At 39.4% G+C, this 144,179-nt stretch overlaps 1 protein-coding gene across 4 annotated transcripts; it reads right to left on the minus strand.

Annotated features, from left to right (window-relative positions):
* Positions 1–4,014: 4,014 nt before the first annotated feature.
* Positions 4,015–76,046, minus strand: LOC124158870 (elongation of very long chain fatty acids protein AAEL008004-like). 4 transcript variants are annotated; one of them, XM_046534277.1, is made up of 9 exons: positions 75,521–76,046; positions 12,605–12,705; positions 10,260–10,450; positions 7,074–7,154; positions 6,881–6,937; positions 6,664–6,769; positions 6,415–6,551; positions 6,010–6,168; positions 4,015–5,889 (listed from the first exon to the last, which is right to left on the minus strand). In XM_046534277.1, exons 2-9 carry the CDS (start codon positions 12,663–12,665, stop codon positions 5,644–5,646), a joined length of 1,038 nt encoding a protein of 345 aa, XP_046390233.1. In that variant the 5' UTR covers positions 12,666–12,705; positions 75,521–76,046; the 3' UTR covers positions 4,015–5,643. The 4 variants fall into 4 exon arrangements, with proteins under 4 accessions (XP_046390233.1, XP_046390242.1, XP_046390250.1 ...); XM_046534286.1 differs by lacking the exon at positions 75,521–76,046 and adding an exon at positions 43,170–43,565; XM_046534294.1 differs by lacking the exon at positions 75,521–76,046 and adding an exon at positions 43,139–43,565.
* Between the last annotated feature and the right edge of the window lie 68,133 nt (positions 76,047–144,179).

Raw genomic sequence — 144,179 nt, forward strand, 5'->3', positions numbered from 1 at the left:
AGTGTACCTCTTGCAGTGCCCAGCGATTGCATAATAAGAGTTATTTGTAGCAATATTTATCAATTTTATTTTCTCGTGATTATTTTCTATCACTTTTATACCTATTATCCGGATATAAAAGTGAATGTGGCCATATCAGATCCACACGCTTGCCGCACCGCCGCGCCGTACTCTCCGCCTCCGACGGCTAGAACCGGAGTCGACCGCTCACTCGAAAAAACGATGTAAATTCGGGGTTGGAAGTTGGTGGAGGATTTTACTTTCGCTTCCAAATGTAGAATCTTCATAGAACAACATGATACATGTCACTTGGTGGGAGTCGGCGGAAGTATGTACTTTTTCTCTACGTTTATGTAAAAAATAGGCTGAATGAGGATCCGCCACTTTATTATGCATCTAAGGTTAATGATGAAACAAAATCTTTGAAAACCCTCAAAATGAAAGAAAATGAAGTGCTAATTAAGATAGTATAACATATTTGTCAATAATACTGTTCATGAAATCACTGTACGAGGATAAAGTCGTCTATTTTCAGAAAAAATCGAGGGTGGTCGTTTTACGCTAGATTTGTTCAATTTTGACCTCAAATATAATGTTAACGTGAAAGCAGAGGAAAGAAATAATTTGGCGAGTAATGCACAATTTATTTGAGAATACGTATGGAAGTTTCAACTTAATAGCTCAAAAATGTCGTTTTTGAGGATTTGGCCAGCTTTTTTCGTTTCTAGCCCACTGAGCGGCGTCTTTCTATGGCATTTGGCGCCGCAGGCCCTCGTATAATGACATTTTTCCCCATCATTAATTTTATTTTGAATATAAATGGGGTCATCTGATTGATTGCATCCTAAGCGCGAATTCCGTTCGATTCATGCCGCATTCTCATCCAATATTACCAAGATATCCAATGACCAATCCATCTGTGGTACATTAACTTCGAATTTGAATTACATGTCTGTACCTGTATCTTTAGATACTTCCTCCTTCAGCGATTACGTTGGGGAATTTCTTAAAAGTCAAGGTAATGCGACTGAGACTTCTTCGTAACACCCACCTTCATTTCTTATTTCAATTGAAAAAGTCCTGTTCCTGAGCTATCCTAGTATTTCTTATCCTTCAAATAAAACTATCGCAATTTTATAATTTTCAATTTAAATTTAAATTCAATTGGCAAGTATCATGATGTGATATTATTAAACATTACTTAGCTTAATATTACATTGATATTGGTACAACTCCGAAGGTAAGATCCATAGATTCGCAATAGTTTAAGATTTAATATGTAAGAAATTTTTACATAAGTAAAATTTTATAAAAAAGTTCAATTTTTAGGTCAATCTAAATTAAACTGTCAATTATTATTGGTTTATATGTTCATAATATTTTTTTTCAAGAGTATAAATAAAATTTTAAAAATTTTACGGATGGCATGAAGGCATTCCTTCTTTTTAGATAGTTCAGTCTCTAAACCTAAGAACATATTCTTTCCCAAATTTACATCTTGATAACGGTCACTCTACCACGGGCTCTGGAAGATGTTGGCAGATGCTCGTCGTGGAAGAACTAGTTTCCGTGGATCTTTCAAAAGTTTTCCATGACGTCATTGGAACAACGATGAAACTTTGGGTGGCGAATCCATCGAGACCAATTGGGAGGAAAAATATCATAAGGGATGAAAACATGGCCGCCGAATAGGGTTTCATGTTGGACCTTTTTAAAATTTTGTTTTTTTTTATGAGGGACGCAAGAACCTCAATTTCTGTGGGATTATCTATTCATAAAATTATTTTCACTGGATTGAAGCTCTCTTTGCAAACATTTACCATGATTTTGGGCAATTTTAGCATAAGGTAAGCGTTAAAATAAATAATAGCTATTAGTTATGAGTACCGACACATGGGAAAAATTAAGTGCAGACGAATAAGGTGGGCTGGGTATGTTCGGAGGTACGAGGTGAGACTACTGATGATGAAAGTATTATGCTGGAATCATGTGTGTAGAAGATGCTGGGAAAGACCGCGACTGAGATGTTCGAGCCATGTGCAGAAGGACACGGAAAAGGACAGAGCAGCAGAGTTTGATGGAGGTAACCCGCTGACCTTGGGAGTAATCTCGGTAAATATTAAGTTGTTCTCGACAGTACAATTATAACTGAGCCTCACGTAGCTGACTCCAAAGTTTAAGCCATCGTGTTGATTTGAGGGCGGAAAAAATCGTATGATTTAGAAAAAAACCCTCTGGGGATATTTAAGGAACAGTGCGAAGATTAATTTGCTGGCCATGTAAAAAGATGGACTCTCATACCAAATTCTAAAAGGTACATAATAAAAAACGCGGTGTATTTATTTGAAATATATGATCGTTCCGCCCCGTATCGAAAATACAAAGCCCAAGTAAAGTTGGAGGCCGAACACTATTAGAAGTGTTAAGATTGAATGTAGGGATAAAAGCATATGCAATGCTACAAGATCGGAGAAATTGGGATTGGAGACAGACGCAGTGGCGGATAAACATATGGAGGGGGCGCGCCCCCCTTCTTGCGGGGCCAGCCGTATTGTCGAACATTGCAAAACCACAGTTGTAACTTTATTATATTAAAATATGGGATTTAAATCAGTTTAAATATAAATTTCTTAAACTTTGCATGTCACTTGATTATTTTTTTTCTTACATTAAAAGTAAAGAAAGCTCAAGATATTTTTTGATAGCCCCTCTTTCAGTTTTTCCTGTGTCCGCGACTGGATACAAGTGGTAATTATTATCTCAATTTCATTAGGATCGGTAGAGGATATTAGAGATATGTTGATTTTTGATGACGATAAAAGTAAAGGAAGCTCAAGATATTTTTTGAGAGTCCCTCTTTCAGTTTTTTCTGCTTCCACCACTGGATAGAAGAGGTAATAATAATCTCAATTACGATTAGAAGTGGAGGATAGTAAAAAGATGTAACCATTTCCTAGGTAAATCTTGGTAAAAACTGAAGATATTCTTGCATGACTCACATTCTGAGCAACCTTATTGACTTCCTCTACCATTCCGACTCAAAACTTAAAAAAAAAACATCTGGGGATCTTGCGGATTCTCTCCAGAGCCAGGAAAAATTTTCAGGATTGAATTAATTGAGAGCTAATGGAAAATCTAACAGCATATGAGCATAACCGTTAAAAACCCATCTAGATTTAGTCCTAAGTTTTTCCTCTCGCTTCTCTTCAAAATATTTAACCTCTCAAAAGATATTCGTGTTTTAAAAAATTATTATTATTCAAATTTAATATTTAATTGACAGAAAGCTAAGGGGCCTAGAAATATTAGATTCTGATATCCTTCCACCTCGTTTTTTCCAAAACAAACACTAGATTCACTTTCATTATAAACGTCGAGCTGATTTCTTCATACTGTGAATGCTCACTGAGAGCCGTTACTAACTGTGTAAATTCCAAAGGAAGAACTTGTTTCTCCATTTGTGACCTATAAGACGTCTTCCGACGCATCACATTGAGCTACTTTCCCTTAAACGATTGGATATGCGCTTAAATGATGTGTAATTGGTCATTATTCCCGTCTTCTAAGAGCGCAAAAAATGGCCAATTAAAAGACAGAAAATCAAGCGGCAATATTCCTTCAAACGATCAACTATTAACTTCTAAGATACTCATTATTTCCCCAAATAAATGATTGCATTTACTACATAAGTACAAATATGATGCCGTAATTGCTCCGTAACGAGGAAGGAGCTAGGTAAAGCGGAAGTTCAGCCTAAGGAAATGACGTTTCAACTTGTTTAAAACATCGGTTAATTGGAATTCTCTTGAGAACATCATCTCCCATAGTCGAAGAGCACAAGATATACGTGTGAGCCTCATCAGTTGTCTCTAATGCTGATGTTTGAGGATTTAATGGCTTTTTCTGCAATATGATTTGATGAATTGTTTTGCGAAGCAGTGAAACAATTTTAGGCACCGCGTGAATTTTTCACAGGATTGGGTTGTCCATGAGATGAGTAAATAATAAATCAAATTTTACTTATAACAATTAATATTATTTACAAGTAATGCATATTACATATGGTAGGCAAAGAGGTTACATTATACAGTGAATACCAATGTATTTCAATCTGTACTTTTTGCCTTTTTACAAGTCATTCAATGCCAGTGTTCAAAGGTTTCATTAGTTGTTTGAACATCCGAATTTGAACAATTTTATGATTTTTCAAATGGATTTAGCATTTTTACATTTTTTCATAGTCAACATTTTCTGTTTTAGAAAAATAAAAACATTGGAAATAACACATCAAGTATGCATGTGATTCCTGAGTACTGGCTGTATTAAGGTTCAGAAAAAATATTTCGCTTATTAATTTGGAAAAAACGTGGCAGGTTTAACATTACTATCAGGCAACACGAGAACCTGTCATTCAATAGATTCCATGAGCTATGATAAAACAAATGTTTATAAATTTTACAACAGGAACGACAGATTTCTTCATATGAAATACAAGAAAACGCGTACACGAGTCGAATTTTCACAATCCAAACGATATTTCTTCAGAGAGGCTAATCATTAAATGTCATGATTTCTTTTGATAAACAATTGTACAAAAAAGTCACACGCGTGCATACAATTTGCTTTTGAAAGAATAGTTTCCCACAAATAACAGTGAAAAATCAGATGACAATCATACATTCAGCCAGTTTAATTTGCCAATTCGAAAAACCTGCCGGAGCCAACAGCAATGAATTAGGAACCCAACATGGTTGGGAAGACTGTTCAATGGCTCGGTGAAAATCCACTTAAAGCCATATCAGAGATCACAGATTCACTCATGGTATCGTCCTAGCCAAGGATGTAAACGGGAAACAACCAAAATAGAAATGGTCATAAAACAAATCGTACTCATGTTGGCTCTATCAGTAAAGTGAACATAATGCCTTGAACACTTGAAATAATTTAGAAAAAAGAAGAAGGTATCTGAACTTGAAACATATACTACGCATACATTTCTAGGCTACATATAAAGCCGCATCCCACGGTTGCAAATTGAGACACTCGGTCATGATTCGATGAGTAAGGTAGAAATTCCAACACTTCGCGCGGCACTAGGCACCACAAAAACCAATGACAGGAAGAAAACACAACGCACCAGGCAAAATTCCTCAAAAAATTTCCAGTTCACACCTAACAGTTACTCTAGCGTCCAGTCATTCTTTATGATAAATAGGTATTTTTACAGTGAGGTGGTGATGATGAGTAATGACGATGATGATATGTACTTGACAATGAGAGGAGCGAAAGAGCGTTTGCAGAGTGCTTTTTTTCAAAGAAATATTGCCCTAATTCATCGAAGAAAAAGGGAAAAGGTGAGGTAGGCGGATTCATGAAGGTTTCTAAAAAGAAGATAGAGAAAAGAAGGTCATTGGATGGAAGAAGTTGAGCAAGTTGTCCACAGAAAAAGGTCACGTGGACTTCAAAGAAATGAGTATTCGAGTCTGTTTGGAAAAGAAAGAGTGCAAGTCACTTCAATTGTCAGTAAAACCGCATTATTAACAAGAGTGAAATAAAGCACACGATGATTGATTTCTTCCCTTGGCTAGGAAGCTCAAGTCTATTCTCAAGATAGGTAGCACAACACCCTCATTTTGGCTTCAATCATGTCGCCTTCTGCTTCCCTATGTAAACACGATTCCTATCAGTCTGGGTGGTGAATCCCTCGGCCATCTCTCTGCCCATCTCAGTCTGCTCGTAGAACGCTCCGCCGTCGTTGCCCTGAGCTTTTGCGCCTCGCTGGTGAACGCTGCTGCCGCTCGAAGAACTACCGCCGTTGGCGAGCGCTGGCTGTTGCTTCTCGCCTTCCAATGCAGAAGCGGCGGCTTTCTTGGCGGCAAGGGCGGCAGCCTGGAATTAGACGGAAACGGACGAGTTATCGACCATTGCTCAAGTGATGCGAATGGGAGCAAATCCACTTCCCAGTCTAAGTATGAATGTTCAGTTTGGAATGGGGAATTATCTCCTTACCTTGGCAGCCTTCTTCTTGTAAGTCTGCTTGTAGAAGTCGGAGAACAAGAAGTAAAACATGACGGCGTGCATTCCAATCCACCAGACGAAAGCGCGAGGGTAGTTGCAGTCGACGAAGAGAAGCTGGAAGGCGTGAACCATGACAAGGACGAACTGGATCTATTGAAAAAAAACACACGAGGTTTAATATACACAATCCCTTGCCTATCTTCCGGATGGTGATAATGACCACTAATGATATGACGATGACGTACGTATCATAAAAAGAATCACAACATCAGCTCCACCGATGACGTGATAAATTGAATTTTAGTGCAACTAAATTTCATGAAATACCGAGTGTATGTCTCAAAGAGACGAATTATCAAATAAAGGGAAAGTAATGAGAACGGAGGAGCGACTAACCATCTGGAGTGCGGTGAGGTACTTCTTCCACCACAGGTACTTCTGGAGCTGGGGTCCAATAGCGGCGACCATATAGTAGAAGTACATGACGATGTGAACGAAAGTGTTCAGCAGACCAAAGAAAGTGGAGTGGCCGCCTGCAATACAGAAAAAAAACCATTAGACTAGCACATCGCGCAGCAATTGACGCATGGGAAAAAATTGAATCCCACGGAGAAGTAAATAGCATTTTGGAGAGAGGCTACATACCAGGGGTGAACTTGACGCCGAACCAAACACTCATTGGCATGCATCCGTGGTGGATAACGTGGAGCGTAGACACATGATCATTCTTTTTACGTAGCACAAAGAAAATCTGGATAGGAAAAAATGAAAGCTTATTAGCACTCTCGAATACATTTATAAACAGAAATAACTGAATCAAATGAATTACAGTGGGCCGGATAGAAAATGTAGATAAACTTACAGTGTCAAAGAACTCTGTGAACTTGGAGAAGTAGTACCACCAACATCCTCTGGCCATCTGTGGAGAGATCAACGAAACTTTGAGATTTGAGGATTGACAGCATGATAGCATTATTTTTTAAACATTTCCAAGACTTAGATAAACTGGAAAAGACTATTATCCAGCATGTGAATGTTCCAAAAGTTTAGCTTACCCTCATTGCTAGAGGACTATAAGAATAATCCACAGGTTGACATCTGAAGCTGTAGTGGAAGAGCCATCCGCTGACCAGAGACTGAAAAGTAAAAACAAATCCGTTAAATTCCATCTATATAAATCGCATCCAGACTGTTTAATACCACTTTTTCACCATTAATAACTACCGCGCTATCTGCGGACTTGGATTTGAACCGCGCGCCAGCATCACCATCGAGAGCTAGCGCCACTGGTGTGAAACTTGAAAACTATTTAAATAAATCACGCGGCCCGTAAGGTGGTAAGGCCGCGAACGCAAGCTGTGGGAACGCGCTCGACTTTGAGCACTTAAATTCGCTCAAAACCGGCATCTAGTCCACTTTCTAACACACTTTGCCGAGAAAAAAGACATGGGCGTTATGCGTCCTCCCAATCACTACAGATGTTAGAGGTAGAGTGAGTAATACCCAAGTGAAGGGTGACAAAGTTCATGCTTCGCCCAGAATATTCGCATACGAGGTCAGCCAGGTGGGAGGCAGCCGTAATGTGTGAACCGGGGTAACGGTAATGGTGCCCCAAATATAAAATTTCCTTTCGACTAAAATTGGTCTCGCTAGGCCGGGGCCCAGATGTTTAAGATAAAGGCATAATAAGCCGCAGGAAGGCAGTGCGGGTGGATTTCCGACTGCCGGAAACCAAGAGATGCCAAAATTTACGTTTCTTTCCGAACCGGAAGTGAGAAAGGATGAAAAACAAGCCATAAATCTCCAAGGGTGAGAATTTATATCCTGATATAGCTGGGAGGTTTCCTACAGCGATTGACGGATAAAAATTATAGATTTGAGCTTATGTCATTCACAGCAAGGCTGTTGCCTTAATTCACAGATTATTATTAAATGACAGATAAAATATTTATCCACGATATTTTAATCTCTTATATGTGATGCAATAGATTACGATACATGATGACTTTTGCATGAGTAAAATGCCTTAAAAGAACATTTATTACGTTACCTCACGTCATAAAAGACAATTCCGTGAATTTAAGTTCACATTTTGCTGAAGTCCATACTTTTTGAACCAGTTTGGAACAGATGTAATCCAAAAATCTGCCTGCATTTCTATGATACCATCAATTCTCTCGCGGAGTCCTGAGTTAATTTTGCCGTAAGGAAGAGGAACAATTCTCGTGATAAGTTTTCAGGCGCCCATCCCGAACAAAACAACCGTTGAGCGCCGTGAACTCTCCCACAGCCTTAACTTCGAGATTTTAACAAAAATAACCGTCAAGACAAGAGTGGCACGAACGCTTTTGCCCCCGGTGAAAACAAAGGCAATAGTGCATCACTCCTGAGCGAAATGGATACAACTCGTATTGAGAGAAGGCCGGTATGGATTGCAAACCGAAGAGCGGAGTGGACGCCGAAACCTAAAGTTCCGAAAAATTCCACGGAAAGCGGCTGTCCGCGGGGCATCCCGTGGCACGATTCTTCCCCGGCCACTCCCTCATCCTTCGGCCCGCTCACCGCCACGGTCCCATCGGTGATTATACGGCCCCGAAGTGGCCCCGTGTCCTCAATGCAGCGACCAAAGCCCACCTCCTTACTCCTCCCCGGATGGACACAAGGACCCACCTGCCCATCATCATCTTTATCTCGTCAGAAATGTTTTGGAGAAAAACAGATTTTACTGGATTCTCAGCGTGAGTAATTGACCATCCGATTGAGCCAGAGTTTCTCATCGTCTAAATAAAAAAAATTAGCAGTCGTGGGACTGCCGTTGGAAGTGAAAACTTTTTATTTTAAAAATTTTGGACGTTGATTGATGTTAAAAAAAAACGTACAAGAACCTATGCTACTAACTGGACTAGGAATATAAACCCGGAAAAGCCAAGTTACTAGCCGTAATTCAAGAAATATTTTTTATAACTATTGCTATGAACAAAATCGACTAACTATTGTCAACACTAAACGTAGCGATCCTTTCTGCTTCAGAATATATATTATCATTCATGAAGAACGAGCAAATTCAAAACTCGGTGTCGCGAGTCCAATGTCTTTCACCCATCTACAAAAGTGATCAACGCGCCATAAGAAGTTTTCACTTCAAAAACAAGAGGGAGACATGTTTTAAAAAGTAGTGAATGGTCTCCTGTTTCTCCCAGGATTCGCTGGGACTACGCCGTGAATCCAAACGAGTGCTCAAAATGTGACTAGAGCGATGAGTGTCGAGACTATGGAATGCAAAGACCGCCCAAATTGCCGCGGGGTTTATAAACTCAGGAGACAAAATTTTTTCCAGACTTTCACTGAATTAAACGCGCCAAAGAGTTACACCATCAACTAGTTTGATGGAAGAGAAACTAAATGAATCACAGCCTAAGTTGAGACGGTGGCAGGGAAGTTCTCACTGAAGAGCAGGAAAAATTTTGAAAGAATTCGAAGAAATCAGCAATTCCTTTCAGTATTGTAAAGCTGAAATCAAGCAATTGATTCTTCAAAAATTTTCAATTTGAAATGATCATAATGAGTATTGGTGCCCACAGGACTAAACGCGTGTCCATTAAAGCATTCCCCAGATGAGCGGTTATTATGAAAGGAATGTTGTCAAATACATTTCCTCAAGGCATCACGCGAACTGCCAGGAAGTGACAGAGAAAGAGCGGGCAGAGGGAGGGGAGGACACCCTCGCTCAACTCGAGCAAGTGTTGCCTTGAATCATTTTCCGAACGCGTTTCTGAACTCGATCAGTCGAGACGGTTACGTCCATACGGCTATCGCGGGGTCTGCAGGCGCTTTTCAGAGGCGACCGGCAGCAATGCTGTCGTCCTTTCGGTGCAAGTCCGAGCCCGACTCAGGTTGAAGGGTACCGGGAAGCGAAGCCAGCCGAGTATGGGCGAAGCCCAAGGCGAAGGTGCCCCAGGCCTAACGCGAGCAAGCGAGAAAACACTCCGTAAACACAACAAGGAATTAATTCTCTTCACGTGCCACGTACACACTACATTCATATCCGATAACATCAATGATGAGGATAACGATCGCCATTTCGTAAGAACCGAGGAAAAAATCCATTTTGAGAGAGAGAGAGAGAAATGTAAATGAGGTACAAAAACCTTGTGCGTTACGATAGAGCTTGGAAACTTTCTTCGTCGGCCCGGAATGTCATGTATGTCATGTGCGGCGGGTTCTTGCGATGGTTTACTCACCTCGTAGAACAGCCATGCGCTGAATATCACTTGCAGGAAGTTATAGACGATGAGGACGTTCCGTAACTCGAACGGCTTCCTATTTTCCATGAACTTCGGCCCGGCGACTTTGACGATGTAAACGTACGTTAGGCAGAGCGCTAACGTAGGGAACGGGCTGCCCATCAAGAACCAGTCGTTTACCCTTGGATCTGAAAAGAGAGAACAATTTTTGGTCAAGATCCACAAAGGTTAAGAACAAGTTAAGTTATGAACAACAAGTATTCATTTAATTTTGGGATCAAAATCAAACTTTAATATAAAAAATGTTGTAAGGTTATGTATTTCAATTATTAAAAAAAATATTCATTTCAAGTTTTTAAATTGATGAAGATGACCCATTATCAAGCTTGCTACCACTCCAATTTAAATTTAAAGAATAATAATTACGAAAGAGTCGGAGGGGAGAAGGGACGGTTAACTTATTTCGCATTAGAACTCATCATGACAAGTTCTTTTTTAGGAAACGATTGACAAAAAGTCAAACTATATTTTTTAAGGCTTATCACGTGCGCCAACATTCATATATCACAAGTCATGAGCACCTGAGTTAACGAACTTCAGTATATGCTACACAGGAAAGCAGTCACTGTATCAGAAACGTGATATCATCGAGGAATTACGCGGGGAAAAAGACGGATTTTCTATCATTTTCATCACAACTGGTTTCCCCACCCGATAGAGAAAAATAATGCGCACGAGCGAGTCCGTCATTAGTTTAACTGATTCAATTATACAGTCATGATGCGGATTATGTGAAACATTTTGAAAAGCCATTTTATTTTCAAATGAGATCTACGCAATCGAGCCGTCCGCAATGCTGCTCCGACGCATAGCATCAAGGTGAGCAACACTTCCCCTGTCCTCGCCGAAGCCAAATGGTTTCTTTTCGAAAGTGAAAAATCACACCGACTGAACACCAGGAAAGCTGGCAAGTCATGGAACGTGCGAGCGATAAAAAAAAAAGGATAGGCTCACAAACCCGAATGATGACTGCAACATTCCTATCGGCGTCAGTGAGTGTTATAACGCAATAATTACGAGTAATTATTTCAGATCTAGTGTGAGAGGCGCATGATTGCCGTATATCAAATCATCAAAGTACCACTCCATGAATGACAAAAAGGCGAGAAGCCAGAACTTGAAAACGGGTTTATGAAAGAACAAGAAAAACGATTCGCGGAAATGTGATTGTTTAATAAAAGTAGTATACACATTTCATGATTGACACCAAACTAGAATATCCTCTGTGAGTGGCAGTAACGCTGAAGGTTGTGACGTGGTATTTTCCATGAACTTTGCACAACAAGTATCAGAATTTTTTTTCATCCATATTTATTCATTTCTGTACTGTTTTTAGTTACGGGCATGATTATGCAGTGCAAATGCAAGCCAATATTTCGGTACGAGCAGTATTAGCACATTCCCTCTCTTTTCTGCAGTCCCAAAAACGGAAAAGTTTAGCCACGAAGGGTCCTTTAAGATCGAGCAACCTGTTCAACAACCTCCAGGACGGAATCGTCCTTGAGCGGAGAAGAGCGAACACATGGGACGATTTCGAAACGCGAGAATAAAAAAATAAAGAAAAGGATCGGATAAAACTCCAACATCGTACACGAAGGGCACTTTATCCTAAGGATAGAACGTCCGACCCTTTCAGCAACCTTTGAACCCTTGACAGATGTGTACGCGAGCCACGGACATAGGTGTCATCTCCATCATCTTCCCTTCGATAAGACCGGCCGCCGCCGCGCCTTAGCGCGTACGCAACCCGAGAAGCTCAACATGTAAGCGGGTTCACAACCGCTAGGGTGTAGTCGGCGAATTCGAGCGTGGGAGGGGAGTGAAGGAAGAGGAGAGGGGGAGGGGGAGCGGAGGAGAAGGAGGCGGATTCTCTGAATGAGAAGGGACGGTGGGAGATGGAATGCAGAAAAAAATATGGATTCGTATTAAGGCCATCTTTTTTTTTATTTTCTCCCACAATTTAGGCAGTCCTGTACGTAGGCCGGATGAGCGTGAGACACCGATACGTCTGATGGGTTAAGAATGTGCTCTTTTATCAACCCAACAACAGAAAGTTAAGGGAGAAGTAATAGTTTCAAAAAAGCGTTATATTGATCGAAAATTGTGAACCATTTCTTTGAAATTACATTTTTTAAATGAGATTCTACACGGTCAACGGGTGCATGATGTTCTAGTTAGGCTATACTTGATTGTGTTGAACGATGAAAAACGGGTTCACCATCCATGAATGGTATTGTGGAAAGGGTGGAGTTAAGGATATCAATATTGGCTACGGTACTCACCACTTTTGTTATCCATGAGGTCATGGTAACCGTCGATTATCGTGCTCACCAACGTGGCCATGATTGGTCGTCTGCGTCAACGGAGGTACAGGTTCAGGATTCTGTAAAGATAGAAAAAACAGACATTTGAATTAACTGTGTACAGTCAAAAAAAAATTAATTAACTAAAGACAGAAAATTTCGGAGTAAATTATTAACATTAAAGTTCTAATGATGTCAAAATTGAGAAGATAGCGTTTCGCTGCTCAGTTTTCACCAACGTCACAGGTTGACGAAAAACCAAAAATATCAGATATGTAACCGAAAAAGACCTGGGAAGCTCTACTGTAAGCATATGAAAAACATAAAATACCCCTTCAAAAATATCATCGATGATGGGTTGAAATCGAATTTTGTCGGTCGATCAGAGTGAAATTGTGCGAGCTATTTGCACACATACTCTCTAAAACAAAAGATTATAAACGACGAGAGATAACCGGTGAAGTAAACACGAAGCTACTTTGCACGTTTCGAACCCAAATGGTACTGGGAACGTAACGATACAAAATTTCCTCCCAGCGATGATTATCTCAGCGCGACTTCTTTACATACGCGGCGCTTGGCCCACATTCCTCCGTCATTTAGTCGGGCAATGGAGGGAGGGCGGGTAGGCTAGTGGAAGAGATTTGTTGACCTCAGCGTTTTGGGCAAACGGAGTGGCCGTTGTTATTGGCGAAGGAGGGGAAGGAGGATACCTGGGAGGCGGGAGCGTAAATAGTCGAAATTTGGAAAGAGAAAGAAGAGAGAGAAAGAAGTGGCGAGGATAGAGAAAGCGTCGGGATCGAGAAACCGCACGTAAGGTGGCCAACAGGTTTAAGAGCGGGCGGGACGGGTTTTTTGGGGGTCGAGACGCGGAATTGAGGTTGTATCCCCTGGAGGGCTACCACCGATACGCTTCGCTCTCCGCGGTGCCTGATTTTTATCTGGGCCAAGAAAAGAAGAGGGGATAAATAGAGAGAAAAAAATGTTGCGTTCTGTAATATGAAGCAGAGAACGCAGCCTGTTCATTAAAAGGAGCCCACTAAAAGAGGGTTGCAATTCGGGGGAACCTCAAGGATCCTGTTCCTGCTCCTTCATCTCAAGATGCGATGACCTGGGCGAGCACTGAACCGTAACACCTATGGGTATTTTTAAAAGGGGCCAATGGCAGCTTGAAGAGAATAAGGCTTCCTAAGATGTGAGCTATATATGTGAATAAAAGTGATTATTTCATTTGAAATCTGGGTTCATGGAAATTGAACCAAAGAAACGAAAGCATTAAAATATTTAATGTTATCTTATCTTTCGGATGAACTATTTATATGATTGACATCGTACAGAATGACAAGTATCCATAATATCTGAGGCAAAAAAAGTAATTACCGCTCGAATTTCGAGTATGGATCCATTGCATTTGAGAAACAATCGAATTCTCCCTAAGTACTTTACTAATGATTATGGAATGAATAATATCAACAAAAAATAATAAGCTATATGAAATACAAACATCAGATTTATAGCCACATTCAATCGGCTTGTTCATTATGAATTCAATCGTCAATGTGCAAATGAAAAAGGCTCTGCTATCACAAGCCTCAAGGCGAACGACCATCAAAGACGGCTGAGAGACCGACGAGTTAATCCAGTTTCACATCACCAGGGACGTATTAGGTAAACATGTGCAAGCGATGTTACTCAATAATCCTTATGCGATGCATGAATGCTGATTACAACGGGAAAAGTTTGAAAACGAACTTTCAAATGCTAACTCTTCGGAAAAAAAAACACTCAGGATCACGTGTAGGCAAATTGTGTGCGACATTGTAATATTTCAACGGCGAAACAAGTTAGCATAAATCCGAGGAGAGAGGAATGTGGCCGCGTAAGGACAGCGACCGGAAGTTATGAGCCTTGATCTCCCCCGGTTGAACTTGAAAATCTATAAACGGTGCCGACAAGTGCTGTATCAGGAAAAAAAGGACGTCAGCCGGAGGCAACACGATATTGAGGTGCAAGAGTAATTCGTCTCGACTGATTGACGATTATGACGCATCAGAGAACCACTCGAAGAGTTTGAAAAATGCGAATATGGAAGAAAACTGCGATGAGGCAACAAGTACGGCCTTCGAGTCACACTGTAGTACTGGACACACAACAGCACTTGATGGAATCATTGCCCGCGAAACTTTTATCGGAGAGGCTGGAGATGTCTTACGGTAACCAAAGGGGGGGGGGTGTTATCTAAATGCTTACAATGCGAATTCTCCAAACGGCGAGGATAAAGTATTCCACACGCTCGACGCCGATCCTGGAATCGGCGGACTCGGGAGCCGTAGTTTTCCCGCGCCGTCAGCTCGGAGGGGTCTCGGTCAGCGACGCAAGCGAACAAACTGTCCGATGTATTAAGATCTCCGGAGCACTACCTGAAGCACCAATAGATCCAGTGCGGGTAAAGGGCTTCCGTAATGTCGGGAGTCCCACTACGATCCGCGCTGACACGGCGACAGGAGAAGACTGGCCACGATCCGTCGGGCGCTGGAGTATAAATCGGGCCGGAGGGGAGCTGGAAGAGGCCGGGCGGGCAGAGCGGGGCGAGAGGGAGGGGGAGAAGGGAGATCCCCACGCGGCGGCGGCGGCCAACGCCGGGGGGAGAGTCCGAGGTGTGCAGACCCCCGCCGTCGGCACATTGCGCGACTCCGGGGCTGACCTCCAGGGGCGGCTCGTGGGATGGGGGGGACCGCCTCCAGGAAGCAGCAACCTAGGTGCGTACGACATAGACCCGATGTCGTGAACCTGCACCCAATACTGACCGGCTGCGTCATAGTTTGCAATCGCTTGCGACTCACTCCCGGGGTCGACGGGGTGTGGACGTAACGTCTTACCCCGGGACCAAACGAAAGGTATTCGCTGCTGGTGTTGCGGGGGTGATTGGGTGAAATATGGAATGCGAGATTTCTCAACGCGGAATATTTCATTCAAGCGATCGAATCTCCATCACGGGCGTCGAAGTCTCCTGTCTCATTCCTCGCAACTAGTTCAGTTCATGCCTTCGCTCCGACGAGCTGAACACGAGTTAATACCGCTAGCTCAAGAGTTTTAGCGGGAAAAACCACAGTAGCAAAGTCCCTTTCAGGTGATCGGGTACTAGTCCGCAGTGGAGCGTCTGTGCGATGTTGGTCACTTTGATCAACTCATATAATACTCTCCAGTGATTAATATTCGATTAAAACATCCGATCCGAGCTATATCCGTAAAAAAAAACAGAGCAATAAGTTTCTTCGAGATTTCATTCATCTATACAACCTACGATACGTATACTACATGTCTCCATTCCCCGCCAAAGCGATCAGAAATTCTTAAGCCGCCTATATTCTTTATCCAATAAGAAAGGGAACCTCATTGATTCTATTTTGACTACTGCCATTTCTTTCCCTAGCAAATGCAAAGACATAACCAACTAAGATCTAATTCGAGACAATTTTCGGCATTTTTAAAGTAAGTCTATGGCAATCAGGCGATAAAACAGCTGCAGGAAAATTAACTCTAGCAAAATCCACAAGCTTTAGATAGTAAAATCACAGGGGGAAGGTTACTTCTGAAGGCTACCTGAGAGTTAGCGACTTTATGTTGGGATTTTTAGGAAAATTATCACCATTCAACAATTGAAAATCCCTGCGAGACATGATTCATTTGTTCAATGCAGTTAAACGGCTATTTTTTATCTTATGTATGTAGCGGTTATTGTTAGATTTACAAAGCTTTCCATTAATCAGTGTAAGAATTTTAAATGAAAAACCATAAAATAGAGACCTTCAAGGAGATCAAAGTCATCAACTAGCAGTCACGTTCTCGGTAAGTACTTGTAGTGCGTTAGGAAACAGTTTATGCATTGAATTTAGGCATTAAAAACGTACAACTCGTTCGGGAATATTCACTCATAAACAAAATAAGATAAGTCAGATTAATTCGAAATAATACGTTACATTTGTTGTACACTGTTGGCAAAAAATTAAATTATTTTTACTCGCTTATACACATATCGCTCGCATGTATATATGTGTGTGACATTACGTATTCACGACAAAATTTACATATTTTCTTTTAAAAGATACAGAGTCTCACGAATATAAAGATTTTTATATGTCGGGATCTAATATTTTTAAAAATATTGTAATTAACCAATCATCTATTTCTTAAATAGGGTGTGTATTAAATTTCGTGCAAAAACACCAATGAGCGTGTTAAGACGATGTCACTTTTTTGACGTGGATACAAATAATAATATTGCATGTTAACATGAGAAAAGCAAAATGGAAATAGCGTTAGCTCGGATGCTTATTAGGACAGCCGAGGTATTGCGGTCAAAAAGTTAATAGTAATTGTTAATGGAAAGGTTGAATACCTGAGACTACTGACGGATGGATAGTGAGGCATCTAGAAATTAAATTGAGTACAATTCATGTTAAGCATTGGGTAAAATTACAGCTAGTAATATGATGTAAAGAAATTTTTAAATAATTATAACGAACTCTAGAGCTAACTTGAGCATTTAAGATCGGCCTTTGAAGACAAGAACAAGACGAGAGCATCTAAGGATACTGGGAGCGTCACTTTGCCTCACGTGACGGGATGTACTATGAAATACAGTTCTTTGCAGTTATGCAGCCGATGAATTTCTCTGACAATTACGCTACAAATTGCACAAAAGGAGGAACAACTGTAATAAGACAGGAGCTACAATGTGGCATTTTATTGAATGAATATTTTACAGCCATATAAATAGGCCGAAGCCCAATGCATAGTTTCAACAAATTAGGGGCCCTTTATTCAAGTTAAACCTCAGAATTTCATGGTGATTAGGTTCCGTGGAACATTTGAACAATTGCACTCAAACTTAAAAGTTCATACTACTCTTTATAATTCAAGGGAAATCACGCTAAAGTATTGGTGAAGACGCGCGTTTACTTAGAGAAAAACCCGACGCATTAGATGTAAGGTACTGGACTATACAAGACTGAACATCCATAGCAGAAATATCGATTCCTTCCCCATCAAACGATGCAGGTGGTGTTCAATCAGTGTGGTGGCTACGCACGTGCCAACCATATTTGAAGAGGTTGCGCTCGATTCGGCTAGAGTAGCGGCTGACACCGTATCGTGCGGTCCTGATAATTTAAAGGATTTCATCTATGTAAATACACGTCGATGTATCTCGCGCAAGAAGTCGTTGACGGGCGATGGAAGGATCGTCTGCCCGGCTATCATCAGCCGTCGGGAGACATATTTTTCCTTTCATTCCATTCCGCAAGCAGCCCGTCGTCCGCGTCGACAACGAGCGACTCTCTACAAGGTTGGTCGGGGCTGCGAGGGGAGGGGGGAAAGAGCAGTAGTGCGAAGGATGGGGAAGGCGAGAGTGGGCAGCAGGACTGCAAGGTTAGAGGACTTTCCACGCTCCGCACTTCCGGACGCTTTTGGGAGGGTCCTCCGCAGAAGATGATAGGCGGGACTCGCAATTTCCTCATGTCCGCGCAATGAATCACAGCCTCCTCTCATGTATGCGTACATCGAATTTATAATCAACTGTATCAATGTGCGCGATGTGGCGTTGCTTCATAGTTATATTGAAAAAAAAAAGAAAATGTTATCCACACGACTTGAATGGAGCGAGGCTACGCTTTATGGAATATCAACAGCGTAATAAATTCATCAATATAATTTCCACACAATTCATTGAGAAAAAATTCTACAGGTTTCAACATTTCGCGTCATTCTATTTTGTATCCTTCAGTAATTCTGTAAGTATTCTTTTTTCACTTGAGCGATAATCATTTCAGAGTGACACGTAGATCTTGAAACGGAAGGGTTAATTTCAAACAAATAGTGCGAAGAGAATTTTGCTAACGTTTTCACAGCTAACATTCTACCATGAAAACTTTGATACACGATCAATGTACCGACAGCATGGGGTTATAACGTCACAAGTGGATATGTGTAAAAAAAATCCCTCGCGTTTAATATTTTTCAATGACGAATGACGAAGAACCTTTTTAAATCACATACTAAGAATTTCATCCTAATAAATGTATTGGAAACATATTTGATAATCGATAATTTTGATAATATTATTATAATATATTAATAAATAATAATATTATTATTATTTTACATTAAAGCTACAAAGAGATGAAAGCTGCAATCGGAAAACAAACTCAAAGAATGAGTTTCACTTCCTAAGGTTACAAAAAACTAATAAGCTATACTCATGGTGATTGAGCATAAAAAGAAGGTTATTCGGAAGTAAGGAGCATAAAAGATATGACATTCACAGCGAAGTATTTATACCAGAAGGACAAATGATAAAAAAAAACTTCAAGTTAACAAGAAATAAGTTTCATTACACCCTATTTGTGTAGCATTGAGCCAAGGTACAAGACGGGAGTAGTTCTGGTTAGATTTTATGATGCTATCTATCGCTGGATATCAAAGGATGCGCATTGAACACATTCACGTTGCGGTTTTACCGGAAAACAGCTAATAATCCACTTTATTGTGATGTCATGATAGATAAGTACAAAATTGCGCGTGGAAGTGTTGAGATCTTAGCATAGCATACGTAAGCTCTGAATTTCCGTCTCACTTAAAAGTTTCACAGTTTTCCCCATCACTTCATCATACAGAGATTTTCACCAAATCGTGATATTCCAAATGTAGTGGAAATAAAATCAATGCGCTAACACAGAAAACAACGCATTTAGATTGAAGGTATTTCCATATTTCTTAATTGCGTGCGATATCTAGCCAGTAAAGCATTTTAAATTGGGCATGCTTTTGGGAGACTATTTATGCAACAATGCAATTCCTTGGGAAAAATCACGTTTCGATTTATTTCTTCGAATACTATACTCTAACTTCACAGGATTCTGTAACTTACCATTATTACTCCAAATCGATAGTGTAATTGAATATTAAGTGTATCCTGGCAGTATTTAGAAATCTGAACAAAATTTGTCGTAGATTTATAATTGTCAATATGGAAAGGAGAACACAGACATAAATGCCAATTGTACAGAGGGTAATTTTTTTCAAGAAACTTATTATTTTATTCCCAAGCCCTGAAGAACGTTGAAAAACGAATACAAACTTTTCTGTAAACTTCCCAAGCGTAACATCAGAGTTGTTGGGTAAGTAAAATACCCATCGGCTATTTCAAACAGACTTTTGTCGCATTTTCAAGTACACCTAAGCACATAAAACATGTTTAACTTAGATAAATGGGAACATGAGTTGTTCAAAAATTTTTCCATTTGGAAAAATCGTCCTTTGAGTTCCTTCGAAGAGATAACATGGCATAACGTAAATGACCATATTTCACCGAGACGATGGAATCTATCCTTGCTCATGCAAATTAGTTCCCACTCACAAAAAGGAAAATTCACGAGAAGTAAAGTTGTTTTTTATTGGACTATATGATGTTTCAAACTCTTTATTATCGGTATTTATCGAAGATATTAACCTTCGGGAGGGGAACGTTGCCCTGCCACGGTCAACTTGATAGCATCTGACGTCGTCCCAGTTAGGCCAGGCAGCGAACCATCCCGTGAGATTGACACGAGGGCGTCTCGCCTTGGACATGGAGGTTAGGGTTAGTTGCGACACGATGGCCCAGACCAAGAACGGAGCGCGAAAAAAACACGCGCTACGACCTTTGCCGTGACTCTCGCCCGAATTACAGTGCAAACACAAGAAGGTTTTGAAGGAAAAATGAAGACTTTGTACGCTACTTTTAAAGTTGAATTGATCGAGCTGGCAGACGAAAATGAGACCAACTTCGATGTACTAACCAAGATTTCTATCGTAAGCACATCTGAGAGATATGCTAACACAAAATAACAAAAAAATGCTCTGCTCTTCTATCTAGGAGTTCCAAGAAAGGCATTAATAGAACACTGATTAATGAATTATAACTCAAACTGAGAATACGGGAAAATGTGAAACTAAAAAACAAAGCATGAGCTCATAGTTATGTGGTTTTTAAAATGTTTATTCATGGAGCTAATAATGTTATATAAAGTCCCTGTCACTTGGTTAAGAAGATAAATCTAAGTAACTTTGAAGGATTACGAAATTTACAGATACTCAGTTTAAATAGTAATGATATGCATTTAGACTTATTAAATTTCATGATTTTGATAATGAGTACAGTTGTAATTGTGTTTTACATACTTCAATCTTCTCGAAACAATAAAACATAAAATAAAGTAGGGCACTTAAGAAATATTCTCAATTTTGGAGGAATCCTGAAGATTTGCAACGCCTGCCTCAGAAATGAAATAGCACCATGACTCAGCGGAAAATCAACTGCCTGCTAAAAACTACCAGCACAAAAAAAAACTAAAAAAAACTGGAGATCTTTCGCGTGACTCATGCCTTCGACTTCCAAAAATGTTTGCAAGATGACTCTTTGCATCAGCCAGCTGAAGATATATAATGACATCGGGGCCTAAATTAAATCGATTCGGTAATATTCCATCACCTAAAGGAATAATTAGTTTTTTTGCAATTATTTGAGATCATCACCTCACATCTACGTCTAGAAAAAAGGGACACAGCAAACTCTTGTAATTTCTGCGGAATACATCAAATGTTTTAACTTCGCAGTGCTTAGTCAACGTAATGAAATTCCTCTCCTGAACACGGGAAAGATACCATCCAGAATTTATGTGAGGAGAAAGGAATTGTTTCTCGAACGGAGATTCAAACCATGGACCTATAAAATTCAATTCTAAAGGCTAACCTTTATGCTCACTGGGATTTCTCATCTTTATTAATTCTGTACTGACATCTTACTTCAAGGTCTCCATAATTGGAAACTAGATTCACCTAAAACCTGCTTATACGGTATTTTCTTTGGGAGCAGCCGGAGAGGAAGGGAAAAATCTGACGCAATAGTTTCTTCTTCTGAGTCAATGTTTTCTGAAGCTTTTATTTTTTTTTAACGGCAAGTAGGTATGTGAGGTAAAAGTATCGCTCGTTCATTTTCCATGAAAACCTATTTTTTAAATTATTTTCTATCTCTACAATTAGTGTTTGAGTTTGGTATGTGAAATCATACCTGTGTTCAACGCCAAATTAGGTCTCTAAGCCTAAATAATTCACTGAAGTTCTGAAATTAAAATAACTGAATGATTCCATTTTTTGCGACGCAACACACGAAATTTTACAGACACGTGCGTAATGACGGGATTTTTAATTATGTACGCACTATTTTCTCGTGCGTGCAGCAGTCATAGCAACATGTATAAGAAATTACTATAAACAAACATATAACTATCGCCATGAGTGATGGCCAAGAGTTTTTAGGAAGATAGGGCAAAATTCCCTTTGTGTACCTTTTTAATCCTTTTCTTTTTTTCATTTAATATTTTTGCTCGATGATTCAGTTTATTCATTTTCTCTTTTCCTCGCAGATGTATTACGATGCTGAAAAGTGAGACTCGAGATGAGTTTTACTTTACGGGGAAAAACATAATAATTAAATCACACATTTGATGTGAGGGCCAAGAGATTTACTTAAAGCGTGCTCTTTACTTCCTTAATAACGCCCAAAACCAAAAGACGATTTGAAGAATGCCTCCTTTTTGGCTGAGGACATCCGCAAAAGTCCTCTTTAATGGGCTCGAAAAATATGAACCCGGAGAAAATCTTCGAGAGTTTGACATAAACTACTGAAAGTTCTCGAAGCTCTTTTTGGGTGTTTGCATCCATCGAGAGAGAAGGAAAAGAACATTCAAGAGCCTTCAAGGATTCAGAGTCGAGTTTTATGTCCGACCTCCATCCAACATAATTTTTCTCCGAATTCTTTTTTCTGTTTGCTGGGAGGAAATGGTCCAAGACACAATTCCGTGAGGGCGGATATCCAACCCAAAGTGTTTTTAACGATATATATATATTTTACCCCCTAATGAATTATCACGATCATTTACCCACGTTTTTCACTTAATCTTCCCTGTCTGGATGATTGTTTTTTTTGCCTCATCAGCGGCGTCACGTCGGCCCGTTAGTCCATTATTTTTTTTCGAAGGTCTAATTGGCAAAATCATAAGTTTTGGAGGAGAAATAGGTCATTTCAGGACGAAAGTCACGGTCAAAGGAGCAAGGGTCACTTCCAGTCGTTTCGATTAAAATAATACCTGGTCACTATTCAGCGGCTGTAAATCTTTACTGTAAATTCATGAAACATTTAATCCGGTCATGCCGCGATAGGCGAGAATAGAACATTTTCCAATACAGGTAAATTAATCGCGCAGTAAATATTTACTCCTTTCAGATTTTAATTCGTGGAATGTCTCAAATGGATATGCTGCTGGAATTAGTTCCAGGATTCTCGCGAGGTAAAGGTCGACTGAGTTTGGAAGAAATGAAATAAAATGTTCCTCGAGAATGAAGCCATAAATATAAACATAATTTCTAGCTTTATTCTGAAATGAATTAGTTGTTAACCATGGAATTAAGTATCAAGATCGGGGAACCAAGTGCAACAGACCTTTCAATCTTCCTTTTTGATTTTCTTAGCTGCGTCCACACTTCATTTAACTCACCGCAAATCATCGATACCTTTTTCTACAGAAGACATCGGAATTGAATGATGGTATTCCTTACCTAGCCGCGAGCTTCCTTCAAGGATATTAAAGATTATTCTCATGTGACTTTATTAGCAATAAAATACTTCTATTGCTTCGAGTTTGAAACGAGTAGAGGAAAGACCATGGTTAATTAATAGTCATTGGTTGGATATGCAGAATGAATCTGACTTAAAAAAATAAACTTGTGGTTCTAGGGATTTTCTTACCTGAACTAATAGCTCTAAAATAGAGAGAGAGATTTCTCATTCTCTGTAATTGTGATGATGTCAAATTTTTATCTTATGAGAGGAAGTCAAAATTGAATAACATGCACATTCAATTCCTAAAAAATGTTTCTCGCGATCGGATTTCAAAGTATCCTTCAAATTAATCCAAAGCACCGATTTAAACCCACGTAATTCACTACTCGTGAAGAAATACTCATGAATTAAAACAGGTAAGGAGAAGAATAAATAGCATGTAGTAAAAAAAACGGCACTTCTATTTCAGCCTCTTAAGTTTAATTCAGAACACATGCGACCCTTTATGGTGTTCGATCGTTCACTACATACCAATCTATGCTTCCGCCAGGTAGGTATTGACTTTAGGTGCGTGGATGACCACAGCTGTCGGATGCCCCTCACATAAAAATGGTCGCAATTTCGATTCGTCCTTCGCAATTTACTACCGTGGTGAGGACGACCCACAGCTCAAATCGTAGTTTCAAACCCGCCATTTGTCGGGCGAGCAAGAAATTTCATCCTTTTTATTTCCTCGCCGGGGATATGTAAGTGTACTTGGCCTTGGCGGCTTATGGAGGAAGGGAAAGGTGGGGAGGGGGCGAGGAAGGAAGACGAGCCCTATTCCGGAGACGGAAGGACTATAGAACTAAGTGGACGCTGCATCGAAATAACGCCATCAATACACGACTGGAACGCGGCCAATTGCTCTACAAGACAATTCGTATGTAAGGAACAAGAGTCCGAGATGAACATGTATGGACGTCCTTGCTGGTCCCTCCCCGAAATAAACCCAAGCGAATAGCGGGCGCCAATTTTCTCGCATTAAGAGACGCAAAAGGACTTGCTACACACATGCCGTGCGCCCAGAGAATTTTTCATGGCAATTGAGAGACTCGCATTTGGCTCCAGGGCGAAAACAAAAGAGAAAATACGAGCGAATGTTAAGGTATGGAGCGAGGTACAATACAAGGGAGCGACACTGCATTATAAAATAATGGCAATCTTCTACACAAAAACTATACTGATTGAGCAGGAATTCCAGGTTGGTATTTCTGCATTAGGCTATTAATACGTATAAAATACTAGATGATAATATACGAGCCGATACGCGGAGAGCAAGTCAAGAATACAAACCCGCGAAACAGCAATATAACATATGCATGATGATAAAGCTGAGGATGTATGCAAAATTAAATATATATTTTTTTTAAATGTGTGAGATGTAATTCCCTTAAACAATGAGATAATATTGTATTCTGATCCAATTTATTTCCATAGGATATTCATACTGCCTAAAATTGAGAAACATCAGCTTAAAATGTGTCTGTGTCATAGACGTTTAATGAAATAAGTGCAGTTAATCGAAGATAATTAAATTCGAAGTAAATTGACATAGAAAAACACAAAGTTAGCCAGAAAATTTCACCGAGGAAAGGGTTAATAGACTCGAAATGAACTTATTTACGAAAGGCTTAGTATGCCCAGGAAAACTTTGATTGGAACTTTATATCAAATCAAGAATGGATTATCTGTCGTAGTATCTGCGAGTTGGTACTCGTGCAAAATCACTTTGCATCAGGACCGATTCTTGTTAGATGTAGTCGTATTTCATTGAAGCCTGTGGCCCGTGGAGAAGATACAATAAATTATCAGCGCGCAGGCAATGACCTCCAATGAACGGTGCTTGGGCCATTGACAAGGAATATCAAAGACCACGCCAAGATAAAAAAAAGGAAAACGAAAGCAAAAAAAATGGACTTTCGGCCGGGAATTAAACTGCTAATAAATGAAATTAGTACAAATAAGTATTCAAAATAAAAGCAACGTTGATTAGCCTACATAATTCGCCGGCCTCGGTGGCGGAGGGGTAAAGTCCTCGCCTGCCAAACCGAAGGTCGCGGGTTCGAGTCCCGCCTGGGTAAGTTACCCTTTCCCAGGGCATGGATTTTTGTGATTGTTAATGTTATCAACCCTGATGAAAAGGCCGAAGTGCTGTTTTCGGTGGCGTGTAAAAAAAAAAAAAAAAAAAAAAAAAATAATCGTTATCGATGAAATACACGCTATAGATAATATAAAGCTCAAAATAACGAGTTAAAAATTGTTAGAATATATAAATTCACAACTTTTAACATATAATAATACTACAGGGTTAATATTGTTTAAAACTGGAAACTTTCTAGTAGTGCACATTATATATTTATCAGAACTTTGCTAGCCTCTACCTGCATCTCGGATACGGCAATTATACACCTTTATTTTCCACGATAAAATTTTCAAATTTCAATTACAGAAATTTTTTAAATGTTAAACGATATATAAGAATCTGAACTTTATCCTTATAAACTTTCAAAGATGAGGGAAAGCTGGAGTGCGAACTTTGTCAACCCTAAACGACCGAAATGGCCACATTAACTAGTTTTAGTTCGAAATAAGTCAAGGATCTATGATAATATGGAGGATTTACCTGCGCTGGCACGAGTTTTATCAGAAGATACTTAAAAAAAGGTAGAAAATATTTCAATTTCAACCTTTAATAAGATAAAAGAGTTCGAAATTTACTTTCAAATAATAAAAAATGAGATAGCATGATGTGCATAAATTCTAATCCGTAAGGTTTGTGCCCGGAAAAAAACGCTCACAGACGCGGCTGTCTTAAAAATCAAGATCACGTCCAAAGTGCAAGCCTATATTTGACGACCACGCTAATCCTATAGACGACAATTATAAGACTGGTTGCGTTAATTTGGAATCGGCTATTATAACCTATTCAATTAAATGGGAAAATGCGTGGCTGCACTTCAGCAGTGAGGTTTTCGATGGCTGGACAGAGGGCATCCAAACATTACCTCCATAATCACGTTGATCATTCGCTAGAGTAAGAGTGTATATAAAACGGGAGCAATTGGGTGGTTGAGAAAACACGGCGATCTTCGCATTGCTTCATAATGTAATTATGTGGTGCATTGATGCACGGAATGTGCTTTCACTCACTCTTGGAGGTCACATTCGTCCGTTGCTGGAAAACATTTTACGAAATTTCGAAACGGACTGTTTGTAATTTTCGATACGGTGTTGAACATCGGGGTAGAGCCCAATTTAGCTCAGGCTATTGACGTAAGATTTTCTCATTAAAGGTGAGAAATGCAGTAATTAAGGAACGCGCTCTTGTAAACTCGGCACAATATCGTGGGCTCACAAATATGACTATAAAGATACAAATTCGGCTAATTTAAGGACAAATAAAAAATAAACACTATCAGAAAAATGCAGAGCATAGGCAGTTTAGTAATGTTTACAAATATGATATCCTATTATATTTATTTATTTATCGAATTCTGAAGGCTTTTCCAAACGTTTATTTTTTGAATTGGTGTTTCATGTTTTTTGCGTTGGTCTTCTTATATTCTAGTGTGTTATATATTGTGTAAAAATGGATTTTTAGGGCTTTTTCAAAAATATTTTTGAACTTAGTGTTTTATGTTTTGTATTATGCTTTTTGTATATTTTTGTGCGTGAGGAAACCTATCTACCTGGCTGGTACTTCGTATTTTATATTTTTGTTTTTATATATTTTCGGATTTTATGTTACCACCCGACTTTATGGTCGACTTGTAACAATTTCTGCTATAATAATAATAATAATAACAATAATAATAATAATAATCCCACGTCCGATAGCAGCGATAGCATAAGAGAAACATTTTGTCCAACGGAGAGATATGAGATTGCGTTCTTCTCTCGAGCTACAAAGGATTTCAAGAATTGCTGTGGCGTAGTAATTGCGTAGTAATATCGCGATTACCGACTCACATATTTTTAGTGCGTAATTGGCAAAATATTTATATAATAAATCCTCGTACACGCTTGGTGTCCTAACACTTCCCATCTAGAATGTAGACGAAGAAAATGGACAATGCAATTACGATTCCTCTGGTTGTTACACCGCAAAAAGTGCCGCGGTAGACAAGAGGGAAATTTCGCACAATCTAACGTAAAAAATACCCTTTTGACGAGGCAATTCGTGGACATGCGTTGGCATACAGCTTCACTGTCCTCACGAGAAAACGCAGCACCTGGCTGCACCCCACGGCGTGTATCACCGTGCTGTCACCAATCACAAGACGAAGTATATCCATTACCTCGATTAAAACCCATATCGCACACAGAATAACAATGCGGCGATCCTTTAAACATATATAGCGAATGTTTAAGCATGAAGAGTAACAAAGGGAGGCTTCGCAAAGTAATAATAGACGAACACCGCGACAGCTTACATTGGTGTCTTCGCTCAAGGATCGTTCGATTCATTTGGAATGCTGGTGACCAGTCGCCTAGAGATGCTTCCAAGCAGCGTGGAGGGGAAGAGGCCAGTGACGGATGGGTTCGTGCCCCGACACAGTTCGTACGCGCAGAGTATAAAAGTTCTGAGTTAATCGTATATCGAATATACAGTATCTACTCGTTTGCGTCCGACATACTTTTTCAGGTATTTAACCTCGTTAAAGGTCAGTAGAGGATATTCAAATTCGCCATTATTAAAAAATAGAGTCATCTGAATTCTTTGAAATTTAATGGAAATTCAAGCATACATAGATGCTATTCAATAGATGATCAGAATGTTTGCTATACAGAAAAATTTGAAATACTCAAATCTTTAGGATTCGTTTCCACCTCACATCAATAGGAATTTTTGTTTTACACGTAAAGTCAGTTGCGGCAGTGGCATATTCCAGATATTTACTCGTCACTGTTAAAGTTCCCCACTCTGTGATAGGATTCAAATTTTACTGAATCACTCTTTACAATGAATGAAATCAATGAATAATCACTCTTTTAGCAAAGACTTTTTGAGCAAATATCGATTAGAAAAAGAACCTTCTGAGAAATTTGATTCTTTTGAGAAATTTGATTCGTAGGAAATTTATGAAGAGTTGATACATGTGGGACTGTGAAAGATAGTACAGAGAAAAATAACAAAGCAGCTAATAAAATCCGGGAGAACTCTAGTCTAGGTCTTTGTGTACGTCTATGAGTACATTAGCGTTTGGATGTCCATCGAACCTTTTCGGACCTAATTTGGCTCTAAACAGCTATTGAGATAATCAAAATCACCCCAAAATAGAATAAATTGAACAATTGAAATTTAGAAGAAAATTTTATTCGATTCTATTCACGAAATGAATAAAATTAAGTAATATCACTACAGAAAAAAAAGATACCTAAGACGCTCTGGTAAATCTCTTGAGTTTGGTACCATATTCATAAAGCTGAAAAACATTCTGTGAGGCACTCGAAATGTCCCAGTAAATTATGCAGGAAGTGTCCCAGGAAGGTTGTAAGAGTTCCAAACAGCCAAACGTTTTTCGGGAAATAATTTCATTAAAGGGATGATCAATTTCTGTATAAGGGGATGTAGATTTCTCTGCGATTCTCCCGATTTCACAAAACTTCAATTAAGTAAGCAATGGATTCCATTAAATACAATGGAAACAAACTCAGCGGATGTGAGGAAAACGAAGTGCCAATGATATCTCGTATCCATCATAATTATACTCCTGGATTTAGCAATCACATATTTCTAAAATGTACTCTGGAAAGGCAATAATTGACCCAAGTCAATTAGGCACACAATATCCTAATTCCCTTCAGATAATTTACATTATCAGAAACAATTAATAATTTTTTTATCGAAGACCTTACACGGATATTTGTCCACTAAATATATGCATATTTAAAGATCGAATACAATAGCACGAATACAATGGCACACAATTGAGGGAAGATTAAAGATAATTAGCATTCAATAAGTATTAAAAAGGAAAATGCACGTGACTTATTTAGAAAAGTATAATGTGTAATACTTTAATTGTCATGGAAACTAGAACGAGGCAGTGGAAGTTGTCAAGGAAACTAGAGGTAAGAGGACATTCGGAACCATGAGGTCACATGCGTGGGTCGGTATGAGGATTGTAAAGAAATAGGGTAGGCGTTGAAGGAAACCTATAGTCGATATCATCAAGATATTTACAGAGGGCAGCATAGACACCACATGAAATACAATTCGGAAGACAAGCACAGCGATTGAACTTCAAATTATGACAAATCATCCCTGAAGGTCACCATAAAATCTTCGATACTAGTGATTTCTAAGGCCAGAGGTCAGGAATTGTAGCTAAGAATAGTAGATCAGAAATATTTAACGCATAATGAAACCACACGTGTGTAAGGAAACTATCTACAGACAACAAAAAATAACTAACTTACTATTGAATATATGAGGTTCAGTTGCTACTTAGGAAACCCGAAAGAATTTCTAGGAAGTCAAGGCACTCTCAAAGCTGCACGCAAAACATTTGAGGGCATTAAGTGATCTCAAGAAAAAATACCGTTGAGCTGGATCGTTTAGCGTGCTCTTCATATGAGTCATCCTTAACAGCCCTCAATTATTCACGCTTACATCCTTATTCCCATCTCATCACGCCCCTGAATGACGACAATATCAATGGAGGAAAATCCGCCCGTATCCAAAGTCAACAGGGGGGTAATAGCATCCTCTCCATATAAGCAACGTTTGGCGTCATACATCTTAGCCCGCGGGGAACATGGAGAACGAGTTTGAGACGGCACCGGTGTGGTCTGCGAAATGGCAACGTAAAATTAAAAAAAGATGGAGCCGATCAGGAGCTGACAATCCTCCCCATGCGACGTCAATCTTCCTCTCCATTGTTGATGAAAAACCCCCTCGGTCGGACGTCATCGGCGGAAGATCGAATTTCGAATGTTACAGGGGTGGGAGGGGAAGACGGATAAAAACAAAAGAGGAGCGGTGGGCGGCTCCCTTTTCCCACCAACACACCCCAACTCCCCTCCCCACCTTCATTTTCCGGCTTCCACGAGCGTCCTTGAGCGAGTGAACTGCTCCCGCGGCCGGAGACGATCCCACCGGGAAGGATGGGGAGGGAGGGATCAGAACGTAGACTGACTGCGCAATAGGCTTCCACGAAAAACATCGCCAAATTCGCACAGATTCGCCATATCGCTTACTCCTCTTCTTTGTTTTGTAGGAACCATCCCGATGACGCAAGTGTTTTTCCGTGTTAATCCGAAAACTTCATCTGAATTTAAAATATCTAACCGTCGTCATCTGTAGTATGAACCAGCTCCTCCGCGATTTTGGTGTGAGAGGAAATTGAAATATCTGATTTCATTGGTGAGCTAACGGTGATTTTATGGCAAAAATGGATTAACCTCGATATTAGTGTCTAGCATATTTTAGCCTGTAGTTATAATACCATGTTTAAGAGAAATGATTTAATGGCAATGCTGCTCAAAACGAAGATCAATAAAAATACTAACCAGTTCTGCACTAGAGAGACTATTAAAATAATTTATTTACAGACGGTTGGAGTAAAAATTTAAATTATAATGTGGGGTAATGCCAACGATTAAGATATATTCCCGAATACCGCAATTATGATGTATAAATGAAAATACGTCCCTTTTGAGTGTTGTACATTAAGAAATGGAAAGGTAAAGTAATAAAATATTTTTTCATTGACCAATGAGTTACATCCGACTCCTTCGAACGACTAAAAGAAATCACAAAAAATAAATCTTTATACCGATGAAATTCCGAAAACAATTAAATTCGAAAATTAAATTCACATATTTGAAACTATATGAGGAATGAATAGTATTAACCTTTAAATGTAATCATATTACACACATATCATACCATATTATGTTTGCACAAAAAAGAACTTTTTCATTGTTTTTTCATAAATCCATGCACAAAAAAAACGCAAAAAGTAGAATTGATTCTGAGAGTAGAGCATGTTTCATTACGAATGTTCTTCAGTTAAAGCATATCCATCAAGGATTTCCTGGTTTATAGTCCTATAAAAAACCTAAAAGAAAGAGGCTCTCAGTTTGTCGGTCCGCTATGCGTCTTCATAATTGCAACTAAAGTTAGTACATAGGTGCATCGCACGTTTCCAAACCCGTAGCGTTACTTTCGGTTACGTACGACGCGTCGTTTACTCATTACCGTTTGCTACGCCACGTCATACAACTTCTGCGGTTGGACATCCTGCCTGATAGCCACCCCTCTTGACTCACCCAAAACTTATGAATTTGACCATGAATTGAAAGTTCCATGTTTCCCACTTGTTTGGGTAATACCCTTCCCGAGCAACGCCGGGTGGCCTGCTAGTAGCATTACAAATGGTGTTCACGTCTGACAAGACCATCCTCTCCCCAAGCCTCCCTTGCCGTATTAGTGGATAAATCATCCCCTACAGAGTAGTTTTCCTTATTTGTTGACGTCGATCATTGTATTCCTTGCACTTTTCATTCCCTTACCGTCATAACTTATATAAATAATTATCCTTTTTCATATACTTTTCCCTTGAGTGATGATCGCGTACCTAAACGTGAGTCATCTCCGCATCAACACACATGACCTTGACATGCACAAAACAATGAAAAAATTGCAACGATAATTTTTCACTTTTGTACTGCATTCAGATTGATTTCATTGGCTAAAGCGTCATTTTTCAACCCCCAGCGTATATGACGCGGAAATGCGAAAAACCGGTTGTAAAACCATAAAATGGGAGGTTCGGTGAAATAAGCTTTTTTTCACCACGAATTCTTGTCAATATTCTCATTGATCAACAAGTCAAATGTCAAATTTATTCATCTAACAAGTATTTAAACTTTCAAGGAATAATACTTTGTTTGTTGTGGATCAAAAATTGTGCAACGAAATAATTTTCAAGCTGGTGCCTGAATACTGACTATAAGAATTAACATATGCAAATACAAGCGTATAGAAGGCTGAGATCATTTAATCGTAGAGCGAGATAAGTAGGTATATGCTAAGGTAATACATGCTAAGTAGGTAAGGTAAGGTATATGCTCCAAATCCGGGCGTCATAATGATAATTTTCTTCTGTTTTTTATTACCGTATTCGGGCCATCTCTTTTTAAGTTTGTAACTATATGGGTCACAGTCGAACCAAATTTATCACTATGGGCGCCTAAATACCTATTATGAGGTCTGATGAGGCGGCTGGTAGTAGCAGAATAGAGAAGAAGAGTGTTTACATGGTGAAGGCCAGGCAAGAACCAGGATTCGCATCACATATACTATGTTTTCAGGCTAGCAATCTCAATTTAGCCTCTCATGAACAATAAATTTCGAATTTTTTTATGGAGTTAGTACGCTATGGAAAACGCATTAAGATCCACAAAAAAATAAAGAAAGAAGGAACTAAACACAGCGTCTGACAGAGCGGTTTGTCTAAAAGCAATTAAAATATGATAAATTTTCATGATATGGGAAGCAAAGAAACACAAAAAATTATTACTATGATAATAATTATTGTTCTACCTGTTCAAATAAACTATTATTCATCTCTGTATGGTAAAACTAGAAGGCCACGAATTTATTTAGCTTGTCGACTGAAGTTGCAATAAACAAAACTCTTTTAATTTGGAAAAGAGTACATAGAGATATTTACAGGAGTTATAGTTACCTTAAAATGAACACGATGTTCTGCAAATCGAGCTTCAGAACTAAGGCTGTTAAAAGCGTTCGCAAGAAAAATATGGGACTATTATCATATGAAGGCGAATATAAAAAAATCAGTCACCGCAGATAAAAATACAAACTTTCTCTCTAGATTCTTATTCCATTTCTGCGATCAAGATAATCAACCTTGCACACGGAGATAATTCTCATTAGAAGACATTATTGGCTGAGAGTAATCACGTCCAGTTTTTAAAGTGGTGCTCGTGGGTGAAAGCTAGCCCACCCAACGTCTTTTAGATCTCCGCGCAAGGGAATAGCGCAAGTGTTATGATTGGTAGTCAGGTGAGAATCTAAATGGCTTCTCAGTCCTTCATGAGGATATAAAAACGATCGCAGCTTTATGACTAGACAATCAATACTTGCAACACAACAATCTTGGGTGGCAAATGTTCAATGAGTCGAGGGAGGTAACGTATCTGCTAGTATGCAAACCAATTCATTCCACAGGTTTCCTTACGTTAAAGTATAAATTCAGTCGTCAGCTTTCCTGCGGAAAAACGTATGTGACTGACTGACTGACATTCTGGAAGAACTATATATCTGTAACTATATAGAGCTATATATGAATAAAGCTGAAATTAATGAGAAATTGGCTAGTGTGTAAAAGAGTCAATTTATAATATTCAGGTGAATAAAAGTTGGAGTTAGCAGCATAAATAAACAGAAGGTGGATTTGATGTAACGGATAAATATTTGGAGTTTGCATCTTTTACACTGTCCTCATTTTATTACCACAGAAATGCAAAGTTAGTACCTTACGAATCCTCGGAAACATCGTAATGGAGGCGAATATTACCAACGAAAGAGATAAAAATAATTTTCGACAATTCTACTCCCCACAAACGAAATTAACATTGAAAGAAAATCCATTCTTAATTAATCGTCGCCCCAGCTTGGACAACTAACAGAACGGGAATGCTGAGAACACGTAGCAGAAGGATAGCTTAACGCACCTGCGTCAGAATTTTTGCCATTTATCTCACAAGTGTTACGACCGGGCTGCGACCTTTTGATCCTTGCCACACCACAACCTATTCGGAATACGAGACGCCTTTTCGAGGACAAAAACATGGAGGGGAGAAAAGAGACGGGTCGAGGATAGTTGTGAACTGGAGAGGATTGGCTGGAGGAGAACACGATGGCTTGGGGAGAGGGAGAATTTTTTTACGGTAAGCGAGAAGCTAAATGAATAGACAAGGCACTCAAATTCAAATAGGACATAGCACTATGAATTTGGCAAAAAATATGTAGGTGTATCTTTAAACAAAAACAATTTTCACCCTAGCAATAAAATTTACCCGTTCCACAGTGCTGGCAGAGAGATTACAAGAAAATATAAGGTAATCCCATCCCAACACCCTCGGCCCTTAGCAACGACTACAATGGGTGTAAGTTATTTGAAATCTTCCAAAAAAGTGGTGATTACCTCGACTTCTACAGAGTCAATGGATTTGAAAGAATAAAGAAATGTGACCATTTTGAAAGAGAAAGGCTGCGAACGCATTTATTAGTTTCACTTGTAATAAAAAACATGACAAGAGATATCACAGTACCCGTACACGTAAAAATATTATGCATCTTATCAAGGTAAAGCAAAGCATATAAGTTTTTCCTCAAAAGTCCAGATAGCACAACCCAGACGTTAAGCGAATTAGGCTGGGATTCGCTAGAAACTAGAAGGGTTCGTGCTATGCTGAGATTGCTTGAGCAAATGAGAAAAGATATCTGTAACAGCGACACGGAGAATATCATCTTAGAGCCCCAATCTATTTCCACGTCCGACAGAATCGATAAATAAAGAGAGATATTTTGCCGATATAGGCATGGGAATTCGTTTTCCCCCGAACCACATAGGATTTTAATAAATGCTGGTCATTATTTGGCTTGAGCATTTGCTTTTTGCATGCTAACGGCTGGTGTCCTAACACCCCCTACTACTCGCACTTTTAGTCGGCTTGCTGGGCAGTATGTAGATGTGGAAGAATTCCCTGGTTAGCAATAAATGAACGCTGCAAAGCCTCACGCACTCTCCGAAAGACGTTATCCTGTGGTACGGTGTCATGTTATCGGGGCTACATCGCCCGAGGATTGCACAAATGAGAGCTTAAATGGGGACTCGTTCATCAAGTAAGAATGATTGGTACACAGTTTCTCCAATATTTTGTCTCTGAAGCCTACCTTTTAAGATCGTAAATGCCGAGTGGAGCCCTTGACCCCAGCGTAACTGATGTATCTTGTCAACCCGAGGAAACCACTTTGGATTAGCTACTTGAATGACGCTTGAAAAAGGTTAAAATCATGAAAAATACTGTTATAATAACTTCCCTGTCGATGCAAAACTTATCAGTCGACCAAGTCGTCCTAATAAAACGGATGCATAATGTTGGTTTTTTTTATAACACACGAAAAAATTATTTACAATTATCGATAGGAAATTTGATTTAGCTTCAAATACAAGCAAGATCATCTGCGATCCTCACTTCTTTTCAATAAAAGACCTTTGGTTCTAGAGATGTACGGATGAAATGAGTTACAGAGTTACAACTGAGAGTTTTGATCAAGATAATTTAAGTTTTTCACTCGTAATTTATGACAGGAGTATATGACAAAACTGTAAAAATATTCGAGATTACAATTCTTTGAAATTAAACGACCACTATTATATTTTACCATCACTTGAACAAAACTCCTAGAATTCTTTTGATTGCTAAGGCCAATTCATTAAAAGTCAAATTTTTTTCACTGCTAGAGGGTGTGCTATGCGAAATATAGGCAGACAAACTACGAACATATATCCGCTGTTTTTCATGATGATTAGTTGACTGTTGCATGAAGCGGCCGTAATGCGACGACTGAGGGTGTTGCAATGGAGGGAGAAAGGCTGCTCTCTACCAATGATGCGCGACCCAGCACAATCGCTGCCAGGTGTGAAGGAGGAAATATTTACGCTATACCACTATACCATGCACTTATTTTAGCCATCGTCCTTGCGACTGTGAAGCAGGTTTCAAATAGATACCTGCAATCTTGATAATGATCGGTAAAGAAAAGTGGCCTACGGCCGGATGCCACTTGAGTCTCAATGGTTACTAGATAAACCCCAGGAAGAAAAGAATCAGAGAAAAGTTACCTGCGTGTATCGTAATCAACCGGTCGAACGGAATCAATATGTAAATAATGCAGGGGTTGGGATATAGTATGATGACGCTAGTTGTGTAATTGATAGTGAAATGATCTTAAGGGCAGAAAAAGGAAAGACGAGACATATAAATTGGATAAGAAAATCTTCAAGAGTGAAAAAAATGAACCTTCTCTAGATATCGAGTCTGCGAAAAAAAACAGGGCAGAGACGGCATATTTGGGAGGAAAAGGTCAAATGCCAATGGGCTCTAGAGAATCTAAGGAACTTGAAACAGGAAATTTAACCTGGAGGAAATCATTTCAAAAAAATTCTATTCAACTAGGAAGAGGGCTGGTATCCCTAGATTTACACCACAAATATTCCTCAATCTCTTCCATTCAGGAATGTGTCCCAACGGGCGGTCTAGGCTGATTCCGACCTCCCCCTCGGCAACAAAATGATCGTAGGTGGGGCAGGTGGGCAGTGCTAAATTTGGTCGGCGTAGGGGAGGTGGGGTGTGAGGGGGTGTGGTGAGGTGAGGAGGGGGGGAGGGTGAGGGAAGTGGGCAGAGAGTGGGGAGCAAGGCCCAAAGATCTACACCGTGTATCAGAGGTCATGGACATGTTCGGACTTCCGACCACAACCAATTCATCAACCTAAAGGTTGGTCTGACAGGTGAGGGTAGGGTTCACCTCGGTCTAGGCCATTTGCGCGCTCAAAAATAAAATGATCATAAGCACTGGGGGCCACTTCCTTAGCACGGGATACCTTCGACCGAACCACTTTCTGACAGTCAGGAAATCGTGCTGCAAGGATTTCGACCGTCTGTATCCGAAGGTTTCGCACACGCTGGAACCAAGGAGTCGCGGGTGTTTTGCCCAGCGCTAAAAAAAGAAGAATATGATGCTACTACTACTGGGCTACCACGACAGTCCCGTTAAACATGTAACCACGATTTAGAAGGTAATGAAAAATTTATTTTAAACATCTGGCATAAGTGCTCACGAGCTATTGACATGCAACTCAATAGTAGAGGAGTGAAAATTTTTAAACTACCAGATATTCATAAGAAATGACAATGAACTTAAAGAGTGATTTCTGTAAGATAGTTTTTTCATCGCGTTTCCATATCACAGAATAGTTAGCCAGATTATCATGATATAAAGGGGGTGAAACTGTCTTCAGATGTTTTATTATTATTAGTTTTTTAATTAATATTATTAGTTTTATTATTAGTTATTTAAAAAATTTAAATTGTTTTTCGTAGGTGCTGCATGCGCTAGAGATTGAAGCTGAAAAAGCATTCGCTACCTCATGTCGCTAAAAAATATAGACAGTAAGCCTAATGACATTTCTTAAATATTTCCGTCGCATCAATTTCCTCGATAAACTTTATTTATCCTTTTTTACACAAAGACAAATTCATTTCAACAGTAAGGTAAGAGAACTACTTGATAACTCATACAGAGAAACCTTTGCTTTCAAAAATGTTTTCAAAGCGAATATGATACGCGCCTAAGAAACCCAATGGGCAAGAACATACTACCTTCAATCGTATTCGCGCGAAATACTCAAAGGAATTTTGTTCATCGCGATTTATGGCGTGAGGTGAAAACGAACATGCAATAAATAGCCGTCTTGGACAGAAGCTGTGAGGTAAAAACGGGAGTCTCGGTCGCCGAAGAAGGTTGTTGCCCTCGAAATAGAACAGCAAATATGCCGCACATTGTAGAAACGATGCTATAGAAATAAATACATTTGGGTGAAATAACATGCTGTCAGCATTCGGATGGCTACATAAGAACCGATAGAGCAATAGGTGTGAATAATGAGAAGGAACAAATGGAGAAATGAAGTGAAAACCTCAAACCCATGCATGTCTATGACCATGCTTCAAAAACAATGGAAGGGAGTATATCAAAAGATGCTAACGTACAAATAAATTGTGGGCCCTTCTTCCAGGTAATTAAACAGTAATAAATATGTATACTTTAAAACTGCACTTTACGAATATGTTAACAGAAATTTTCATAACTGCTTTTACCCAGTTTGGCGCGTTAGTTTGAGTTTTAAAAATAGTTTCATGATTGGAGGAAAGCAAGCAAAAGTTGCCACCAACTCAAAGTGTTCGAGATGCATCAGGGATGTACATCTTGTAGATCGGGGAGAGCATAATTCGCAACTGGTAAACGAGGATGGATAATAGCTCCTAGCGCTTACGGTATCATCGTAATAATGAGAGGGGAATTAACAAAATGTTCACTCCCTCGAAAGGGAAATAAAGAAACTAATTCACTGTCGATAACTCGAGCATTACGAGCCTTTTCATTTTTTATCACTCTAAGAAGTAGATTTACCGATAAAAATCGACGAAAAAGACAATTAAACATCGTATGGTATACCTGTAAAGGCTTTTATGGATAAGCCAGATAACAGACGCCTCAAACTTGATGTATATTCAGGATAGACGTGAGTGCGAAAAATCCATCAAAGGCGGGAAGGATATTTCTGGAGAAGAGATCGGAGAGGAGACTAGACAAAATATTTGGACACCAGAATACCTAGATAAGCGTAGTCAAAACGAGCAACATAGGAGAAAGAATTTTGTTCTTTTTTTCACATAATTTAATTGACGGAATAGCGCCGTCTGGGAAGGACGACCAGGTTGGGAGTATCAAGCCACGGGGATGGTCGGTGGGCAGAAAATGGTAGATTTATCCAGTATAAGCCGGACTTTGATGAAGAACAGTTGAACCTTGAGCCCTTGAATTGCTCCACCGCATTTATTAACAAAAAAAAGCACTTTACTTCGGAAGGAAAACGATCTGAATAACTCATTATGGCATTCATAAAATACAAATTGGCTTAAATTATAATAGCGTGCGTGTGCATCCAGCACATCCAGAAATACTAATAAACAAAGTGCAAATTTAAAATTTACAATGCAAATAAGGACTGAACATAATTGAATTCAATTGAATAACGTAAAGACATGACATATGAATATTCCGAATGCACAAATTGCCATCTTAAACTGTGTCGTGAGTAGTGCTGGTGAGTTCAATACTCGAAAACATGCTCTCAGACATACGCTAACACAACCCAGATGCAAGCGCTAAAAAATGAAAAATAGCGCTAATGCCAACAATTCAATAAGATACTCCATTTTTCCGATGCAAAATGCTTACCTGCGCCTCTTTGACATACGTTTTCAATGTCAAGTTCATGAACGATCAAAGATTACATGCTATCCACTATCCTTACTGCGCCAATATTTTGATCAAGGTGTTCGGGCAGGCATTTTCCGAGACAATTTAGTTGTATTTACCTCAGAACTTTTCATCTTACTGCTTTACGTAATAATATTACCGCAAACATTTTCCCACCACCAGTACTAAATTTTGACCTATAGGATCAAAGAAGTACATTCTGAAACGATGCTCTAATTAAAATCACCTCTTAGCTGAAAAATAATTACATATATTTGACCTCCAAGCAATCCATTTCGGTTAATAAGGGAGGCTATATAAACCATAATAATATCCTCAGTAAGTCGATTTCCACGAGAAATGTCTTGCAATTCATTTGAAATTACCACACATTGCAGCGCGCAATGAGTATCATTGAATGAAATAAAATGATAAATTAAATCTTCACAAGATAAGGGACACACCGAAGTATTCGATAACATTTCTAATGAAAGAATAATTCCGAGAATTAAATTAAGATATTATGAATGCTTCATGGGCGAAGAGTGAAAAAAATCTTTCCAGTTTGGAGGCCGATCAGGACAAGATTCGCTAAGGCAATCTTTTACGAATTAACCTTCAGAGTGAAGCGAATCCGTGAGGGAGGTGACGAATCGACAGTGAGATGTATTTTTCACAGGTTTCTCACCTACTTGGATTTACTCGCCTTTATATACATCATGGCGTACCTCGTAATTCATCTCATTAGTTCAAAGGGGAAAAAACTAAGCCCTGAATCGACAATTTTCAACAAAAAAAAACTCTCAAACACTCGTCAAGCACCTGCCTCTCAGGAACTGTCATATTTCCAATACAAGACTTCTCAAGAACTGCAAAGGCTTTATAGTCAATCTGGTGAAGGGCTCAATTTTGGCTCATTAGTTTGGATGCCAGTGAGTCGTATTTCAAGGGAAATAGTTACCTAACTGTGTCGCTTTGCGCAACGAAATCGTTAGAAAGTTTCAGACCCTCTGACATTGGTCTTGAGGATTCGTTTTCAACAGCCCACCATGCATCGACTGGCTCCAAAACTAGAAGCAGTTACGCGAACGATGATACAACTCTCACTTAACGATTCCTCACCGATACTCTTGAATAAGTCGTGAGAATTAAGTCAATAGGCGAAGGTCACCAATTAATTTCGACGCTAGTATTTAGGATTCGAACGAATGACATGGTTTAAAAAAACTCATTCAAGAAATATTTGAAGTTGTAACATAATTTGATGCTATATAAATTCTAAGCTGTTAATAAATGGTCATGTCAGCGAGAAATGCTTGGGTAAGACAGGGGGGAGTTCAGGGCCTAAATCACGTGTCGGAAGTCGGAATAATAATTGGCTAATTCAATATTGCCTTATTTAATCTACACAATGGTTTCATAAATCTTATCTGTTTGAAATTCGGTGGTCATGATAATGAGAATTATTCTTAATGGGTCATTCAGTGTTTTTATAGCTACGTTTATGGTTAAATGATAAGATTATGTATACTATACTACTGAAAACGGCAAAAACTGCAACTGTGTCATTCGATATAATGAAGAGAGCATAGGTGAATTAATGTGAAAAAAAAATAAAAAGGAAGTTTTCATCACAGCAGTTGTCGCCAGGTAGTACACCGGTTTGGTGCAAAAGACCACAATCTTTATTGTCTAGCCATCCTAGGGCAATGCTAAAGACCAATTTCCATGCCACCGTCGCCTAACGAGGTCCTCTAAAGCTACGACATATGTTAATTGATCAATTTAACTCTTTTTCGAGGAGGAATATAAAATCCGTACAGGTGCGCAGCATTTAAAGACATGCTGCGTATTTAGATCCCTGCTCTCATGGAGGCCGGAGCTTCTAGCGGATCCATTAGCATTAATACCTACAGTCACGACCCGAGTTGAACGTTCGAATTTAGGAGGAGTGTTATAATGAGAGAGGACATCTCTTGGCCTCAATCGAAGAAATGTGAAACGGCGAAGAATCATAGAGTTTATACGTTTATTCGTACCTATTTGATGAACACTCGGGGAAACCTCAATCATGACATAAGCAATGCAATGCTTAGAAAACAAATACACCCTTGAAGACGCGAGCCTTGAAACGGGGGATGTGTATCTTTTGAGACCCAGTAATGGCTAACATTTGCAGGCACACTTGATGTAAGATAACAATTTAATCCCAAATTTCTTATTCTTCGAGGGCATTATAATATATAATAAAGTCATAAATAAATAAAAATGTTTCCCATTAGTTTTATCTTCTTCTTTCGCATTATTTTTGTATCGATTATGAAGAAGATTAGATTCGAAAAAAACAAGACAAGATGGTCACAAGGCCTTTGAATTGTGAAAAGATGAACTTCATAAATTAAACAGAGACGAGCCAGTGAAGAAAAATAAAGATCATCTAATAATATGAATCGGTGACGCATATTCTGTATTATGATCGACAAATATGGTATGAAATCATATGGTTGTTTTTGTTCACGGAAATTTAAAGGAATAAAATTCGGAATTAAAGTAAAAAATGAAATATTTCGAGTGAAGTATAAATTATTCTGTCAAATGCTATCCAGTACCGGTCAGTTTTTGCCATTTTGAGAAGTATAGGCTCACCGATATTTTGTGAGAAAAGTTTCTCTACGCTGCAAGCCACCACAACACAAAACTGCTGAAACCGGTATCTACGGTAGGTTATACGTCTTGTCACACCGAAACCACGACCAAATTAAGGTCGGACGATAAAATATACATCTTAGACCTTTTATAAATTACCTACTGCAATCAACCTCAAAAGTGGCAGCATAGATGAATGTTATGCAATATCTATTTGAGCGGAAATTTTTACCAAATAAATAATTTCAAAGTTAAATAAACTTGCACAAAAATCAGTAATAATGAGCGGAAAAATCAAAGCGAATCAAACGTTTATTAAGTAAGATTATTTATCTCCATTGAAACAAAATGTTGCAGCTACAGCGGATTTTCACTATAATTAAACAATGGAGCCAAAAATATTTGTTTTATTGTCTTCTGAATATCCTACACACAACGTCAGTATTTTGAAAACATTGGCCACAAAACGATAGTAAAATATAAAAGGAAGACAAATATTTTCATGAATAAAAGATTTAGAAGAAATACTTAAAAAATAATTATCCCCCGTATTTTTTGGCCATAAAGGATAGATACGATGGCAGTGAAATGCGATACATTGGATATTAAATCTCAATAAATACAGACGTAAATAATAACTCCGCAATTTTACCCACAACAGTTGCGTTTCAATCGTAGTCAAACTACCTACGTGGGCGCAAAATTCCACCAAAGTTCACAATTTACATAGAGAAAGTAGTGCATAAATCACAAAAGGAAAGGATACCATAAAGCTCGAATGAATATCAAGGGAAACCAGGTGACATATGAGTCACGAATGCGAACCTTAAACGAGTTCTCCTAGGGATAACTATTCATCGATTACGCGATAAAAACATCACCGATTCGAACTCATGCAACACATCCCATAACTGGGATAATGCTCGGCGGATAATACCTCGCGACTCAGGGGTGCGTCCAACGCGAGAGCGAGCGCGAGAAAAAAAAAGAGTCGCGATCGAGTTCACACCATGGGCCGAGTGCCCAGCGACAACAGATCGGGGCCAGAAACATTATACAAAGAAAGAGCGGGCAACCTTACCCGCGAGAACTTATCCTTCGGATTACCGTACCGCTGAAATCAGGTTGAGCTCCTTGCAAGGGAAGAGGACTGCAAAACCAGTCGCTTCACTTTTGACGTCTCCCACTCCGATGCGCTGCTGTTGCCTCTCTGTCGCTTTACCGCAGTTCACTCCCTCCTAAGCTGCCTCACTGTTCGAAGCTGACGGCGACTCCTCCTTCGACAAATGCGTCCGGCACGATGGAACTCCGGTAAACCTCCCCGACAGAGGACCCTTAATGCACGATACAGTAAAAAGTTCGTGTGTATGTGTGTCTCTCTCTCGTCCGCGGACGGGGTCGGGTCGTGAACCCGAGCACAACTACTTCGCAAGTGATCTGGATCGGAACTGGCGGTCGAGCTTGCCTCGCTGGTCCGTTTATTTCGGCTTCCTCTTCTCCTCTCGTCTTGCTCCGCTTTTTTTTCTCCGGGTGGGAGGGAGGGGGTGTTCTTTGCAGAGTGAGGGAGAGGGAGGGCCTACGAAATATTATTTTTTTAAGGAGTTTTCGGAGGGCCGGGGACCCGTGCACTCGGTTCGAGCTTCCAGGACTGAGTGATGCCCGAGACGGCTGAGAAGACGGTATCGAAGAGAGCGCGAGTTGGGGGGGAGGAGAGAGGGTGGGCAAATCCTTTTGCGGGGTCTCTCGCGAAGGGGGAGGAGGCGTCCTAGCGGTGGTGGGTGGGGGAGGCGTGGCAGGTGGGTGGGTGGGTGGAAGGGGTATAAAAATAGGAAAGTGGAGGGGGGGAAGGACCGTCCGAAAGGTGAAAGTCGCCACAAGCCCCCCACCGACCAACTCTCCAAGGCGGTTACGCCGACGGCGTCCAAGACTGTATGGGTCAGCCGAGGGGTGGGTAGGCAAGTGAGGTGGGTGGGAAGGGGCTTATCAATACGTTCTATGTTGGGCATACGTTTAAGGCCTGTCATTTTGGCCACCGAGATTTGGTTATCTACGGGATCCGATGTCGAATGGTATTTGGTAACAGAGCGATGGTAATTATGATGAACAATAGACAATGATCAATAATTTTATCTGCTATTTCCGTTTCCTAACCTACATATTGTTGTAGGAGCCTTCATACCGATGATATCAAAGATCGAACATTTCGAATTTTTAATGAATTTCATTAATGATCGACAATTTTCATACTATAGTTAATCAAATCGATATGTTGCCAATGGGCATAAAAGGTCTTATTTTTCACAGCTATCATTTATACACCAATAGTTTGTAAAAAAATAACTGTGAAAGCTAAATAATACCCTTCTACCGTCGATTTTCAAAAATTGCCATTAATTGCCGATGGTCAAATGTGGCCATCTAGTGTCTACAGCCAGCTTTGCAACACTGGCGTTGATGGTCGTCAATTTTATAAATAAAAAATGAGAGAAACCAACATCTTACGGGCAATGAGTAAACCATTAAACATCAATTTATTACCGCTAGTCATCGAAGATAAGAAAATAATTCGGAGCCTACCATAAGCACTGAGGATAAAATCGCCGAGACGGATTCGACCAATGAAAAGAGCCTGTTTACGTTTCGCAGGAGTAGTTTCAGGGAGGGGAGAGAATTCTGTGGTTAGGAATAGTTGGATAATTTTATTTTGAGGGCACGATATCTGCATGGTGAGTAGGGAAATATTTTTATTTCATTTTATTCCGGTGAGTTGGAGAGGGGGAGGAGAGGGGAAGACGGGGGCGGTGTGGTGTGGGAGACTAGCAAGAGGTTTTCCTTTTTCGGGAGAGGGATTTGGGGAAGCGAGGCGTTCGTTTTTCACTCGGCGACCCTGGGGGTAAAATGGCCGAGGAAGCCCTTGAGCCGATAGCCCAAAGAATGAAACGCCGTGCCATTGCTTCCGTGGCCCGGGTAATTGCCGGCGGGGAGTCCTCGTACCTCCCACTCTCCAATTCCCTTCATATATCTCTCACGCGATATCTGTCTCCTAAGAAGGTAGGGTCGCGCGATTCACTGCAAATAATGCTAGCGTGTAGTTTCAAAAAAAGTTATTCCAACATAGGCTGTGGAAATATAGGTTGATAAATAAAATAAGACCACGCAAAATGTGGAAATTTTCATTCCCATTCGATTTATTTTACTACAGACTTCATCGAGATATTAGAGTCGTCTGTGGCACAATTTTCTTGTAAAAATCTTGACTTCATCCCACAGACTTAGTTTGATGATAAGTCAAAAAGCAGTAAGCCGTGCCTTCGTGTAGCTTTTATCATGATTCTTCGGGTATATAAAGCATTATATCAGATTTTCGTCAAAGTGACATTTTATTCTAGCAAAAATTAACATTTTTCCCATACTTTGTCGACTCCCAACATAGAGTACTAGTTTTCACATTCAATTTCGATACGTTACACCATGAAAAACCTAGTTTTTTTGTCCCGAGAGCCGATGAAGCGCTATCAAAAGAGTAAATATTTGATTTTTTCTAGAAATTGACATACAGATCCTTTCTCGCACCAATCATCCCGAAGCCGTTAAAGAGGGTTCACCGAGATACAACTCTCTTAAAGTCTTTCGGATTTCGAACCGCACGAGCGAGTCATTCCGTGGTCCTCGGGGAAACACTTGGCATTTGCGGCCGACAGTTTCAAAACCTTTCAATTTCGAGTTTTTGGGCGCTTGAATTCTTTAACAACACGCGTTGATGTCTCTCATAAGAGAGGAGCGTAATTTCCAGAGAATGCATCAGAAATGAAAATCTGGGGAAGACCGGGGGATAATAAGCATTTCGTAATGTCGGAGGAAAAGGTATAAGTCCGACAAACCGCTACGCCAGGAAAGCGATTATTAGCCTAGGCATGAAAACGACTTTTGAAATTCGGTTCCAAGGACTAACTGATGGCATGATAATGCTTCCCAATGTGAGAGGGTGGAAAAGAATCGAGCAAAAAAAATGAAATGGCAGTGTCCCAATTTTTGGCGTCGTTAGCAAAGTTTAATCTTCAGCGAATTTGATGCGAAGCGAAATTCGATGAACTCCAAAGCGAAAATATGTGTTTTTATCATTAATCGCTACGTTGAAAAGTGTACAGGGATCCATAAACAGTGGTATGAGTCACATTCATTCTAGTACTTAAATAATATCAAAACGACGTCATTAAGTTTAATTATTCATTGATGAGGCCTAATGAAGATGTGATTACATCATCATTCAGTTTTATTAAAAATCTGTACGTAAAAATTAAGAAAGACGGGAGCTTTTATCAGATTTTAACAGGTAAAAATTATTCTTGAAGATTGAGGATATCTGCTAACCATAGGCGGATTTAGGAGGGGGCACGGAGGCACGTGCCACCCTCCCCCCGTGCCCCCAAGGCGCTCAAAAAATAGACAAAATTTTTAATACGGTTATCATTAAGTATGTCACGTTTTGTACATTAAGGAGCCTCAACGATTTGATTTCATATTAATATCTCATTTTAAAAAGAAAGATAATATTTCGTTCAGTAATTTTTTTACATATCTTGTTTTTAACCTCAAGTATGAGAAGATCGTTTGCCTGTCAGACCCTTGTGTACCCGAAAACAAATCCTGGATCCGCCCTTGATGCTAACTTCACCAGAATACTTGGCATCTAAAGGTACGTATCTTCTGAATAATGCTTGTTGCCAAATTAACCATCATACAAAATCATACATCACCAGAATGCCATCAAGCGTAATGAAAAAGGAAGTGACGAAGAAGGTCTTTCCGTAAACACATTCCGGAACATTTTTTTTCGCGCCACTTTTCTCCATGAGCTTTTTGAGTTGTTTTTTTTTTCGTTCTTTTTTTACGGGATGGCTTAATTGATATGGACACGGGAGTGTTGCGCGTCTCTCCACTCGGAATGTTTGGTCGTCGCCTGGACGTTTCGCGCAGGAGTGGTCCAAGGGCAGCTGGAGGCCGTCTGCGGATTTTTCGTCCTCCAAAAACAACTCCCCCTCTCGATCTCTCCTCCTAACTCACGTTGTTTGCTTGAGTCCAAGCGATACTCTACGGACAATACGGAAGGAAGTTTAAAACTTTTATTGCACCCTTCAAAATTCATCATTACCAATCCAGCCGACGATTATTGGCCGCCGTGAATGACCACATTGAATGCTTTGATGTGAATGTTACCCAGCATTATTTCGGCTGATGCGATGGACCCATAAAATTTCACGGAATATGTTAACATCTAAATATGAAGAAAGGAGGCGAGAGCATAACGACCTCGTGCAGTTACAGAGCACAGCTTTGGTGCAGGTAGTTCCAAAAATACGTGAAAAAAATGATTCAGAAAAATTCGAGTAAAATTGAATTGTTTCCGATGTGAAAAAATGAAAAAAACACATTGAATATCACACCAGTAAATGCAAATTTTTCCCCTTCAAATAAAAAAAAAATGAAAAGTTAACAGAATGATAAAGATAGATGAAGTAGAATGACCTCGGACAGTTATAGCTTACAAAAAAGTCACAGGGAGTTTAAAAAAAAAACGTATACGGCGCAACAAATCTGTGATTCAGAACATTGCCCGAGATGCTACTTTTGAGCTTTGGCACTGATTCAAAGGTTATTATCTGAAAATTAACAAACTTATAGAATATCACCGGGCTCAATATGAATCTGAGACAGTGAGGATCAATAAAATTCCAGAGAATAGGCTAAGATCTTGATTCTAAGTCAGACGACGAAGAATGACCTCGAAGAACAACAGTTTGCGAAGAGGCCGTAAATGGGAATTATATTCACAAAAAACGTAAACAGAGGTATAAATCTATGACATTTAACACTGCCCGCTATGTTACCATTGATACTGCTAAGATTACGATCACTTTAAACGACCAATTTACTGAATAACACTACACTCAATTAAATATTGGTACATGTTAAAGGTCAAAAAGGCTCCACAAGCCTCTAAATTCTAAGGCAAGCAGCAAAAAATGACCTCGAATATTGATAATTTCCAACGTAAAGCAGCTAGCTTCACAAACATTCAAACAAAGGAATACATTTACGATTTAGTACCCACACAGCCTCCGATACCGTCAGTGAACTTCTACGCTGAAGAGCGCTACTAATACGATTTCAAAGATCTCTCGCCAAGGAAGAAACAAATAAAAGGAAGAAGGCGTAAAAGATCTTTTTTTCTGAAAGTCATGACTTAAAGTTCACTTAAGTGAGCACGCTTCCTTAGGCGATTGTTCGTCCAAATAAAACGTGCATCATTTAAATTCAAGGTTTTTCATTTCAATTCAACAGGAAAACGAAGAAAGCAAGGGATATTACCTATTCTATGGAAAACCGACACACGATACGGAAGATCAGAGATAAAATTAGACTCATCTGCGATACGAATGTGACCATGACTAAATATTTATCATAAAACGACGAAATAATTACTGTTATCGCTCGTCCATGATAAATAATAATTTAAAAAATAATGCACTGAAATTTAATGCTTGAAGAGAGTATTTCAAAAGTAATTTTGAAATCATTTTAATTAAAGCTTAATTTGATTTTTACAAGATCCCGGAATAGTCCTAATAAATAGGCAATCTCTTTTGGCCTATGATATGATTGAACGGAAGACCTGAATAAAATATTTCACACCAAACATGATTTTATACGGGAATGTATCCTCCTTAAATAGATTATTCTTTTTAAAGTGCTGACGCAAAAGAACTGATTATTCAACAATATCTATTGAATATATTTTTTCGATCAATCTGAACGGACATTTGGTGTCGGAATGGCATTTTCAAAACTACACTCATATCTTAAAAAGTTGAAACACTGTCCGAGGAATCTCAGCGAATTGCAAGCTTCTAAATCATTATTCAATAAGAAATTAAAATACTTTTCAGATGACCTAACGGGAGTACTTAAACTTGATGACCTCAATACGGACAAAAAAAAATAATTAGACTGAAATAATATATACTTTATTTAACGATAAGAAGAAAAAGTTCTTCATCGCAAATGAATGGGGTAAAGCTTCAAGATGAAGAAATAATTTTAGAACATGATATCAAAAAAGTAAACGGCAAAATCTATTTTTTTAACAGAACTGAAAATTTTTTTCCACCCAGTGCCCGAAGGAAAGAAGTTTTGAATCACTACGATAACAGTATATTCCCATTTAAACGACCCAAACTATAGGGTTTGGTGGGAAGGCTTTGCGATCATTTAACACTTTGGGAACGATTCACTCACTCCCTCGTCTCCTCCATTTAACGATCCAGTGGCATTTCTCATCCATTTATTTCAGAGTGAAGGTAGCGGATTCACCTTGTGGAGCGCTAACAGAACGTGTTTATTTTGGCTTCACCCCTCGCGGACATCTGTCTGTGAAGGAATTCGTATGGGTCCCGTAGTGGCTCTTAGAATTTTGGCGCCATCGAATGAAGCGACCAAATCCCTTCCCGCAATCATTAGGCTTTAAGTATCATTTTTTCTGTAAATAGGTTATGTGGAAACCTTAATTTTTTGTCGGATAATACGAAAAATAAAAAAAATCGAACAATGCTTCGGTTCTCAAAGTTAAACTAATATAGCAGTAAAAACTGATTACCTATCACAAGAAATTCAAATCAATATACGATATAGTAATTGTCAATTTTTATGTAAGTTGAAGAGTAAAAATAGCCATATTTTAGGGCTCAAAAAACTTCTAAAAAATGCGTCCTATATTGCTGGCAATTAGTCTTTGAACTCATTAATACTTGTGTGAAGACACACTTTTACTCTTTTGCACACACACTATAACCGAATCATGCCATAATATAATGAGAAATATTTGCTAGTATGTATGTCGTTGACTTTAAGACAAAGTAAGCTGTTTACTTTAACATTATACCAAAGATTCCAAAGCAGCATCGGATACGAATCTTTTTCCAGGTAGCTACTTTCAGGGAGTTACCGTATCTATAAACTTGGGGGTCGTCATTCATTTCCCAGAATTTTCCCTTGCCATATTTCAAAGACCTTCTATCGTAGCGCTTCCTCTAAAACTCTCTTATGCGATTAAAACTTCGTGACTCGACCTTTGTTTATTTTTTACGGACAAAAGTATCTGTCCCGAGCACGAATTTTGGTAGCCTTCTACATGCCTATAGTCGTCCTTTTAATATTCAGCAACGGCCTCCAGCAAGATAGGTATCATTCCTTCAGATCTACCCGCTTCTCCTCAAGAAATTTTTCACTCACACGTTTTATTGTCATTTTTCACGGAAAGTTCACACAAACATCATTTATTTCATGCAAGAAATGAAATTAATTATTCGTCATCACAAGCAATAAGTTATGTTTCCGGTATTGCTTACGAGCATTAACACGTCAAAATGATATTTCTCTCCACTTAGATGAAGAAAAACAATATAATGAATAATAATTGAAAATAATTTAACAATCAACCTAATTTGTAAGCTGCGACATGATGTTACCTGATCATTTCTATTTTGAGGGATAATTCGTCGACATATACATTTCAGTGAGAATTTTGGCTGAAATATTACTACCATGAGTTGGCTGAAGAATTTACCCAGAATAATATTGAAATAACATTGATATTTGCAAAACTAAGGGAGAGTTTATAATCGATTTTTTTCTCTCTCGCGAAAACAACATTTCGAGAAGGATCTCGTTACGTTCGAAAGTATTTTTGAACCCAAAATTTCTCAACCCATACGCTGAGTGCATTGAGGACGACTTTCGATCAAAATGAGATCTTTGCAATGGAATCACGTCCAACTCCCACCCTAAGTTTTGATCGTCTGGATAGCTCGCAAATTTTCTTTACGACACACCTGGGCGCTCCTGAATACACACTGTCTTTCCGCTCCAGTCAAGCGGATGCCAAGTTATACAACATCCGCGCTTGTCTACCCATGCAGCGTTGTTTCAGAGCAGGATAGGTGGGCAAGGACGATTATTCCGCACGATAAAGCTTGCGTTTGTTCGGCGCCTTTCCACTTTAAGTGGCCCAAGAATGCAGTTAAATAGGGACCAATTACGAACGCCCGAAAGCTTGAGAGTAAAGAAGGGAGGAATGGCCATTGAGAAAACTTTGGACAGTATTGAAGAGAAAAAAGTAATGAGTTCTAAAGGGTTACAAGTAGTAAAATAATATTAAGTATAAAATATAGGTTCAAATTAAATAGGGGTTCACAAAGTACTCGAAATTAAATAAAACTAAGCGCTATAAACAACTGTGTTTTCACGGCCGTAAATTTAAGAAGACAAATTGAAGAAATATTTTCTCACGAAATCAAACAGCTCGATCTCTGGAAAGCAATGAATTGAGCACGATTGCATCCATTTTTTTTGTTCAGCCTCAGAAAAGAGATTCTTTTTTTACATGACCTTAATAACTTCTTTGGCGCAAAAAGGGCACGTGCACGGAAAATACCGAAACGAGGCATAATGACAAGAGCCCCAAAACACACTTACGAGGAATAAAAATCCACAAGCTCATACCACAAAGTGTATGGAAAGACGCTGAAGTAGATCAGAGATTTTCTTCGATGAGTGGGGGAGAAATATCCAACGATCGCCGTTCTTAACACGTTATGGTCCGCTCACATGAAAGAACGTGTTTCCACGTACAGCCGTAGCGGTGTTGTCACGTATTTTTACGTTTTAGCATCGTGATTAGTGATTCCCCTTCATGGAATTATTTTAGACCATTTGGACCAAGTTCTTTTTCTTGCAAAAAATAAAAGGTACATGTTTTTTATGAAAATGTGAATTTAAAAACGTGCATAAGTTCTCATGTTGTGTGAGTTAATTGGTATATTTGTAGCTATATTTCTCCGTAAATATTTTTAAAATGACCGGCTTCTAGGGCTAGTTAAATGCGAAGGGCGCCGGACCAAGAAGTGTTAAGCAGGCCTTTTGAATTCATAAAATAGTCGTTTAATGATGGAAATAGCTGTATATCATGCCTACCCACTGGAAATTCCACTGGGACACCGACAAAAAGAATGGAAGAACGAACTGTCAAAGTGCAGAAAAAGTGCACGGGCATCATATAACGTCTATTATTTTAGTGCTCTCCGTCCCCTCAGTACACCGTGAGTGGAGCTCAACCTTAGTTTAACGCAAGATTGCGTCCAGAACCTGCCTTTTTTGTCTTGGCCGAGCGCAAATAGAAATTAAACGAAAGTAAAAACGAGCGTTGCGAATGATATAAATAGCGGCAATATCATTGCTTAAAGCACTGGAGGCGTTGCAAAAGGACAAAGGGACAGTTAATACGAGGAAGAAACTCATATCGGAGGTGGTGGGCGCGGTTTGAATGGTCAGAGTCCCGCCGTGTGGAACCGAGCCCGGGGCATTGGATCTCGCACGCGGCTTTGGAATGCTTTCGCGTCCATATCGAGTCGTCTCATAACAGCGCATTGTGGCCAGCGATTTGAATCCGTCGCGGAAGAGTTTAAGTGCGCGCGGAGTTGAGAAACAAAGCGATAAAAGTGAGAGAGAGACATCTTTCAGGGTGAGAGTGATATTCCAATGAGATCGTGTGTGAGCCGATCACGAATCCCAGGGGCCGTGAGTAAGGCTGCGTATCTCTCTCTTCCTTGCCGCGCGCTGTGTGACGTGATCGTCACTCAAAAGTTTACGGAACGAATCGTCAGAATAGATGTACAAACTTGAGTTCACCCGAGGTGGCTACGTAGTAACAAAAAGTCGAGGTCAACACTAAAACACTTAAATATAAAATTTTGGAAATATAGATAAAGTTTGCCAATGAAGTGCGGAAAAATAATAGATTTAGTAAAGTATGAAGAATAGAAATAATTATAATAATAGCATTTATGACGCTCCTCCTCCTTTGCTGGCACTAAATTAACGGAAAATAAACTTAAAAAGGGCTATAAATGAGGATAAATAGGTTGTGAATAAATTGAAATTTCTGAATAAGCAAATCAGACCAATCAGGGATATCAGGATTTTTGCCATTTTAACTTGGGTCGCATGCATGGAAGCCGGCAAGAATCGCTCTTGTCTACTAACTTCGAGAGAGGATCTTCAGTACTGAAGGCATTTGATGGTAAAGAGTAAACATGGAGCAAAAAAAAATAACAGGCAAACGAAATCGCACCTTACAGCTGAAAAACTCCCGGAAGAAATATTGGAACATAGTTCTGGCCGAAAAAAATTGAACCACCTTATATCTAAACATTAAATCTCTTCCTACATCTAAAAATCTAATCCTTAATTAGAGCTATATCTTCATCCTTTTTACCTCCTAATTCGATCCCTACCGAGAGCTATATCTTCATTCCTTTTTAAACCTTCAGCTTTCTGGGCGGACGTGTATTGAGAAAAAAAAAACCTTTCAAAAAGCTTCCGAAAACGGTCGGTAAACTTATGAGCTATGACCTTAAAGATGAGGGGAAAAAATAAAGCGTCTGTGTAAACAATTATCCTCATTTTTTTCTTCAGTTTTCGCAAATACGCCCGCGGGGTCTAAAGCAAATTTCATTCACCCCAAGCCTCCCTCTTTTAATCTCATTTGCGAGGAGACAACGGGGAAAATCAACTTAGTAGTGAAGGCACGCTTTTAGCTAAGGTGCGGTTTTTCCAATACCAAATATGTATGCCTAACAGCTAGCTTAGGACCACAATAATGAGGTATCTAAACCATAGACATATCTTTTGGAATCAAAATTCTATGATGCATTGATGTGTGTCACAGACAAATTTTAAATAGTAAATGTAGCAATATAATTCCAAAGACCATAGTGGTGCCAAAATTTTGATGAAATTTGACTTGGATGGAAAAAATAGAATTTTAATAAAATATCATAATAAAATTTTTTTCAGTCTATATTTAAGTTTTAACAAGTTCGCTATCGCAAAAGTTTCAGGAATTTCAAAAATAATCATGCAAGGACTTAAATCCATTAGGAATCATGATTTGGACTGGAAATAACCTAGCAGCTTCATTAATTTTTTTCTAGTTCGAAGCCACGTGGACTCTTCAGTTAACATTCCACACTAACCTCGGCAATCGCTCGATGCGTAGATACGTCTCGTACGTTTTTTTATATGTGGTCTAGAGGTTTTAACTAGCGTATAAATTAAAGCAACGGACGTTTATGGTACACAAGTCGGAGTCTCCGGCCCGCCCTACCCAAGTGCGAAATGTGTGGCCATCCTAGCGGAATTAACTCCTCTCGCGACGTAACATTTCACGCACCACTTGGTCGGCATACAAATGTCCTTCGTTACGGACGGTTTTCCCGCTACAAAAGTGTTCTAACTGCAGTGGCATTTCACTTCTTTGCCTCGAATGTTTACTCAAGAGATATTTAGAGAATTGGATCGTAATTGCGAATCTGGGATAACATTGTTTGGGTTATTAAAATTATTTCATTCCACATCGCTAGAATAGGGCATCGCGAAGACTGAATTGGAAAATTATATTAGCATTTCCCCGACTATTTAGGAGACCGCTTCCAAACGAGGTGCTTATACGAGCTCCGTTTTATCCCGATAGACATTAATCTAATTAAGTATTCGTCATTTGAATGAGGAACACGACAATATACAAAAAATAGGAACCACAGATACATTTTGTCAAAACTTAAGAACTGATGATCTGAAGATGTATTGGCAAGATATTTGTAGTAAGGGTTTCCTTCTTTTTGCGGCAGCTAGAATAATCAGGTAAACGTAAAATACGGCTAAAAGTTCAATGACCCTAAAAAAGACCGCCAGTTTTTAAAACATTTTAAAATAAGTCGTAACGTATAATGAATTTATCACGCTCTTTTAATAATAATGCATTAGAATGCCCTGGTAGTACTTTGTCCCTGTTTCTTTGGAAAATACTGAGTCTTGAAGTTTCCTTTACAATCCGTGAACTTCTACTTCTTCTCCTAAGTCATTATGTTCATGTTTTCACCTAATTTTATCCAAGCCTTGGATATGACCAGAAGAAAAACACAGCCGAGTTCGTGTGACTCCAAATATTAAAATTCCAATTTGGGGGAAAAGATACAAAACAAGGACCAAAATCCTATTTATTAACAAGAATCTACGAAACCATAAACCTCGGCACGGAGGTGCGAAGACGGAGCCCGTCATCTTGCATAGAAATTTCAGAATATTTCGACACGCGCGCTTCTGGTGAACTCTAGAAAAAAAGAGACCCAAACGAGACCGCCAGGGTGACCGAGGTATCGCGGTATCGTTTCGACGGAGACATAAGAGACTCTCAACCAGGGCTTTCAAAAGTACCGCGTGGCCCTCCTCCACACTTCTTTCTATACACACACACAACATTTCGAATTTGGGACAACCACCACTCGCTCTAAGGAGACTTTGTCTCCTTTGCCCATCCTCCCCACACACCCATCCTGCCGTCCTGCAGCGAAGACGTGAGTGGCTTGAGAGAGGCGGCAAGAACATGGGGAACGCGGGGAGAGGTGGAGACTTTTGAGAAGCGTCGGTCGGTGGCGAAGAGGACACACGACTCGTAACTGCGGACGAGCACCCCCCCCCCCCCCACCACGGCGACGTAACAGCACGGCGCCCCCTTTCCCCGCCGAACGACACTTTATGGAGAGCGGTGAAAACGTTGCGCGACTGTTTTTTTTCTCAACCGCAATGCGTCGTACGCAGAAGAAGGGCAGTGTGAGGGGATGGGGACTTCGAGCGTATACCCGGCGTTGTTGTAGCTGGGTCTTCCCGCTCACGTCCCGGCGGAGGAGCTCCGTTACCTCATGCGCAAACATTTAGGCTAATAACCAAGCGACCAACTAGTCCTCCTCCGCCTTCTCCAACGCCCTCCGCTGCGCTCGCGTAAGGTTGCTTCACTCGGCCAGTGCGAGGAGGAGTCACCGCGCGGAGAGGTACCCGCACCCATCGCAGAGCCGATAGCGCGTCGCACGGCCTTTCGATTTCATTTTTTTCCTACTCCGTTTCTTTATTTTTTCCCCTTCCCCTTCGGAGATCGGGGGTGGAGGGACAGCGGGAGGAAGAGGCGTCGCGAAGTTCCGAGCCACGCGGTCGAGGAGGAGGCTCTCATATTCCCCTTGGCGGACAGCTGAGCGGCGGATAACGGCCAGCAGTGATACACGGGGTGCGATAAAAACCTTTATAGAGTAACATTCGCATGTTTCGAAAGAAGACCGAGATTCGTGAGGTCGTCCTCGCTCCATTCCTCGTAAAAAAATGTAACTTTCCATGCCGCTGTACATCATGGCAAACGAGGCTAAAATTTGGATTACCATGTAGAAAAAAATCAGCGCTTAAACGCTATTTTCGCCGGTTATTTCTCGAGTTGGTAACAACAACTCAGAGTTTTGCAAAAAAAAGATTCTCAAATAAAAGTTAAATATAAACATGTAACGAATGAAAAAAAAGTTACTGGGGCCACAATTGCGAGAAATTTTTTAACTATTTGGGTAGAGTGATAAAATATCAAAATTATATAAAGGATAAAATATAGAGGTACCACTCAGACTTGATCAATTGGTTATATTATCTTAATCCAAATATGTCAGTCAAAATTAATATTAAAGCTAAACTGTTCAATTAATATTTGCTAATGCCATTAAATTCGACGCTATGTATTTAAATGCTGAATGCGACATCTCAACCCTCGTTATGTAATGTAAAGCGTTAAAATCTCCACATAAAAACATGAAAGAGTTATCAAGAGTATCTCAAATAGGTATCTCAAAACATAGTTTATCATTTAAATAGCATTTAATACCTATTAGATAATGTATCGTTTTACTTAGCGTGGAGTTTTAGATAATATTTAGTAGTGCAAACGTCAAAGAAATTATATATGATCTTGTTTTTTCTCGGCGAATATTTCTTATAAATATTTCTCGGGTTTCTAGCCGAGTGAGACTTTTTTGTTCTAACGTTTCGACGGAACACTCTTCCATCGTCCTCAGAGAATGAATGTGCTGCAGGCCCGCCTTCCTGCGCTTATATAGCCGTTCAAACCGCGGGGCATTGTTGTCGCCTTCTGTCCGTTATCTTTTTGATTAACGGTTTCCATTCCGTGCTTATCGTGTACCCAGAATCGCGATTTACTTTATTCCTCTCCAGCCGGATCTCAATGGCTTCTTTAAGGAGACGATCCCAAAACAAAGGTGCCTTAGAGATCACTCGAGCCTCATCAAAAGATATTATATGATCTTCCGTTAGGCTGTGTTCAGCGAGGGCCGATTTCTCCGGATGGAACAGTCTTATACACCTCTTGTGCTCTTTAATTCGTGTCTCTACCGTGCGCCCAGTCTCTCCGATGTACACTTTCCCACACTGACATGGGATACGGTAAACTCCAGGTGTTCTGAGTCCCAAGTTGTCCTTCACACGCACTAAATCCCCACGCAGTTTTTGCGGTGGTTTGTGTATAGTTTCAATATTCCGCTTTGCTAGAATCCTCGATATTTTCCCGGCCACAGTTGAGACATAAGGCAGACAAGCTCTTGCTATGGGTTTCTTATCTCTGGAAGGCATATCTGGAACGAGGAAGCTTTCAACGCGGTTATTCTTGTGCTCTGTGTTAGCTCTTAACAGGGCGAGCGAAATCTCTTTCTTCGTATACCCATTTCGGAGGAATGTTTCCCGTAGGTGATCTAATTCTTGTGGGAGGCTTTCTTTGTCTGCTATAATATTTGCACGATGCAGGAGGGTAGAGAGAACAGCTCTTTTTTGAGATGGATGGTGGTGACTTAAGCCATTTAGGTACAGGTCAGTGTGTGTTGGCTTCCGATAAACTCGGTGACCTAAAGTTCCGTCCTCCTTTCTTTGGATTAAAATATCGAGGAAGGGTAAACTGTTGTTTTTCTCTATCTCCATCGTGAATTGAATATTTTGATGTTGTTCATTCATGTGTTTCAGGAAATTATGCAGAGCCTTAGATCCATGAGACCAAACAATAAATGTATCATCCACATATCGGAAATAGTGTGTTGGTTTATGCGTCGCTGAGGCAAGGGCTTTTTCTTCGAAGGCTTCCATATAGAAATTCGCTATTGCAGGAGAGAGTGGTGATCCCATTGGTACACCATCCACTTGCTCGTAATATTTTCGATTATGGAGAAAATATGTGGACGTTAGTACATGATGAAAAAGGCTCACTGTCTTACGGTCAAAACGATCTTCTAGAAGCTCAAGCGTTTCCTTCAATGGAACACGAGTGAATAAAGACACGACGTCGAAGCTGACCATGATGTCTGTTTGAGCCAAGTGGAAATCTTGCAGGATCTTCACAAGTTCCGACGAATTTTTTATGTGGCGTTCACATGTTCCCACGTAGGGAGTTAATAAACCCGTGAGGTATTTGGCCAGGTAATAAGTGGGAGAGTCAATTGCACTCACAATGGGTCTTAAGGGTATATCTCTCTTATGAACTTTTGGCAGTCCATATAGTCTTGGCGGTATCGGAGCTTGTGGCACAAGGTTTCTTCTGATTTCTATTGGTAAACCTGCTTTCTTAATGAGTTCAATAGTCTTTCTGACTACGGAGTCAGTGGGGTCACGGTTTAAAGGACGATATGCCTTATCCTGAAGGACAAGTCGAAGTTTTTCTTCATAATCATTGGTCTTCATGACGACTGTCGCGTTTCCCTTATCGGCTGGAAGAATGACGAAGTCAACATTTTTCCGTAGTTTAGTCAAGGCCAATCTTTCCTCTCTGCTCAAATTCGGTTTTGGGATAGCAGCTCTTTTAAGAACCATCGATATCTCTCCTCGTATCTCCTCCGCGGCGTCAGACGGAAGTTTCCGTACGGCTTGCTCTATACCTCCCATGAAATCTTCATATGGAATAGATCTTGGAGCAGGGGCGAAATTAAGCCCTTTAGAAAGGACGGATAAAGTATGTTCGTCAAGGGCATCACCCGTGAGATTAATCACGATTCGATTTACATCTGATTTTGGAGTAGGCGCCTTCTTTGGTAAAAGCCGAAGAAATTTATTCTTCAGCCTTTCCGTGTCTTGGCGAAATAAGATGTCAGCTTGAACAGTGGTGGAGACATCGATGTAATCCCAGTCCAAGGGAGAGAGGAAGGACGCGAGGCGTAGGTGTAACGGCATCAACTCTCTTGCAATTTCATCAAGAGATCTTCTCTTGTCGTGAATCCGGTCGCGGACAAGAGCGGCACCAGCTCTCTTCATTATCCTCCTCGCTGAGGGTGAGTCGACTCCGGTACGGACTTGGGCGAACTTCGGCAAGACATCTTGGTCCCGGCATCTTAGGAGGAATGCGAGTGAACTAAGAAGTTTCGCTTTCTCCTTCCTTAGGTGTTCAAGGCGGCGTATAATTATGTATGTTTCCTCCCCGTAGAGGTGTGTTATATATGATCTTGTTTTTTCTCGGCGAATATTTCTTATAAATATTTCTCGGGTTTCTAGCCGAGTGAGACTTTTTTGTTCTAACGTTTCGACGGAACACTCTTCCATCGTCCTCAGAGAATGAATGTGCTGCAGGCCCGCCTTCCTGCGCTTATATAGCCGTTCAAACCGCGGGGCATTGTTGTCGCCTTCTGTCCGTTATCTTTTTGATTAACGGTTTCCATTCCGTGCTTATCGTGTACCCAGAATCGCGATTTACTTTATTCCTCTCCAGCCGGATCTCAATGGCTTCTTTAAGGAGACGATCCCAAAACAAAGGTGCCTTAGAGATCACTCGAGCCTCATCAAAAGATATTATATGATCTTCCGTTAGGCTGTGTTCAGCGAGGGCCGATTTCTCCGGATGGAACAGTCTTATACACCTCTTGTGCTCTTTAATTCGTGTCTCTACCGTGCGCCCAGTCTCTCCGATGTACACTTTCCCACACTGACATGGGATACGGTAAACTCCAGGTGTTCTGAGTCCCAAGTTGTCCTTCACACGCACTAAATCCCCACGCAGTTTTTGCGGTGGTTTGTGTATAGTTTCAATATTCCGCTTTGCTAGAATCCTCGATATTTTCCCGGCCACAGTTGAGACATAAGGCAGACAAGCTCTTGCTATGGGTTTCTTATCTCTGGAAGGCATATCTGGAACGAGGAAGCTTTCAACGCGGTTATTCTTGTGCTCTGTGTTAGCTCTTAACAGGGCGAGCGAAATCTCTTTCTTCGTATACCCATTTCGGAGGAATGTTTCCCGTAGGTGATCTAATTCTTGTGGGAGGCTTTCTTTGTCTGCTATAATATTTGCACGATGCAGGAGGGTAGAGAGAACAGCTCTTTTTTGAGATGGATGGTGGTGACTTAAGCCATTTAGGTACAGGTCAGTGTGTGTTGGCTTCCGATAAACTCGGTGACCTAAAGTTCCGTCCTCCTTTCTTTGGATTAAAATATCGAGGAAGGGTAAACTGTTGTTTTTCTCTATCTCCATCGTGAATTGAATATTTTGATGTTGTTCATTCATGTGTTTCAGGAAATTATGCAGAGCCTTAGATCCATGAGACCAAACAATAAATGTATCATCCACATATCGGAAATAGTGTGTTGGTTTATGCGTCGCTGAGGCAAGGGCTTTTTCTTCGAAGGCTTCCATATAGAAATTCGCTATTGCAGGAGAGAGTGGTGATCCCATTGGTACACCATCCACTTGCTCGTAATATTTTCGATTATGGAGAAAATATGTGGACGTTAGTACATGATGAAAAAGGCTCACTGTCTTACGGTCAAAACGATCTTCTAGAAGCTCAAGCGTTTCCTTCAATGGAACACGAGTGAATAAAGACACGACGTCGAAGCTGACCATGATGTCTGTTTGAGCCAAGTGGAAATCTTGCAGGATCTTCACAAGTTCCGACGAATTTTTTATGTGGCGTTCACATGTTCCCACGTAGGGAGTTAATAAACCCGTGAGGTATTTGGCCAGGTAATAAGTGGGAGAGTCAATTGCACTCACAATGGGTCTTAAGGGTATATCTCTCTTATGAACTTTTGGCAGTCCATATAGTCTTGGCGGTATCGGAGCTTGTGGCACAAGGTTTCTTCTGATTTCTATTGGTAAACCTGCTTTCTTAATGAGTTCAATAGTCTTTCTGACTACGGAGTCAGTGGGGTCACGGTTTAAAGGACGATATGCCTTATCCTGAAGGACAAGTCGAAGTTTTTCTTCATAATCATTGGTCTTCATGACGACTGTCGCGTTTCCCTTATCGGCTGGAAGAATGACGAAGTCAACATTTTTCCGTAGTTTAGTCAAGGCCAATCTTTCCTCTCTGCTCAAATTCGGTTTTGGGATAGCAGCTCTTTTAAGAACCATCGATATCTCTCCTCGTATCTCCTCCGCGGCGTCAGACGGAAGTTTCCGTACGGCTTGCTCTATACCTCCCATGAAATCTTCATATGGAATAGATCTTGGAGCAGGGGCGAAATTAAGCCCTTTAGAAAGGACGGATAAAGTATGTTCGTCAAGGGCATCACCCGTGAGATTAATCACGATTCGATTTACATCTGATTTTGGAGTAGGCGCCTTCTTTGGTAAAAGCCGAAGAAATTTATTCTTCAGCCTTTCCGTGTCTTGGCGAAATAAGATGTCAGCTTGAACAGTGGTGGAGACATCGATGTAATCCCAGTCCAAGGGAGAGAGGAAGGACGCGAGGCGTAGGTGTAACGGCATCAACTCTCTTGCAATTTCATCAAGAGATCTTCTCTTGTCGTGAATCCGGTCGCGGACAAGAGCGGCACCAGCTCTCTTCATTATCCTCCTCGCTGAGGGTGAGTCGACTCCGGTACGGACTTGGGCGAACTTCGGCAAGACATCTTGGTCCCGGCATCTTAGGAGGAATGCGAGTGAACTAAGAAGTTTCGCTTTCTCCTTCCTTAGGTGTTCAAGGCGGCGTATAATTATGTATGTTTCCTCCCCGTAGAGGTGTGTTATATATGATCTTGTTTTTTCTCGGCGAATATTTCTTATAAATATTTCTCGGGTTTCTAGCCGAGTGAGACTTTTTTGTTCTAACGTTTCGACGGAACACTCTTCCATCGTCCTCAGAGAATGAATGTGCTGCAGGCCCGCCTTCCTGCGCTTATATAGCCGTTCAAACCGCGGGGCATTGTTGTCGCCTTCTGTCCGTTATCTTTTTGATTAACGGTTTCCATTCCGTGCTTATCGTGTACCCAGAATCGCGATTTACTTTATTCCTCTCCAGCCGGATCTCAATGGCTTCTTTAAGGAGACGATCCCAAAACAAAGGTGCCTTAGAGATCACTCGAGCCTCATCAAAAGATATTATATGATCTTCCGTTAGGCTGTGTTCAGCGAGGGCCGATTTCTCCGGATGGAACAGTCTTATACACCTCTTGTGCTCTTTAATTCGTGTCTCTACCGTGCGCCCAGTCTCTCCGATGTACACTTTCCCACACTGACATGGGATACGGTAAACTCCAGGTGTTCTGAGTCCCAAGTTGTCCTTCACACGCACTAAATCCCCACGCAGTTTTTGCGGTGGTTTGTGTATAGTTTCAATATTCCGCTTTGCTAGAATCCTCGATATTTTCCCGGCCACAGTTGAGACATAAGGCAGACAAGCTCTTGCTATGGGTTTCTTATCTCTGGAAGGCATATCTGGAACGAGGAAGCTTTCAACGCGGTTATTCTTGTGCTCTGTGTTAGCTCTTAACAGGGCGAGCGAAATCTCTTTCTTCGTATACCCATTTCGGAGGAATGTTTCCCGTAGGTGATCTAATTCTTGTGGGAGGCTTTCTTTGTCTGCTATAATATTTGCACGATGCAGGAGGGTAGAGAGAACAGCTCTTTTTTGAGATGGATGGTGGTGACTTAAGCCATTTAGGTACAGGTCAGTGTGTGTTGGCTTCCGATAAACTCGGTGACCTAAAGTTCCGTCCTCCTTTCTTTGGATTAAAATATCGAGGAAGGGTAAACTGTTGTTTTTCTCTATCTCCATCGTGAATTGAATATTTTGATGTTGTTCATTCATGTGTTTCAGGAAATTATGCAGAGCCTTAGATCCATGAGACCAAACAATAAATGTATCATCCACATATCGGAAATAGTGTGTTGGTTTATGCGTCGCTGAGGCAAGGGCTTTTTCTTCGAAGGCTTCCATATAGAAATTCGCTATTGCAGGAGAGAGTGGTGATCCCATTGGTACACCATCCACTTGCTCGTAATATTTTCGATTATGGAGAAAATATGTGGACGTTAGTACATGATGAAAAAGGCTCACTGTCTTACGGTCAAAACGATCTTCTAGAAGCTCAAGCGTTTCCTTCAATGGAACACGAGTGAATAAAGACACGACGTCGAAGCTGACCATGATGTCTGTTTGAGCCAAGTGGAAATCTTGCAGGATCTTCACAAGTTCCGACGAATTTTTTATGTGGCGTTCACATGTTCCCACGTAGGGAGTTAATAAACCCGTGAGGTATTTGGCCAGGTAATAAGTGGGAGAGTCAATTGCACTCACAATGGGTCTTAAGGGTATATCTCTCTTATGAACTTTTGGCAGTCCATATAGTCTTGGCGGTATCGGAGCTTGTGGCACAAGGTTTCTTCTGATTTCTATTGGTAAACCTGCTTTCTTAATGAGTTCAATAGTCTTTCTGACTACGGAGTCAGTGGGGTCACGGTTTAAAGGACGATATGCCTTATCCTGAAGGACAAGTCGAAGTTTTTCTTCATAATCATTGGTCTTCATGACGACTGTCGCGTTTCCCTTATCGGCTGGAAGAATGACGAAGTCAACATTTTTCCGTAGTTTAGTCAAGGCCAATCTTTCCTCTCTGCTCAAATTCGGTTTTGGGATAGCAGCTCTTTTAAGAACCATCGATATCTCTCCTCGTATCTCCTCCGCGGCGTCAGACGGAAGTTTCCGTACGGCTTGCTCTATACCTCCCATGAAATCTTCATATGGAATAGATCTTGGAGCAGGGGCGAAATTAAGCCCTTTAGAAAGGACGGATAAAGTATGTTCGTCAAGGGCATCACCCGTGAGATTAATCACGATTCGATTTACATCTGATTTTGGAGTAGGCGCCTTCTTTGGTAAAAGCCGAAGAAATTTATTCTTCAGCCTTTCCGTGTCTTGGCGAAATAAGATGTCAGCTTGAACAGTGGTGGAGACATCGATGTAATCCCAGTCCAAGGGAGAGAGGAAGGACGCGAGGAAGGAAACATTCCTCCGAAATGGGTATACGAAGAAAGAGATTTCGCTCGCAAGATCATATAATATCTTTTGATGAGGCTCGAGTGATCTCTAAGGCACCTTTGTTTTGGGATCGTCTCCTTAAAGAAGCCATTGAGATCCGGCTGGAGAGGAATAAAGTAAATCGCGATTCTGGGTACACGATAAGCACGGAATGGAAACCGTTAATCAAAAAGATAACGGACAGAAGGCGACAACAATGCCCCGCGGTTTGAACGGCTATATAAGCGCAGGAAGGCGGGCCTGCAGCACATTCATTCTCTGAGGACGATGGAAGAGTGTTCCGTCGAAACGTTAGAACAAAAAAGTCTCACTCGGCTAGAAACCCGAGAAATATTTATAAGAAATATTCGCCGAGAAAAAACAAGATCATATATAACACACCTCTACGGGGAGGAAACATACATAATTATACGCCGCCTTGAACACCTAAGGAAGGAGAAAGCGAAACTTCTTAGTTCACTCGCATTCCTCCTAAGATGCCGGGACCAAGATGTCTTGCCGAAGTTCGCCCAAGTCCGTACCGGAGTCGACTCACCCTCAGCGAGGAGGATAATGAAGAGAGCTGGTGCCGCTCTTGTCCGCGACCGGATTCACGACAAGAGAAGATCTCTTGATGAAATTGCAAGAGAGTTGATGCCGTTACACCTACGCCTCGCGTCCTTCCTCTCTCCCTTGGACTGGGATTACATCGATGTCTCCACCACTGTTCAAGCTGACATCTTATTTCGCCAAGACACGGAAAGGCTGAAGAATAAATTTCTTCGGCTTTTACCAAAGAAGGCGCCTACTCCAAAATCAGATGTAAATCGAATCGTGATTAATCTCACGGGTGATGCCCTTGACGAACATACTTTATCCGTCCTTTCTAAAGGGCTTAATTTCGCCCCTGCTCCAAGATCTATTCCATATGAAGATTTCATGGGAGGTATAGAGCAAGCCGTACGGAAACTTCCGTCTGACGCCGCGGAGGAGATACGAGGAGAGATATCGATGGTTCTTAAAAGAGCTGCTATCCCAAAACCGAATTTGAGCAGAGAGGAAAGATTGGCCTTGACTAAACTACGGAAAAATGTTGACTTCGTCATTCTTCCAGCCGATAAGGGAAACGCGACAGTCGTCATGAAGACCAATGATTATGAAGAAAAACTTCGACTTGTCCTTCAGGATAAGGCATATCGTCCTTTAAACCGTGACCCCACTGACTCCGTAGTCAGAAAGACTATTGAACTCATTAAGAAAGCAGGTTTACCAATAGAAATCAGAAGAAACCTTGTGCCACAAGCTCCGATACCGCCAAGACTATATGGACTGCCAAAAGTTCATAAGAGAGATATACCCTTAAGACCCATTGTGAGTGCAATTGACTCTCCCACTTATTACCTGGCCAAATACCTCACGGGTTTATTAACTCCCTACGTGGGAACATGTGAACGCCACATAAAAAATTCGTCGGAACTTGTGAAGATCCTGCAAGATTTCCACTTGGCTCAAACAGACATCATGGTCAGCTTCGACGTCGTGTCTTTATTCACTCGTGTTCCATTGAAGGAAACGCTTGAGCTTCTAGAAGATCGTTTTGACCGTAAGACAGTGAGCCTTTTTCATCATGTACTAACGTCCACATATTTTCTCCATAATCGAAAATATTACGAGCAAGTGGATGGTGTACCAATGGGATCACCACTCTCTCCTGCAATAGCGAATTTCTATATGGAAGCCTTCGAAGAAAAAGCCCTTGCCTCAGCGACGCATAAACCAACACACTATTTCCGATATGTGGATGATACATTTATTGTTTGGTCTCATGGATCTAAGGCTCTGCATAATTTCCTGAAACACATGAATGAACAACATCAAAATATTCAATTCACGATGGAGATAGAGAAAAACAACAGTTTACCCTTCCTCGATATTTTAATCCAAAGAAAGGAGGACGGAACTTTAGGTCACCGAGTTTATCGGAAGCCAACACACACTGACCTGTACCTAAATGGCTTAAGTCACCACCATCCATCTCAAAAAAGAGCTGTTCTCTCTACCCTCCTGCATCGTGCAAATATTATAGCAGACAAAGAAAGCCTCCCACAAGAATTAGATCACCTACGGGAAACATTCCTCCGAAATGGGTATACGAAGAAAGAGATTTCGCTCGCCCTGTTAAGAGCTAACACAGAGCACAAGAATAACCGCGTTGAAAGCTTCCTCGTTCCAGATATGCCTTCCAGAGATAAGAAACCCATAGCAAGAGCTTGTCTGCCTTATGTCTCAACTGTGGCCGGGAAAATATCGAGGATTCTAGCAAAGCGGAATATTGAAACTATACACAAACCACCGCAAAAACTGCGTGGGGATTTAGTGCGTGTGAAGGACAACTTGGGACTCAGAACACCTGGAGTTTACCGTATCCCATGTCAGTGTGGGAAAGTGTACATCGGAGAGACTGGGCGCACGGTAGAGACACGAATTAAAGAGCACAAGAGGTGTATAAGACTGTTCCATCCGGAGAAATCGGCCCTCGCTGAACACAGCCTAACGGAAGATCATATAATATCTTTTGATGAGGCTCGAGTGATCTCTAAGGCACCTTTGTTTTGGGATCGTCTCCTTAAAGAAGCCATTGAGATCCGGCTGGAGAGGAATAAAGTAAATCGCGATTCTGGGTACACGATAAGCACGGAATGGAAACCGTTAATCAAAAAGATAACGGACAGAAGGCGACAACAATGCCCCGCGGTTTGAACGGCTATATAAGCGCAGGAAGGCGGGCCTGCAGCACATTCATTCTCTGAGGACGATGGAAGAGTGTTCCGTCGAAACGTTAGAACAAAAAAGTCTCACTCGGCTAGAAACCCGAGAAATATTTATAAGAAATATTCGCCGAGAAAAAACAAGATCATATATAACACACCTCTACGGGGAGGAAACATACATAATTATACGCCGCCTTGAACACCTAAGGAAGGAGAAAGCGAAACTTCTTAGTTCACTCGCATTCCTCCTAAGATGCCGGGACCAAGATGTCTTGCCGAAGTTCGCCCAAGTCCGTACCGGAGTCGACTCACCCTCAGCGAGGAGGATAATGAAGAGAGCTGGTGCCGCTCTTGTCCGCGACCGGATTCACGACAAGAGAAGATCTCTTGATGAAATTGCAAGAGAGTTGATGCCGTTACACCTACGCCTCGCGTCCTTCCTCTCTCCCTTGGACTGGGATTACATCGATGTCTCCACCACTGTTCAAGCTGACATCTTATTTCGCCAAGACACGGAAAGGCTGAAGAATAAATTTCTTCGGCTTTTACCAAAGAAGGCGCCTACTCCAAAATCAGATGTAAATCGAATCGTGATTAATCTCACGGGTGATGCCCTTGACGAACATACTTTATCCGTCCTTTCTAAAGGGCTTAATTTCGCCCCTGCTCCAAGATCTATTCCATATGAAGATTTCATGGGAGGTATAGAGCAAGCCGTACGGAAACTTCCGTCTGACGCCGCGGAGGAGATACGAGGAGAGATATCGATGGTTCTTAAAAGAGCTGCTATCCCAAAACCGAATTTGAGCAGAGAGGAAAGATTGGCCTTGACTAAACTACGGAAAAATGTTGACTTCGTCATTCTTCCAGCCGATAAGGGAAACGCGACAGTCGTCATGAAGACCAATGATTATGAAGAAAAACTTCGACTTGTCCTTCAGGATAAGGCATATCGTCCTTTAAACCGTGACCCCACTGACTCCGTAGTCAGAAAGACTATTGAACTCATTAAGAAAGCAGGTTTACCAATAGAAATCAGAAGAAACCTTGTGCCACAAGCTCCGATACCGCCAAGACTATATGGACTGCCAAAAGTTCATAAGAGAGATATACCCTTAAGACCCATTGTGAGTGCAATTGACTCTCCCACTTATTACCTGGCCAAATACCTCACGGGTTTATTAACTCCCTACGTGGGAACATGTGAACGCCACATAAAAAATTCGTCGGAACTTGTGAAGATCCTGCAAGATTTCCACTTGGCTCAAACAGACATCATGGTCAGCTTCGACGTCGTGTCTTTATTCACTCGTGTTCCATTGAAGGAAACGCTTGAGCTTCTAGAAGATCGTTTTGACCGTAAGACAGTGAGCCTTTTTCATCATGTACTAACGTCCACATATTTTCTCCATAATCGAAAATATTACGAGCAAGTGGATGGTGTACCAATGGGATCACCACTCTCTCCTGCAATAGCGAATTTCTATATGGAAGCCTTCGAAGAAAAAGCCCTTGCCTCAGCGACGCATAAACCAACACACTATTTCCGATATGTGGATGATACATTTATTGTTTGGTCTCATGGATCTAAGGCTCTGCATAATTTCCTGAAACACATGAATGAACAACATCAAAATATTCAATTCACGATGGAGATAGAGAAAAACAACAGTTTACCCTTCCTCGATATTTTAATCCAAAGAAAGGAGGACGGAACTTTAGGTCACCGAGTTTATCGGAAGCCAACACACACTGACCTGTACCTAAATGGCTTAAGTCACCACCATCCATCTCAAAAAAGAGCTGTTCTCTCTACCCTCCTGCATCGTGCAAATATTATAGCAGACAAAGAAAGCCTCCCACAAGAATTAGATCACCTACGGGAAACATTCCTCCGAAATGGGTATACGAAGAAAGAGATTTCGCTCGCCCTGTTAAGAGCTAACACAGAGCACAAGAATAACCGCGTTGAAAGCTTCCTCGTTCCAGATATGCCTTCCAGAGATAAGAAACCCATAGCAAGAGCTTGTCTGCCTTATGTCTCAACTGTGGCCGGGAAAATATCGAGGATTCTAGCAAAGCGGAATATTGAAACTATACACAAACCACCGCAAAAACTGCGTGGGGATTTAGTGCGTGTGAAGGACAACTTGGGACTCAGAACACCTGGAGTTTACCGTATCCCATGTCAGTGTGGGAAAGTGTACATCGGAGAGACTGGGCGCACGGTAGAGACACGAATTAAAGAGCACAAGAGGTGTATAAGACTGTTCCATCCGGAGAAATCGGCCCTCGCTGAACACAGCCTAACGGAAGATCATATAATATCTTTTGATGAGGCTCGAGTGATCTCTAAGGCACCTTTGTTTTGGGATCGTCTCCTTAAAGAAGCCATTGAGATCCGGCTGGAGAGGAATAAAGTAAATCGCGATTCTGGGTACACGATAAGCACGGAATGGAAACCGTTAATCAAAAAGATAACGGACAGAAGGCGACAACAATGCCCCGCGGTTTGAACGGCTATATAAGCGCAGGAAGGCGGGCCTGCAGCACATTCATTCTCTGAGGACGATGGAAGAGTGTTCCGTCGAAACGTTAGAACAAAAAAGTCTCACTCGGCTAGAAACCCGAGAAATATTTATAAGTCAAAGAAATTGGTTACTTTTCTAGGGAGAAGAGCAAAGTAGTTTGAATGGAAAGCATGATTCTCTGTAAGACGATAAAGTGCGAATCATTTCATGGATTTTTTTAGTAATCCATAACCGACCATGATAAAAGTTTCAAGGTAGAAAAACGATTTCAACGTTAAACGCAGCCATTTATTTATTAAAGCAAACTGAGTAAAGAAAACCGAATCAAAAAGTTGGAGTGTCGACCTACGCACAAATCTCTGCCCACGATATGATAATGACATTACCATTTCCATTTCATAAAAAGTGATTGAAATTAATGGTGGTCGAGAGAAGCATGCATATGCCAACGGCGACTGAGAGAAAGAAAGTCAAGGCCTCAAAGAGAAATGATTGAAGCAACGAGAGCACATGAGTTTGTGTGCCAATCAGTTGGACTGCAAAGCAAAAAGTCTCACGTTCTTGAGTAAGTCATGCTTGAAATATTTAAATCTGGGAGATGAAAAATAATGTGTGGCAAAGTAAAGAGATAAATAAAGCATGCAAACTGGTTTAACTTACTCTAAGAAATACTCCCGTCTCTTGGTGACTTGAATACCACCTCAAAAGGGGGCGTGGCTTTTCTCTATGGGCTATTCCCAGTAATCGTCACTGGATTCTAACGGAAAGCATATTTTGAATTTTATTACGTATTTACCCTTATTTACAGCATTTTTTAATGCTTAAAAGTATCATTAACTATGTTAGATTCGGTAAACCCAAGAGCTGACACGAAATTATGTTTTGTATACAACGACAGGGAATAGCATAAACACTGGTTCACTTCATTTCTTCATCAGCTGATTTATGACATTGATACTCAAAATTTCTTTGCAACTTGGAAATAATTTGATAAACATAAAACCCTATCAACATAATCAGGCATGAGAATCAGTAATTTCTGAAAAAAGAGAGTGGAATTCGGTGCCATATCCTAGGCTTTTCATTCACAACTTCCACGTTTTATATTCATTGTTAAATCTTGAACACTACGAAAGCCATACTTAAACGAAATTAATCAAAGGCTAGAAAAGATTACAACGGTCATTCACTCTTGATGAAAGGAGTCAATGACCAACCGCTAAGGAATATTTTCCTACGTCCAACAGCTAGGTTACGAACCGGTTATCAAGTAATTCCTCTCATACTTAGTGCACTTCCCTTCCTCGCAGCCCTCGTGTTAGTATCGCCTCACGCGCAGGTGTATCAAGCAGGAGTTAAAATGTACAAAAAATACAAATGCATAAAAAACAATTTAAAAGCGGTAATCTTCAATTGAAGCGAGAATAGAATATTATTATACTGTTTCAGGCTGTATTTTTGGCGAAAAACAACTACTGAGAAAGTTTAATCGTGATTTGGAGTAAAAAGAGCGAATTATGATGAACTCGAAGCATCCTCTTCACGACGCTCTGAGGCAGGGAAACCTCGAATTGTATTAGCAAATGATAAAATTATTAGTAAGATCTGGTAAGTGAAATATCTCTTGATCGGAAACAATAATTTTCCTACTCTACCATTTCAAGAAAATTGCGTTTAAGGAACAAGATGTTGATGTCAATCTGAATGGTAGCCACGCGCCATCTCAATAATACGGGGTGAAAAAGAGGAATTAGAAAATTTCCGGAAGGAAGAAACCGTAACAACAATGAAAGGAACTAAATATGAGGCAAAAGTTTTAAAATAAATTCTTGCGATTTTTCAAGTTATAAAATTTATTACGACCTATGAAGATAATGTATAGGTACTTGAAGATGATATATTAACATTGAAAGCTAGGTTAATACATTTTTTAATCATGGAAAATTGCAAGTATTTGTCTTAATACGGGAAAATTCCATTCCATCACGTTTGAAACCTCAAATTGTATTAAGTAGTAAATTATAAAATTAAAAGTAAGATCTGCTAAGTGAGATATCTCTTGATTGGAAACAAATAGGCCGCATCATTGTACAGTATCCAATTAAATTTTTATTTTAATGTTTCCCAAATCCAATGGAGGCATTTGAGTTCAAAGACCAACACTTTTTTGCGGGGTGTCAGAGTCCAAAAACAATAATAAATTCTGAGCCTTCGTCTTCGCCATGCTTAAATGGTGGAGCCAAACTTGAAAAACCCGTTCTGTTCTCTCAGCCGAGTGAGTATTCATCCGAGAATTAGGGCAAAGCTTTCGAGTATTTTGCAATGAACGAAATGAATGTACAAAAGTTCAAAAATAGCAAGGCGAAGATGCAGAATGAAGGAGTAGATTTACAAGGAGAACATCGCAGTCGGAACTTTTGGTCTAGCCTAAAATAGTCACGAAACCATCGAAACGAAAGCTGAAACGTGATATGAAGAGATAATAGTGACAGAATGAGGGAAAATGAAATAAAGAGGAAAAAGTTGCTGGATATAACGGTTTCGCGGTCAATCGGTAGAATGCTTTGAAAATACAATTAGGTTTGGAATGGACGTTGTGCGTGATTATAATGACTAATCTGAGAGCAGATATTCTCGAATTTGAAGCATTGACGTCAGTGAGCTTATCTCCTAAAACTTCTAGTATCGCTACCATATGAAGAAGTAAAGGTTGTATTCTTTCTTTCGAGAAATAACGAATTAGTTAAAGAAGCAATGAAAGGAAACGTGCTTTCCTATTATTTATTGTTACGCTGCAGATACTTCATGAAATACAGTTTAAAGTCTACTAATTTATTCAGTTTATTGGAAGGTCATAATGTAGCAGGGAGCATAATAGTGCAATCGGAAACACTAGGTCACTCACTAAAACTCCTCGGTTTCTTTTGCTCGAAAATAAAATGCTTCTGCTCCAAAGAAATCCTTGCCGCTAGCTTCAAAGCGACGTAAAATTAGAGCTATTTAATGACTGGATCGTATAAGTTTTCAAGATAATCCTGAATCCGGCCTAGTTCACATAACCTGGCAAGTAATCATTACTTGAGCAAGGCCGAATTCGTTAATCATCAAATTTTCATGCGGTATTATAAAAAATATACATTATCAATTTATAATGTATTATAATAAAACTTTATATATTCACATGCGATGTATTGATTACAATAGACAGACAATCTATAATTAATTTTATCCTAAAAAGAAGCGGTAATACTAGTGGCAGTATTTACGTATCCAAGGGTGAAGCACTTGAACGAAATTGGCGTATTTCTAACTTAGTCAAGTGCATTGAAACGTAATGCCGTAAAAGAGTGTGCTTTCATAAGGGTTCTTTGTTGCAAAGCGTTCAGAATTTTGGTAATAATTGCGAATGATGGAATCAATCATAAATTCGGTCATGGGAGGTAGATATAAAGTCGAACTATTAGAAATCGCTGTTGTGAATGGCTGACAAGAGAATTAAGCGAGTGGGAACATTACTCATCGTGTACGACACGGAAAACGCTGGGAGGGCAAACGGTCAGCGCTGTAAGACGAAGCGTGATGGAATGGAGAGGAAACGTGCGAGAAGAAGACGACAAAGGTCGGAAAAAAGCTGAACTTGGACAAGAATAATAAGGAGAGGCACTTATCCAGATGTGGAAGAAAGGAAATCGTGGTGACTATGTGCACGTTGGAAAACGCAATCTCCACCTTGTGGTGATCTTTCACTTGAAGGCCATTACGACGATAACTATGATCGCATTTGGACAGCTCTTTCGAGAAGGATCGAGAATTAATACAGCAAATGCCAAAAACTGACACGTTGGTGCAGAAGGATGAAATAAATGAATGAATGAATGGCAGGGGTTTTCGCTTTAGATAAAGTTTCGACAGAGGGCGTAGGATTTCCGCTCGTGGAGAACAGAATATCTCTTAATCTCACATATGCACCGCTGGCTCGGATAATTAGCAAGGGTTTTCATTTAAAGGTTAGGAATCTGAAATCTCGAAAAGAAAAACTCCTAGCAACTCAAGTGAGATTGCTGATTCGTGATATCGCTAAGTGTAGAGCGAAATACCCCATTGCATAATATTAGAAAATCAATTTATCTGAGGAAACCCAAGATAAAGTAACAAAGTGGAATAACTGCTATTCAAGTAAAAGCTGACAAATTGGATGATATCGATGCACATCTTTGGAAATATGCGTCATTGTATCGTCAAAACTTGATAGTGGGGCTTTACAAAATGTCTGAATTCGGCGGCACGACCCTCCATCTCAAAAGGAATTAAAGCCAATAAAATCTCCGAAATGATAAGGAAAATGGAATTGTTCGAAATTTAAGAAATATTCATATATATATATGAATATGTTTAAATATATATGGCTATATCAAAGTATAAGGTCACTTCACTTAGAAAACGGTAGTCCTTTTGTGTGTATTCAAAGTGATTGATCGATATTAGAGTAAAATAAGAAAAAAGAAATACAAATACAAAGTTATTTCTCGTGATGCAACAATCTATTGGGTGATTTGATTTTTTATTACGAATTAAAATGAATAAATAGCTTTGTCATTCACTCCTTACCATTCCGTTAAATAATTCTACGATAAACTTATAAGATGGTAATTTTAATTTTTCCAAACCCTAAACAGTTGGTACTTTTGTTTACCTGACCTAATATACCAGTATTATTCAATGCCAAATCTCTGGCAAAAAAATTCTAAAGCTAAAGAATTTGTATCACACAATATCCTTTTGCTTAATCAGACTAGAGTATTTGTTATACGATAGCACAATGGCCAAATCATAAAGTCGGATGTTGTGCAAACAAAGATTTCATCAGACTAAGACAATATCTTAAAGCTACTTTTCAAAGAAAATTTCCAAGGTGTCTTAATTATCTTCTAAGAATTCGACTAGAGAAATATCTCCGCTTTCAAAAATAATCCATTACGAAAGAGAATTTCCCAAGTAGATAACCTCAACATCTCAGTTATTACCTTTATTTGGTTGAACTGTTATCCATAACGCTGAGATATAGACTTAAAAACCCCATAATCATTTTTGATACTTTTCAAAAAGTTTCCAATAACCTGACTACATAATTTTCTGAAAATAATGTAAACCTTCCATTGCTACACATTAAAACATCTGAGACCTAATTTCTCATCGGTTTCCTAGATTTTTTATTGTTGAAATGAATATGCTAACGAAATAATTGTAAAATTAAATACAGTTTTTTTGTATCATATAGTAAAACTTCCACATAATCATGCAGGAGGTGGGAAGAAGATGAAAGATTAAACTATCAATGTAGTCATTACATCGTCGATATTTACGTTAATATTTTTCAACGAGAGAATGCAAGATTGAATATAATCATCTTGGTTTTTGTATTTTAATTGCATTTATTTGTCTCAATATAGACATTAGAACCCTAAAATTCCCCTTTCATAAATTATAAACTCGATTTTCCACTGGGATGTTGAGTGCGGCGTTAATTATAACCGGTATAAATGACCCTTGCTTTTGCTAGAAAATACTACATTTTGGTTTCCGTGCAGGAATAAAATCATTCATATCCCCACGGGCGTGATTCCAAAAAGTTTTCACACACAAAGGCAGCAAACACATGTTCCAAAGACCGCCTTCACCCCCTCAAGGCTAATAGAGATCCTAATTACTTAACGGCAGACTCGCTCGAAACCAGAGAGATGACCAAAGGCTACGCACGCCATTGGATCCGAGTGAATTAGAGAGAGAGAGAGCGAGGGAAAACGGCGGAGCATCTCGTGACTTATTAAATGCTACTCCGTCAATTTATACGCCTTTTTATACTCCTGCTCACAGAAACGTGGACTTGATCACGTCAAAACACAACTCGGAACGCGAGAAATTAAATATAGAAAATAAAGTGATTTCAACGTACGCTGGCAAGGATGATTCCTCGGGCTACCGGTGAACGCCCTCAGGGTGACCTTCAGCGCGGCTCCCACACCGTATCTCCCTGGAGAGGTCTTCAGCCGCAGCGAGGACGAAGAACTCGAAGAGGATGCAGCAACTTCGGTGATCGGGTCTATGTATTTTTTATGAGGACACCGGCTTCAGAATACCAAAATAAGAAGTCCTCGCTCGATGCAGATGTGAGATTCAGCACTCCAGAATAGCTTCAATGTGCTGAAGCCGACGGAGATACCACGATTTTGTACAACAAATCTATTCTTCCAGGCACGTTGATCTTTGGAGATATTTAGAGTAGCACCGAAAGGTGATGATTGTCGATGAGAAAGGCAACAACTTCTTCGCAAGAAGACGCTTCAAAGAAGGAGGCTGCTGCACTTGATGGATGTACACACTGTATTTTTTCGGCGAGGACCTCCCGGGCAAGGGGCGCAGAATAAATTCCGAAGCCGGGGACCCGGTGTTGTTGGCGGTTGAGGGAGTGAGCAATTGAAGGCCGATGCCTGGCTCTCGCGAGAATATATACAAGTGAGCCTCGGCTATGGGGAGGCTCTCCCGCACGAGTGGAGACGGAGGAGGAGGGGTGGGGAGGGACAGAGGGTTGAGAGGGACGGGGGTATGGGACGATAGGGGGAGGATCCAGGGAAAGGGGGTACTGGCCGTGCCACGGCTTTAGGTGTGGGGTGGGGAGGGTGCAACAATAGCAGAGGGGAATTGACCGAGAAGGTGTTTTATCGGTTTAGGGCCCACGTGACGGAACATTAGCACATTTTGCAGCTATGGAGTCGCTCTTTCCGCTCCATAAGGGTATCGTGACCTCGACCAGCTGGTACTGCCTGCGTATCACATCTGCGTGATTCATCTTGCCGAGACCAATAATGGACTTGATTGATTACCATGGGAAAAATTCCAAGGCTAAATACCGAGCAAGGAATTCTGCGGTGAAATAAAATTATGCATGAAAGAAAGAGGCTATGTATTCACAGATATTAAAATATTTTTCTTTCGGATTAGTTCCGATTCTCTAGTCTTTAAAAAATATAAGTAAATTATAGTATTAAAACGACACTCATTCAGCATCTATTATCAGATTCCATTCCTTGCTACCGGGTTTAGATGGAAGAAGAGGCTTCATCATCTCAGTCTCGCCCCACAAAAGGTGTTTAATTCTTAATATCCTAGGCAACTTCTGCTCAAATGATAAAAATCTTTAAATTTTCCCTTTTTTTAATTAATAAATATAATTTTTACAAAGATATTAATTTCTATTTTGAGAACCAACACTCTTTCACTTGATCGTCGGCAGGTTACTGAAATATGAAATACGAAACGGGGAGCTATGGAAAATGAAATTAAATATCAATCTCGGAATAAGTTTCAGAATGTTCATTTCCTCAATAGATGGGCAAAACAGGAAGTAGTCACAGAAAGAGTTTCCTGTAATAAATTCCATTCCCACTATTGCGTTACAAAATTTCATAACGGTTACAACTGAAAGAGGGTAACAATATTTTCATTCAATCGTAAACAAACTAAAAGTTGTCATTGATTATGAACACAACAATTGTTCTTTATTCATAGCAGCTTCCTTTGAAAACCAAATAAGTTAACGATCACTAATTATAGGTAACTTGAAGCGAGAAGAAAATCATAAAGCTACATATATAAACTACAAAATGGAAAACTACAAAGAAATGCATACATTGTATGAACTGCCATCCAAGCCACTTAATGATATCAATAAAAAATTTAGCGTATATAGGCGTCTTGCAAAACAGTTCAACCAAATTAAAGTAATAACTGAACAATAAAAACCTGAATGAAACCTGAATGAATCAGGTTATTTATTGTTCAGTGATCTTCAAACGCTTCTCTCATCCTAGTCTCTTCTCCTCTCTTTCATTTTAATATCGCGATTGGACGCCACGGACTAAGTGGCCAAAATCCCGAGGTAAGCACTATGGGATCGAGAAGTGCTGTGAGAATGAGAAAATACGCACGTAGTGTGGATAAATATACGATTTCCATGAACACGATAAAAATGTATCGCGAAACTTCGGTTGGAATGCATCCACCACGAATGGACCGAGAACAATACACAGCCCTCATTCGCCATAAAACATCCTTCCTCCATTCCACGAATTTATCGAAGCCCATGAACTTGAATTCTGGGCAATGTGCGTCAAAAAAGGTTGGTGAACCATGAGTTGGAGCATTTTCAGAGGGAGGGAGAAATGGGTGGGGCCACGGCGTAGCGTGTAGGTCGAGAGCTCTCTCTCCCAAGGGATGATTTAGAGCCCTTGAACCAAAGTGCGCCGTGTCATTAAAGACCCACGCCACACTTCTGCTTTTGTGTTCCGTTTGCAGCGTGACAAGATGATAATAAATGCATCGTCAATAACATACCTCTTAAGATTTTACTTGAATATAACAAACCACACGCTTGTGATAACATAGGGAAATATGAATCCTCATCCATTCAAAGAATTACTATCGACTGAAGGGCTAAATATTTTCGGAATTATGCATCCACAATAAAATAACAGAACTTCAATGGAAGACGAATGGATTCTCAGAGGCAAAATAAACAAACCACTGATGAGGTTTATAGATGGAGAAACTATGGTTATGTTGATAAATTGTTATTTTTTTTAGGGATTTACAAATAGCAGTGTCTTATTTTAATCTAGAACTCATTAAACTTTCCACCTTGTGACCCAGTTTGTTTTATAAACATGAATACAACTTATACAGTGTATCCGCTAACTTGAGCTAACAATCAGAGTTTTTTGCTTGATTGTAATGTACCTCGTTTATGCTGATAAATGGAGCCAGAAAAACAATGGCTTAGGACTCGGCAACATGCAGCTATGCCCGAGTCACAATGAAGAGACTTTGACAAGCTTGAGAGCTGAGTTGTGCTTAGGAAGAGAGGAGAGGATTGTGCTAACTAAGCACAAACACTGGGTGACAGCGTTCCTTTGGGTGGAGGGAAGAGCACTATGGCGGAAGGATTGTGCCGCGCATGACATCTTTCTAAACAAGAGCAACGCCACTAGTCAACAGGGAAAAAGGGACCTGAGATTACGATGCCAGTTAAGGATTAGGACGAGAATTTTTATTCGTCTCCAAATTTTTTATTGCATCGCTTAGTTTCTTACTCCTCAAGCAACACGCACACATGGAAGAGTTTCCAGCTTTATTTTTGCTTCAGTATAAAATAAAGTCTCCGAGATTATATATTCGTATGATACCTACCGATGCTGTTGTAAGGAATTTTGGCATGGATAACAGAAGAAGGCCGAGGCAAGAGCGATTATAGCTTCCCAATCACTTCGGCACACGTAAAAAAATGGGTATCCGGGTTTATGTTGCAAATGATTTTGGAGATTATTATGAGTGATAAGATTTTTTTACACTGTACATGCATATACGTATCGGAAACATATCAAAGCCACATTTTTCAGTCATATTTTTTCACCCATGGTGACTGCAAAGTATCAATGAGCACTCTTTCTGGCTCTTTTTTGCCCTAAATACATTTCATTGTTGCATACATTCTGAATGTGGAAATAATTATGGAGATGCGCTTTCATTACTATAGCGTATACAGAGTCAGAGGTCCGACGGCTGGCTACGAAGTTGATATACATTCCTTTGAAGCACTCATTGCAAAATCAGCAGTCCCTTCAGACAATCGTTGCAAAAATAATTTTTTTTTCAAATATTTTCAGGGCAGGCCGACATTTTTTAGGGTCAATGGAAGGCAAGAACGATTGACATGCCTCTTAGGGCCCAGCTATGGTGTTACAAATAAGGCCAGTTTGCACTGTTATGCTCCTGAAATGAACCCTCACAAGGGTTTTTTCCGCCATGGACCAAGCCTTTAACAAAAATTATCAAAAACACTCTGATAATACCCTCTTAATATTCATCAATTCATCAACTACCATAAAATATGCACTAAAACTGTAGTAGAACTTTGTATAATGGAGATGAAACCATTAATTTTATCAAAAATTACTAATTAGAAACAAAACATTATTTTACAGTGCTCGCTTGTACCAATTCCAGCTGAAATGCGCAGAAAATCTACATCGTGATATGGTGCTTCGCTGTGGCAATCATTGTATTGTTTATGGCAAAGGGAGCCAGCCATTTGCGTTCCCTACAGCTGCGCTACTAGCTGCACCTGAAGAACCAGGAAGCCTCGGATAGGTAGTATTAGGAGCCTTTCCCAGCCGCGGTCGATCCAGGAGGAAAAAAAAAATCTCGTCGAGTTTGTGGATTATGGGAAGCAAGAGGCGGCGGCGGCCGCGTTTCATTTAACCCAGTGCTCCGATTTGGGCCGTCAGTCACGGCCAAGAGCCCTCCTCCTCCGCCCTCCTGAAGAAGAAGAAGAAGAAGGCAGTGGACGCCGCCAATTGGAAGCGTGGCAGTGGCCGACACACGCTGCTGCTGCTGCTGTGAATTCACTGCCACGCGTCGCGGCGGGGGTGTTACTTAATAGGCATGACGTGAGGAACGCGCACTTTCCCTCAAAGGAGGCTCGCCGTGTCGAAATGCTTTGCCGTGTTATGCGATCTCGCGCTCTTCGTCGGAATGCATAATCCACGGGATTGAATAATGCCCGATCCTCCGAAATCACAATGCTCGGAGAAAATGCCGCGCATTCGAGCGATATTAAACGTTGGCTCCAAAATAATGATCGAATGGCTGAAACGTACAGGTTTTTATCAGTGTACGTATGGATTTCTGTCAAAATATTGCTGTCTTTGTAATATTTTTCTCGTAATAAATTAGGAAAAAAGAGAAAAAGCTTTACTCTAATTACATTGCTACATATGTTGAGGGATTCGTAATTAAATTGAAAGGATTTTGACTAACCTGAACTAACATTTATTTCTGAAACTATAAACATTCATAGCAAAGCGTTATGAGGTTGATATTTTTAATTGAATATCAGGAACTCTTTTTATACATAAAAGGATATAATTTCCGAAAAGAAATATATTTAACGAAATTTTCTCAAACCTTCATTTACATTAATAACAAATTAAATTCCTTAAACGCCAATAATTTATACAATTATAAGCGATTATTTGTAGTTCATACTTCATTGATGGAAGATATAAATATGTTAAAAATTAAAAATACTTTGTTATATTCCACGCTTTATTTCAAATAGTACGACCCGGGTTTCTGCAAATCATGCTATCATCATTTTTTATTTTTAACATAAAACAGTTCTACAAAGTAACGTCGGAGACCGTGTCTTACGATATAAATATGATTTTCGTATTCTCGCTTCTCTGCGAGTGTACTGTATCCCTCTGCACAAATAGCCGCTCTAAAATCACATTCATTTCCTAGATTCTAGCCAAATTACAGAAGGAACTCCATCTATAGCCGGCAGTAAATGTTAACACGCACTATTCCAAAAATTTCAAATAATTTGAAAGAGTAAACATTGATGAAACTTAGTCAACTGAAAATAAAATGTAGAATTTCACAAGTATTGCTCTCCTTCTTTAGCTGCGTAAATTATTAAAAGGTTAGCATGAAACTAAAAATATGACATAAAATTTTCAGGATGAAATAAATGACTTAAATATATATATTTAAAGAAACATAATTTTGGTCGGGAGAAGGACGTGAAACTCAAAAAAAATATTTTCCCCAACTTATCATTTCACTTGCATAGGCGGAATTAATGGAAAATATTCACTGCCACCGAAGTCACTAAGAAATTGCAGCTAATTAGGCAATCCACCAAAAGTTCCTACCTCGAGAATGACTATGCTCCACACCTATGACTCTCGTCCACTCGGCATGATACATACTCATCTTTTTCCGAGAGCAATATCCTTCTTGGAAAAAACAATTTGCCAATATGGAAAGTCACGCTTAAGGCACCCACCTCACATTTCCTCGCTGTGTTATTTAGTCGTTGGCGCACTTTACTATTTACGATGCAAGTTCTCCTCATTCCGGCAATCTCAATTTTATAATAAATTTCCTCCAAAGGACACCATCTTACTCCGATGATGGATGGATTGCGACAAATTTGAGTAAAAAACACATTTTAATTTGATCTTCGACTCACTGCCGAAGTTAAAAGTCAAATTATTCACCTTGAGCGTTTCAAATAAATTAGAACAAGAGTGATGTGTCCTGTGCTAAGAGCTCTATCTCATAAAAAATAATTTAGTTTTAGTCACTAGGTTTCAATTTTATATTCAATTTTAATTCAGAAATTTATCAAACGAAAATATGGCCACTTAATTTTTCCTATTCGCTGTAAGATGCCAGATTATTCCACATTAGCCCACGCTATGTATGATATGCAATCGAATTTAAAACACAGCTCAACTACAATATTAAAATCAGGATATTAAAAAAATGGAATAAATTTAAATCATGGTAGTTTTCGGCTTCTGCGCGAGTGGCCAAGATTAAAATGGCAAAATCCAAGAGCATAATGATGGATCTGATTGGCTGACTAAAACGACAGCGTTTGCTTTGCTGTTCTTCATTTTGATTTAATTTTATAATTACTGCCTAGCTGATAAAAATATGGAGAAGTATGAGAATAATAATAAAATCTGCGTTTAAGTTTTCCATTCGATAACTTTTTTCCATTCCCCACAATAATACCAGAGCCGCAATGAATTCTGCATTGGCTTGGAGGCAATCAATTTTGGCCTGAGTTTTTTATAACTACTCAGACGCCTTGAGCGCTCTTCTATACATTATTTTATCAGAGCCTACGATGCATTAAAAGGCATTTCGATTTCTATCAGCTAAACAATTAAATGAAAACATCTACTGTTTCAAACGCCCTGAGTCCACAGAGAGACCTATTTTCGCGGTTCCCCGGTTGACGCGAAGTCCTCTACGCGAGGAGCTTGAAAGTGTGCGGTCAGGTAGAACCAATGGCCATTCGCTGTCTCCCACAATTGGCTTTCAGCGCGAACATACTCTCTCGAAGAGGCGACAATGGGAAAGAGGTTAAGCTCTGTGATGCCCAACTCGGGGCGGGCCGTCCATCGTGAACATCCATCACTTCGTAGCGTAACGGGAATGGGTTCGTTTCGGAAAGAGAACAAGGATTTCGGTGCCGATACCGCTAAGAAAACTTGAAAAGGGACAAAGGACTTGCACGGTAAACAATGCGTTGCGTAAGGGAAGTTGGGAAAGGTGTAGTTTGTGCATAGAACCGTGGAGCTCAAGGAACAAGGGCAAACATCCCGCCCTCTTGATGCGCCCGCTGTCATGTCAATAGTGGCCTACGCGGTGAAATGCACCTCGCACGGACAAAAGGGATGGACACGATATGCAAAAGAATCCTACGAAGAGGGGAACGGAGCACTGGACCACGTTGATATAACTGTCAGCTCGTTGCCTGAGGTCATTAACATGGGTTGAAAGGCGGAGATGAATCAAAGGAATAAATCACGATGCAGCCGGACACTATAGCTCACTGAAACCACGACGCTCGTGGAAAAGAATTCGTGTGCTCTGACTGAAAGTGTAGATAATGAGGTCAGTCACATACTTAGATCCAAAATTTCAGTAGTGGTGACCTACTCAGCAGGAGTTCGTGATATCTATGTATTTATTTATTAATTATCCAACTTCTCCGTAAAAAAGCACATAGAGGCCTTTACTGCGAAGGATTAACAAAGCACGACACAAACATCCATTCCCTGGATAGGGACCACGTATCCAGGCGGGATTCGAACCCGCGACCTACAGGCAGGTTTGGCAGGCGAGGATATTACCCCAACGCCACCGTGGCATCATGAACATTATCAACGAAAGGGTTGAAGTTGCCAAGTTTTCGCTGCGTTCAACTAGAGAAGAGCGCAATAGATCGATTGAAAAATGGAAAAATACAGGTCACTCCATCTTTTAAACTCTATTAGTATCGACAGAAAAGAAATGTTGAACAAGTACATTCTACATCTACGAAATACCTTGCCAGTAACGATAGATGCCGACCATATGTTTGGTAGATAGTTTGTTTTGCCCAACAATCACAGAGATATATCTTTCATTTTTTAAAAACAAAAATGATACCGCGTGGAAATACGGCTTGTGTCCTAAATTATGCACAATAAGTGCTCGAATGGAAAGGAGGTAAACTACGGAAACCTTGGGGAGGATATTTAACAAATATTCCTTATAAACATTTATATATCCTAATATTTCCTCAAGAAGAAATAAAAAATTTAAGAAAACAAAACTAGAACTAAATTGTACATGGTTGACATCCCTGAAGCGGGTATAAGGTATTGAAGAAGAAATAAAAAACTATGCACTTTTCAAAATATTTCTCTACATGTGTTTGATTTCTATAACTTAAAAAGTGTTCGTAAAATAATAAAAATTGCTATGGATCAGAAAGAAAAATATAGATTCAATATGATTATTGTTTAATTCTAGCTTTTCAGGCGCAACATTAATTATAATAAGGTGTACCTTTTGATTATTGTATCATCTTCTGTAAAATAACTCGAAGTTTGATGGCACCCTTATCTTAATAATTAAACCAATAGTTTAAATCCTGAAAAATATGTTTAAATGGTACTCTTTGACGAATATACGTTAAATATTTTCCAATGGCGCATCAAATACGCCGGAATCGCAGGTTAAGGTGCGCGTAATATATACTCACACAAACAAGTGGCAATCAGGTCATCGGTAGCGCGGGTCCGGAATCACTCTCGGCTGGCCGTAGCTTTCGCAAACGTCAAACTAATTCACGGAGCGTTCATTCAGCGACAAGTAAGGCGGTGCGACAAGTGATGTCATCGTGAGTAGACGTGCCATCCGATTCTTGGCGGCTCATTACTAATGGAGCGACATCTGCATACCACAATCCAACCTGACAGCGGCATTTGCTCGTGAGATATTGGGTGATACTGGGCCACTGTCTTGGATTTGACCCTGCATGACTTAGTATCACGGATAAGTGAGTAGATTGTAGTGATAAAGAACGAAATATATCGATTGAAAATCCTAAAGAAGCCTTGGGAATGTGTCAAAGGTCCTATACAAACTTAATGCTTAGAATGGCCCCGTAAAAATCGATGAAGAACAAGGGAATGAAGAAGGCCCTTTGCGCTAAAAATAAAGACACTTAAATTCTAAAGGATAATGGGTGAATAATGAAACCAACTTTCGAATGAAAACATTGACGAGACCCCCGTGCCCCGGGGACCTGATAGGGATGTCTGTCGGGTAATTTGATCTTGCAGACCATATTGCAATTTCAAATTTCCTTTGCAAGATTGGCAGTCGATGTAAATAAAGCTTCTATCAAGGATACCTGAAGTGTTAACTAGCATGGAATTCCATACTTTTGATTGGATTCGTAAATCGGTAAAGACGGCGGAATATTAGATAAAAATACAAGCGGTCAAAAGGCTACAGGACATTGTCAAAGTATGGGATAGTTATTATCGATGTTTCCTCAATTTTAAACGCCGAATTTCCAGGGAAAGGTTGGATTTAATAATTTATCTCCTAATGGTTAGTATTGAGTACCACAAGCCATTTTTTCTGCATTTTTCCCTGCATTTTTTTTAGGCATTATCGTAATTTTATACCAATAGAATGAATAATAAATATAGTGCACGATTGAAAATCGTACAACCTGGTAGCCGCAAATACAAAATGCCTAAAAGAGGTATGACGTCCTAATTACATGGTTTGGCTTTTATCGTTTTTTTTTTATAATTTTATCTTGTTTGAATTTTAAATTGGTCATTTTGCATTGTTTCTATGCAAGTAATTATGTTTAAATAAAATATATTCAGGCATTCGGGTTTTAATGACAATAGAGGGCACATTGAATTAAGTTCGGCATTGTCATCTACCTATTTTATTTTAATTAAGTAATAAGAACTCCAGCCAGAACCCTTAGAGGAATTTGGTTTAGTATAGTCGAGGGAATAGGGTAGTTTCCTTCATCAAAGAAAACGAAAGGCATTGATTGCGATTCATTACCCACCATTAGTGTATTCATAATATACAAATTATTTAGTTTTAGAATTCCCAGTTTAGACGAATGGCAATGGTCAATTTTAACTGCATTCAAAAAAGGTCACACTGGCGCCCATGCGATGCCATTCCACGTGACGTCAGAGTTTTACATCGTCTGAGATTACCAATGCATGCATGAGGCACAGGGTTCAGGGAAACATGTCTTAATAATCCCCTAATAAAACTGGCTAAGGTTGGAAAGCTTTCTTCGTTTGATAAGGTATTAATAATCCTTTTTAAGCCAATCGCCACCAGCTAGCAGGGTACTCCGCTACCTGCTAGCAGCCTGCGTCGTATCAGCGCTCAAAGCCTCGCCCCAAGGTCATCTCACTTGCGGCAGCGGGAACCAGAACGACGTCACACGAAGTTTTCCCGGCATTCATACTTAGCCGTCGCGTTTTCGCGCGCTTGAAATGTTTCGCTTTTCATTAAAAAGCGAAAAATAGGTATCGTCATTTAAAAATCTAAAAGCATGAAATACGTACTCCAGGAGTAATAATATTTCGATTTAGGCAATAAAGAAATAATGGGAAGCCACCCTATTGCTCAACTCAGGCTAAGCCATCGATGTGTGATTATCACACATTCAGGATCGGGGTGGAAGAGTTTCCCTTCCCTCTGTGACTATGTACCAGGAGAATTTTCTTTGGGGAGTATCGGAAGACTTCGCCCAGGATCCTTCGATCATTAGGCAAGCACTCTACCCACATGGTTACTACGCTTCCCAGTCATGTGCCTTTATGCCATTTATTATCCACGAAGGGGAATGCGATAAGATTTAAACACCTCTAAACATTGGGTAAAAGGGCATTTGGTAGAAGCGGTAAAAGGATGAATAAGAAAGGGGTCCAATTGTATCAAAGTTCAACTAGACTTTCCTTCCTTCTTGCAGTTGATTTCCTCTGATTTCCGCCAGCGCTCAATCTCACACCTTAGCGTCAATTTTCAAGATTTCATGTTCATTGAGAAGCTAAACACGATTCCTCACTCCGTCAACAACCCAGTAAGTAGTAGGGATAGAAATCTCTTATCCATGTGATTTACATCCAGCTCACATAACGGCCAACTAAAATTATGCTTCAATATTATCTTTGAAAACAGAAATGTGATGCTGAAACTGTATAACCATTGGCTCGTAGGAATCACGGACGTACTTTCATGATAACATGTTCCCCTCAACTATTTCATAAACTGTTCAGAGAAAGCTTGTCCTCAGAATTACATGCTTAACAATAAGTTCTAAATCAGTTCCGAAGAAATCCTAACAAGTCCCAGCTCCGCAGAAAAACGGAGAAAATTGTTTATTAGATGATAATTGCGAGAATGACACGAGAGATAACAAAGAAGCAGGAGCTATTTCCACAATTTTAATGGAAAATTGTGGGAATTGTTCCGGCTTCTTCATTATGTTCCGTTTCCACTCCATCTCGCCTGAAACCTCAGATTAGACACGAGAGATTATGAAAATGAAAGTTAGATATAACAACGTAAATACCAACATGACGTGAAAAATCCAGATGAAATCAATGGCACCAATGAACAACACTTAACGAAGTACCACAAAAACTTCTGTTCTCATCTTTTCTTTTGATTTCAGCACTTAAATGCTTATTAATTTCAGGCTACTATTACAGGCAAAACGGAATAGCCATTAGTCTTCTCAACGAGAAACGGCTTGGGAGCCACTGCTGTAAGTCCTTTCGAATGGGCGGATTAGGTTTTTACTGGAATGAAGGACCTCTACGTAGGACATTAGTAGGAATTGGTGCCCATCATAAAAAACTGTACTTGACACACTGGGATTGAACAAAAGGCCCCTGTGTGGTAATTTAATGCAATGAACATATAGGACCAATCCTATATAAATTATAATGTAACCCATTCGTTCAAGTAAATTTCAATTCAATTCGTTCCGTTTAAAAGCCCGTCATCACCACATCCTCTGCTTCAATCTCCTCATCGAAATACATTTACTATCAACTCTTACAGCAACTATTAACTAAATCTAATGGAGTAATTCCATTTAACCAGCTATCTTCCATTTGTGCCTATGCATGTCTCAGTGTAAAATTCTTCACCAAAATTTTCACCTCCATAACAAGAGACTTCCTCATGGCAATGACTGACGACGCCTTTTTTGAGTTAATTACCCTGGCGAAAGGCGACGCTGCAGACCTTCAAAAATTTCTAGTTCGTAAATTAGCCTTGCCCAAGGTGCACTTGAAATTTTCTTTGTTAGGAATGTAAGAATTAATTAGCACATTCATCACGAGACGTACCTTATTTAGTTGACATTGATGAGAAGTCGACTTCATACTATCATTTTCCACCAATTTTTTTAAACAACGGGATGCATGTCAAACCCCCAAAAATATGACACGTAATAGCTGAAAATTCGGTCATTCGTCAAAGAATGTAAACAGAACACGTCACTGCGTTTATGAATTGAAAGTTTCTTACTTTACAATACAAACGGAGGCTCTGAGATTTTTCAGTTTTTCAGAAATTCCACGGCATTTGCAGAAAAACTCAATACGTGCGATCGTTTTTTCTTTGCCTGATATTTACATTATAAATACAGTATTGCGAAGCCTTTTTACATTTAAATGGAAGACCAATCGCTGCTCTTACAGACCGTGCGTTTGGCTTCACGACGAGGGGCTGCGCCTCCTAAACGAAGTCCAGCGGAGAGGAAACTATTGGTGAAAACTGCATACTTTTAACCTGTGTTTTTTTTAACATCGCAGGATACAATAGACAGCGAAATTTTGAACCAATTGACGAGGTCCCAATGCACCTTGCACTACCTTTCTGTATCCACGCCTCGGCCATGCATTCCCAGCATCGCATGTTCCTTCCCCATCTTCTCCCCGCCTAGTGTGACATCTGTAAGCGCCGCTCCCCACCACGTCAGAACTCCTTCGCGATGCGTCAGTCCCCAAGCTCCCGGCAACGGGGACGAGTAAGAGTCTGCGCGAGGCATTTTTAAAACACAACTAGGTAGATGGAAATTGGAGCAATTTGAAATAATCGATGAGTAATTATGAGCAATTTTGAAGGCATTTATGCGATTCCAAAGGTACAATGGAAAATCAGCTACCAACCAGTTCCGTTGTGTAATAACATTATTAATTCATGTATTCACTAAAGAAAAATATCCCGATATAATTTACAAATTCCAGTCGGAAAGAAGCATAAATTAGGAGTTCACTCGGCCGGACGGAGAAGTCTTCCACTGAAATGAAGGACCTTTTCGTGGAACACAAGTAGGAATCGCCACCTCTGAGAATTTTGCTTGCTACACCCCGGGATTTGAACTGAAAACCCCTGTGTGGTAGGCTAATATCATGAATTCAGAATATATTCTGCAAATAGTATAATAGCCTTATTCATTCTGCCTGCCACATAGCCTGCCATATAGCCTGCATTCATTAATTTTATATACGCATTATCCCGGGATCCATTGATTAAATTTTCTCACTGAACTCCATTTTTCTTAAATCTTACATGGACAATTACCTAGACCATCAATCTTTTTTATGAGGATTTGGGACTAAATCTGTGTCTCATAATTGGCTTATGTGTCTATGGGGCTGTGTTAAATAAACGTGATTAACTTGTGGCCCTTAAAAGACTTCCAAATGTCTATAAAACGATTTATGCCAACAATAATTAAAAACAGCAAATGATAACAGAGGTTAAAAAGTTAAGGCTATATCAGGAATTGAATAAAATTACAAAGTCCGATCGATAGAGAGATACGGAATTAATCAGAGCCCAGAAAACATCGGCCCACGAAATTCATATTTCCCCCAAACAGTTTCAATCCCAAACAATAATCATAAAAAATAAGACACATACTTAATATAAATACATGACAGGTATTAGCTATTTAGGAAAGTTTTACATCATAATTTGATGCCGAAGCATCGCAGATGGCCCATTTAAAAATCTGCTCATTGACTTTTCTACAATTGACTAAAGGGTCATCAGGCATGTGGTCATCACCAACACCATAAAAGTGCTCAACATGACAAGTGATACTATTCTCAATATTGGTGTTTTTCTCTAGTAGGTATAGGGTTTATCTCTAGTAAGTCTAGCATCTAGATTTCTAGATGGTGCGAGGAAAAGCTTAACTTCGTGATGCGAGGCAGGCGAGGGAAATTCCATACGGTCTAAAAATAGACAAAATTCAGTAAGTCAAGCAGAACGCTTTTCCAGTTTTCCTGGCTAATATTCCTGCACTCGCAGAAACGTTTCAAAAACCTTTGAGGAAAACTACTAACATACATTTCAATATACAGAGAAATTTCACTGAAAGAAATTCACGGAAAAAACGTTTGCATCGACTACTTAAGAAGTAATGTAAAATGAAAACTTACCCCAAAAGTGAATACTTCACGGGAAATCACACGAAATCAACTGAGTCTTGTTGAACACCTGCCCTAAATTATTTGCGATGCTTACTCAAAACCTGCACGAGCAATGTCCTCTAACAGTTTGAGAAAAATGAAGAGGGGAACCGTTACAGGAAAACCTCACAGCCCACTTTGAAAAACAATTTCAAGTACTTATTAAGGGCACAAAATTTATTATTTTTGCGATGTGGGACGGGGTCAATATATTTTTTTTTTCGAAGATGATAAGTGAAAAAGAAATGACATTGAATGAAAGCTGTGGCGAGATTGAAGAGTGTGGTCATTGTTGAATCCGAGGTCCGCCGAATCATCGCGGTCGTACCCGAAGGGTGGCCAATATGCAATAATTGCGCCCCCAATGAGTAAGATGAAGGCCAGGCACATGCGGCAGGTCGAGACATTCAGGTGTGGAGAAGAAGCCCAACGCAGCATGGGAGGCCGGGTGATGAAGGGTCATCCACGAGCAAAGCGCATCCGCGGGAATTGCGTCATCCCTCATGGCGTGAACAAAGCTGAAAAAAATACTAGTTGAAATGATTGACTGTTCGTATTAAAGGCAATTGGAATTAAAAACAAAATTTTGGGTGGACCAAGAAAAACTCAAAATAATATGACCGTGAATTCGTGCAAAATTAAAGTAATGTGAAATCATTGCTGAAAAAAAACAACATTTTTAAGTCTTTTCTTTCACAAAAATAAAGAAAATACCAATTTATTCTAAGTTAATACAGTGGAACTTGGTTGCAACGTCATCAAAGGGACCAGAAGATTTTTAACGTTATATCCGAGTGACGTTATAAAAAAAGCAGCCATAAATCTGAGTGAATACAATACAATACAGTGTGCCTATGTCAGTGACCTTGTAGAATGTAGGGGTGGGAAGGGATAAGACCTAGGTATGCGGGACAGCCCCCGCTCCCTCCAGGCACCAATTAAACAAAAGAGTTGCATCCCGTCACCAGCTCAACGTCCAGCTTGTGACCTGCTTTTGCTTTTGATGTTTCTACACATGGTTTCTATGAACTTTGGGACATAATACAATCACACAACCACTTTTGCAACCTAAGAATCGCAAAATTTTTGACGCTATACCCGTACGTCGCAGTATTTGTTGACGATATAAACGGGTTTTCGTACAGCATAAAATGCTCAATTTTGGCTGGTCTGTTTAAAATGTGACGTTAAACCCGAGTTGACGTTACAGCCGATGCCGTTATAACCAAGTTCCACTGTATATACTAACTGTCCCAGTCAGGTCGCATTTTTACCCTCTGATTTTCTGGCTTTTTCCATGTACCACAGCACCGTTGTCCTTAATGATTTCACAAATATTGCTGACACGAATAAGTTAGGGAAAAAACAAGTTCTAGCATGAGAAAAAAATCGGAATTTTTTCAAAAGTCAATGTATGGTTACCATAATTTTCAGGTGAAGTAGAATTAGTAAATCATGACATATAAATTATTTAATCTTTGGAGGAAAATCATCAGAGGCTGAATTGAGACATCATGCATGCACAACAAAATAAAACTAATTTCGATTAAAATAGCCACTGCGTACAAATAACAGCAATAACGTCGATGAGTGGAAGGAAATTTAAGAGTTTTTTTACTACTGCAGATATGATATTGCAATAACAGAAGGGAAGTTCAAAGAGAATGATGTTAAATTTTCAGCTCATTTACAACATTACGTTATTCACCACAGCAGCTCAAAAATGATTCTGTAGATTTTTTAATCTCATTCCATCAGAAGACATTTAAAATAACCCACCAGATATATAATGCGTCCTTCTGATTCACCTTCCGGTTTATTTTTCGGCTACTTTTAACTTCGAGATAGAGGGACGTAGCCTGGTATTTTGTTCGAAGGGGGGGGGGGAGGGGGAGTCTAAACCCAGGGAGGAAAAGTTTTGAAAAACAGAGTATTTAGTAGACGGTTTTCAACTAATTTTAACACATTTTATAATCGAAAAAACTTCATTTTTCAAAATCTTCTATATTTCGGGAGGGTCCGGACCCTCAGACCTCCCCCTCGCTTCGCCACTATCCAGATATCAGCTCATCTAAGGGAAGAGTACTGCATTTAAATCTAACGCGAAAGAATTCTTTAAATAACACAGCAATTACAGTAATTTCTTTGCGTATAGGAGGGATATTATTCCGAGCCTGCGACACATACGATGTGTTCGGGTGGTGAGTGCTTGGTAGTGGCAAGTCACACAGCATTCCTCATCTCTTCGCAATGTCAAGCACGGCAAACACTCACGGTGTTTCCACACTCAAATTACGCTCAGGTAGTGGAGAGCCTACCAAGTCGTTAGCATTTTCGAAGAATCGTCGTAATGATATCACCGGTACTGAAATTTTTCAGCCATCGTTTTCTTTCGCGCGCCTGCCCTTCCGTTGTCTTTCCAGTATTTTCCACGTACTGGCGTTTTTTCATTGCATAATCGGTAACCGTTTCCACGGAGATAATTGCTCTCGAGAAACTACCGTCGCGTTTCTCTCTTGTTTTACTCATCAGTGGACATTAGCCGCACTTTTGCTTTTCAACCTCTTCACCACACACTCGTCGTCTTTCTACTTTACTTAGCGAGATTTTGCGCCAAGCAACCTTCGCATAGTTATGCTTGTAAACAATCGCTACACTCCCCATAGAGAACGAAAATAAATTCCTGGGAGAGTGAAGAAAAAATGGGGAATCATACGCATGAAGAATACGTGTAAATAGAAGGAGACTCGTAAATGAACAATTACATATGTTAGATTCATATAACAATTTTGATACAATGATAAATGAAGAGCAAACTTAGTGCATGTCCACAGTAATTTTATTTGGTACGACGCGTTTCAGCGACCTTACTTCGCTATCATCAGGTACAAAATGCCATATTTTCGTCAAGAAGTCATATATATATATACAATAATGCAAATGGGAGGGGTATATTTATGAGTCGGCGGATAGCGAAGTAAGGTCGCTGAAACGCGTCGTACCAAATAAAATTACTGTGGACATGCACTAAGTTTGCTCTTCATTTATCATTGTATCATTATGTTCCACAACATCTCGCCGAACACCGTTGAATACAACAATTTTGATATACTTATACTTTCGTTAAAATACCGAAATAGAATTGATGGTCGCATATGAAGATGTAAGAGTTTTTTGTGGTAAATGTAAAAAGGAACCCTCAATGTCATTAATTACGAGGGACATTTTTTTCAACCTCCGATGGGCCATGAACAGAAGACGAAATGGTTGTTTAAAGTATACCGGGACTAGCCGCGGTGATAACTTTTACGGGAGTCACCCGCAATGCACAATCGTGCGAAAGATCCACAGAGAAAAAAATCATTCGCCTTGACCGGGATTCGAACCCGGATCCCCCGATTTCCGGTCGAGTGCTTTAGCCAGTTGAGTTACCGAGGCGTCATTCTACCCTGTGGATATTTGTCGGACACTACCGGACACTTTCGGACCTACACCTTGTCCGGTAGTGTCCGAAAAATATCCACAGGGAAGAATGACGCCTCGGTAACTAAACTGGCTAAAGCACTCGACCGGAAATCGGGGGATCCGGGCTCGAATCCCGGTCAAGGCGAATGATTTTTTTCTCTGTGGATCTTTCGCACGAAATGGTTGATTAAAAAATATTTCATTGGTAAATATTGAGCACACTTGTGGTTTCCTTACGACATAATAGCATCGGCGATTGAGGAATCGGCCGTGCCTGTGGACAAGCTTAACTATACCTTCTTCATAGGATGTTGCTGCCAATGATTTCCAATGAATTATGCCTTTTCCTGAAGCTCATCCCCCGTTTGAAAACGCTTCCCTCCTAGCCATATCGTAGCAAGTAGCCATATCTTTACGCTGATGGTGGATGGGCATGCATGGTTGTAAAACCATTACGATTTTATTTCTAACGTTAAGTTAAAGTAAATTTATAGGTGGTAAAAAGAACCAAAAATGGTTTCTAAAACTTTTTCTTGCTGCGTGTATACGCTGCAATAATAATAATATACCCTGAAAATTTCAGGAAAAGGAATATTAGTTTGAATTGTGCGTTGCTGAGGAGTGAATGAATCATCCAAGACATCATGAGTTGAACGAGGGATTAAATCGTATTCTCAAACTCAAGTTATTAAGAGTACTCGAGTTTTATCTCTTGAGACTCCAATTTCCTCGCTAAAGAATTTCATTCAAAAGAAATACGAACATAACTGCATGTTTCTTACCAGAAATACGAAACTTTGTCTCCGTCTCCCCGAGCACATGCATATCAGGCATAAAAATAGCTGTTAACGGAGTCTAGACTCGAACGAGGCATCTCGAGAGAATTTTCTAAAGTTTATAGGCAACAGGAAAAAACAACATTTTCACCAATTATTCGAAAAAAGAATTTAAGGCTGGGTAAATTAGCCACGCAATTATTCTATCACTGAACCAGGCTCCTTAAATAAATTTGTGGAAAAGTAAGAAGTATCAACAACTCAATTTTTTTTCGCTAATGGACTCACAGTTTCGCATATCTAGCCACGGAGAGTAGCATTACTCAGTTGAAATGAGTAATTCTATAATAATGGCTCAAATACAGCAGCACTCTTCAACTTGACACAATTGGCTGACGTCTTTCATCGAGTTTTTTCCTCTCGTTCATAGAAAAAATCCACTTTTATCATCAAACATTTACCATTAACTCATAATCGTTATCTCAAACTCGAGCGCACGCAACAAATTGTGCAGAAAACTATTTCTCTTTTTATTATTTCTTTCACTTTCTCGTCAGTATTCCACCCCATGGCGCTGCCTGTATTCAATAAAACTAAAATTGGCATAGTTTCATTGCTTATACTTAAACTTGAATTAAATATACAACAGAGACAACAATCAATATTTTGAGGGTAATCTAATAATGATATTAATAATTATTAGATATAATATGATTAATGTGGAATCTAAATGCTCAACAAAACAACCCATAAATTGGGAATGTAATGTTTCCTGGAAAATGTCACTGCCTACGTCGTCCCATAAATGCTAGCCGTGAAGATAAGTTATTTAGAATAAATGAAAATAAAATAATCATACTGCACCCATAACTTCAATGCCGCTTAACATCTTGTTTTGTAATATCAAACATACTTTTCATTCCAGATCCAGCTTCTTGTGGAATAAAATGACGAAAGAGCGTGCGATGACGTCAATATGCTCCGTCCCCGTGACACTGCACAAAACCTTAATCTTCTGCTCCACTAAAAACAGGCCCTATCGCACTAAAAATTAAAAAATTGAACTCAATCTGTCATTCACGGTCATGCATTTCATCTTTGAAGTGAAAAAACTATTAAAAACATTTATCTCATACTCGACAGAACATCTTTCACTGAGAGATTTGAGGGTTTCTCGCAGGATAACTTGGGTTAATTCCTCTCAGATTTTGAACCTGGTCAGACAGTCTCCATGTCTACCGCGGATGACGAAACAGATGGAACCATGGAGATTTGATGGAGACTTTTTGATCATGGAGACACTGTCCCGCTGCCAAATCTGAGATGAATTCACGGAAGCTTTTTAATAGTTTCGACAGTTTTCGTCAAAGTTAAAAATTTAGGAAAAATAAAATGGAGTGGCATACACCAAGGGATCGTCAATAAGAAAATGTTCTCCACAAACAGATTAAAAATGCTATCTTACCTCATAGGTGCACATAATATGAAAGCTAATCAGACGATGTTTGTTTCAGTAGAACTAAGAGACGAACGAGTAAGATTTCGCGGAAATTTCTGAAAATATGCAGACGGCTGCTAGGTATTTTAGGATAGCTTTCGCCGCTAATAATAAATTCTAACAGTAAGTGCACAAATAATAATTGCGCACCCATACATTTCACTGTTCAAGTGGCTATTGACACGCAAGTATACCACGAGAAACGCCTTTCTGTTCGCCGATTAATCAAATTATTCGTTCAAATGCTTTAAGCTAGATGAGATTGGACGCACTAATAGATAACTTCACATGGAAAAAGATTTAGCGCTTTCCCGGCGAATACACCTCGTGAGCTGTTATTGGAATCGCCACCGGGTAAGGAACTGCGTAACTGCCCTGTTGGTAGTTATGCAGTTCCATACAAACGAAGGACATAATGGTATCATGCATAACCACCGTAATCTATATCTATATGTGAAAGAGGATATCTGTCTGTCCGCTATGGGTTTTCATACGGCAGCACACATTGCGACCAAAGTAAGCTCTTCACCCTCGACTATAATTATCCACATTATAATGTGTATATTCACTTGCTCTCCCCCATTAAACTAGAAGCGATTTTCAGGGAGTGGATTGTAGTGTAAGAGAGACGCTGAGGGTATGGTTCTCTCAAGGACAAATTAAAACTGCAGAGGAGAGCATAAAAGCTGAGGGGACGAGGCATGATGGAGCGAAAAATGATACGCTTGGAGATAAGTTAGAGCGTGAGGTTGGTTTGGAGTTTGCAAACCAAGCACAGAACAAAGAACACCCCGGAATCGCTTAGCAAAGTCAGTCGTCTAGCGCAGCAGTCGAGTAGGCATTTACGTCTAAGGGAAATAAATATTAATTAGCTGCCTAGCAAATGGGTCGAATCTTTTGACAGCGGAGAAATGCCCAGCAATAGCACGGGATTAGATATAGTATTCCTTTACCCCAGCAATGGTAATGATGTAGTTTCAGCCATCGCGACCGTATGAATCATAATAATGCCTATATTTATACCTTTTAATCCAATGGATCAGAAAAAAAGAGATGCTTGGAAAATAATTTGGACACTAAGTATATGAGATGAAAACGGTGTGTCTAAGACTGAATAAGTGAGACTTAAATTTCTTTTTATTGGCGAAGTTAACTAAAAATTAAAAAATCTATTTTTTAATGAGACACATTTGAGAAATTTTTATGCTAATCCAGACAAGGTGATTCAAGAACCAATTTTTTCCCATTATCCAAGTTTAGTTATTTTAGGTGAAGAAGGATTTTTCAAAAATATTTGGTTTCGATTTCTATTGCATACAAATACTTTACTGCGGAAAGATTTCCAAAATCCGCATGAAATTATATATATACTCTATAAAAAACATACTAACTCATTACTATTAAAAATATTGAACTCCAGTTGCAAGAAAAACTTATTAAAATCTTATTTAAAATACTCATCTCATAGAAACAATTATATTAATAACGACAGGTCACGAACAATGTGCTAAAACGAACTTGGTTCTCTTTCAAAACAAAAGAAAAACAAAAACTACCGTTGGTCACCGTTAAAATCAAAGATCTAAACAAAAGTAAGGACAGAAATTTAATGATAGAGACAATAAAAAAGGCCAATATTTACTCATTCCAGCATGAAAAGGCACTTAACGACTAAGGGTACTTCTTCGATAAAAAATGAAATACCTACGTTTAACTCCTGGCGAGCATAGCTCAAAGTATCCTTTTTATTAAGCAAGCGATGCTGTTTAGTTTTCACCTAATGTACGGTGCTGCCTTTCATTACTTTTCTACCAAACTTTAAGTATTGTATAGATAAACTATATTATTATTATTATTCTGCTTTCTTTCATGGCAACTGGGTAGTTTTCATTAATAAAATAATTCAACGTACACGGGAGGACAAGGTATATTTTGACAATCAATCCTTTTTTCTCATTTCCTTAATCGAATCTCTTATTTCAACACCACAGAATGCCAATCATCTATCCACAGGCCTTGTTTCTTTCCTTCCCAATCCTCGCTCAACCAACACCGTTCATTACAGCAAGATTCATAATACCCATTTTCATATCAGTACACGCTCTTTCCTCAACAACCTCTGTTTCTCCTTTACTAGGAGTAGTTTCTTATTCTCTTGCTCCATGTTTAGTACTTGATCACTCCAATATCTCCCGATTTCCTTCCATTCCCGAATCTCTATCGTCTCAACTCTTTTCCCGCCCTCTCTCCCTACAGTCCACGTTTCTGCACTATAAAGCATTACCCTCCGTATTAGACGCTTCTCAAGTCCTACCTATACACTCACACTGGACGAACCTTTCATAAAATATTTCCTATCATTTAATTTATTATTTATTGACGCTATTCCATCCTTGATGCCATTATTACTGTTACCGCTATACTCCAATTAGCTGCTAAAAAATGTTATACTAAATTCAACTTTTCAATTTTTTCCTCGTTGATAGAAGTAGATGAACATCAACGAGCGACAACCAACGCAATGAGTGCAATCATCATTTGTGTGTCAGTTACCAGCGAGGCAAAAATTTGAAAATCTTTCCTAGCGTAAAGAGACAAATTTTAACTACCTGCCTAAGAATACGCGTTTATTTTAATACAACAAGTCATCAAGGAGTGTTATCATTGTACTTTCAAGTATTATTTTTGGCGAAACATCAAAAGAAAATAAGAATTGTAAAGCACTAATTAAAATTAGGTCTCACTGATTAGCATAGCGTATGGCTAAATAAGCGCCAAGTGACACTTATTTGGTCGGCGGATGCACCAAAATCTCCCATCTTGGCACAAAATTTGAAATGGATATAAACGCTACGGTAGTACACACAATTAACTCAAAAGATTATATCAGGAACATGAATTTGTAAATAATTTAGTAATTAATAATTATCGATGATAGAAGTTAGTTTCCTTGAAATCTAAATTTTTCCCACTCTTGGCAAAAATGTTTTTAAAAAATGTTACCCAAATTCTGAGGGATTCCCACAAGAAAATGCACCAGCGTAAGTCAGATTTTCTCACGAAATTTTTCGAGGCCCTAAAGCACTTATCTCACGAACTTAAGACACCCACGGTAAAAGCCTTGGGCCCCACGCTGTCCCACTGCCTCATTTCATTTTGTTCTCGTGATTTGGGTTTAAACGGCTAATTTCAAATTCTTTCCCACTCAATTCCCTTCGTAACTTGAAATTCAAATTCTAACAGCTGCCATTAGGCATTTCAACGCGTTGAAATTTCGCGAATTTGAATTGAAACGCGTCACCATTTTTCTACAACATACACCTCACTTCTGGATAAGCTCTTCGTGAAATAGGGTGAAATAAAAATGGCGGAGTTAATGCAGGTGGTTTCATGAGCAGGTAAAACCATTTTGTTCAACGATCCATATTTAAGGAGGGCTTGGAAAATTCACGTGGGTAAGGAATGTTTTTTGGGACACTCATTAAAGAAAATGGATTAATAATGACAATATTAATAATTTCGTCTTTATTACAAGGAAATTTCGGACAAAGCGATATACAATCAACATGTTTGACAATAACATACCTCCGCGCCCTGGGTGGTGTCTGAATCCACCCAGGTGGGATACGAACTCGCGACCACTACGTAACCCCGGCACCACTGAGTCTGGCAATTATTAATGAAAAATCCATGTTTTAGTATCTTAAATTAGTGGCTGAGGTTTTATTTTAAGACGAATCTATATCAAAGTGCATGTGAGAAAAAACGTCCTTCTTGAAATTAGTTGTCAAATATAAATGTACCATTACCATCATATTTGAGAATTTATGGCTACGATCAAATGTACTGTTTTAGCGCCCAAATGCAAGTAGCTTTAAAATGTTGAAGTTAGGTGACCTAAATAACAAAGTGATTCCCCTTATCCGCCCAATATATATTTTACCGAATGCGCATGGTACATGAAAATTCAATTATGCTCAAGAAAAAGTCCCTACAAAAAGTTTTAGATTAGAATATCCTTCTCCCCACGCCACGAAAATAATCCGCGAGAATTCAAAAAAAATCATTCAAGTACATTAATTGTATAAAGAATTTACGTTCTCTATTGAAATTGAGAGAGAAAACGGACAAAAAATATATTATTTGAAGTGCTACAATAGATATAAATGGTAGCAATTTGACGCTCAGTTAAAATTAAAACTTGGCACTTAACACTGATCAAATAAACGGGTTTACGAAGCAAGAATTTAGCTTTCAATAACGCATTAAGATGTCCGCATAAAATAGTTGTGTAACCTTTCTACTTATGTGACCTCATTTTTAATACCTACTTATCACGCATGTGTTGAGGTACTGGTTTCAGTGAAGTTGTCTTTTCAACGCCTGCGCTCAGTTATGGAGCTGTTAAAATAATACCCATTCATTATGGAGTGTCCAGATGATAAAGTTGATTTAAAAACAGAAAATATTCACACATACTAAGCGATAAGCGAGCATATTACCACAAGGAATGAAAATTTGTACGACATTGACTCGTTTTTAAAATAAGGAATGTTATACAGGTGCTGCAGTAGCTAGTAATGAGTATTCTCATAAGAAAACTCAGATTTAATCCCCATAAACAAAAGCAATGAATGGATTAAATATTTGATATAAAAAGATTGATTATGAGTACTTTTTAATAAGGCGAGTATAAATCATTGAACGACTACCATATGAAGATATGAAATGGAAAAATGTATTCGTCAGAATAATAAACTATTAAAAAAGAATCAGTTGCTATACCTAGATCAGTATGATGTTTACCTCTCCATAGTGAGGTATGAAGAACCAAAGACAGGTCCGTGAAATAGTAGTAGTTTCACTCGTAGTGTGAAACCTTCCTATGTGTGTTCACTAAACATATATGAACATAAACGCATACATAACGAGCATATCTTTATAGAACTGTACTCAATGCAGAGGTTAAGAACAATATGCAACGGGTAAGAAAAAAATACATTTTAAATGTGTACTCATGCCAAGTCGGGTCAAAATTTAAAGTTAAACAAGAGTATTACCTCCTCCGTTCTCCCTATCTCAATTTCAGTGGTGGTCCTCTTCCCAGTCGGGGAAGAGAGTGCTTACTGTTCTTCGATTTGGCTGCGAATAAATTAGAATTAAGCTGTATTCACACCACGCGCAGTGATACAGAACGATGAAAAATTCGGCATGGTAACCAAATTGTAGTTATGACTGCGATGATATAGCCTTCTGAATTGGTGGCTTCTTGAGCCGCGCATAGAATATACGCCGGAACTCGCGAGCTTGCTCACTTTCAGACAGGCCTGTGCCAACTATTATATTCCGAGGCACCTGTTACTTTCGCTAATTCAAGTTGGAGAGAACGCCATACAAGTCAAATGCTTTAGAGAGAAAGTTTATTTTTAGGTCTACCCTTGATTTTCGGTGTCAATGGACCACTGTGCGTCCTGGGCTCACCTAAGTTCACTTGTAGTGTGAAAGGAAAATAGCAACGCGAACAAGAAAGCTTTGGAATGGTCACCCTTGGATGAAGAAAATGTCAACAATCGACCAGGTTCAAATATCCTACTTATTTTTATTCAATATAATTTAATTAAAGCAAAGCTAATAGAAGCTAAAATATGACGACTGAGAACGGGAGAAAACCTAAAAAAAATGAAGTTAAAAGAGAGGAGGTTGAGGCTAGACGAAATCGTAGATGCATGGAGACACAGATTTCATTAACATTAATAAATGACCTCTATCACTATCACTGAAAATTTGGAGATAACATTACAAGATTTGACCTTGGAAAGGAAGTTGCACGCATAGTAAGAATTAAATTAAGGCTTCTAATATAGATTCAACTAAAACCTCAATAAAAATTCAAGTATCACAACAGTCATATACTTTCAAACCAATAAAAAACAGCCAAAATAGAAATTTCTGATGATAAATTCGAATTTTCACGCATATAATACTTGTCAAATATACGCTTTCTTAAAAAATAAAGTTGAAACTTTCTACGCATTTTATCTCTGAAATTTTAAGACAAATCGGTCATTATAACCATTGGATATCTATATATATATATCCCATTAGAACCAAAGCTGAAAGGCTCGATTAGAAGCCAAAATATTTCAACGCGTTATGCCTGGAATTCCACCTCCGTCACTGCACCGAAATTTAGTCCCTTGAAAATTTTTCTGAGATGTTTTATAAAAAATTAAAAACTCAGAAAGGAAAGATTCAAAACGGTGTTTTGTGAGCTGAGATCGTCGATAATAAGACGCCTTGGGCCGCAGGTCGTGAAATATTTCGTTACAGTCTGACATCTTACACCAGGAGACGTGACTGTACACATTTCTTCCCACACACATCTCGCAACAAATCGCTGTTTCGCCTTCCACTTTTCTGATTCAGACCCAACCGTTAGGAAGCAGTGCCCTATATGCCACAAACACGCATCCGCTATCGGACTACATCCCAAAGGGAGACCCACATCCCTACCCTCGCAATGAAAAAGAAGAACGGGTTCCCTTCACGCAATTTCCTTTCGTCTCTCATCTGCAGCCGAAATCTCCTGACCTCTCATCAGACAAAGATAGGGTCCCGCTGAGGACTGCCCATCGCAGTTTTTAGTTGCGCCACCGACCTCATTATAGCCGTTTCATCTTCCTTGTCATCCCTCCCGTTTCATTGCGGGCCATGAAGTTCGAAAGAACAAAATACAAGCACCCCATTCTATCCGATAATGCGTCCTAGTGACCAACAAAAGCAAAAGGAACGAAGAATGTGATCGACCGATTACTGAATTAGCTTAACGTAAGACTGCCAATTGTGACGCACCGAAAAAATATTGGAGTATAACGATCAATAACGATCTAATCAGGAAAACGATATTTGATTAGCAAATGATTTCTAGTTTTTATTTTCTTTCTTCCGGGCTTTAATATAATAGCTGACATAAATGTTGTAAACACGCCAAACGATATGATGATATATCGTTATTAATAGTGTAATAATTTTAAGGAATACAGATCAACTAAGTAATTATATGACTTTACAACTTTTCCGCCATTCATGACATTGAAGCCTTGAAGAAGGAAAGACATTCCGAAGCGTCAGAAAATTCAATTTGTTCTCACCAGCGAACCCCTAAACCCGGGGATTTTGTTATATGCATGATAAGCAATATTGATCAATAGGGTTCTATTCATTTTATTAGTTTTATTGTCAAATACATTTTAAAGGTTGTAAAGCACTGCAGAAACAAGTGAATTCGTACGCAGTCACGCGCACGGGTGTAACGTTAAATACACCAAAGGGTGAAGTCCGCCATTAAAAACATATTTGATTTGGCGTATCAATTACCACAGAAGATCTTTAACATGGCAGCTAGTCTTCTTTATTGCAATGTGGACCTCTAGGTGGAAAAAACGTTTTTACTCAGGCTTATTTAGAACTCAACTCATAGCAACGGATTTTTTTTTACAACGACTGGTCAAGAACAATATGTTCAAACAAAAAATTTGCTATATTTCAGAATAAAATTTTAAAAAACACCATCGGCCACTGTTCTAATCAAAGGACCAAAGCACACAAGAAAAATTTAATGAATGAAAAAACAAAAAAGGGCAATAGCTGCTCATTCCAAAACTCTGAATAGGAATTTTTGAGACGAATTATCGGCCGGCATCGAAGGGATCCAACGCCTAAATTTTCGGGGCAAAGCGAGTGGCTCCTCGAGGTCTGATTCCATTGAGCGTGGGAGCCGACAAAGAGTACGATAAAAGGAGCAAAAGGGCTTCGGAAGGAAGGGAGCGAGCGAGCGGTTTCCGCAGAGTTGCGCATGCGCCCTTTGATAAAATTCGGGCGCCAGCGGAAAGTTCAACGGCCGAACGGGATCGCTACAAGAGATTTCGGCACGGACTGCGATTATGAGATCTTTCAGGATATGCGGAGCGGACAGCACGGATTTTTTCGACCTAACCTGTGATTACCCTTACGCATGAATGGCTAAGACGTTTTCAGCTGAAGGACACCCGTGAACCATTTTTTTGCATTCCCTATTAATTTAATTTCGTGTTTATACTGATTTCTCAATAATACATCCAAGACTCTGAATGGGTAGTCAATGAAAAAAAGTGCGCTTGTATAATGTTCAGCATTATTTTTCACAGATTTTTGCAAATAAAACTTCTTATCGTACTTTTTATTGAATTTTGTAACATTTTCTCGTATAAAGCTTGAGTTCAGTTCAGTTCAACAAGGTTTATTCCACGAGATAACAACATGCATAAAATATGAAAATGGTAACAATAGCAATATATACATCTACATCTCGTGGAGCTGTTTAGGCATACGCCTCTTCAGCACTACTGGGGTTGAACACTGGTACGGGAGTGGTATTGGCCCGGCATTTACCCTATGGACGGCGGGAAACCCTTAAAACCGCCGTCAGGCCACCACAGTACAATAAACTATGAAGTATTAACGTGCCAAGGATAAACTACGTCAATGTGTTAACAATAATAAAATATACACGATTAACAAATAAATAAATAGTCTCTGCTCTGATTTCACTGGATAAATAAATAAATATATAGATAAATAGTCTCTACTCCTTCACTGGTATATCACTGGTATTTTGGTGTTTTTGTCCTCACTGGTATCACTGGAGGATTTGGGGGGGGGGGGGTAGGGGGGGAACTAGGACGATGTCGTCCTCACTGGGGTGGGGATTCACAGGTTTCCGTTTCTGTCTCACTCGCTGACGAATATTTAACACTTTTACTGCCACCGGGAAGATATATAAAATTGTGTTAAATTAGAGTGTCATACTAATTTGTTATTTACTTTTTTTTTAATACTGTTTGTCTGACACTATTGTTATAATAAATTGTCGCCTTGATTTCTTGTGATGGTTGGTCAGTTACTCCGCAGTATGATGTTTTCCCTTGCGTTGGTGTTGTTTTGCCGAATTGTCTGTGTGCTGACGGCGGTTTACAACGAGTGAATGTTTTGTATTTATTTTCATTTTTTGTTTTTCTTTATGAATGTGATGTCACCCTGAACTTGTGTAAGCTGTACAATTATCTTCTCAAACATATTCTTGGATCAAACATATTATTGAGTTTAAAATTGTGTTAAATTTGAGTGTTATACCAATCTGTCATTTATCTTATTTGAAAATATTGTTTGTGTGACTTTATTGTCATAATAAATTGTCACCTTAATTTCTTGTAGTGGTTAGTCTGTTATATCGCAGCATGATGTTTCTCCTTTCGTTGGTATTGTTTTTGCCTAATTGTCTGTAAGTTGGCGGCTGTCCGCAACGAGTGAATCTTATGTGTTTCTTTTCATTTTTTTTTCTTTTCTTTTGGGAATGTAATGTCATGCTGAACTTGTGAAAGTTGTGCAATGGTTTTCTCATGGGCCACAGGCCCACGAAATAAACAAATTTATTATTATTATTATATCGGCCCTCACTGGTTGAGCGAAAACTGCCAGGGGCCGAGTTATCGGACCGATTTATTTGACTTTTTTTTTATAGTGAATGTGGCCTTTTCAACGGCTGTAATTTAAGTAAACCCTCAAAATCTATGTCTGGTTATAAGATATAAATATATCTTAAGTATTGGGAAAAAATCTAGATGTACTTAGGTATATAAAATTAAATAGCAGAAAAATTTTTATGCCTGAAATGTTGCAAATTCCGGAAAATAGCCTTGGCATTCTTCGCGCATCCCACGAAATTACTTCTTTATTTCATAGTCAAAAATTAAATATTACCAAAAGAGGATATTACCTTATTTTATAGTGATTGTGGCCTTTTCAACGGCTGTATTTTAAGTAAACCCTCAAAATCTATGTGTGATTATAAGATATAAATATATCTTAAGTATTGGGAAAAACTCTAGATGTAGGTGTATAAAATTAAATAGCAGAAAAATTTTAAAATCTGAAATGTTGCAAATTCCGGAAAATAGCCTTCGCATTCTTCGCGCATCCCACGAAATTACTTCTTTATTTCATAGTCAAAAATTAAATATTACCAAAAGAGGATATTACCTTATTTTATAGTGATTGTGGCCTTTTCAACGGCTGTGACTTAAGTAAACCCTCAAAATCTATTTGTGATTATAAGATATAAATATATCTTAAGTATTGGGAAAAACTCTAGATGTAGGTGTATAAAATTAAATAGCAGAAAAATTTTGAAATCTGAAATGTTCCAAATTCCGGAAAATAGCCTTGGCATTCTTCGCGCATCCCACGTAATTACTTCTTTATTTCATTGTCAAAAATTAAGTATTACCAAAAGAGGGTATTACCGCAGTCATAAATTATTAGAAAGTCTATTCGAAAGCACCATTTTACGAGAGTAATGAGTTCCCTACCAGGGGATGAAATTCGATTCGAAAAATATCCTTTTATATGAGACGGATTCGAAACTGGATTTTTCAAATTTCGGAAGTTTTTTTTTACATCGAATGTCTACCGCTGATGCTTAAATATTAACTTTACTACCATTCGCGTGGTGACGAACAAAATCACTTGCTTTATTGATGCGAGAAAATAGCGGCAAGAAGTGAAGTTAAGAGACCGCTCAGCGAGTGGAGTACTCCATTTGCAGTAAATGATTTTATATAATGTTCCCATTTTGTAGACATATTGCTTTCTTTCAGTATATATGAAAATATTATAGTTTTTCCGGATAAAACGCAAATTCATGAAAAATTAAAACTACAGCTGATATCTATGGATCCTATTATAATTCTGAATACCGATTTACCTCAGTTGACTAGACATATAATGATGCATGATAACCTTCTAGTCCTCCGCTCGATTATAGACAGTTGAAATATTATGCATTCAATGTGACTTCCGTTTTTGGATTCGTCTAAATCTTATTTCCACTTTGCTGAAAATTTCACTTCTTGTCATTATATAGCCAGCAGCTACTTTGAAATACCTGATAATTCTCAGGGAATACGATTGAGCCATTATACCAGCGTAAACCAAAAGGCATCTTAGTCCTCGGTTACCGGAGAACTGCGTCGTTAACGTTACAAACAATGGCGTCTGATATTGGATCGAAAGCCAGATGAAGTCCAAATGACGAGAAAAAAGTCGGTGAAACTTAAATGACGTCCTTGACTTCTTTCCAGTCGTGAGGAAACCTTTCCAGACCACATTTTTTAATCTCAGACAGTCGGCATTATATTTAAACCAATCGAAAGATGAGTTTTCAGCCACTCACGTTTTAAAACTATACAATTTTTAATACAAACGGTGACGGTTCTTTAATTTTTCATATTCATACATGGCTCCACAAGGTAAAGAAATAGTCCAACAGAAGCTGGGTACACTTATAGTGAATCCATAGGTGATCAGCCGCTGGAGCAATGGTTTGATCAATTTTTCCATTGATTTTGGATAGCCAACATTAAATGATGACTATAATACAGGCAGTGATAATCGGAAAATAGAATAGTGGAGCATTTTTCGTCATTTTTAAAACGTGAAATACTATTGCCTTAAGTACCCCAATTCTGCTTCTTTAGGAATTTTAAACGGTCGTCGATTCTTCTTAATTTAGGTAAATGTTAATTTTTCTAAGACAGAAATGTGCGATAGAGAAATAATAAGTAATTTAGGAATTAGGCTTCTCTGCACATCAAAAATATAAAAATATAGGAAACTTCAGTTTTTCTAATATATGGGAACGAGGTAAATGATTTGTGAATCTCGAAAGCAAGGCCAAAATGTAAATAAAAAAAATTCTTTAAACCATGAAATTAATTGCACTACTATAGTGAAGTTTACTCTCCATTCCGCAAGGTATCACGATATTTTATATTCGTGAAGGCGGAAAATGTTTAAAAAATATTTTTCGGTGATTTGACTATTTTATATAGCCTGAGAATAAAAAAAACTTGGAAAAATTGATACACATACATAAAGAGACACAAGTGATAAAGTAAGTATTACATCGGTAACATGATACAACATGGATATGCTGGAAATCTATACCTTGCGTGGAAACAATGTCGGAGCGATACGCTAAATATTGCTCATGCTGAATAATTTGAGATGAGGCCACAAATAAGCTTAAATTCCCTATAACCTCAGGACTTATTTCTTGGTCCATTTCTTTTCCATGAATTTTACATATCCGAAAATATTTTCCAATAATTAGTTCAAATTTTCGGGTACGTATAAAAAATCTATCCAATTTTCCCGTTTATATGTAAAGAAATTAACTTTCTAATACATCACTTTTCGCAGTTTGGAGCAGCAACGCAACTTTGAATAGAAAATTAAGTATTATTATCGACCGTGCTGATTAACTGGTAAAATTCGCAATATTTTTATCTATTTTTAATTCACGCAATAAACGATGACAAAAATATAAGTTTCCGCTAAAAATACCATATTTGAATCTAAAACTCAAGATAAGCAGAAAAGAGAGGCATACATACGAACGATAAGTTGTTTACTCGTCAGGAAGTCCCAATGAAATTGGTTACTATAACTGTAATAGCTGCGACCCAATCTGAAAATATTTATTTGTTCAACTTATTGTTAATTTCATTTTCACGGTCATTATCACGCATTATCCAGGTGAAGTCGAAACCCAGTCGGCAAGTAACAACTTATGATGGTATAGTGTGCCAATTAATATTTATAAAAATGAAATTTAACTTCAAGATGAAATGTAACCTAGAAGGTTATCATACATCATTATATGTCTAATCAACTGAGGTAAATCGGCATTCAGAGTTATAATAGGATCCATAGATATCAGCCGTAGTTTAAATTTTTTCATGAATTTGCGTTTTATCCGGAAAAACTATAATATTTTCATATATACTGTAAGAAAGCTATATGTCTACAAATTGGAAACATTAGATAAAATCATTTACTGCAAATGGAGTACTCCACTCGCTGAGCGATCTCTTAGCTTCATTACTTATGAAATGTAACTTAAATATTATTCACTGATCAATAACCAACACAAATTCACAACCTAAAATAAAATTATCGATTATTTACATCGTCACCGAATGCCTAACTTGCACCGACGATGGTGAAAACCATCGATCAGTAATCAATTAATTAATCCATCAAATAATTCGAGTGGACAGCTTCTTGACTGAGGCGGGTTATCGAGAGGTTGTAGATGCTGGTAAACTCTTCAGGGACGAGACAATGAGGAAGTCGCCCGGGTCCCATCGCTTGCATATTGGGGTCATGGGGAAAGAGGGCCGAAAGGTGGGGGATGGGTAGGACCGGAAGAGAAGGACACGCGAATGGAAATACGGCGTGAGAGACGCGGAAGGAGCGAAGAAGATGGCCGTGAGGTGGAGCAAGGGGGCCTGGGACCGAAACGGCGAAGGCGGGCGGCGCGGCGGCGCCCGCCCTCGCGATGGGGGGGATTCGGATGGCTGGGTTGCGACGCCACCACTGGGTGACCTACGGCTCTCAGAGAACCACGAAGAAAGATCGATTCACGATGAATTAAACTGGCTTTTTAATGTAGCTCAAAAACGATACCTTCCTACTCTTCTATTTATCTATGCACGAGCGTGATGCGCCCGCTCCCAGCGTGCCTCTCCCGCTCTTTTCAATGCAGGTCCACAGAGGGATAGGCGCGTTTCTAATTTTAAAATGTAGAAAAAAAAAGGCATGGTCTTATGTACAAATTTAATTGGAATGTTCATGTACAAATTGAGGTTAGAGGACCTCTTTAAACACAACATTGGAAGTAATTACACTATCCTCTGTTAAACGCACATGATGACTCATACTTACGTATCAACAGGAGACTTGAATGTGGAATCAGCCGCATTTTTATAAAAGTTATTCAAAGAATGCGAGATATTGTTGCAAATGAACAAATGTATCAGTTTGTGCGCCGTAAACGTCAGGAATATTGACCGGTTTTAGTTTTTTTTATTATTTAAAAACCAATTTTAGGAAACAATAGCAATCTTTAGGAAGTAAGATATGCCGTCGCATGTTCTCTGATAAATTCTGTGCATTTTGGTACCTCATTTATAGAGTTTGGTTGCGTATAAGTTGAGAAAAAGGTATCTATACAGTAGAAATAATACAGAAGATGTATAGGTTAAGTTTGTAGCGTGTCAGTCTGTCTGCTTTCAACGCAGTGGCGGATACAGATGGGGGGCGCAGGGGGCGTGCGCCCCCCCTTTGCGGGGCCACCCGTATTGCCAAACATAGCAGAACCATAATTTTAACTTTTTTATATCATAAGATGGCATTGTCTTGAATGTGCATCTACCGATTCGATCGATAGATTTTCCTTCCTCATAGGAAAATCTACTAGAATTGGTAGCATATTAATTGCATATTGCTTGGTTTCGCTAATAGTAGGACCTGCCCGCCTTTGTGACGGTGCAGGATTCCTCGTCCCCTCCCTTTCTTCCCCGTCCTTCCCCTGGAGGCGCCGTCGGGCTCTCATCGCGGCGGCGCCTCCTTTCCTTGTTCCTTTCCGTCCTTCCCCTTCTGGTGGCAGAGGAGAAAAGCTGATCGCTTATAGTCCCTGCCCCAGGAGTGTATCCCGCGAGCCCGTCCTAAGGGTTTCGTTCCCACTGTCTTGAATGTGTGTTAAATCACTTTAGTTAAAATTTCTGAAGCTCTGCATGTGACTTGGTTATTTTTTATTGCGATAAAAGTAAAGGTAACTCAAGATGTCTTTTGCGCCCCCCCCCCTTGAATTTTCTCTGTATCCGCCACTGTTTCAACGTAAACATCGTGGCCCTCTTCATCCCACTCACGATGGCGAGTGTCGAGAGCGGTAGGAAGGGAATTCGTGGTTTGGAGCCGAAGAGGTCCGCTCGCGTCGAATGCAAAAATAAAACGCAGTCCGCCGACGGAAGATGGAGCGACGCTTGGGCGACGGACGTTCACCACATCACAGCGGCAGGAAGGTAATCTGTGGCCAGGGATGGTAAGTGAAACGAATGTTTCGTCTCCGACCGGAGGGAAACGAAAATACAAGGCCTAGGCTTAGCTTCGTGCCCGCACGAAATTAAAATCACCAAGGAGTTTATTTTATACTCGGGACGAAACTTTACTCCCAAGAACGAAACTAAATTAATCGAAACTCGGCTGCTCATAGTTAAGTTACGATCCCTGAAGTTGAGTGGAGGGGGATAAGAGGGAATAGTTTCGACCCATTACGATTGACATACGTATAGAGAGGTTAAAACATCGAGCTTAAAAATCGAATGGCCAGCTTTTGTTTACTGTCCTGTTAGTGGTAAAAATGAGTGCCCCATGCATCTGATGGCGGTAGGCCGAACCTCTACTTCATTCAACATTACTTTGTACTCGGTGAGTAGGTCGAAACTAAACTGTTTGAAGGTGAAGCACGTGGTCCCTCCGGTACGAAACATTATCCACGTTTCGTTTCGTCCCAGAGTTTTAGTTTTGTTTCGACGCGAAGTAGTTTTGTAGCTCCACGGGTTGTGCCGTTACGACTTTAAATCTTCCAGATTCTGAACGTTAGCCCCAGACACAGGGAACTCCGATCGTCTGTCACTAGCTGGTAGAGGGAAAGACTCCACAAACAAGAATAATCAGCACTCAAGGAAACAATTGTCACAAAATTACGAGTCATTTTCAATCAATATCTATTAAAAGTAGAAATATTCAAAATCAGAATTAGTATAGAAAACGACGATGATAACTAATGATCTCATTGGAAACATTACCAAAGACTAAGTAATTTTACTATTTTTGACTTTCGTTTATTTTCTAATGCGATCCCTGTCCGTGGCTGTAGTGGAAGTCTTCCGGTAGCATAGAATGCAACAAAAAATTCTCGCCCGTCGATGCACGTCGTGAGACGAGTAAATTTGTGCTCGTGTGACACAATGCATGCTTTCGTAAATGCATCGCGTAGTTTGCATTCGACGCAGAATCTCTGCTCGCACATTTAAGACTTTGTCCCTGCGCTGTAGCTCGACATAGCGCGAATTTGCCTTAAAAAAAAAGGAGTAAAAACAGCCAGCCGACAAAACGGGAGATCAACTGGCAAGCCACAGTTAATTCCTGTCTCCCGACTGCAGAGGTTCTCCCCAAACTCTAGCAAAGGAGAGCCAGGAACTGGCATACCACAAGTAATTACATGTCACCAAAATCCCCTGGGACTGTTTCTCGCAACTGGACCATGAATCTCGTGATTGGGCCATGAAAAGCAATAGGTTGACAACCGGTAGGTCGACCTAAGTGCAGAGCACCCAGGTGGACACTGAAATTGGACACAGGATGATACACTCAAATATGAATTATTTTTTGTGCCCAAGTAGAACATGAACAGCTTGATTAGATTTTATTAAGTTTGACTTGGGAAAGTAAAATAAAATAATATTTACACGGCATAGTACGATATTAGGGAAGGACCCGGCAAGACGCATATGTTTAGGGAAAGTGTTGAAAAAAAGGTACAAATATATAATCAACAGAACATTCTTCATTATTAATCAGTACTTTGTTTCACAACATTTGGACTGAGCTATAAAAAAATGAGAACTTAAACACTAACTTCTCCTAAAAATCAATAAAATAGAAACGTACCAATTATCTGTTTTGCCCAAAGCATCCGGGAAAAACGGAAATGCCACAAGGGCAAAAAGGATAACTTGAAAATTTTAAAAATTAGTCTTGACAATCATTTCAGAAGAAGCTGCCTCCTCCTGCGTATGCTGTGCAGTTCTTGTGTGCCCTTCCTTGGTACTGGCTGCACTATATCCAGTTGTCGATATTCGGCTCACTGTATTTTTCCGTTCACGCAAAGCAAAAGAAATCTGATGTGGCATTTCATTTTTATTCTTAGATTTCTCTGTCTTCTTGCAAGTGCTGGGTCCGGAAAATTCAGTCATCTATGTCTTTTTGTGTTTTAATTTGTCATATTTTTTTAACCAGCTCAACTTTAACAGAAGGGAACGCCAATATCCCTGTTTGTATTTTCCCTGATTGTGTTCTATAAATTTTGCCCGGGCCTCCCCTATGTATGAAATGAGTATTTTCCTACCATGTGAGCTTATTTTCTAGTACCTGCGACTTAAAAACGGATGCTTTTTTGCACTAGGCGAAACTACTCATTTAAATAACCCAAGTATGCCAACGCTTTATTGTAAGACTTAACCAAGACTACAAGATTCTAATCGGAGATGAACGGAAAAACTCTCTGAGATGCTTATCCCAACAAGTACTGTCCTGTTAGACAGGATAACTCAAATTAGATGACTCGTATCGCTATAAAGGTTTCCCACAGTTCACTTCGGTAAATCATAGCTTTTCCGTACGAAGATTATTTCCTGTCTCATAAAATGCTGTCACAAAAGCAAGATCTTTTATCCGTAATTAAATGAGATTTCTGCGTCCAAGTAAGCGGTGATGATATTTTCACGATCATTCCCTTGCCATCTGATGGAATGGCAAGTTTTGCACAACGCTTCATCGTCTCAAAAATTTGGCGAGTCATGCTGACCAGACTTCCATTCTATGGCGGCCGCAAGTGCTTTTAAAGCAGGTTTCCGAGAGCCCAGGTTTTTTTGTCGAAAGTTCCAAAAGATCTCGCTTTATCAACAACGCCTACGTATAAGGCCATTAAAGAAGAATCATTGACAAAGTGCGGAGTTTGTTCAGACGATAAATTCTTTTATATCTTTGAATAATAAAATTTTACCACCAATGCATTAAAACGCCCACAAGTAACTTTAAATTAATCCTCGGTGAATATCAAGTCTATATTTTGAAGCCAATTTGCGCAACATATTTTTTGAGAAAGCAATACATAGAAAAACATGCTTAACGATAACTATGACTGCTTTAACCTCCGATAATAACCACAGAATATTGTACCGAAAATGATAAAAACCGCAAATTTACTCAAGTATATTGTTGAGAGATGTAAACAAAAACTATGCGCCCATTTTTCATGTGATGTAGAATTCTTAAACATGTTAATCTATAATCGTGGCATCAAAATACAGAAATAGTTGCTAGCATTAAAAAGTGGACAACGAATTCATCATACATGAACAATAAAAAGCGAAATTGGCAAAAATTCCACATCGATAGGTAAATGTATATTGAAATTCACAATGAGAAAGTAATTTAAACACGAATTCACAACAACTTATTCCCGGTTGAATTAAAATAGACATTCATCATCATCATTTGTCAAAAAGCCTGAGATTGGTTTGACGCAGCTCTCCATTTCTCTCTCCTATCCGCTAGCCTTTTCATAGCTACGTATATATTCTCTTTTACATCCTTTATAACCTGTTCTACGTAACTCATTTGGGGCCGTCTCTTGCCCTTCTTCCCTCCTACCTGCCCTTCTACGATTTTTTTCATCAGATCATCATGTCTGAAAATATGGCCAACTAAGCTGTCCCGTCTTCTGCTCAGGAATTTTAGAAGACTTCTCTTTTCTCCCACTCTTCTTAGCACTTCCTCATTACTTACACGATCGATCCCTTCTATCTTCATCATTCTTCGGTAGCACCACATTTCGAATGCTTCCACTCTTGACTCCTCTTCAGCTGCCAACATCCAAGCCTCACTTCCGTAGAGAAATATGCAGCATAGACTCTATCACACTCAATTTAGGCCACGACCCAAATCAGTTGCAATGCGTCCATTCACTGACTCACCAATCTCCTTCCATTCCCACTCCTACGAAACTAAAACTCTCCTGAAATTCCCATTTAACTATAAATTTTTCCAGTTAACCACTTTTACGCAATTATATCACAGGAAAGTAAAAAAATAATAATGCTCAGCTATCATATAAATATGACTTCAAAGACAACAAACAAATTAATACACTATTTACACTTTCGCAATTGGGTATCAAATTAACCTTAAAAAGTTTCCCAGCGACTACATTATTAAAAGAATACTTTCTGAAACTCTTCATGTGCGTTATTTAAAGAATTTCATACAATATAATACATGCTTTGCTTCATACAAGAAAACTAGAGCGTAAAGAAATGCTATTAGCTGAAGAGGGGTAACATAAATAAACAATTCTTATATCTATTTGCGTCTATTATAGCACTAATTTCATCCAATCAACATGTTTTCACTTACATCATTGCACTTACAAGATAAAACTTCGCCAGCTATTATTGCGAAATCTAATAACAAATAATCATAGCTATACATGCCACTTCCATTTAGCTCTCAAGGGAGCTCTTACTTATTTTGAACAACAGTTATTATGATTTGATCAGAAAGCTAACATCTTTTGAAATGTTCAAGACAATACCATTTGTTTCTCTATAGAGCCTCCTTGAAAATATACCATGAGCACCAACAGTCCCAAATAATAAACAAGTCAACTGACTGGTGTATTTCGAGAGATAAAGCCTTCCTGATGGTTTCTCACTGTTATTTACGGAGAGGGATAATTTTTTTACTGAAGCCCATTGTACCTTCTAAATGTAAATTTCATGCATTCTCTCTACTAAGAGCTTCGATATGCTAATTATCCAGTGTATTCCAGTTGTTTGATAAGGTCACCAGAGTATTTTAATGCTTATCAAATAAATTTTTTTTCGAAAAGCAATGACTATAAATAATGGTAAGCAACCATTAAAAGTGGAAAATAGAGGTTATTGCCGATAATTAATGATTTTTCGGTGGTACCCGATTACCAATGCCAATGCAATAGCCAATAATTATTAAGAGGTTTTGAGAGACGCTATCACATTCACTTAGGGCTTCAACCGAAAGGTCAAATACGTTATTGTGCGTTCTACTTGTTCATCCTCGCCAATTTATTCCAAGAGATAAATATGTAAACTAACTCCATTTACCTACATCAGACTACGATTGTTTTTCTTTCTCGAAGACAGCTTTACCGAATCCAATGAATTTGAATAAAAGAACATGTTTTTACTAAAATTTTAAAAAAAAATAATCGCCTCCAATATCTTTTCTAATGTATTTAGCCATTCGAGAGCACGTTTTCTGAAAAAATAAATGCATTCCGTTGACTTAAAAATTAAATGTAAAAAAAATTGCGCTGTCATACCAAGGAATCTTCTGTCGATACAAAAAGGTAACACGACAGAATATATGGTTTCTATAAATTTTGGATGCCCTAACTTCCCTCTGAAAACTTTTTACAGGGCAAAAAGGGTAGCCGAAATGATTTATCTCCATATGCTGACAATTGAATAGAACTCGACGAAAAATACTATGACTGCTGAAGCCAAAAGTAGAAAGCGGAAGCAATATAGGATCCAAGGCTCATTCTTGACTCCATGAAGCTATAATAAAATAAATCATTTAAACGCAATGCAGGTCCTGTTGGAAAAATTAAATGCCCCTAAAATTTTGGAAACGTATTTTTATCTCCTATTTATACTTGATAGATGTTCATCTATGTCCAGCCATAAATAAATTATTTATTTGGAAGGAAATGCCACTTTAAGTCGCATCGAAGATGATTAGAGTGGAGTGTATATGATTTATGTCAACCTTTGGATACCCTAACTTCCCTCAGGAGAGAGAATACAAGCCACAAAGGGCAACTTACATGATTACTTTTCATATCCTGAATTGAACGCGACGAAATATGTTTTAATTTATGACGCCAAAAGAAGAAAAGAAGCAAAAATATATGGGATCCATATCACCGGATTAAATAAGTGGCTTTGAAAACAGCCACGCTAAAGGGATCAAATTTATCTACACCAAGGATGAAATTCAACATGAAAAAAATCATTTGACATCAATCAGGATCGATGGCATATTCGTGATTCCTTGAAGCTACGCACACAAATAAGTTATAGCGTATTTTACGCAAGCAGTCTTCTCACATGAGGGAGTGAGAAGCCAATCGATACAAGTATTTTTTTCCAAACAGATTTAGGCACAGGTCTCGGGCAGGGAAATCAAACGAGATCAACTAGATAGTTAGTGATGCATTTGATATTCTACTCGATGTCAGCACGGGATATAGACTCACTCTAATCCCATGGCCACCAGGTTTTTGTACCTTTTTTCTTTCAATTTCTGCGCCCAACTCTGCTCAGAAAATAATCATTTGTACCCCTTAGCCGCTCACCCCCTCATACAGGCCCGTCGCGAGGGCGGGGCAACCAGGGCATTTTGCCCTGGGCGCAGCAAGTTGGGGGCGCACCGTGTTCGCAGACGAAAAAATGTTTTTAAATATCCTTGTATGTTTTACTTTCATAATCGATAAAATATCTTTATTACGAAAAAATGTTTTCAATTATATTTTCAACTCTCCCGATTGCAGATATATCATTGTTATGGGGCAGGGGGGGGGGCGCACGATCCCAGTTCACCCCGGGCGCCAGATCAGCTAGCGACGGGCCTGCCCTCATATATTGGGGATCGGGTTGGTGTGGTGGCTAGAGTGTTGGATTCCCATCCGGCGGGCTCGGGTTCAAATCCCGGCGGTGGCAGAGAATTATCAGAGGCTGCCCGATCCCTGCTTGAATGGTGTGCGGAGGACATTTCAAGTGCAACACTCCGTCCGTCGGATGGGACGCTAAGCCGTGATCCCCTTGGCGCATTTCGTTAAGAGCTGGCTAATGCCATCGCCGGGTTTTTCTCCACTTTTCCTTACCTACCCTTTCCCTCATGGCGCGAATGACCTCAGTTGTCGGTCGCCTCCGCCAAATACCATACCATAATTCACATTATAATGTAATTCTCGTAAATTGCAACCCTTCACGGAGGCCTAAACGTTGTAGCAGTCTTTCGCTGGTGAGATGGGAAAAGATGAAGAAATAAGCGCGCGGGAAAATTGAATGCGTAGAGTGGCACAGGCAATTTAAGAGTCGAGAACAGGGACGAAGCCCTCCCCTCGAGACGGAAGACGAAAATGTTAAAGGTGAGGAGGGCCTGCCTAATCGCAGGAAGTCTGCGGAGCGGCGTCAGTGGCCAAGGCCCGGACGACGGCATTCCTCCGCCGGTTGCTTGAAGGCCGCATCCGTGGGGGGTGGACGAGGAAGTGATTCGGGGATGTGTGGGTAGATGAGAAGGTGGGCTCAGAGGAGATCCTTAAGAAGGATTGGCCCCCCGGAAGGGATTCGCACTTTCCGCGGGCCACAACCCCACGCAGGCACACCCTAAGAAATTCTGTGACCCTGGCTAAACGTGGTTTTTGGATTCACTACAGTCTCACCCATTTATATATGATTCTCTCACCTTCCTCCTTTCCCTGCCATATTGGTCTTCAGAGAAAATAACACTCACAAAACAAAATTTGTGAATGTATAAAATCAGATCCCAAGCAGCATCAAGGATAGGGACATGGAGTGGCTAGGAGGCTCTCCTGTCCCGTATAAATTCGACAACTGAACAAAACCAACAATTTATCTAGTGTAAATTGTATTCCCGATTGGCGATAGCACCTCCTACCCCCTCTCTATATCCACCACTGATCCCAAATGATTAGAAGGAATGGTGGGAATTAATCTATATACCACGCGTCTCCAAATTCTACTGAAAATTGTACTAATTACATTGGCAGTTTGGCAGTCAGGTTACGGATGCGGAGTTCAAAGAACCAAGTTGGGGTGAAACTTACCGGAAATCAAACCCAGATCTCCTAATGACCGGTCGCATATGCTACAAGTTGTACCGAGTCATTTCAGTCAGCCATCAATGGTCAATTGCGATTTTCAAAAAGGGGTAAAATTGGCAAGGAAAACTCGTCTAAAATTCGCTTAGAACCATTCAACCGACAGGATACTTGACCTACAATAGGGCGGTTTCCTATGATATTTTTATTGCTTAAATCGAAAGATTATTACTCCTGGAGTACGTATTTCACGCTTATAGATTTTTAAATTAAGATATCTATTTTTCGCGATTAAATAAAAAGTGAAAAATTTCCAGCGCGACAAAACGAGACGGCTAAGTATGAATGCTGGGAAAAGCTCTTGTGACGTCATTCTGGTTCCCGCAACCGCAGTAGGAGGTGACCTTGGAACGAGGATATGTACGCCGCGCCGTTGCGATGCAGGGTGCTAGTAGGTAGCAGAGTTCCCTGCTAGCAGGTAGCGCTTGGCTTTAATTTAAGAATTATTAATACCTTATCAAGCGAAGGAAACTTTCCAACCATAGGCAGTTATAATATGTGATTATTTAGAGATGTTTCCCTGAGCTCTGTGCCTCATGCATGCATTGGTAATCTAAGACGATGTAAAACTCCTGACTGCTCGTATAGCATCTAAGTCCCTGTGATGTCACGTGGAGTGGCATCGCATGGGCGCCAATGTGACCTTTTTCGAATGCAGTTCAAATTGACCATTGCCATTCGTCTAAACTGGGAATTCTAAAACCAAAGAATTTGTATATTATTAATACGCTAATGGTGGGTAACGAGTCCCAATCAATGCCTTTCGTTTTCCTTGATGAAGGAAAATACCCAATCGGGAAATGTGGCTCCAAATCCCGGTGGAAATCAAATATTATTTTTTCGCGGAAATTACCTCTTTATTGTTACGGACCTAGAAGATAACGGGCAATTATATTCCCATCCACGGATGCAGAGTGTCTTAATTCCCAAGTGGCCAACGGGCGAGAGATTCTTGCGGGGAAGAGGTCGGTGGTTGTTGCCTTGGGAGGCAGGACACAGTTCGCGTCCCATCCAGATAAGAGAGACAGCTAAAGCCAGCGAGGCCTCCAAGCACACGCTCGGTTGGTTGGTTGGTTATTTCGGCAAGATGACCGAGAACTGCGGTCATTAGGATGTGAGATTGATGTGGGCGGGTAAGAAAGGTATCACTCAGGAATCGGGGGAAAAGATGGAGAAAGAAAACCGGTGTCGGAAACATCAGGTCTTCTATGGAGAAACAGTTGAAAATCATGGCTGGGCAAATACTTAAAAATTTCATCGCTCATCTACATCAACATATTACCCCACGAGCAGTAGAAATGTTTAGTACATAGAGAGGGATGATTTTAGGGAGGGAAACAACCCACCAAGTCAATGGGCATAAGATAATTTCAGCGATCAACGCATTTTGCCTCCGCAGTCCGAAACAATTGAACAGAGCGAGGCACGTTAGTGAGTTCAAATCATATTTCTAAAATATATTATGACATGTTTTGTGCATTGTGTGAAACTATCCAACAGCGGAATTTCGTATTAATGTACAATATTGCTAACTCATTTGTCGTTTTCCGTAGTTGAGCATAAAACCATTCTCTTCGCTTTTCATTTTTTTCGTAGATGTAAACGATGGGTCCATAAGTCACTCCGGTGAAACTTATGGATTAGTATTTTCAATTTTAACCTAACCCAGATGGCACAAAATAAGAGAGTTATCTGTTTCTTATGGTTTTATTACGGAAGAAAACGATAACTAGCTTATCGTTCACTAAGGAACTTATGAAAGGCAAGAATAAGATTTTAGGGAAGAATAGGTAATGAATGCAGTCAAATATTATCATATTAACGTAATTTGCTTCTGTTGGACGAACACCAAAGGCGGCAGAACAGCATAATTCACATCATAGAGCTCTGACAGACATTAATTTAAAGCCTACCAGTGGAACTCAGTGAGTCTTTATAAGAGCTGAACAACTGATAAGAGTTTTCCTATACGTAGAAAATATTTTGACAACGTCACGCGAGTTGCTGGCGAAGATGAAAGCATAGTATGCGAACCTTTGTCTTGTGGTAGAGAGAAAAAAGTTACCATCCGAGGAATCGACCCCATGAGCTTCGAATCAGAGCCTAACAACGCTATCTACTACACCACTACGTCAATCACCGAAAAATATGCTATCATATGACAAAACTCCCGTGAGTCTAACGAAGTGGGTTAGCCTAATCATTTGGTGGCAATTATGTGGGAAGCATAATGCAGATAAAAATTTAAGAAGTCACTCTTTGATGACACAGGCACGAGTACTTGGGGAAAGCAAACAGAGGAAGGGAAAGACAGAGAGTACGAGATTGAAGGAACTTGCATGAAATAGGAGTATTTAGGATCGCAATGGGCCAAGCCTAGAATTTGAAACACTGATCATTTAAGTCGCTAGAGAATGGGAATGGTTCACAACTAAAAGAATTTACATTCTTCTGGTTTCAGGATTTGTTTTCGAGTGTCAGAATAAGGTTGTACGAACGAAACTTCTTGTCATTTCGATTCAGAAACATTTGCGCTGGATCCATGTCGCTGGGTTCGAAATGAAATTCTCTTATTCTTAAAACACAAGTAAAAATCCAACTCAAAAAGCGCTGCAATGAACATCTTCTCCATGAGTCACTCCGAGAAGGGAGAGTAAAGATGCGGAGAACAAGCCTTAAAATTTTTCGAGACCTCTAGGATGAAGATATCTCTCCGCGCCGGCACAAAAATTTCTAAACACGTTTTGAAATGAGTATTCAGGCCTTAAATTCTTAGCAGAAAACAAGTTTAGCGACTTCAGTTATCACAAACAATCCTCCTCTTTTTTTTTCAATGACATATGGCTGTGTATCTTACTAGAACAGTGATTTCGTATCTTCTCAGAGCAGCTTATGGATTGCTGCAATCATTTCACGACAGCAGGTTTAATTTAAAATAAAATGCGCTAAAAAAACCTTACACTCAATATCCACGCGATATAGATACAAAATCTCATGCCTTAAATTATAATTCCATTTACCTTCTAGAACCAAACTGTGCAAACACTTGATAAAAAGGTCAATGCTTTATGGTGAAGCTTAGTGATAGGAACACAATCATTCGCTTTGTTTTTCCATAAATATCCTCATGCGTTTCAATTATGAAACTATAGTCTGCTTTCTGTTTTAAAAAGAGAAAATAAACCACGACAAAGTGGTGTTATCAATTGAGGATTTATGTATTGCACGATAATAAAAAATGGAAAATAATCTCAGTAAAATGTTAGATACTCATACCTGACGTTTTAGAATAATGAAAAATATCAACGGATACAAATATTAAGCGGCTACGGCAAAAACGAGTAAGATGGCCTCAATACATAAAAATCGTAATAATTACTGTTTCTGAGTGCTAAAAATCACGATTTCATCATTAAAAATCACAAATGTTTCCGGGAGAGGATCTGCTTGCTTTGAGGTGTTTTTCACACACCCCGGAGGCCTTGGGGCCCTGAAATTTACGGTGACCCCCAAACCATTTCAAAATTCTGGCTACGCTGCTGACCACCTGACCACATTGCCGACTTGAAACAATGGGTATTTTAATTAAGATTATACTTATGTTTTAATATTATTCCTCAGGAAATATTATTTAAATAATTCTAACTTCATTAGGTGTATTTTTGCTATTCAATAGTAAGCATCTGAAAACGTAACAGAAATGGTACTTACTACAATTAGATTTTTGTCATTGTCTTGACCTCTATTTTTAAATGATCATAAATATCTTGGAGTTTAGGTGAAAAGATACTTATAATCCAAGATACTTATGATCATCTACAACAACGAAGTAGATTGATGAAGTGTTAAAATAAATGTAGTACTCATTCCACATTGAAAAAAATAGTAAGAATTTATGTTTGTATCCGTTGATATTTTTCATTATCATTCCATAAAACGAGTGCTATTGTTAACAGGAAGTAGATATTTTAAAATATAAAAGGGAAAAAAATAAAAAGATACAGTATTTACGATTGCAAGGGCGGAACGGCTCAGTTGGGGGAGCATAAAACGTTGTAAAAAGTCGGCCTCGAATAAACTAAGATCACGTAGCAAAACATTCTCATTAGTCTATAATACAGAAATTAAAATCAAAATCGGAGGTCCGACATTGCCAACACGGAAATCAACTTCCGTAAACATGGTTGAATTGAGGCAAGAGTTATCAATCATCCAAATCTATCCCTCGAGATATTCTGACGATAAGACTACCTGTTTTTCAACGCTCTGACTGCTGTAACAGTAATCTTCGCTTTAATGTTCTTCATTTAAACCGATTCAGTAGTTGACGATGAACCCGATCGTAAACCCGAAATTCGATTTGGTTCAGCGAAGGGTAATGAACGCCCGGTGGGCCAAGAATACTGGTTTCGCGAATAATGTAATTTCAACAATCGCTTGGCACACGTTCAGGGCGTAGCAACGGGATCCTCGGGCCGTTGAGCAGTAGTGACCGCTTTCAAGCTGACCGACCAGGATCAGAGGATAAGAATAAGGGTTCACGCCACATGCCCTAGCGCTTCCCTATACGAAAAGCGGATGACTTCCAAAAAATTAGGTTTTCGTCGAGAACGTGAGCCAGCGAATCTTCGTTCATCTCAACCTGTCAGGTCTAGATGTCTTGCGCAAGACTAACGAGCCGCTATCGTAATCAGAACCCCCATAAGTGTTGGCCGGACGGGCAAGAAGCAGGAGCTAGCTCAACTCTTATTTGACATCCTTTTGCGCTGAAAAGAGAAGGAATGAGACATGGAATATCGGGGAAGAAGCATATATTTGAGGAAGAGCGTATTAATAACAAATTTTGTGGTCATGTCTTGAAACTGCTCTTAATATCCTTGAAAAAGAAACAAATATATATTGCGATGTAAATAAAATAATGCTACATGGAATTCAGCACGGCGATAGGAATTACCCAAAGTTCAAAGTTCATGCGAGCTGTTTGGAAGAACGCCTGGTGCTTGTGGCAAACCGAATTTGATGAAATAAATATCCCTAACCACCATGTCAACTTCAAAAAGCATGAAAAGTTTTCGAATATCAAGCAAAATGAATAATTTGGACCACAATTACGTGTTTGATTCAATTATGTGTATTTACACATAAAATTACATTTGAATTAAATTTTACACTACAGTTAAATTTTACACATAATGTTTTAAATAAAGAGTTAATGCGAGTGAAGGATGGGAGTGGACGGTCAGTTGAATAGGCGTGTTTATAAATCCATATTTTTTCCATTTTGCGCAAACACTTCAATGAAGTGACCAAAATTACGCACATAATTAAATTCTGTGTTTTTACGGAACAAGAAAACACGGTAAAAGATGAAGGCAAACGTTGGTCATGGACTCTTCTGCGCATTCAAGGATAAGAATTCACGCCGCATGCCCTAGCGGTTCCCTATACGAAAAGCGGATGACTTATAAAAACATTAGGTTTTCGACGAGAAAACGAGCCCGCGAACCTTCGCACACACAACCCATCAGACCTAGATGCCTTGCACAAGACTAACGAGTCCATGAGTTTTGTATGGATAAGAAAGACCAGAAGTTTAATCTTATTTATTAAACGTAGGACCTGAGCGGAATTTAAAAAAGATACAAATTTTTTAAATGAAATGAATTTGCCAATCAAATCATACTTCATCATAGATATTTTGATTTTACCTCAGCTATAAAATTTTATAAAACCAATTTTATGAAATTCACGTATTTCTTGATAAGATCCCTCTAAACCCTTAAATTGAAGTGCTCCGTTACTTTTCAAAAACTCCTACAAATCACCTCACGTTATTTATGACACCCAAGCAGAGAGAAAAATGGTGATGGTTGCACGTGATACCCTCTCCAAGGGATACACATTTTTTCCATTAAACAACTGCGAAAAAAGTAGTATTATCACCACCCCGCCGCGCCGGGTCGACTTCAGTTTCTCTAATATGCAAATCTCAACTTACAAAATACGAAGGTGATTTAATGAGTCCTTGACTTTTTGAATATAATATATTTTTTTCGGCAAGAAAAGGTTTTATTTCTCTATATGGTCTCCTTTTAGCTCGATTCAGTTATTCTAAAGTTTTTCCAAATATTTTTTTCCTTCTAAATGATAGCTTTTATCAAGGCACTCCAAAAAAGCGTCCGTTACAGTGATAACCTCTTGGTTTGACCCAAATCTCTAACTGTTTAGCTATTTCTTTATATTTTGAAACAGAAAGTAATCTCAGGGAACTAAATTTGTAGAATATGCAGGATGAGGTAGCAGTTCGTAGCCTAATTTATGGCTATTTGCCATGATGATTACACACGTGTGTACCCTTACATTGTTTTGATGAAACAGAACTGTTTTCTTCTTCAAATACGGACGTTTTTCCTTCAAATGGATATCGAATCCACTCAAAAGCTCCGAATAATGTTCTCTGATGATCCTTTTACCCTTTTCAAAGTATTCTATGCGGATGACACCGCGTGCATTCCCGAAAACTGTGGTCATGACCTTGTTAGCAGAGTGACCACCTTAGCCTTCATTGGTGCACGTTCACCCACAGAAACCAATCGTCTTAATTGCTCTTTGGTTCTGGTGTGTTGTGATGGATCCATGTTTCATTCACGGTTAAGAAACGGCGCAAAAACTCGCTCGAATTGGAACTCAAAATCGCCAAACACTCCTTTGAAGAGGTCATACGGTTGTGCTAATGCTCGAGTGTGAGCAATCGCGGCACCCATCGCGCGGATAATTTTTTCATGCACAAACATTCACTTAAAATGTAATGTACCCACTCACTTGAGATGCCTACATCATCAGTCATCGCACACACTCATTTTTTGATCGCTCAGTATCATTCCATGGAATTTATCCGCGCGATTTCTAGCGTGACGACCTCTTTCGGGCGTCCTGAAAGTTCGACATCACTTGTGCTGGCAAGACCACAGCGGACTACAATGAACCATTTATTGACGATTAAAATTGATGGTGCAGAATTTCCTTAGTATTTACAAAGTCTTTCCTTGGTTTCAGTGTCAGTATTTTTGCTCAAAAAATAATGTTTAGTTAGCAAGCAAAATTCAATTTTATCCGTTATTGTTAAAATTCACAAGTTTGTCTGCTTTCGATGGCTGTCAAATGCAAACTAAACGACGGAACTAGTTCAAAATTTCACAGTTGTTTATTAATAGATGGTAACTGACGAGATGGTTGTTGTTTTTATTCAAGGGAAATTAAAAGTCACGGACTTAATCAAACAACCTTCGTCCTCAATCTAGCATTCGAAGGAACGGATTTGGGCACCACTACTTTTAGTCAATATATATACAATCACGATTTTAAAATGCGTGATTTCGCAAGTTGTTCATTAGGATAATTTTTTTGGGTTGGAAAGTATTTTTTTCCTGAAAAGTTGATGATATTTGACCCAAATCATTGATGAGAGTTTATAAAAAATTTCAAGCAATTCCATTTTCAAATTATTTGTAGCTATCACTAACACTAACAGGTATCACTCATATCCATGAGCAACAATCTTTTTCAAAAATTCTTTTCTAAATCACAAGGAAATTTAAACTGATTTGAATTTGCGGGAGAAATCTTACTCAATCATAATTATTTACCAAAAGAGCTTGTCAAAGATCAATTTTTAACGTTCAGAAACATACTTCTACACTTTCCCCAATTGAGAATTCTTGGCATGTAGGATACTAAAAGCTTCACGAGATTAATCCACCATTCACACGGAAAAAGATTTTATAACCAATTCTAGTTATAACATCTAAGGCATATTGATTTCATTTCCTAACTTTGAGTTACCTCGCTATCCGCGTGGCCGACAGACAAGACGACAAATAAAAATATTATACTTACAAAATGATTTGAGTAAAATAAATCCCGTTACCTAGTGACAAAGTAACTATATTTAAAAATAAATAAAATGAGAACAAACCACCTTCTACGCAGACACTTGAACGAATGGGTGCTGTTTTCTTTCGAGGAATCTTAACGCAAGCAACAATTACCGAGTAACCTGTTGCTTGAAATATTTTGCAATTATAATTTCATCAAACACGAATGAGTATAATGAAAAATAATAGGGTGGTTTCCTATTATTTTTTTATTGCCTAAATCGAAAGATTATTACTCCTGGAGTACGTATTTCACGCTTTTAGATTTTTAAATGACGATATCTATTTTTCGCGATTAAATGAAAAGTGAAAGATTTCAAGCGCGCGAAAACGCGACGCGTAAGTAGGAATGATGGGAAAAAGTCGGTGCGACGCATTTCTGGTTCCCCCTCCCGCCTTGTGAGGTGACCTTGATCGAGGCTCTGAGCGCTGATAGGACGCAGGATGCTAGCGGATAGCTGAGTACCTTGCTGGCTGGCAGCGCTTGACTTAAAAAAGGTTTATTAATACCTTATCAAACGAAGAAAACTTTCCGACCTTAGTCAGTTTTTATAGGTGATTATTAAGACATGTTTCCCTGAGCTCTGTGCCTCATGCATGCATTGGTAACCTCAGGCGATGTATAACTCCTATCCTCTCGTGTAGAAACTAGGTCCCTGTGACGTCACGTGGAGTGGAATCGCATGGGCGCCAATCTGGCCTTTTTCAAATGAGGATAAAATTTGACCCTTGCCATTCGTCTAAACCGGTATTTCAAAAACCAAATAATTTGTGTATTAGGAATACACTAATGGTGGGTAACGAATCGTAATCAATGCCTTTCGTTTTCTTTGATCAAGGAAACTACCCTATTCAAGAATTCAAATAAACTTGAATAAAGTCATCTTTCATTCCTATCCAACAATCTAAATAAATGAAGAAGACCTCGTACTTGGCACACAATTTGTGAGATGGTTACGTTTTCATGTACACCCCGCATCATTTGATATATTGGCAAATTTTGAAGGGATTGAGCCCAAGGGCTAAAATAACATGCCATTCAGTGAACCACATGGCAGATTACGTAAGAGTGAAAGTATCCTTCTAGGTATTTAAACCCGAATAATGGAGAGCGAGTTACCAAGGTATGTCTTGAGTAAGATAGGGACAACTACATAATGGTCGGATATGGCAAGCTGTGTCGGTTGACTTAGATAGAGGAGCGACTGGAACTTTTCTCTGACGTCACTTTGCGGGCACTAACTGCGATGTATAAAAAAATACATGTTAGCCACAATCGTCGACAATCAGGAAAAAATAAACACCTCTCCCGTTGACGCGGAATCAATGCCAAAAATCATAATGGAAGTAATCAACTCCCAGAACAGGAAGTAAGGGGAAACATGGCAACATATCGACATGAAAAATGAGGGAGACCATAATTGCTCGAGTAATTGCTACAAATGATGGCTGTCATCTTCCACGAGCGAGAAAAAGGCTCAAGCTCCAGGAAAGACGCAGCATATGACAGACTTGATGTATTATCCAATCTGACAAATTAATGAGGGCATCTGCTAACATATATGCCTTGGGCAGCAGGCTATTTACTATAAATTAACCATATTGCATTTGAATGGTGAATCAGCAATTAATTCGTACCACCATGCCAGGAAGAATGAATTAATCCACACATAGCTCACAAGAGACATAATAACGTTTGTACTCATAATTAAGGCTGCTGATGGTTAATCGTGGTGCTCGGAAAATCTTCTATGGAATGAGATAAAAGTTGACATCAATGTTATTATTAGGGAATATTTTTGTGATAAACGATATACCAGTCCTGCATCAAAAATAATAGTCTAGTATGACCATAGTTGTTTCCACAAAATACTGGTTTTACAATAACACTTCCTAAGAATAGAGGAATCACGTTACAGCTCTCTCAGAAATAGTATTTCATAAGTTACTTTGAGAAACCGGCATCTAGTTGGCTTAGTTACGAAGTTCTTAGATGAATGTAAACCAATTCTTACGCCACTCACTCAGTTTTATATCTGGAGATTGGTTGGATTCATGAGGATTGAGTTGATAACGTCATCACTGCCAAACAATCACACTATCCAAGTACGTACGAATAAATGCACAACTCTTAGAATTATCTCCCTGCAAAAAGCGATTTCTGAAAAAGTTCAGACAGCTGGAAAATTTCACCACGAGAGAATTTTGTAGGTATTTGAATTTTACTAAGGAATCATGTTATTAAAACTAAGGACTCTCCATAGTTTCCAATCCAGCGCTCCTCTCACTAGATAGGCACGTCTCCCATTACAAATTCTGGACTCAATAAATTTAAGACCTATTTTATTACATTCAGTTTATTATATTTTATGCAATAAAATTGAGACTTATTTTACGGGCAGCTTAATTACGGTTGAAAGCGCTCCAATTACCATCCAAAAGTTACCTCCCTCGCTACACAAAGAAGGAAGAGAGGCTACAAACGAAAAGTTTTGAAACCACCCAAGTCTAGAACACACCGAATAACAAAGCAGAGAACCATTCGAAGAATCAACTGCACAAAACATTTGTAACCAAAGAAAAAATCATGCGAATCATGATTGAACATGGCATGATTAATGACAGGGAAAGAGATAGCCAAAATATGAATTTTATTTTTACTTACCTAAGATGAGTCAAAATCCTCTTTAAAATTCATCAAACGACTACAGGTAAAAACCTTATGGTTTTCCGACTGGTAAGAAACAAAATGACTTCTGTAAAATATTAATGAATTCACACTTGGGTACTAATGAATTCAGTAGGCTCGTCTAAAAACCCGGAGAGCAGGTCAAAGAGCCCTTCTGCGACCTAAAAGACGCTCATTTTCATAAACCAATTCAGTCATAACTTAACACTCATAAAATACCTACCAGATGCGCACGACGGGAATATTCATTATTCACCTTTTAAAATAATGAAGTACAACAGAAACATTCTTTTACCTTTAGAAAAAAAATCAAGTTTTCCCACGAATAATTCATGGCCATAACGAGCTTGTTTACACAAAAAGTTTGGCCAGTTGGTCAAGGACTCCCTTCACGAAGATAGCCACTGGTGTCGCTTTTCACGTCCACATTTCGGAATAACCTTGCCATGGGCGCCTAGCCCTCTGCAGAAGAGCTTAAAAGTTGTAAATGACGCACGGATCTCCGCCCTACCTTTCACGGCTTTTCGCACCACATTTCTCTCGGGATAACCATTTTCTTGAGGGAGGGAGGCCCCCTCAGGGCGACACATCATTGAGCCATCGGAATGCTATACCCTATCGAAAAACATGCTAAAGGTCGAGAGAGACCTTGCGCTAGGGCATCCTTGACTCGAATCGTTCGTTTCAAGGACACGAGAAGGTCGGCCAGTTGACACTTCTCACGGCTGACCGGCTGACGGAGCACAGCCGAAAATATGCTACAGAGGTTTTGCTATCGTTTCCGGGATGAAATAGTGATCATACTATGACTAAAATACGTCATTCTCATTAAAATTACAAGGGGACATGGCGAGAGTGATATTCGGGATTTGAATGCCGATATTATTTATTGAGACTATACTGGAATATTTTTCCATATTTAAGTTTCCCGCTGTAAGCAAATCTCTCTTTTGGTGGAATGCTCTCTTCGCTTGGGTTATGGAAGCAAGGAAACAATTTATAAGAACCTACATTTGGAGCAATGGCGCAGCGAGGGGGGGATTTTGGGGGATAACCCCCCCCCCCCCCCCCAGAGCTCAGAAAATGTTTTAACTTTAATCCATTTTACTTAATTGGATTGATATTACTAATAGAATAGTGTAAGGATAAATAAAAATATCCCTCAGAAAGCCGTAAAACTCACCATTTATCTTAAAATTCCGCAATTTATTAGTCTCGCACCTCCCGCTTATCCTGATGGGTATTCCATAGCCTTACACACCCCGGTATTAGTTGCACCTAAACCCCCCAGCCTTAATTCCTAGCTGCGCCCCTGATTTGGAGTATGCTCCTATATGGAAGTGAGGCTTGGGCAATGAGAGAAGCGGAGAAATCAAGGATATAGGCCTTTGAAATGTGGTGCTACCGAAGAATGATGAGGATCAAATGGATCGACAGAGTCAGTAATGAGGAAATCGTAAGAAGAGTATAAGAGAAGAGGAGCCTCGTGAAAACTTTAATAAGAAGACGGAACAACCTTATGGGCCACATCTTGATACATGATGACCTGATGAAGACAATCGTCGAGGGACAAGTGGCAGGAAAGAACGGAAAAAGAAGACCTCGAATGAAATACAAGGAACAGGAAGAAAAGGATGTGAAAGAGAAGAAATGCGTGGGTGTGAAAAGATCAACTGATAGGAGAATTGAGTGGAGAGCTGCGTCGAACCAATCACAGGATTTTTGACCAGTGATGGTAATGATGATGATGATGACAAGAAATGTCGAAAAAGTGTCTCGGGTTTCGAGAGATAATTAAAAGTAAAGATTTTTCATGGCATCACTCCCCTGGAGTTAGCACGTATCGTCGACAATGGGCGTAGCCTGTAGCGTTGAAGCGCGTGGTCTTAAATTTGTGACTCAGGCCACCTGCGTTCGTGAGTGATAACATTGAAAAGTTCGTGGTGGTTCGGAGGAATTTACGAGGGCAACCGTCGCAGTGTAATCATCATTCAGTTGAGGTAGTCCAGCGAGCAATTGCAGCTCATTTGTCATTCATACGAGTATTCACGGGTCTCCAAAATCCAAGCCTAATTCGACGGGAGGAATGTGAGCCAATAATGGGAATATAAAACTATCTAAATCGCGTTGTAAGTCCTCATTCGGAGGTACATTGAAATTTCATATAATTGGATGACAATAAAAAATACTTATATGAATGGGGTTGGGTTGTAATTGTATTTTCTCAAAGAATAAGAAAGAAAAAAAAACTTTGCCCACACTCGAACCCAAGTTGCCCGTGTACAAATTGCAGGGCCACGCGGTTCAACATACCTTTTTTTCCTAAGCGGGGATCGGGTTGTTGTGGTGGCTAGGGTGCTGGCTTCCCACCCTGTGGGCTCCGGTTCAAATCCCGCGGTGGCAGAGAATTTTCAGACACTGGCCAATCTCTGCTTGAATGTTGTGTGGAGGACATTTCAAGCGCAACACTCCGTCCGCCGGATAGGACGTTAAGCAGTGGTCCATTTGGCGCCTTTCCTTAAGAGCAGGCTAAAGACGCCGGGTTTCTCTCCACCCTTCCTTACCTATCCATGCCTCATGACGCAAATTACCTGAGCTGTCGGTGTCCTCCTCCAAATACCTTTCTCTGATTCCTTTCTCCGTTTCTCGTCAAAACGTCGTCGGTAGAGTTTCGAATGCACACTCGATGGGAAAACTGTGTGAATAGTTTATTAGTTGGTTAATTTTCTGAAAAAATGAACGAATTTAATAGCAGTCGATAAAATTTTACTCACGTCAAGGTCGGGTTAAATTGTTATAAGTCAAACTTGTTCCCGCTATAAGGATGACCATACATTTCTTAACCTCTTTCCGGACAGAGATTTTATCTTTTAATATCATTGTTCTGAAAATGACCTGACTTAGTACAAATCTCTGGTGATACTAAAACTCATTCTTAAGATGGTATTACGCTCCTTCACTCTTTACGAGACCGGGTCGTAAACGACCCATTCGGCGTTCCCCCAAGGAAAGGCCTCACATTGAAAGATATTTTTTTAAATAATTCTTTCCATATTTAACGGTGTTACTTAAAAACCTTTTTAAATAACACCGTTCATAATGAAATACAAAACTATAAAATTAATTTCGTAAATATTTTTTAAATATAGCCAGAATCATGCCAGAAAGCTTATAAATATGCATTGTCATCAAGGTCTGAGCTAAATATAATTTTTCAATGCTCCAGCTAGTCATTAAGTGTGTTAAAACTGAGATACAAAATTCCACCGTAACAAACAGATAGACAGACACGAAAGTAAGTTAAGAAAAACGTTGTAAAAACAAGAATTTGGATAGAATAGAGCCAACTACATCTCCCAAAAGAGTTAAGGCAGTCTAATCCTTAAATAACAATTAAGTGATAGAAAATCGGAATTATTTGATTCTATTCTATCCAATTTTAACATTACCGTAGAAAGATCTAATGAATTGGTAGGTAGAATGAGGAAGTTGCCTGGAATTTATGCATTCACTCAAGAATACTAAGCACCGAAGACCTTTAGGTCAAGGTCTGCTTCTATAATAATAAATTAGCTATGATACACGAAGAATGAATACCAGTGCAACAAGAGAATACTAAAGCATTATGAGTGGATAGTGACGCAATTTACAGCAGACCCAATGGCACTAAGTGTGCAGGCTTCGGCGTCAGATTGCGAAAGACATTCGTAAATGTTGGTAAAGCAGTTCTTTTTCCTTTAAGGGCTACGTTAAAAAGGAAAAGAATAGAAATTAAATTCACCTAAACCAGTCTAAAAGACAGAAATGGAGATACCTATATCTTCCGGGCGGGATTGCTATTTGGAAATAAACGGAGGGAAAATGAAAGGATTGATAAAAACAGCATCAAAAATTTTTTTCACCACACTTTTTCGAAAAACAGCATAAATTGTACCAAGTAAACAATTAGCTCTTTATTGCTCGAAAAAAAGCGTGAGTTTGATTACATTCATTATAAATGAGCATAGAAGAGCTTGATATGTAAGGATTGACACCTAAGATTTATTTTCTGAGTGATGAAAAGCTAACTTTTCACTTTTTGGTGAATTTCATAATGCTTTTGGAAAAATTGAGTTATTTATTGTATTTTCTCGTTTTTAGTTAGAATATAAATGTCAATTATGTATTAATTTTTAAATGATTTTAAACATTATTTTCATAACTTAATTTTATTTAAATTGAGGCCAATAAGGCTACCTAAAAATTCCTCATATAAAGTGCGAAATGGCAAAGCATAAAACGATGGAAGACGTGTGTATTAAACTTGTTAACAACATTAAAAATAAAGGGAAAACAATCACCTTTAACAGAATTCGTACCTGTTATCTTCAGGTGTCTGGGCAGACTCATTAAGTATTGTGCCAGATGACACCAATTCCATTTATGAAGAATAAAGTCATTAATAATTACCCTGGTAATGAGCTATTAATACAAAAGTTAATTGTTGAAAAAGGTGGTCAATACTGCCAGGGGCGGTCTGGCCAGCTCGGTTGGTGGGCGTTCGCCGAGGGCCCCGAGGTTGTGGGGCACCCACAACGCTCGCAACGATCATGAAGCGTATTTGAAATGTGTAATAATGTAAATGTAAATTGAAATGTGTAAGACTTGGATTCCTTGAAGCAATTTTTTTGCTATTATAAAGTGTTTGATTTCATTAAAAACACATACCTACTCAGTGTAAAAATATCATATAAAAATAAATAAAACAAATTCCTCTCCATTCTTACTTCCATACCCTTCCCTCATTCAAATGACCTCAGCTTTTGGTTGCCTCCTCCAAATACCAATGATAAAAAATATCTCTTGAAATTGAACTTGCGGGACAGATCCTCAATAGTATCACGGGGTTTACTATACTTAATATTTCGATAGCTAATAAAGGCTAATACGTTAATAAAAGGTCCCTAGACTAATAAAAAACGCTATCGAAATATTCAAGACACCTGAAAACATGAACAGAGAAGACGGCTACCCTCTCCACAACTCGTGGAAGAGGCTCATACGAGAAAAAGGAGGTGGACCAATCGGCATCCAGCATGAAAAATTGGTGCCAAGAATGCACTATATAAGTCACCAAAAATTGGATCCCGACATCGACCTGAAGACGCCGGAATACCGGAGAAATTATCGTCGCAAAGAAAATCCACGCGGTGAAACCCAGAAGCATGGAGACATCATTTGTATAGGTAATTAAATTTTATAAGATGTGAAATTCTCACAATTAACATTATCTTTTTCCGTCGAAAATGCTATTATTACTAACTTTAATGTCGTTTTTAAGAGCTAGAATGGCGTCAAACTCCATTTCCGTGCACGCAATTTCCTAAAATTTTCCTGGCGAGGGGGGGCCTCAGCCGAGGGCCCCCATTCAAACTAGACCGCCCCTGAATACTACCTCTGAAGACCTGGTAATAATAGAAGAATTCATTGCTATCTGATTCTGATCTGTAATGTAGATTTCAAGCCGATTCAACAATGGGAAGCGGTTTAAAATTCAATTACAAGACTCCATCGATGTACAGACAATCACAAAGCGAGTCAAGAAAAAGCGTGTAAAAAAAGAGCAACACATGGACTAAAAGCCTTATAAAATCTGTAAGGCGGGCGCAAAAGTGCATAAAGCTTGGAAAATAGGACGTGGATACGAGGAGGTGAAGCATACCTTGGGAATAACTTAGGGTTTATTGTGGCAGGGGTAAATAAAGGAGATGGGATTTCTGGTGCCGTTCCTTCATTGACATGGTAAACTTCGATTGCCGAGGGGCACGGTCAGATCCTTCGAGAGCAAGATACCCAACGCGCCGAACGCAACGGATTTTCTTACAGCAATAACGAATGACCTCTGGCGATATAACCATCTCGCCAAGAAATGAGCATTCAGGATTTGAGAAAGATAGACGGATTATTTTCTCTCGTGCATTAATGATAGGATAAAAATTGTAATCGTGGCCATAAATTCTGTAAATAGTGAAATGGTTTCCCATTGAAAGGCATAGATTCTAAATGAGCTGGTGACTAACACCACCACTTTCCACTTCCTAATAATACAAACGAGTATTTCTTGGTTTCCGAGAGAGTAAAAAAATCCATGGTCTTTTTTTTACCAATCGCAGGTTTCACCAGCGCGCACGACTAATGGGCTTTACAGATTCACATAGATGCTAGATTTTTTATTAGATTATTATTATTATAGTATTCTACCGATTAAGGTAGGTTTCCATGGAGTACTAAAGAGGTGATCTGGGAGCCTCCCCTCCTTCCAGCACTGCCTTCTTTAATTCACTGTAAGGCCTACTCTCTTTCAATCTATCTAAAAATCCTATTCTTTTCCTTCCCCTCCCTCGTTTCCCCAACATTCTACCCTCCAACACCATTTTCAACATCCCCTCACCGCTAAGCACCAACTCCATCCAAACCTTCTGTCTCCTGCGTATCTCATCTAAAAGCTTTCTCTCCTCGCCAACCATATCCAGCACTTCGTCGTTCCTTTTCCTCTCCGTCCATTTCACCCTCTCCATTCTTCTCCATACCCACATCTCGAACGCCTCCAATCTTCTCTCGTCTTCTTTCCTCAGAGTCCACGTTTCCGCACCGTAGAGAGCTACACTCCAAACCAAACTCTTCACTAACCTTTTCTTTAAACTCTTACACAACGATCCTCTCAGAAGCTCCTTCCTGCTCATGAACGCCTCCTTCGCTAATGCTATTCTCTTCCTGATGTCCTTACTACTGTATCCGTTTTCCTCTAACGTACTGCCTAAATAGTTGAATTGCTCAACCTGCTCAAGTTTTTCACCACCCACCTTTATCTTGAGTCTCACATTCCTCGCTCGTGATGCTGAGCCGAATGACTTCGACAATTTTCTTCATAATATTTTTTTTTCATTTTATGTTCCGTTTAAGAGAACTTCTAAGGCCACCTACGATTAAAATTAGATTGTAGTATAAACTATAATTTCCTGAGAAGGTTAATTAATAATCAACAACAAAAAATTATATGCGAAGGAAAATTTTGGCAATGCATATACTCTAAATTGAAAAATTAACATTGGTACTACCACCGCACAGTGGTCCCAAATCGAAAAAAGCTGGCCAAAATTAATTACGCCGTTGTTATTATGTATATATTTGACCTAAAGGTCTATTCTTATTGTTTTTGACCCGCTTATTCTGAATTTATAACTATTTTTTATGTATTTGCAATAATTTTATTGCTATTTCACATTTTGTTTAAACAATTAATTTTTTTAACATTGGAATTTGAGATTATACTGGTGATAGCAAATTAAAATTATACATATCATAAAACTGAATTAGGTATTTAAAACATACATAAATGCATATAAAATGACTGCATTGTTTATTTTTGGACAAATTTTGAACAACTTATTTTGAATGAACCAAGAGAACATTTTCTACTTTCTCATTTGTTTGATCGTATTTTATACGAAAAATAAGTTAATATTAATTGGAAATTTATATTATAAGTATATTATTAATATTATTGTACTGCATTTTTTGTTTAAAAATTATAATATCTAATTCTAATTAAGTAGACAATTTTATAGTTCCTTGTAACGTGCCAATGGATTTGGAAGCAATTTTAAACGGGGTTCCGTATTTCACAAGTTTCAACGGAGGCATTATTACAATCATTAAAATGTTATAAAACAATATTTCATAACTCCTATAACTCAAGTTAAACGCCAAATTTATTGATACGCTTGCAATAAGCTCTTTACGAAGTGAGGCATCAATTTAACGAGCACATGATTTGGTACGAAAAATTAAATGAGATTTTCCATTAATTTGGGCTTTTTTAATTATCAAAAAAATAAGTTAATATTTCTCCTTATCTTTCTCAGTCATTGTTACGAAAAAAATTTAAATACATTCATGATCACTATCCGACAAATCCTCATCACAGTCGTCATCCACTCAATTCTTCCAGGATTAATAAACTCTTTACCTCGACTGGTAATTGAAGTAATTTACTTCTTTGAGCCTTAGAAATACTTGATATCATTGCATCTGAAGTTAGGAGTAATCTTTTAAACAGGTCTTCATTCGTTGCTATCCAGGAAAATTTCCTTGCATGATGCTCCCTGAATCTTCTTATGTCCTTATTCCTCGCCTCCATTGCCTCCTCAGACAAGTGGACAATAGGAAGGGCAGCTTCTTTAGATGTCCGTCGGAGGAGCAAGTACTGATGTTTCGTGAAATTGCCAGAAACGATCATGGAAAGGGCTTCTTCGTGGGAGATTTTACTTTGCCTCACATCCTTGGCTCTCCATTTTGATAACACTCGCCGCGCTCTTGAGAGAGTGGTTGTTGTCACCTCATTTATTATTTTCGCCACGAACTCATCACCTTTGCTTCGATAACTCATGGATGCTCTACTGACGATGTGCTAGCTCTAAGATCCTCCGTTTTCCATCTCTAGGCCCTTTCACTGGACTTCTCAAATTGTTTAAATAAAGGCGGAGGAAATTTCAACTTCTCATTTAGGCAGTCAGCGAACTTTCTTCTAAAAAACCTGTCATTTCTTTTTCTTTCCTTCCACCGGCGAAGATAATTTGAGAGAAAAAACACTTCTCCGCAATTTTTTTAGGATAACTTTTGAATCAACGTCCTCATCTAACTCTATCTTGTTGCTCCAGCAATCCAATAAGTATTGGTTTTTAAACGATACGGACCCTTTTCCACTTTCAAGAAATTTTTCATGCATCTCAAGACGCGTGAAAATTTTCAGAGTTATCGAACTAAAACACTATGGGCACTTTTCTTTAACCCCACAAGTCTTCTTTAAAAAGTTCGAAGATACTCGAATTTTTCAAGACTCGATCTTCACGCTTGAGGAAACTAACTTTCACGTCTTTCGTTTGGCAAAACTGAGTAAAACTGAGTTTTGGCGAGAAATTTTCGGGCAAGCGATGTCTAGAAGTAATTTGGGGGTTCCACAGTGTGAGGTTCGCGATGCTATTATCTATATTTTCTAGTAAATATCACATTTGAAAGGTGAAAAGGCTTACTCCGTTCATCCCCGGTGGCCAAAGTGCAATTCATAACAAGTGTATAGAGAGCGGTGGTTGTGTTTTCCCGATGGGCGCAATCAATAGCCTAGGCCTTTTCGGCCGTCGTTTGCCCTGCATGTGGTTGAGGGGGCCGCTAAGGAGGCGACAGAGGGACAATGTGCCGCGTGAGGGCGAAAACTAACCCGTCTAACGGAAGGAAAGGGTGGAGTAGCATTTGAGGGATTCTTTTTTGTTTTGAATGCATTCATGTTTTTGAGGATTACTATAAGTACAGCTGCGAACTTTCGTTCCATAAATATATCCTTCCGCTCGAGTCCTTAAGCAATTTTTATCAGAGCATGGGCACGCGTAAATAAAAGGTAAGGTCAAATGGAAACTATTAATGATAAAACGTTCTACGTATGACAAGAGATGTTTATTCATAGGGTAAATATTTTTTGTAGAAATAAAATATCCAACAATGTTGAATAACACCCATAAATACTGGATTTCCTCGAGCCCTACCACGCGCCAGCCAGGCCGCCGCCCGCGTCAGCGCATTGCATCATTATAGTTAAATCAATGCTGAGGTCGGAGTAGCAACTGGTAGCAAAAATTTTCTTCACTACTGCGTTGCATATACTTTTCCCTTTGTATTGGTGCAAAAGACACCGTGCATTCACGTGCCTTTCTAAACGATATTGTACATTTTATTTGAAAATTCGGGTAAAAAACACTAAAAGTTACAAAATATATATAAAATAGTAAACATAGTAAAATCCGAATAACATTTATGTCCCACTATGTAATAATGTTTATGTTTGTAGTTAAAAATGTTTTTGGCCAAATATATCGCGTAAAGGTTGTCCTGCATGACGCTGAACTTCCTCAAAATCGACCGATTTCACGCAACTGTGATTTTTACGGTGAATGCTCCATGTTTGACGGATCACTGCAGCCGCTCTGATGAACAAAAATACTAACTTAGTAGTGTATTTTGTAGACCATATCCTGTAGAATCCGAAAATAAGGTTCAATCATTCCTTGAACATTTTCGAAAAAACGACTTTTGGCCAGCTTTTTTCGATTTGGGACCACTGTGCACCGTCTATAATGCTATACCATATTAATACCTGAATTTAAACGATAAACCTAGAGTTATTAAAATAATTAGCAAAGCTGAAGACCTCGCGTAAACATGTATTTCTCGGGTCAAAAGTTAAGGTTCCCATCCCCTGGAATTTCGTTTAATAGCTACAGGTACAGGCTATTAGGTAGAGGTAGCTACGAGATTTGCAATCAAACCTGATTACGAATAAATAATACTTTCCGCTCAATATCCACATACTCTCAAAAGCTGAATAGTTTTTTATCTTTATTTCAAGTGGAGTTGCATCAATATGTGAGCAAATGGGAGCAACGCCTCCGTTCTTGCGATAATTGCCAATCGTGAAGACGGATAATCCCGGAAGGTATACGGTCAGATAGCGAGGACTCACAAATGATGGATAAATTATAAGTAACAGGCTGACCGGGGATGGAATGCTTGATAAGTAAGACGCAAGGTGAAACGACTGGAAAAAACAAAGTACAAAAATAAACCCGGGCTATGCACTAAATCTGGATCTGTGACGTAATACACCGTAACTAACACCGCAAAGAGAGGAATTGCAAACGCTTCCTAGTCAGGGGAATCCGGTTATCGGCAGAAAGGATGTCACCTCCGCGTCTATGATGGCGTAAGTTCAACCTCTCGAAGGGTGAAATATACATCCTCCAGGGAAAAGAGTGGGTAATGCATGCAGTAAACTTGGAAGGACCGTTTAACAACAACGAGTCTCTTGCGCGCACACAATTCCTCTTGCTTCGCAACGATGGAATTACAGGTTATGAGACGCACGACTGTTCCAAGGATAGCGAGTAACGTTAAGAATTTCAGCTTAATTACGTGCGGAGTTGAAAACGCCCGGGGGACTCATAAAAACACGTGTCCGAAGCGTAAATGCCTTTAATCGAAGATGCCGTTTTATCAGAGGCACACGGAAACGATACCCTGAATCTCGCGGGGAAAATTCACGCCGTTGCGTTTTCGACCACCTTCACGAATACCTTTTGCGGGTGATTACGCAAATTTTGTACTCAAATAAGTTCACTGAAACTGGTGATTGTATCTCGCCGAAAATAATTCCGATGGAAAATAATCGTTTTGAAATCAAAGCTTTTAGATTTTATACTTGCTGTTGCACACGTTAGGATTAATTTGGATAACCTAATTCTTCCTTCATTCATTGAAAAAAATAGCTCCCTCACAATATTTTCTGATATTTAACGGAAAAAGTTAACTCATGATTTTTTCGACCCAATTCTCCGACTTGCACTACATTACCTTCAGATGCGCTACTCAAAGAAAGATCTAAATCCCATTATAAAAAGTATTACATGAACGTGAAAATAATCGCTGATTTAAAAAAAATATATTTAAATGGGTTTCCACTATTTTGAAGTCCTGATCTTTCTGAAAATCAGTACCACCCAGGAATATTTCACATCTTTCCCCTCTCAGAGACGAAATATTCTCAGAAGTTTACGAGAAATTGATATGCCTATGAACCAGTTGTGGTATAACCACATAGTTTGATCTGAGATTTCCGCGGCGTTTCTTCATATGAGTCTTCCGGGCGTTCCTCCGCGTTTAGATGTCCATAAGTTACGGCAATTTCTCCAGCCATCCTGCTGGCGTCTTCTGACCTGAAGACGCCAGCAGGATGGCTGGAGAAACTGTCGTCACTCATGGACATCTAAACCACATAGTATTTTTTGCATAGGAAATGCAAGGATACAAACGATGGAAAAAATATCGACTGCAACCAGTAGCCGGAAGGATCCGGCTGGCGAGCTACTTGGAAAGTCTGAACAACCATGAACCAAGCCCTCATCTTCCGCCAAGACGGGTTATCATAACCATGGCCGGACACGTGAATATCTTCCACCGTGCTCGGCGCACGTGACCGCAACCAATGTGATCCAGAAGGAGCGGAAGCATTTTCCTCAGTTTTTCTCGGAAGTAGAATATCACCAGAGTCACTTATCCGCTGCATGCACCAGGGCTGTGAAACAACACGCTGCAACCGGCAAGAAACAGGAAAGACTAGAGCAATGAAGAATCGATCTCGGAGCATTCGTATGCTGTGAATACAAAAGAATTGCACGTTGAAAGAAAAAAAGAATGCGGAAAGGTATCCCAAAAAGGGACAGTGGTTTATTTATTACTCGTTACAACCGAGGGCGGCGAAAGATATCTTAATTATGTATCCGATTTAGTGAACTAGATTTTATTATTCGGAAACAGAGGAGATATAACAGTTTAAAATACCAATGCGGCTTCGAAACTCACCTATTCAATAACCATAGAATTCTTACCAATTCATGAATTTCGATTGAAAAAATGTCAATTTTACGCGAGCAGCAGGCGGAGATTTATTCAAAAAGGAGACATAGTGGTAATATTGTTTTTAAACGAAATTGTCTCAAAAGTAAAGTAAGGTGTACTTGGAACTATTTTCAGTATGAGACGATGCACGCGAAAATAAACATAACTGTTACAGAGGGAAATCTTGTTCTATCCCTCGAAATTGGTAGGATTCAGATGATACCTCAGTAAAAAAGGAAATTATATTTGTAGATGCAGAAAATAAAATGAAAATTAACAAAAATCTAAGTCATCGAGCATACGCGGAAAGGCAGGAAGAAGAATCACACACTGCATTATTCACGGCCATAAAGTGTTGCCGATGGGAGATATTTCTGTTCCGGGGAAGATGGACCATGGGCTTGGAGTGGGCGGGTAGCGACCTCCGCTCTCGGCCCACGCGGCCACCAAAAGACCCAGGAAGACCCCCTCGAAGGCCCGCAGTCAAGGTGCCTCAATAACTCAACACTCCATTCCGGCACACGCCAATCGTTCCGCCCACGAAGAAATTTCCGAATTGCTTCGGCTACCCGGAAGATTCGATCAGGAAGCTTATATCTTCCGAATAAAAGGAGAAGAGTATAATAACTCAATTAAAATTGAGATTCAGCAGCTGAGGTAAGCAGAAGGTCAATGTAAATAACCCATGGATGTAACTAGAGATTGGAATTAACTAAGCAGTAGTGACGGATGTACCGGTAAGTTTACGTTTCAAGAAATGTGTACTCATAACTGTAACAGATACAAATAAGTAACTATCAACTATAAACCTACTCAGCGTTTTGTTACTGTAGCCGTAACTACCTCGATACTACTGCAGCAATATGGTATTAACGTGCTTGGGCTAAAATCTTGAGTGAAAATGAATGCTCACCTGCAGTCACTTCATAGGGTAGTCATTGATCTAAGGAATTAATTATTTTTTAATAAAAAATGTGTAAATGCATATAAAAACCACACTCTAGATTCTCGTGAAAAGAGATTTTTTTTATTGAAAGGATGAAAATTGATTAAAAGGAGCTACATTTGTAACTGCTATTAGTGCTGATCAACATTGTAATTAATCTAACTAATTAATGTAACTCATTCGCATTTACAAATAATCACAGCAAGTAGGCCCAGATACTTATCAATGGCACTTCACCACTCTCTGAGTATAACACCGTGCATATATGTAGGTAGTAGTGATTCTGAATAAATCAGGTAACTGCATTCTAAATCGTGCCTAATCGACTGAAATTATCAAATTCAAAATATGGCGAAAATATTCAGCAGATCATAATACCAAACTGAAATTTATTTGAGTAAAAAGAACCACTACTCTCTAATCGATGTCAATCTATGGTAAAGAGATTGAATTAAAAATATGGTTTAAAAACACAAATATTTGTTAAGAAGCCGCAATAAATTCATACATCAATAAGCGGCAAACAGGATTGCTGTGATGAATAATTATTGCGCATTAAAACGATATGCAAATGGGATTATCGACTTTGAGAAAACCCCAGAACAGATCGCCACTAAAGTCACGATGCGTTTTGGTCGGGACAAGTATTGTGCATCTGTACGGAGGCGTGGTGGGGCCAAATTGTTAGGGCGATTTGCGAAGTCTTCTAAACTTCCTGGGTCAGTCCCTGGTAAAGTACCTTTCCATGATACGATGTTTTTACAGTGCAAGGAGGTTACTACTACTACTACTTGCTTGAAAAGTTACCACTGAAGACACAATATATGTGAAGTTCAAAAAGTTATGATAACAATAGGCTCTTTAACTTTGAATAATATATATGCATGCTATCCACATTTAAGATCATAGAGTTCGGAATATTTGGAACCATTTATGCGTTTTATTTTCAGTTCTATAATGCAGTTTTAATTTTTTTTTAATTTAAGTAACGTATTTTTCAATATTTAATTCTGATTTCATTAGATGGCATAGGAATTATGTTTTGCGGATTATTGGTGATATAATTTACAAAGAAGTTACTATTGACTATAAACCTACTCACTTTTTTGTTACTGTAACCGTAACTCCCTAAATGCTACTGCAGCTACATGGTACTAACGTTCTTGGGCTGAAACTGCCGAGTGAAAATTCATGCTCACCTGCAGTCCCTTCATTGGCGCTTCATTCTATTTAGGTATCAGAAAATGCATGAAAATAGGTAGGAAACAGCATAAACGTTCCCTTTTAAGGCTGCTTTTCGCCAGTATTAGCACTAAGCTCAATAAAATCTCGAACGAATAGGGTGGTTTCCTATTATTTTTTCATTGCCTAAATCGAAATATTATTACTCCTGGAGTACGTATTTCACGATTTTAGATTTTTAAATGACGATATTTATTTTTCGCGATTAAATGAAATGTGAAAATTTTCAAGCGCGCAAAAACGTGACGGCTAAATATGAGCCCTGGGAAAAGCCCGTGTGACGTCATTCTGGTTCCGGCTGCCGCCGTGTGAAGCCACCTTGGTGCGAGGCTATGAGTGCCGCTACGATGCAGGCTGCTAGCAGGTAGCAGAGTACCCTGCTAGCAGGTAGCGCTTGGCTTAAATAAGGATTATTAATACCCTATCAAACGAAGGAAACTTTCCGACCATAGGCAAT

This window comes from Ischnura elegans, chromosome 1, assembly GCF_921293095.1.
Source record: "Ischnura elegans chromosome 1, ioIscEleg1.1, whole genome shotgun sequence".
NCBI classification, from domain to species: domain Eukaryota; kingdom Metazoa; phylum Arthropoda; class Insecta; order Odonata; family Coenagrionidae; genus Ischnura; species Ischnura elegans.

Coding starts and splice junctions, on each gene's coding strand:
- LOC124158870 (XM_046534277.1), bottom strand. CDS start 12,665: ATGGCCACGTTGGTGAGCACGATAATCGACGGTTACCATGACCTCATG. Junction 7,155..10,259: donor GCGCATGGCTGTTCTACGAG/GTGAGTAAACCA, acceptor TTTACTTTTCAG/TCTCTGGTCAGCGGATGGCT. Junction 6,938..7,073: donor ATAGTCCTCTAGCAATGAGG/GTAAGCTAAACT, acceptor ATCTCTCCACAG/ATGGCCAGAGGATGTTGGTG.